The sequence below is a fragment of the Glycine soja genome, chromosome 16 (genome assembly GCF_004193775.1).
Source record: "Glycine soja cultivar W05 chromosome 16, ASM419377v2, whole genome shotgun sequence".
NCBI classification, from domain to species: domain Eukaryota; kingdom Viridiplantae; phylum Streptophyta; class Magnoliopsida; order Fabales; family Fabaceae; genus Glycine; species Glycine soja.
The window spans coordinates 35,104,689-35,235,041 of record NC_041017.1 but is presented as its reverse complement, the minus strand read 5'-3'; the positions used below and the strand labels follow the sequence as shown (position 1 = coordinate 35,235,041).

Here is a 130,353-nt window from a genome sequence, read left to right as displayed (position 1 = left end):
AAATCTGTCATAGATCTTAAACTATTACTATTTTAAATTAATTATTTTGAAACTTAAAATACTAACAAACATTGTTAAGGGAAAAACACATAATCAACATCAAACATAAAGATCAAATTATACATTTTTAAATTTCTCTCTTTATTTAATTTTTGGAAAGGAAAGGGCACAGGCCTAAAACAAAAGAGAACTAAAATTAGGGTTGTTGTTTCTTGCACCTCCAAAGTTGCTTCTTGCATTTTTTTTTTGAAATATATTTTTTGACCTTTTCAGATTGATGATTTTGAAAGCCAAAAAGAAAGTCCATTCCACAATATAATTTTATATTCCAGAATGAATATTCTAAAAGGCAAAAATGGGGTGCAGAAGAAGCAACTGGGAACTGCAGAAAGCCATAGCTGAAATTAGTTGAGTGGGGACTCCAATACACAATCCAAATTGGCCGAACAATCTGCACATGGGTTTGCTTTAAATGTAGCAAGTTTTTCTTCTTTCACTTTTAAAACTTGTAATTATGTCATGAACAGAAAAAAATACTTAAAAAACGTAAACAAGAGATTAGTAAAGGAACGGTACAAGAAAAAAAAAGTTATTATAACAACTTGAATTGTATCTTTCAAAAAATTAGAGACAAAATCAAACTTCATAACATATATAAACAAGGTTTGCATCTCTAGTTGAAGAGATATACTTATATTTAGTGTCTTACATTATCTTGAGCAAAATTATATTTTAAAAAAATAAAACACCCGTAGAGAATCAAAATAAAATTTATAAATATTAAAATTATATTCAAATTTATTAAAGTATGTGTTTAATTATTTCTATTGTGACTATAGTTAATTTTTTTTTAATAAAAAACAAGGGCATAGACCAATCGTAGTTAAATTAATAAAATGTGATAAGTAGTTATAAAATCCTTTCAACAATCCTTTCAATTTTTTAAGAATCTAGTTGACATATATTATTAATATAAAAGTTTTTAAGTAGTTAACTTATCAGGAATTATTTTTTATATAACTTATCATGTATATGACTATTTATAAATAAATAATAATATAAAATAATTTTTTATATTGTTGTGTGTATTTTATTTATTTATTTTTAAATATTACTTTTAATTAAGATATTATTATAAAATTCAACATACTTAGCAAACTTACTAAATGATGGAATAAGAAAAGCAAAGCAAACTGCTTAGAGAAGCAAAATCATGAGCCGCGTCAAATCACATCACTGCCAATTCGAAATTTCCAATTTCACAGAACTTTTGTTGCATTGATCTCCGATTTTGTTTTCCAACGCTTCTTCGTATTCTCACCAATCTCAAATGGCTTCTATCTCCCTTCTTCTCGCCCTGTTCGTGTTCTTCCTAATTGCCACTTCTCTTACCGAAAGGTAAATTGCCGAAATGCCCTTCGTCTCTCTCTCTCTCTCTCTCTCCACCATTTTTGCTATAATTTTGGCACAATTTACACGCTTTGAAGTTTAATGTGAATAAGAAATCAGAGATTTGGGTGAAGAAAAGGCTATTCGATGTTTTGTTGATATTGATATATAAATAAATAAAAGTTTGAGTGAGGTGAAAAAAAAAGGAGGGACATTGAGTGAAATTTTGTTGAATCTCATTGGATTGCAATTTGTCCTGATATTAGTAATAGTTAGTAACATGGGCTAATAAACAGTGCAAATTATGCCTACGGTTGCTGAAACTTGTGCAAGAAGGACTGGTTTGAGCAACGTTTTTTGTTTTTGCGAATAATTAAGAAAATGCGGCCTTGTTTTTGTTTGTCTCCCTATTTTTAATCGTAATAGTTTTATAATAGTTTAATTTCTATGGTCTGTCAAGTGTCAGTGTAAGTGTCAAACAATCAGAATTCATCGTTAGTATGACTATTAAGGTTTAAGGTTCACTATACAGATAGTTTAAATCAACCAAAATGATGGTGTATGGTTGAAAAATAACCATGCTTGATGCCCCTTAAGCATGTTGTCAGGGGTTCGATTTCAAAAGTTTGTGTATATGGAAGAACATCTTTTGAGAGAAATTAGTTCCTCGAATAGATGTGGTTAGCTTGAGTGATTAGTCTCTGCCCAGGTTCACCCAAAAGATAGTTTAAATCAGAAGCAAAGTAAAAATAAAGTCGTGTTTCTGTCATTATTTGTAAAAATTGAAAATGAGAGAAGATATTTTCTCATACCTAACTGACCAGACCTTTATGTTTTTGTTCACATTAGTTCTCACGTAATAAGATCTCGAGGACTAATTTTTTGAAAACTAAAGAACCAGGGGGTGGATTTAATTCCCATCATTCATGAATCATGACTGATGTTGTGTATTTGATTGTTTACTAGTTACTAATCAGAATGTTTATATTGTTGTTCTCATTGTTAATTTGCATTAGCAGTAGGAAGGAATTAAGGAACAAGCAGGAAACTGCATTACAGATGTTAGAGCGCTCAATTCATTTTTCCAACAGAATTAATCCATCACGTGTTGTCCAAATCTCTTGGCAACCAAGGTCAGGTACTTTCTAGAATTTTCCTTTATATCGTTAGTGATTGTGTTACTGATGAAGATATGCAAGTCTTCTATTATTATCTTTTAATTTGTTTTCTTATTTACTAGCCGGGTTTTTTCTTGCTTTTTATTTTTCTAACTCTGATGTATTGTTACCCCTCTTGCTGTAGGGTTTTTCTATACAAAGGGTTTTTGTCGGACAAGGAGTGTGACTACCTTGTTTCTTTGGTAAGATGTGTTTCTGTTTGCAATGGTTTTTATGTTGGTTTCTAGTATTTGGGCTAGTTTTTTTAATTTAACCCCCTTTTTTCTGACCTAGGCATATGCTGTGAAAGAAAAATCCTCAGGGAATGGTGGCCTTTCAGAGGGGGTTGAAACTTCCTTGGATATGGAAGTGAGTTTGAACTTTTTCTGTACCTACTTGGAGAAACTAGAATTTAGCTAATTAGGTTCTGTTTATAGGTTCTTTATAGTTTGAACTATGCTTTGAGAGATGTTTGCATATAAAGGATTTTGTTTCAGTTGATTCTCATGTTGTTTGTTGTTTTCAGAGTTTTACTAATGGTGAAATGTTATTTATGTGTGGGTTTCTGGAATTGTGAAAATCCTGCTTACTGGATATTCCTTATGCAGGATACTTAATACTAGGCCAATGTGAAGGGTTTGTGAATGATAGATTAGTCTTTTCACTCTGCTAGAGATATAAACTGTTCTTGTTTTTTTCACCTAATAGCTTTAGCTTCTCCTTTGTAAGTTGGGTATATATATTCCTAAGCCTGCAGCGATTAATAGCTTAAGTCTTAGGTTGATTTGTTTGTCAGTCAACCTAATAATCCTCAAAATTCATGATGTGGGGAATTTGACCCAAAAAATGCAGGGAACTAAGCATTTTTTTTTGGTTTTAGCCCCTAATTTTATGTTTCTAACTATTTTTACTACTACTACTATCCCTTACACAATAAAAGCTATTCACTTTTTAGATATTTTTCTAAATTAGTTTCATTTAATTGAATACCAAAAGGTTTTTTGATCAAGTGTTCAAAAGTCTGATATTTATCACGCTACTTGTTCTTGCATATCTTGTCATTTTCCTTGAATAATTTATAAGGTTCAAAACTCAATCAATCATAACTTATAACATATATTAAATTATGGTTTCGCATCAATAATATCAATTTTACTTTTTCATAAAAAATAAATATCAGTTTACTTTCTTTGTAGTAAACTGCCAGGCTTCAGCATGGGCTTTGGGTAAAATCCTGTACACTCTTTCTATAAGAGTTTATTCTGAAATTGCAGAAAAATAAAACATGTCCCATAGAGTGTATCTATTCATATATACTTCAAGGTTCTAACTGCTCACAGTTCTGCAGTTTGTAACTATAAGTTTAATAGTGTATAAAAATATCCTTATTGATTTAAAAGAATTATGATCTTTTACATATCAATGTTTCTATTATACTGAAATAGAAAGCTTGAAGTCATTTTTAGTCTTGTTTTTTTTTTCCATTAATAAGAGATTGGTACAACCATCACAGTTCTGCAACTGCTTGTTGTTTTAAGCTTGCTGCTTGACCTGAACAGTCTATTACTATTATTGACATGGTATTGTGGACATTGTTATGATGATGTTCTACATTGTGTTAGGATGATATTCTTGCAAGGATTGAAGAAAGACTTTCAGTTTGGGCTTTCCTTCCTAAAGGTATCTATTTGGTCAGTTCAGGCCATTATAGTCAGCTTATGTCACATACTCCTAGTATATAATTGTCTTGTTTGTTGATAATCTTTTCCACCAGAGTACAGCAAGCCTTTGCAGGTCATGCATTATGGGCCTGAGCAGAATGGTCGGAACTTAGATTATTTTACAAACAAAACCCAATTAGAATTAAGTGGACCTTTAATGGCAACAATTATTTTATATCTCTCAAATGATGTTACTCAAGGGGGTCAAATTCTTTTTCCTGAATCAGTGGTAAGGCCATTTAAGTTTTTCTTCTGTTTGCTGTTTACTTTCCACCTCATTCTGGATGTATCTACACTATTTAATCTTGTCAAATATATTTTCAGCCTGGGAGTAGCAGCTGGTCAAGTTGTAGTAATAGCAGCAATATTCTCCAACCAGTAAAAGGGAATGCAATTCTGTTTTTCTCTCTTCACCCAAGTGCTTCTCCTGACAAGAGTAGCTTCCATGCTAGATGCCCTGTCCTTGAGGGTGATATGTGGTCTGCAATTAAATACTTCTATGCAAAACCAATTAGTAGAGGTAAAGTCTCAGCCACATTAGATGGTGGTGAATGCACTGATGAAGATGACAGTTGTCCCGCTTGGGCAGCCGTGGGAGAATGTCAACGAAACCCTGTGTTCATGATTGGATCTCCTGATTATTATGGTACATGTAGGAAAAGTTGTAATGCATGCTGATCACAAGTTGATTTTACTTTTACACTTTTTGTTTATATAATTATTCTCCCTAGAGAAATACATGTGGAATTATCAATTGCTTTTTTTAAAAATTTCCTCAAGTTCTTTTGAGCTGCACATCAAAAGGTGCTGGAAATAGTGTATAGGAAATTAGAACTTGACACGATTTAGATTTCAATTTGATGTAATTTTTTTGAATATTCTTTTAGTGATGTATTGAGTGTTGACACATAATGATTTAAATTATTTAAATTACGTTGGGTAAAATTAGTTAAAAACTTATGAGTTAGCTAAAAGCTTATAAGCTATATATGCTAGAAGTGAAAAATTAAAAGCTTATAAGCTAGATGATTTGATTGAAAATGCTTGGTAAGATTGATTGATGAAAGGACATATTCTTTTCTAATATTTAAATTTATTTCAATAATTTATCATCTTAAAAAGTAGGATAATAATTTTGTATCATGAAAAATAGTAAAAATTTGGTGATTTTACTCACTGTTTAAAATCAAGTTTTAATATTTAATTTTTTTATTAATGATATTATCTTAAAACAAAAATAAAAAATTATGTTTTCCTTATAATTTTTATTTTTTTATCAACTTTTGTTTAGTGACCAAATATTTTAAATAAAAAAAATAATGTATTAATTCATTAAAATAAGTAATTTAACATTAAACAATATAAAAAATAGAATTTCAAGTTTAATAATAACTAAGAAAATAAATATGCATCTAATGTTTGTAACAACTTACAAGCTGGTCAAAATAAGTTTGATGAAAATAACTTATAAGGCGGTCAAAATAACTTATAACTCATAAGCTTCAATTAGCTTATAAGCTTATTTTTACCAAATATTGTTGATTTCCTAATAAATCGTGGGACAAGTTGTTAAATGTCTTAATGATTTCGTAATATATGATTATCTCCCAATAATATTTCTGTTTTCCAAAATTTAAATTCTATCATATTGATGAATTCTTACACTTGAATATACAATTTAATTACAAATATGAGAGCAATTTATCCTTCAAATTGACTTGTTATAATTAATATAAGAGAGCTATTAAAATTAATGATATTGTCTTATATTTCAACATGAGAAACTAATTATTAAGCACCAAATTAATTCTCAAAAATATAGAAGATATGATATAATTTATTGTAACATGAAATTATGATAATTTGAGTTTTTTTTTTAATAAAATCATGTTTTTTATTTATTTTAGTAACACGTGCATCCAAAACAAAAAGTCGGATCTCCGTGTCATCTTGATGTCTTGAAGAGGAATTCGAGTAACCCATCACATGATTTATTTCTGTAGAAGTAATTGAAGTCTTGTAAAAATGAGTAATGAATTATTATAGTGGATAGTTAGTGGGAGAAATTAAGATTGTTATTTAAAAAAGGAATGTAGATGAAATATGTGCAGTGAATGCATGTGCCTCTCAGGTTTCACGTAAATGGAACTGAGAGCTAGCAGACAAAGAGTTGTAAATTAAGAAAAGTGCCATTATAAATTATAATGCTAGCTAGATTTGTAGATCCAAAACTGGCCCCATAAATTCATCATTATGTTCCTCTCAACCACCTCAACCACAATGTATTGATTAAATTCTGTCATGGGATAATCTAGAACTAGAATAGATTCTTCATTATAATGTTTACTATTTTCTTAATTTTCATTTCCTTACATTATTTACATGAGTATTTGGTCAGTTCAGTATGGGATAATCTCTCTTTTAATAAAAATGAATTGATGGAACTAATATTTAAAACATGCATGTTTAAAAATATTTTTATAAAGAGAAATAGTGACATTATTTTCATTAAACTTTTCCACAGACAAATGTTACTCCACATGCACATCAACATCAACGTTAGCTCAAAGTAGAGAGAAATGTGGGCCAATTAGATTTGGAAGCTTTAGGATTGTCCTTAATTTTCTTTTTGACTTCAGATCTGCAACTGAAATTGCATGCTGAGGAATGAACTTGTTTATAACTTACAAATTTTCTTGGATTCGTATAACTTGTAGGTGGTTGAGACCTGCTATGTACTTTGATTAGTATAAATTAAGTTTAGTTTAATTTGTTGTTGTAAGAAAAAGGCTAATTAAACAACAATCACAAGACGTGAAAAGTTGCAGCCAAAACAGTAGAACATACCTAGAACAAAGTTCAACCTCCCTTTGGTTCTATCTAGCAAAACCTCAAAAAAAAACCAGAAACACAAATTACCAACACAGTGTACAAACCATCACAGAACCCCCAAAGATCACATAAAGGATACAATAATTCACAGTTTAGTTTAATTCTATATATTGTTGGTAATTATCTGATACGTATCTAAAAGAAGGAAAAGGATAAAGAAGCTAAGTATAAAGGTAAATTTTGGAATAATATTCTCTGCTGCTCTCTTTATTCCTTAATGTTTATATAATAGTCTGTATACAAGATATTTGAGTTTGTTATAACTGTATTTTGGTATCTCAGCTAATGAAATCAACACGTGAAGAATAAGAGGTTGAGAAGCAGCTTCTAGAATGGAGTCAAGGTCTCATACGAAGTCCTCCAGGTAAATGGGTTTGTGGGTCACCCTTTTGGGCCTGCTAGTGCTGTTATCCTTGCTGTTATGTGTTGCCCTGTTCTGTGAAGTGCTATCAACACCTCCCCCTTCGAACACAACCTCGTCCTCGAGGTTGTAAGTTTCCCGCAAAGCTGCCCAAGACTCCCACGAAGCATCCTCGGGAGCCAGTCCGGTCCATTGGACCAACACCATCCGTTGAGGAGGGACGACAGTCGTATCCAATTTCCAGTCAAGTATGGTCAAGGGGGTGACCACGGGATGATGATCAACCGCAAGGGGAGGAAGAGGATTTGCAGTGGACGGCAAAGGCCCGTTGTGTGGTTTCAAGAGAGAAACATGGAAGACGTCGTGGATGCGGGAATTACTGGGCAGTGCTAGTTTGTATGCAACCGGGCCGATACGTTCAAGTACCTGATAGGGACCGTAAAAGCGCTTCGCAAGTTTCGAATAAGTCGGGGTCAAGGATCTCTGGCGATATGGCCGGAGACGGAGATATACCCAGTCGCCTTCTGCAAATTGGGTATCACGCCTGTGTTTGTCGGCAGTAGTTTTCATGGAAGATTGAGCCTTGAGGAGGCGGCGTTGCAGTAAGGCGTGAAGCTCAGTGCGATCAGTTAACAGAGTGTCGACGGCGTCGATAGGAGAGGATCCTGAGATGTAGTCCACCAGAGTGGGTGGAGGCCGACCATAAATGACCTCGAACGGAGCAAAGCCGGTGCTAGAATGGACCGTAGTATTGTAACACCATTCTGCCAGGGAAAGATAGCGATACCATTGACCGGGCTTATGGTGAACATAAGCTCGGAGATACTGCTCGAGGGTCCGGTTGACTACTTCTGTCTGTCCGTCCGACTGAGGGTGGTATGCGGTACTCATCCGCAGCTGAGTACCACTGAGACGGAAGAGTTCCTTCCAGAAATGGCTGAGGAAAAGAGCGTCGCGGTCGGAGACGAGGCTTCGTGGAAAGCCGTGGTGTTTGCAAACCATGTCAACGAATCGAGCAGCCACCTGGTGCGCGGTGTGTCGGGTTGGAAGAGCTCCGAAATGGGCTCCCTTGGAATAGCGATCTACTACGACCAGAATTACAGTATGGCCGTGGGATTCTGGAAGACCGGTGATAAAATCGATTGATAAGTCCTCCCAAATTCGTGCCGGGATGGGGAGAGGGTGTAAGAGGCCCGAGGGTTTTTTTGTCTCGTACTTAGTTTGTTGGCAAACGGAGCAGTGGGAAACGAAGTGGCGTACATCAGTGCGGATGGTTGGCCAATCAAAACTCTGCTGAAGACGGTGCAGGGTCTTGGCGACGCCGGTGTGGCCACCGAGTGGGGAGGAATGAAATTCATCTATCAAGGTGGAGGTAAGTGGTGTCGAAAAAGGAAACCATATACGACGGTCTTTGAAAATGAGACCATTGCGGATTGATAGAGAAGGGTGATCCTGCGGGTGAGCTTGAACGGCCGCCTTTAATTCCTGATATTGAGTGTCTAATGCCAAAGAAGTACGCAGGGTGGTCATAAATTCATAGTGAGGCACGGTGAATGAGAGGAGTTCGCCCTGGGGAATTCGTGACAAAGCATCAGCTACTACGTTCGAAGCACCAGGTTTGTAGCGGATGTCATAGTCGTATCCGAGGAGCTTGACCAAGTAGGTCTGCTGCTCCGGCGTCTGGATCACTTGGGACATAAGGTCCTTGAGACTCCTATGATCCGTGAGTATGGTGAAAGAAGTACCAAGCAGGTAATGGCGCCACTTACGAACGGCGGCAGTGATGGCATAAAGTTCCCGTACATAAGCCGAAGCCCGTTGTAAGCGCGGGCAAAGCACCTTGCTGAAATAAGCAATGGGATGGGCTTGTTGGATCAACACGGCACCCACAGCGATTGCGGACGCATCTGTTTCCAAAATAAAAGGAAGAGAGAAGTCAGGGGTTGATAGAACAGGTGCGTTGGTCATGTGAGATTTCAATTGGTCAAAGGCGGTGGTTGCTTCCGGTGACCAGTGAAATTGGTCTTTGCGTAGAAGATGATTGAGGGGAGCGGCAAGCGCGACATAGCCTTTGATAAACTTCCGGTAAAACCCGGTCAATCCCAGGAAACCGCGAAGACTCGTGGGAGACGTGGGGGTGGGCCAATCCACCATGGTGGCGATCTTGTCGGGGTCCGGAGCAATTCCCTCTGAGGATATAATGTGGCCCAAGTAATGAATTTGGGATTGGGCAAACACGCACTTGGATTCGCGCAAGAAAAACCGATGGGTGAGCAATGTGGACAAAACGGAGTCCAGGTGTGTGACGTGGGAAAGGAGGTCATGGCTGTAGACGAGAATGTCGTCAAAGAATACCGCCACAAACTTGCGCAGGTAGGGTCGCAACGTGTCGTTCATGGCAGACTGGAACGTGGAAGGGGCGTTGCAGAGCCCGAAGGGCATGACGCGGAACTCATAATGCCCCTGATGCGTGCGAAATGCCGTTTTGGAAATGTCAGAATCCGCCATCCTGATCTGATGGAATCCCTGACGCAGGTCGAGCTTCGAAAACCATGAAGCCTTGCCCAGATCATCGAGCAATTCGTCCACCGTGGGCATGGGGAATTTGTCCTTGACGGTGATGGTGTTAAGTGCACGGTAATCCACACAACAACGCCAGGACCCGTCCTTTTTTTTGACGAGCAAAATAGGTGAGGAGAAGGGGCTTTGGCTGGGTCGGATAAGGCCGGCCGTGAGCATGGCAGAAATTTGGGCTTTGATTTCGGCTTTCTGGTAGTGAGGGTAACGGTAGGGACGGACGCTAACTGGGGAAGAGTTGGGAAGAAGGGGAATGTGATGTTGAATGGTTCGGGGTGGGGGAAGTTTGGTGGGTTCTGAGAATATGGTGGAGTAACGGGTGAGGAGGGTCGATATGGATTGGGGAATGGGGTTGTGGGAAGAAGACGATGGTGGTGCGGGTGTCTGGGCCGGGAGAGGGGTGATGTGGAATAGGGCCGAAATGCTATGGGTGGTGGTGAATCTTTTTAATTGGTGGGCTGAGGCTGGGGTAGGGGTGGGGGGTACGTCAGCAATTAGGGTGACAGGATGGCCCAAATGTTGAAAGCTTATGGTAAGTGTGGCAAAATCCGTGGTGACTGGGCCGAGTAGCTTGAGCCATTGTACGCCAAGTACAATGTCGGCACCACAGAGAGGGAGATGGAGAAGGTCCAGAGTGAAAGAGTGGTCCTGAATGTAGAGAGTCACGTGGGGTGATATGGTGTCGCAGTCCAGGGTATTCCCGTTACCCACCATGACACGGAGAGGGGTGGTTGGTGAAGTCGGAAGGTTAAGGAAGCGGGCCATGCGGGTTTGGACAAAGTTATGTGAACTGCCGCCGTCTACCAGAATGACGACACGGTGGTGATTGACGGTACCAAAGAGGCGAAAGGTCTGAGGCGTCGGGGAGCCTTCCATCGCGTTGAGACTAATTTGGGAAATTAGGGTTGAAGGAGAATCGGGTTCAACAGGATCCTCAGACAGCACATCCTCATCCGCGAGAAAGAGATGCAAGCGGGACTTACAGCGGTGGCCGGGGGACCATTTATCATCACAATGGTAACATAAGCCCTGGTCACGGCGCACGGCTAATTCCTCGGCTGTTAAACGTTTGATCGGAATCTTTGGGGAAGGAAGGGACAAGGGAGGTGGGGATTTAGGGTTAAGAGATGAGGGGGAAGGAGGAAGTGTGTGAGAGGGGTAGGGCGGGTGGGAAGATGGTGGGGGGCGGTGGCCGCGACGGCGGTCCATCAGTTTGTCTTCCTGCAGTCGGGCGAGTTCGATTGCCTGAGGAAGCGAGACGGGGCGGAGCGCCTGAACTTCGCGGCGTAGTTCTGGTATTAACCCAGAAATGAAACAGCTCAACAACGACGGGGGACCAATCCCGATTGTGCGATTAGCAAGGCGTTCAAACGCAGTAAGGTAGTCACTGACCGAACCGGTTTGTTGAAGTTTGAAGAGGTTGCCTTGGGGGTCATCGTAAAATGAAGGGGCAAATCGAGATTCCAAAGCCTGCAACATTGACGGCCACGAGGAGAAGAAGCCATTCCTGTGCATCCACTGGTACCAGGAAAGGGCCGGCCCATCCATGTAAAACGAGGCTATTGTAAGACGTTCGAGCTCCGGGATCCCTTGGTAATCGAAGAACTGAGATATTTTGAATATCCAGCCAAGGGGATCGTGACCATCAAACCGCGGGACGTCGAGCTTCAAGTGATGGTGACGCGAAGCAGGAGATGGAGGCAGGGGAGGGGAATTGTGGGGGGTTGGTGAATTGGTGTTCTGCAAGGTGATGGCGGTCAATCGATCGAAGAGAGATTCGATCTGAGAAGTGAGGGAAGAGTGTATCGTGTCGATCTTAGAGTTGAGGGATTGGTGGCCTTGTGACAGAGAAGACTGTGCTTCGGTGAAACGATGGACAACTTCTTCAAGCTTGTCGGTGGTGGTCTGGCGGGTGTGGTGGTCAGGCATGGCTGGGAAGGGCAGGTCGGACCAGTTTGATACGTATCTAAAAGAAGGAAAAGGATAAAGAAGCTAAGTATAAAGGTAAATTTTGGAATAATATTCTCTGCTGCTCTCTTTATTCCTTAATGTTTATATAATAGTCTGTATACAAGATATTTGAGTTTGTTATAACTGTATTTTGGTATCTCAGCTAATGAAATCAACACGTGAAGAATAAGAGGTTGAGAAGCAGCTTCTAGAATGGAGTCAAGGTCTCATACGAAGTCCTCCAGGTAAATGGGTTTGTGGGTCACCCTTTTGGGCCTGCTAGTGCTGTTATCCTTGCTGTTATGTGTTGCCCTGTTCTGTGAAGTGCTATCATTATCATCGACGATCATATATATATATATATATATATATATATATATATATGTATATATGTATATTTATTAAAAATGTGGAATGCTCCAGGGAGGCAACTTCTTGCTGTAAATAAACTCTCAATATAAGGAATCTCTGAAATCTTCTCAGAAGATATTTTACAGTATTTTCTGCATGTCTGCCAATTCTGAGCTATCGTCAGTAACATATAGCAAGCAAGCTATCTTCATGCAAAGTTGGATTGTTCATTTCCTGATCACATTGTAAAAGTCTTGCCATATTTCTGATCACAAGCATCTTCGTGCAAAGCTAGCTGGAATCACAATATTGTAAACTTGATGAGCATCAGAAACTCAGATTTGCACAATCTATGATATCTTCAAGGGGAATCCGTGTAAATCATCATCACATGAACAGACCATATACTCAAGGAAATTAAACCAAATAATGTAACTTGAAATAAACATTAAATTGTAAAATGCAATGTTGAAAAACTAAAACAAGAACTCTAAATTTAGCATTTTATGTTCAATAATAACACACATGTCGGTAACAGTAAATCAAGCTAGAAAATTCTACACACAGCCATAAAGTGTCGTCTAGGTCAAATCCAGCCAGTGCTTATTGTCTTAGGGGAAATAAATTATAGCCCTTGATAATAACCATTTCATCATAGCAAAAACAGAAAAAATTGAAAATTGATTTTGGTAGTGATAGGGAAAGTGATAGGGTGCAAACAGAACAATCAGCAGAGGTCCAAGCAGAACATACAAGGGTGCAGATCAAGGAAAAGCCCAATAGGAGAGTCACAAGACCAGCTTACCTTCGAGACTATGCTTGAGGGCAGCTCGGGGATTTCATCTTCAGCATATGCAGTACCACCAATATCGTATATAGCTTGATTTGGAATTGTTCCCGATAGCTAGACAAATACGACAAATTCTGTTAGTGCAGAATATTAAATTCTGTTAGTGCAGAATATTCTTGCAAGTAATCCAATCCTATTCTGTTAGCAAGAATTCTATAAATACCTATGTAAATAACCAAATCAGGCATGAATGAAAATAGCAAAGTTCCTCTCCTTTCTGCTTTTCTCTGTTCTTCTCCCCCCCTTATTTCTGGAGGTGCTGGCCTCGAACCCAGCATTATCACTTCTGTTCGTAACAGGTAGCTATCCAAACCCATAACTCATCCAAATCTATCTTGACCGGCTTAATTAGAACGGAAAGGCTCACTTATAAAAATAAAAGAAAAACACTTACAAGACTGAAAAGTCTTAAATTATTATTGCTATGATGGAAAAAGAGTTATATGGTAAATCAATTATAAATTATAAATTATTATTAATATATTTTTAAGATAATTATTATAAAAATTGATAAACTTATCATACACATAGTTATGATTAAATAACAATATAAAATCAATTACCTACTCAGTTCTGGTAACTCATAAAATGTAGTTTAGTCATGCCAGAGTGGGATTGTACTGACAGGATGACCCTTATCGCCCTATTTATTTATCTTATGTGCCAAATGATTCACAACACTCATCAGAAAAGCAAAAGCTAGTGGGGATATTCATGGAGTGCAAATTTGTAAAGGTGCCCCTATTGTGAGTCATTTATTATTCACATATGACAGCTTCTTATTTTTTCGAGTAGATGAAAGGGAACGTATGGCTATGAGGAAAATTCTGAAACACGTACGTTATGAGGATGTGCCTCAGGCCAAGCTATTAATTTAGCAAAATCGGAAGTTTTCTACAGCAAGAATGTCACTATATATGCCCCAGCGTGATGTTGTTGCGTCTATTCTTGGAGTAACAAAGGCCCTTGGAGAAGGTAAATATAGCAATCCCGAGCTATTGAATGTGTGCATTCTTATTACCTAAATCCATTAGGGAGGAGATTGAGCGCATGATAAACTCATTTTATCATGCCAACAAGAATGAATCTTCAGACCAAAAGGGTGAACTAATACTACTAAAAAAGCTGTGTGGCATATGTGAAGGGCATTTGGAGATGAGTGGCATATATATTTTAATTGGCTGTGAGCATGCATGCAACTGCTGGGAGAGGAAGTAAATTTATGGCACCAACTAGATCAAATTTTAGGAATGTTTTGCCTCTTACACATGAGAGCGAAGCTTTAATTAGCTCTATTGGAGGCAATTAAGTGGCTGAAGGACATGCAGTTGGATCATGTGGATATTCAACTACTGCACTGTCAACGTCTAGTTTTTGTAGTTAATAATAGTTGTAGGGAAGACTTATTAGAATTTTGAAGCATTGTTCAACAATGTAAATCTCGTTGTTGTTCACTTAGTTTGTGTTAATATTTAATTTTATTAATATTTAATTTTGTAATTCAATTTAAAATTATATAATTTTCAAAAGACAACACAGAAATAGTTAAAAAAAAACAGCAGACAAGTCAGGTCCATTATTAAGAAGACACCAAACATGATTGCTCTCATATGTTATCAAAGACATCCTTGTTTCTATGTTAATCCCCATATTTTTAGCTTTATAACTTCTTGTATTGCTGATTACATTTTGATGGAAATGAAATAATTATTTTGGTTTCAATTTTTTTTTTACATATTAATGTATAACCTATTTTTCCTAAAAGTATAATCCAATATCTTATAACACTTAATTATAAAATTTTATGTACCAAAAAAAATCAAATAAATTGTTTTACTAAATTACTAGCTTTTAAACTCGATGATATCCCCGAATCTGTTTATTACAGGAAGTTATTCAAAAAAATTATAAATTATAAATAAATAAAAATTTAAAGATATTATTGATTAATACGAAAAAATATATTGATATTTTTTCATAAAAATATTAATTAACTAATAAATAAAAATATTTTACTACTGTGTTGAAATATATTATTCATTAATAAGAATTTAATTAGAATATACTGATAGAGTTAAAAAAATACACTTTCATTCAATTAGATAGTGTCATATATACAAGCTTACCATATATATATATATATATATATATATATATATATATATATATATATATTTAAAGTTGTTCTAATAATAATTCTTTTTGTTAGTTAATAATGTAAATTTTACAATAATAATTTAAATAAATCATAAATTATTATATATGATAAATTTATTCACTTTATTTATATGAGATGATTTTACTAATTTACGATGATAAACCCTTTATATTAACAATATACACATAAATTTGATGTATTATGTGTATTTTTTAGTGTATAACTTTTTTAATGATGAGAATTGAACAATTCTTTTAAAAATTAATTTATAAAAATCAAATGGTTATTCTAGTTATTGGTTGATAAAACACGTGAATTATTGTAAAAAAGTAGTTGTGATTATAAACATTAGAAAATATTTTATAAAAAAATCAAAATAGAATTTTTACAAAATCGAAAAACCAAAACAAAAACACACCATATTTAATATCCACACCAAAACGCACAGCTTAATTCATGGCTTACTTACTACATAGCTTGCCCGAGAAGTGTTGTAGTAATGGAAAAGACTAAAGAGTCCTTATATTTGGAGCGTTAGAGATAGTGAGAGAAAAAATTTGAAATATTTGTTCTAATATCCAACGGCTACTTCCTATTCTGCTTCTACTTCTTCTCCTTTTCATTTCTCTGCGCTCTCTCTCTCTCTCTCTCTCTTCGAAATCAAAACACACTCTTTCTTCTCTCTCGTGAATTTTAGATTCTTTCGCTTTCTCTTCGATGGATTCAAAGCGATTCGATCGCGCGAGTTGCAAGGTTCGGGTCGTCACCAGGATCCGCGGGTTTGCGGGTCCCGAGGCTAATTCCGAACCTGCCGCTTCCAGAACGGTGGAGTGGGTTTCGGTGAACCGCGAAAATTTGGAGGATGTCACCATCTCCTTCGGAGACCAATCTTCCAGGTATTGTTATTGTAGTGTTTTCTTTTTACTTTTGTTCAAGAAATTGATTGAATTCTGAGTTTTGAGGGTTTGTGGTTCCTGAATTGTGTGATGTTTGGATAATTACAGTTTTCATGAGTCATAGCTGAATAGTAATATTTTCCCTAAGTCTTGAGGGTTTGTGGTTATTGAATTGTGTAAGGTTTGGAGAATTAGAATTTTCATTAATCATACCTGGTTAGTAATACATCCTCTGAATCTTGAGGGTTTGTGGTTCTTGAATTGTGTAATGTTTAGACTTTGGATGATTAGTTTTCATGAGTCATAGCTGAATAATAATATATCCCCTAAATCTTGAGGCTGTGTGGTTATTTAATTGTGTAATGTTTGGAGAATTAGAGTTTTCATGAGTATAGCTGAATAGTAATAGTAATATATATATTTTTTAGATGAAATAGATAAAAAAAATTAAAAGCGGGACTTACAATCTTGAAAATTTAATGTCTCTTAGGTCTGGGAAGTTGAATTTTCTTTTTTTTTTTCTTCAAACTATTATGAATAATTTGCTTGTGGGTTTGATTTGATGAAAGTGGAATCATGGCACTCATTTGATTTAATCTTGGTTGTGTAGTCTGTATTCAGTGGACTATTGCTATAAGGAAGATGAAGATAATGAATTGATATATTCAAGGGAGGTGAAGCCTCTTGTGTCTGCAGCTTTTGATGGTCATAACAGCACTGTTATTGCACATGGTGCTAGGGGTAGTGGAAAGACGCACGTAATTCAGGTTTGACTCACTTAGTCATCATGTTAGTTTTCTTTTCTTCCTTTTTCTTTTGGTTGGTGGTCGAGGGAGTGTTTATTAAGAATTTTGATTGGTGATTTCTATGAAATTGTATTTTTATGCTAACAATTACTCCTTGGATGTTCAAGGGCTCTGCTGAGAGACCGGGTTTGGCAGTGCTTGCTATCGCTGAGTTTCTTTCAGTGGCTGAGAAAAATGGGAAATCCATAGCTGTTTCTTTCTATGAGGTTGATCATCAGGAGCGGGCCATGGATTTATTAAATCCAGAAAAGCCACCAATTTTGGTTTTTGAAGATCGTGGCAGAATTCAGTTTAAAGGACTAACTCAGGTAGAAATCTTTTAACTATTTCTGCTGCTCAGTTTTCTAGACTAGAGAAAATGGAGATTTCAAATATGGACAGTAGACAAGTAAAATGGGGGCTTTGCATTATGCTTTTGTCGGCAGGTTCTTGTGAAATCCATTGCTGAATTTCAGAATTTGTACTCCTCTGCATGTTTTGCACTGAAGGGAGCTCCCAAAAAAGGAGGATGTGAACATGTTCATAGAAGCCACATGGGATTAATCGTCCATGTCTTTTCCCAGAATGGAAGTCTTGTAAGCAAAGTGAATTTTGTTGACTTGGCAGGTAATAATCATTGCTCAAGTGAAAGATGCTAAATAATCTTTTTATTTTTCTGGCTCATGTTGACATTTATAAAAATTTGAGAGAGAGAAAATATCAGAGGTGAAGTGAAATATTATTCAACCCAATGAGAAAAAAGTTACACCTCATCTTATACAGTAGTTACACAGATGTAATGTAACTGTGACTTTATAGTCAATTAACTACTTCAGTACAATATATACTGAAGTTAATTACATTTAAAATTTGACTAGCAGTGTTATACTTTTGACATTTTTTCAGGTTATGAAGATGCTAGAAAGAAAAGTAGTGATGGATCCTACCTTGCTGAGATTAACAAAATTAACAAGTCAATTTATGCCTTATTGAATGTTTGTCATGCTTTGAGTACAAATGAAAGTCGTGTTGCCTACCGGGAAAGCAAAATTACACGCATGCTGCAGGATTCGTTGAGGGGGACTAGCAAAATTTTATTGGTTTCATGCTTGGTAATTATGACTGGTTTTGAGTTCAAGTTTTCTTTCCTTATTGTGTGTCAGTAATTTAACTTTGATTTTGGTCTTTTTTTTTCCGTGAATTTAGAACCCATCATTTTGCCAAGACACTATTTACATGGTTAGCTTGGCATCACGGTCATGTCATTGGATTCATCGGGCATTCTTAGATTCCACCAAGAGAAATGCAAGTTCAGCAAAACAAATGGTGAATTCTCATAAGAACCAGATACCCAAAAGTGTTTCAGGAACAGCAAAGAAATTACATGTTTCTTCTAAATTACTTGATAAAAAAGTTGTTGTTGCTAAGAAGTCTGCAATAAAAGGAAGGTTTGTACTGAATTTCTCTACATATTTTGTTAGTTTTCGTTATTTGTATTTTTTATCAAATTGTGGATATTGACTTTTCTTATTATAAAGGAAATTGTTTGATGAAGCCAGTCACTCTGTTACTAAAGCTGAGAAGGTATTAGACTTTCTTTTCTAAATATTTTATATTGTTTTTATTTTTTTCTTAATCACATGAGAATGAACAATTTTTTTTGTTTGGCTCAAAGGAGAGGAGGGGTTGTAAGAACAAGTATGCAGATAGAGAGGGATAAATACTAGTCTAGCTCAATTTGAACTAAAACATAGAAGTCAATTTCAGACAGGAGAGGAGGGATAATAAAATATTTTTCACCCCATCACTCTTATCTATATCACTCTCTCTATGTGTGTGTGCCCTTAGTAATTTTTTATTTGTAAGGAACTAAGAACTAAATAAAATTAGAACTTAGTTTATCCAAGCATAAATGGTTTTGATACAGGCAAGGTCATTGTCATTTCAATGTTCGACCATTCAAAAAGTACAGATTATAATTTTATTTCTTATTGATAAATTAGGACATTTTTTAAGTGGAGAAAAAATTGTATAAATAAATAAAACTATCCATTTGTAGGGACTATGCGAAGTGTTGTCATTAATGGATTTTGTTTCTGGCAGGAAATTGCTGTTGCCCAAGTTACTCAAGCATCAAAGCCTTTATTGGTAATACATCTTTCATATTTTATTTTCTTGTGCTGTTGTTAAATTAGGAAGCTCAATGCATCAATTGGTCTCTAATGCAGGACAATTCATTGTTGGAAACTGGAAGTGATGTCGTACTCAACTCTGGAATGGAAAAGAAGACTGGAAATCATGTTGTACTCAACTCTGGAATGGAAAAGAAGACCAGAAATCATGTTGTACTCAACTCTGGAGTGGAAAAGGTAATAAATAATTTACCTTAAATCCTAGCATGATTAAAACCTTCACAAAAAGAATGTTTTCAATTTTTTCCCCAGACATCTTGTTTCATAAGAGATTGTCAAAATGCTTTATGCAGGATGACTCATTTTCAAAAGCTAGAGAGAACGTGAAACTTGATCTGATGGTGCAAAATGTAATGACCTGATCTTGATTTGGACCGTCTCTTAGCCAATAATATTTGCAATTGATACTTGATATAGTTTTTAGTAAAGAAACTGACAAATACACTCTATACAGGATGATTCATCTTTTAATGCTAACATTGAAGTGGAACTTAATCCCCTAGCAGATCAGGTAGTTTTATCAATGCTGACACATCTTCCTTTTTCTTTTTTCAGTTAGACATTTTTTAAAACCTATCAAAACCTTCTTGGTACTAAAATGTTAGCATGGTTGTTACAAGAATGTCTTGACTTAGGTACAGAAGACACTTAATTATGTTCCTGCTTGTTTGTTTATTTAGGGTATTTCGGTGGATGAGGAGGATCATCAAAAGGAGCATACTCCTTATGCTAGTAATTACTCTGAAGCATTGGCAAAAATAGTTCAGGAAGGTTCGTCAATTGATGACTTTCGAGTGATTGTTTGACTGATCAGATGATACACAGCTACATTGATTTTTTTTTTGTCATTTACAGACCATAGCATAAACAAGGAGAACAACAATTCAAGGGCAATCAGAGATGATTCATTGGCTATTAATTCACCACCTATCAGTTCTCAGTTGCAGGATCTTTCCAATAGTCTTAAAATGCTATATTCTTCAACCCCATCATGCATGCAGATACCAAAAACGGAACCCATTCCACTTGATATTGTTGAACCAAAAACTCCAACAATTGAACAAAACATGAGCATTAACAGATGGGATGCAATGAATGCCAAAAGTCCCTGGGAGACATTCAGCATGCGAGGTTCTGGAATGAAGGTCTGATCCATTCACAATATTGCCAAATGATTACATTTGGTGTGTCCTTTATTGTTTTTAACTTACAATTTATTTGAATTGCAGAGTTCTCTTGTTCAAGAATACCTCAGGTTTTTAAATACAGCTAACAAGTAAGCATTTCATGTGGTTGTCATAAAATATATTATAGCCTTTAAATGAGTCAGCATTTTATACCTACTATGAGAAACTCACCGGTTTATCTTTTGTTCTTTTATCTTTTGAATATGAACAGGGAGGAATTAAAAAAATTGAAGGTCAGTAATACTTCTCCTTTGTTAAGATGATATTTTTTTCTAGTGTACCTTGGGTTATAACTAATTGAACTTTTTCCTACAGGGAATCGGGGAGAAGAGAGCTACCTTCATACTTGAACTCCGAGAAGAATCTCCAGAGCCTTTCAAGAGTGTATGTCCCTATTCTTAATAAAAGTTTTCCCACTACAGTTTTTGCTTTGTCATTTTTTTTACCGGTTAAATGTGTTTATACATCTGACAATTTTGTGATTGTGAACCAACTTTTCATTAACAGCTGGATGATTTGAAGGATATTGGGCTTTCGGCAAAGCAGGTATAATTCTCCTCGTAGTATTGTCAGGTTCTTTCTAATTTTTGTTTGATTACCCATTATAAATGTAAAAAAATTCAATAGTTATTGACATGTAACTATGATTGCTTTAATTCTCACACAGGTTAAAGGAATAATGAAGAAGGAAGTCGGAGAGCTTTTCAGTTAGTTATAAATGCATCTCGGGATTTATACAAGTTTCTGGAATATTTTTTATGTATTAATGTATATCCATGGAGAATATCTCTATTGGCAACCCAAAGTTGCCCTTGACTTGTGTAATATTATGAGATGTTCCTTGACTAGTGTAATATTATGAGATGTGTAGAAAATGATATGAAGAAGAAAAAAACGTGTATTTTGAGAAAATGATATGAAAATCTTGTCATATTGTTTTTTTTATTCTGCGCTTAATCTTGTCATATTGTTTTTTTGAAAAGTAAAAAATCAAATTATGGTTTCAAGTAAAAAATGTTAAATGCATGAAAAAATTTCATAAAATAGACCTGGTAATAAAAATATTCCTTAAACATAGTAATGGGATAAATATCATTTTTGTTTTTAAAAAAAAGATTTATCTGTTTAAAAATGTTTTTTCATAATAGTAACTAACACAATTTAGCTTCTATTAATATAATAATCTTTTAAAAATAAAACATTTTTTTAAAGTACAAACAAGCCCTAAAGCCTGTATTTCTCTCCATCAAAACCCTTTATTTAATTATATTTTTTCCATTTGCTGGCATTGTCGGTGATGCCGAAATTAGTATGTGAGGGATGTGATAGAGAATTTTCTTTTTCATCTCAAAACGCTTTATATATAATCATCTAAGTGTCTACAAAAATGAAACAGTCAGTCTTATAACTATGGTCAATGTGGTCTAAGTTTTCAAAGGCACTGTAAATATGCTGATCATATAAAAAGCCACAATAGGATAGCTTATAGGCATCCAAATATATATACCCACCAATGTGCAACCTCCAAATACTTAGGTCTTCTATGCTAGGATATATAGATCACTACTCATACACGTGAGGTTAAACAAGTCACTTGCAAATACTTAAGAAATTAAAATTTGTACTTAAGTCTCCTAATGAGCTTTTTTAGGTGGTGACGTGGTGATGCCCTCGTGTGCATGGATGATGCACCAATCTATTCTCTCGCGATATTCTTGACATATTATTATGAAATATTTCTTGATTATTATTCGGTACTTCATGCATGTATTGCTTAGCATAGAGGACTTAATCCATCTATTTTATATTTTGGGTTGCTAGATATTAGGTTTTTGGGTCATCCAATATTCAGAACATCCCCCTCCAATTAGCATGTTATTGGTTGATTGGATGCTAATTTTTTGTTTGGACTTCACAATTTACTAGATCCTCCAAATCAATTGACACGTTATTTCCTATTGTTTCCAATCAAAAGTTCCAGTTTCTCACTGCCTTAACTTATGTTCCGGGGTCATTTTGTTGACTTAACACAGCTAGGTTTCCTCAACTCCTCAAGTGTTTTTCCTTTTACTTTTCACTTTCTTCTAGAATGAGTAGAGGGTAATTTATTTTTTGTCCTAGCGAGAAGGTTATTGTTTAAAATTTTCTCACTTACCCTTCCAATGTTGATGAATTTTGCTAAGTAGATATAGATGTTTTAGAGACTTAGTCACATCATAGAAGGATTTAAATAAATTGTTGATGTTGGATCTAGAACATTAATCTAGCATACATCAAGCAATGGAAACTTGAATCACACGCACAAACTCACCAAGAAACTCACCAAGAAGAATGGAGAAGATGAGCAAGAAGGAGATGGAAGAAAAACAGAATAACGGAATTGCACGGAATTGCACACACGTATATTTTCTGAAACGGAAAAGTATTTATCTCATAACAAAAATGCTTCCCCTTATTGTGAAATTACACTTATTCCCCTACTTATATCAGTAAAAGACAGAATTACCCCTTTCTCTAATAGTTGATTGCTTAACAATATTAAGGTGACATGAACCTGATAAGAGTTTTGTCAGTTGGGATTTTTTGACTTGCTTAATAATATTTTTATATGCACATACAACAAGATAATATTAATAGCATTTGTTACTTGCAATTTTATACAATTTTAACAATCACAGCTTAACTGTTGCTGTAACCACAAGCACATTATTTTGAGATGAAAATTTGGACCCCACCATTAACTTTTCAATGCTGCCCAAGAGTACCTTCACTCCACACACATCAAGAATAAATTGGTGTTTTAACTGTTCATTTTTTCTGTAAAAAAAAAAAAACTGTTTATTTTTATCCTGATGAAATAATGGTGGCAGGAGCTGATGACATATTATTCAATGATGGTGGCGAAGAGAAGATGAATATGTAAAAAGAAAAGAGTGAGAGAGAGGAATGAAAGAGAATTGAGTGGTAGTAATTAGTCATTTAATTTTATTTAATTTTTAAAATTAAATTACTAATTACTATCACTATCATAATCCTAAATTAAGGTAGGTAGGTATTAGAAGAGATAGATGATTGAGTTTTTTATCCATAATTTTTTATGTACATTATTAATGAAATTCAACTAAAAAATAATTCAATGTATCTTAATAAATTTTATATTATTTTAAGATAATTGTTGGTTATAATTTATTAATATACTCTAACTAAAAAACAATTGGGTGTACAATGTATATTAGTAAGCTACATTGTGAGTGAATTTAGGATCCCGTTTTGTTAATATATTTAAACTAAAAACTCCTTTAAAGAACAAATAGTTGTATTAATTATATGACATCTATAATAGAGTGGATTTTTAATGCACATTTGATAAAATATATTTTTTATAGGGTTTTAGACAATGGTACGGTTTTAATATTACCCTTACACGCACCTTTCCTCGCTCAAATTAGGACACTTTGAACATTTTTTAAATGTTTATTTTTTATTTTATTTTATGAATTATACTATTAGTTAGGTGACATTTGTTAAAGAGTGGGTTTTAATGCACAGTTTATAAAAAAAATTAGGGTTTAGTCAATGGGTTTTAATATTGTCCTTGTTGAATATTTGACTTAGTGTCTTAAGTTATTGGTTATTATGTTTTCATTTATTATATTTTTAAATTTTAATTTAAAAAAAAACAATATCAGATATGAAAAATTATATAAAAAATTAATTAAAGGTATTAATATATAACTATCATTTTATTTATCATATGTAATTATTTGTAATATATATTGGTAATGTTTTTAAAAATTATTAATATGTAAGTACCACTAATTATTTGTATCTTGCATAATAATTAAAATTGTGTAAAATATTTTATTAAAACCACAAATTATATATAAATATATATATATATATATATATATATATATATATATATATAAATTTATCATATGAAATTAAAATTTATATTATATATATGAATAAATCAATTAGGAAATTATATTTAACTAATTTTTTTTTATTTTACTCAATCGAAGATAGTCAATTTAAATAATTAATCTTTTTATATTTTTAAGAATGTAAAAAATTTAAAGAATAATTTCTACAACTTCCATAAAAAATAGTTAATTGCATTTATTTTAAAAATAATATACAAATATATAAATTAGCTATAAATTATAATTTAACGAATTATCATAATCTATGGCTAACATAAAAAACATCTCGTGCTTTGCACTATTTTTTATTTTTAAAGACAACAGAGAAGAAGATGCCCAGAGAATGAGCTTGGATAATACAAGCTATACCAGAAGGGCACGCAGGCCAAACAGAAATAACATTATCCGAGTTATCATAATTTGTAAGTGTGCTTGATCGACAACTTCCAAGAGCGAGAGAAGAAGATTCTGATCTTAGAAACAATTGCTGCATGCATGAGGGTGATAGGATATTATAGGAAGACACCCCTCTCTCTAGTAACTTAAAAGGGAATTGTTTATATATATAATGCAATTTTTGTTTTTATTCTGATAGTAAATATATAATATAATCTTTTATAAAATTTTATATTATTATGCCAAACACGTGTAATTCTTTTATATACTTGATGTTAGTTATAATTGCATATTAATAATTTTCTAAATATTATCAAATTGTTGCATTACAAATAATTACAAATGATATATGAAATAATGATTATAAGTTCATCTTTTTAGTTTTTTTATTCCATTAACAAACTAATTATCAATTCAAGTTTTAAATTATTTTCGAATTGATTTAATTCATTACCACCCTTATTAGCATCTTGCACTTTTTAACCTCAAGCATTGGCCTGAGGGGTCACTTGCTCTTGTGAATGGGACAAGTGTGGTGATTTGGATCATTCAAAGATCTTGGTTGCATTGTAATGTTGAGTAAGCAACCACTAAAGGAGAGACAATTAATTCTTTTTATGCCATAATGAAATATTTCTTCTTATATTATATTATATTATGAGAGAATCAAAAGAAGATTAATCTAATTACATGATTAATGGATTGTTTATATACATGGAGAATGAAAGGGTCAATTACATTGAATATCTATTAAAAGATATAACTAAACGAATTATCACGGATAGTCTTGAATCGTATTTTGATTATCTAACATAAATAACTTCCAAGATCATTCAAGTTTCTCACTAGTAATTTCATTTTTGTCTTCCTCCAAATCAAATTTGATAATGAGAAGTCATGGCTTATAAACAAGGCTAGTGCATAGAATGAGCTGCCCAATTAATTTTAAGTTGACACACATGGTTAGAAATCTAATATTTCTTCCTAAGATCAATGCATTTTTCCATGTTAAACAAAGTTCTTCAAGGACTCCACCTTCTATATAACATTCCTCACATTTATAATTCATAACAACTTGAATCGAAGATAATCTTTCTTCTCCCTTGTTAGTAATGGGTTCTAGGTGTCGAAGACTTTATTTTTAAATGATATTTTCTAGAACAAAATCTTTTTTTTTGGGTGTGTGTGTAAAAAGGCTTATAGTATTTCCAATCTCAACTCCTCGGCAATACAACTTGGAGGGCAACTAGAATATGAGGGCTAGCATAGTCTCTAACTACCGTGGTTAAACCATGAGCTATTAGATTGACTTGCCTTCTTACAAAGTAGACTATAAAGTCTGGACAAGATATGATAATATTATTACATTGCAGTATAATACTCTCATACTCAAAATAATTAGCCTTTCTTATTACGAATGTTATTAGCTACTATTTGGCAATCCACCTCAAAGATAACCTTCGTGAACTTTAAGGCTGAGAATTTTTTATGCTAATGCATGCATGTATCAAGGATCTAGTCTCATCCCTAATACAAATCCCTATTTCCATGCAACTCTTATCCTCATAATTAAAATGATACATCTATGTTGCATTTCTTGAACCCATGTAGAGGTGGCATCCACATCAAGTTAGTACAAGTTAAGACTCTATTGGCTGATATATGGTTCATGATTCACTTCTTGTGCAACCTTCCACTGGGCAAGAATTTCTTTAGCTCTGCTAAGCACATGTTCCTCAATATATAACAGCCTTATCATTAGTGGCGGACCTACATTACTTTTGAGGGTGTGCACTTGCACCCCTCATTTTTTAAAATTTATCAAATTTATAAATAAAATCTTATATTTTTATATTTTATTTTATTTATATTTATATAATTAAATCTACTGAATTTATTTTTTATAATTTACACCCCCACTTAGGTCTTGGATCCGCCACAGCTTATCATCCCATATCCTTTCATTACGAGCTCTCTGTAAACTCCACTACACCATACAACAATCAATCACCTTATCTATTTTCCTTGTGGGTAACAACAGAAAGACAAACTACTCCTTAAAGCCCTGTACCTGATCTACAATATGATCTACCATTTTAATTATCAATATCGCCAATTCCCAACACTTTCTAGAACAAAACCTTTATCCACACCCAAATTGTTGAATAGTATGTTATATATGTGTAGCCAAAGAGACCAAGTCAGGGAAAATATATAAAATGTTGGATAAAAACTTGAACAAGTAGTTTCTTTTCATTTTATGTAAAATTTGTTTCATATGATCGAGCATTTATGATAAAACAAAATTTCTATTTCTTTTTTTTTCTTTTTTACAAATTACCGTCCTAACAAGGAGATTTGAACTTAAAACATCATAAAACTATTTAAACTTTCTACCATTGTACTAACCCTAGTAGGTTAAATAAAATCCACATGCTTAACTAACAAGATTAATTAAGTGATTTTTTTTATAAATCAAACAATAAAAAAACTCGTTATTAGTCATTACAATGAAAAATAGGGTTTAATTTGTTTTGTTGAGGTTAGGGTTTAATTTGTTGAATTAAGTTATAATTAAAATTTTGAGATTTTCTCCTAGATTGGCCAAGCCAGCTTGGCATATAAATTTACAACTCACTCTCCCAAACGCCTTCATTCCAACAATTTCATGTTTCATGAATTTCATATACTCTGTCTCTTTCCCTCTCTCTCTAAACCTTCTTTGCTGATCGCTTTCTCGCCTTTTCTCGCCGATTTTCCTTCCCGCCAAACACTCCGTGTTCCCCTTCGCCGCCGCTTCGCCGATCCTCGTTATTCTCGGAGCTCTCTCTCGTTTCTCATTCCTATTCGGTACGTGATCCATTTTCACTCTACTCAGCATTCTCTAATTCCCTCACAAATTTTTACTTCCATTCAAATCGTTTTATCTGCTATTTCATTTTTTTTCAATTTAATTTTGAATTTTCAGTATTTTGGTAGTGTGGAATGCATTTGAAGCTTGGAATTGTGAACTAATTTGTTTTTTTTATTTGTTCTTCTGTTTTGAGTGTTTTCTTATAATGCTGGTTTGTGAAAGATCGTGGATGCATGCGTTTGGTTCGGGTAATCGTCGTCTGGTTCTCTAGGTTATGGGCATTGGTCGTATCGATCAATGGAGAGGGAGAAGAATCCGAGTTTTGTCCATTTTGCATTTCCTTTTTTTTTTTTTTCTGATGAGTAAAAGAAAAAGGAACAACAAAAACCAGCAGAGATTGTGGTGATGTGTTGATATTGATTGGTTGGAATTGGATTCACTGTTTAATTTTTGTGTGGTATGGTGGCATTTTTTGTTTAGTTTTGAACAATTAAATTAAATTTAATAATGTTGGATAATTTTTTTGAAAATGAGTAAATGGAATGATGTAGAAGTGAGTAGTACTTGACCAGTGTGTGTTTTGAACTTTGTAAATGATTGGCTTGTTTGTAAGTGAAGTGACCTTCTTGTTGTGTTGTTGGTTCTGGCTGCGGGATGTAGTTTTTGGTTTCATTCATTGCATCTACAATTGCTGATGTGAAACTAAATTGAATCCGGTGTTAGATAACTGGTGCACTAATATAAATGTCTAAATTGTTGCCAAGATTTAAAATTGCGGTTGCAGTTTTGTCATTATGCTTTGGAAAATTGCAGTTAAATGCCGGTTATGCAGCCACAATTGCAGTTGTGGTAAGCCCAAAAATGTTGATGTTGTGGGCCTGTGGCTGAAATCACAGTCCTGGACCATTTTTTAAAATCATGATTGTTGCTGTTATGGGGGTACATGGAATTTATGTATAGAGAAGGAAAAATGAGATCCACTTTACTTAATCCCTTTTCTTTCTCCATTCAGTCCAAATTCAAGAACTAATAATTGCTAAAGTTTTTGTTCAGTTTCTCTTTTGTTGTATTTTAGCCTGTTTTGGTTATCGCAACATGAGAATAAGCTCAAGATATTCTAAAATCGGCATTGCAGTATCACCCAACTTTAACAATTGGGCAGATGTGGTGATTGTGGCCCTATATTCACCTTGTGCTTCTTCAGGTTAAATGTATGCTGTAATTTAGTTTTTTTTTTTTCTGTGTGCTGTATCACCTAACTTTAACAAAAGGGTTTCTGGCCTGGTTAAATGAGTGGTGGGGATCAGCTTTAAATGGTACATTTGCAGGGGTACAAAGGGCTTTGTGCCTTCTGTGAAAGTAGCGGCCAAGATGGCTGTGAAATTGCACGAATGTTGCCATGATTCTTGCTGCTACAGCCACAACGACATATCACTCTGCTACAGAGATCATAGAAACAGCAGCATGCCATGACGCTCTGTGATGGTGCTATAGTGCTGTGATATGCAATATTAAATACTGCGATTTCATTTATATAACTTAAAATTTGGGCTTAGGGCTTAACCTCAGAATTTGGCTTGTAAGAAGGGTATTGCTCAAACTTTATAAGCACTAATTGGGCCTTATCTCTAGTTGATGTGAGATTAAACACACCCACTTGATCAGGATTTCAGACTTAGGGTTGTGCAAATGGTCATAGTGGGAGGGGAAAAGGGTTTCTAACCTGGTCAAACGAAAGGGGGGGGGGGGATCAACTTTAAATGGTGAAAATTGCATGACTGCCACCATGATTCCTGCTGCTACAACCATGACGATGAATTGCTCTGCTACAGACTTTATAGAAGCAGCAACAGCAGCAATGATGCTCAGTGTTGTTAAATAGCGGCCATGGTGTCACCATGGTGGAATGACGTGGCGAATTTTTTGCCGACTGCCATAAGCAATTTGTGAAGGGAGGCCTTCTGTAAGGCGCAATGGTGAAATTTTGGCCTTCCACCATGTTCTGCCATCTGCGATAGATAATAATTGATAACGATGGCTGTGATAACAGTGGCATGAGCTCAGGTGGTGGGTCAATGTGGGGAGGTGGTGGTGGTAAAGGGGGATGATACATATGACACCTAGTTTGATAATGAAATGCTCATCAGAACAAGGACAACACCAAAGTTAGGAAGCCTAACAAGGGCATTAGAAGATCTTCAGATTTTCTTATTTCATACATAGATATTGTCTACAAACAATTCAGGAGAATTTTTCCTATTTACAAATGAGATTTTCTCTTACACCCTTGTGTTGTTCAATCTATTTTTGGAAAGTTAATTATGTAAGATAAATACATCTAATATGGCACTTGTCTGCTGCACTGCACTGCACAGCACAGCACACAAAACCTATTAGAAATTTGCTGCATGGCTTTAATGGGCATGGGTGGAAGTTACCAATGTCACTTGTCCTTCCAACATGATCGTCTGATCTGATATTATGCATGGTATCTTGGAACATGCTATTTAGTCTGATCTGGACACTAGTTTTTAACATTTCAACCAAGGATACGTTTAGGTAGTGCAATAATGTTTTTACTCTGGCATTAATCTATCAATTTCCAGGACTGTGTCTTTTCTTTGGTAAACATCTGGGAAAAGTGATATGTATTTTTTCCCCTCTTTAAGCTTGTCTTGACAACATATACATGTTCATTATAAATTGAATAAGCAAAGTTTCACCTTTTCTTGTGATAGTACATCAATGTTGTTAATGGCGGATGGCGGTTCATGGCGGAAAGTAAAAAATCCGCCATAAAAATATGGCGGATGGCGTAGCGGAAAATGGCGGATGTCATGGCGGACCAAAAAAAAAAAAAAACATATATATAAACTCATTGAAATTGAAAAAAACAAAGGATTGCATTCAAATAAACTAAAAAAGTTTCATGAGTTCATACAATAATCAAGTACCAACACCAAATAAACTCATTAAAGAGTTCAAATAAACTCAGCCATTTAAAAGAGGACTGAACAGAAAAAAAAAATTGTGGTGTCAAATACGAAAAAAAAAATGGGACTGTTAAAAGTAAAAAGGGGTGTCAAATAGCAAAAGGAAAAAAAAAAGTTGCAGACAGAAAACAGGGGGTGTCAAACAGCAAAAATAAAACTAAAACCCTTCGCGACAGCTTCGTCTTCTCCGCGAGAACTTCTCGCTGCAGGCCGCCGTTCGTGACAGGTGCGTCGCTGTCGGAGCTTGTCGCCGCCGTTTGTGCCGGTGCGTCGCTGCCGGAGGTCGTCGCGGCTGCGTGCGCGTGCGGCTGTGCGTGTGGGGTGCGGGAGGGACGCGGCTGGGTGCGCGTGTGGGGCCATAACCGCCACGACCGCCATGGCGCCGCCATCCCAAACCCGCCACGCCACCGCTATTCGGTGGCGTTTTTTCGATAAACCGCCGTGAAAATCCGCCATGGCGCCGCCATGGCCGCCATTTAACAACACTGTAGTACATTTAGTTCAACTTATATGTATTTCTTTATACTTTGTGCAGGTAGTCTAGTAAAATTGCTTGGTAAGCTTTTGTGTGAACAGATGCCAATTGCAAAACTCAAAGCCTCTGGCACTCCAGATGTGATGAAAACCGAAGACAGAATAGATACCTTAATCAGACAGGCAATTGGCAAAGAACCTTTCATTCCTTTTCCAAGGGCCAGTGAAAGCCCTGTACAGTGGATTCAATTACTCCATGCTTTAGATCCGCAAGGTGTCAGCAATACTTTTTCAGGTCTGAATATCATATTTTTGGAGGTTCATTTTCAAAAGCATTTAGCTGATAATGATTAATTTAATTAAAGCATGTATTTATCACGTGATATGTATAGCATGCCTGAAACAGTAAAATTAAAAAGAAATAAAGAAGAGGTTTAAAATCTTTAGAGTTTAGTTTAGACCACTGTTGCCTTTGTGTTGTTCTAGTCAAGCTTAAGAGAGTTATATGTCTAAAATATCATATGTAACTTTGGTGCTACAGGTGCATTTAGTTGTAAAGCCACTTAGGTCTTGTTTAGATAAACTTCTCCATAGACACTTATAGTTAAGCTTCTCGCAAAAGCTAAAATCAACTTATGCTATCTACTTTTATAGAAACTCCATTTAACTTCTCCAAAAACTAAGGTGCTTAAGTTGATTTTAGCTTATAGAGAAGCTCAATGCATTTTACCTCCATATTTTCTTCTCCTACGAGTGCATTAGAGAATTTATCCAAACGGGGCCTTATTCTGATATCACTTCTCATTCTTTTTACAGAATTTCCTGGGTGGCCTTTGTTCTCTCCTCTGAAGGTTCAGTTGCAGAAGTGTGACAAATGTTCTCGAGAGTTTTGCTCCCCCGTTAACTATAGAAGACATATACGTGTACATCATCGGTTGAAAAAGCTTGATAAGGTATTCTTTAGATCTCAATCAATTATATCTATCATATTATTTCTCTTACTTTACACATTTACCCTTTTGTATTTTCTAAATGATGTACCTAGATAGCAGCTTCTTTGTTTCTTTTCCTTGTCATCCTCAAGTTTTCATATGTTGTTTACATATTGCAGGATTTTACAAAAACTAAGGATCTTTTAGGAGCATATTGGGATAAGGTAATATTTCGTCATTGCGAATCTAACATATATGAAGAAGACAACTTGCTTTGATTTGTTGATTTTATTCATGTTTTGAATAGCTCTCCGTAGAAGAGGCAAAGGAAGTTGTATCATTCGAAAATGTGCTGCTGGAGGTAAAATCTTGTTGCTCTTTATATGATTTATTTATTTGAACATAAAGTTATTTTACCTTGGTCGAATATTGTTGATATGCCAAATATGAAACATTAGGCTGTGAATTGGAAGAGAGTAGAATGAATCAGTGAAATTAAACCTCACATCTCCAATGCACTTCTTCATTTGCTCATTTTAATTTGAGACATGAGCCGGGTGACTTTTCATGGTTTATGGCTCTCTGAAGTTTTGAAATTCTGCCATAAATATACTATAGTCACCTAGAATCTATCTGCACCAAAATAGCAAAACCTTTGAAACAGCCATGAGCAGAATACCAAAGAGGGCTATAAACAGCTCAATTTTGTATGAAAAGGGGTACTGACAAACCCCCTTAAAAGATGTGTATTTAGTTAGGTAATCACATAGCTTGTAAACTTCCATAAATTTTTTCTCCTTGTTTCCTCTATAGTGAACTTTTAAAGAGTAGGGGAGTAAGTTAAGAACAAAACACCCCTGCTTATGTTGGCTGAAAGGGAAAATATGTGTCCTAGGCAAGACTTATAAGAAATAAAACTGTATAATGCAGATGCAGAGATGTAGCTCATCCCTTTTGGTTTCTCTTTATTTAATCTTTTATTGTTTATCGTATATCCTATTTTTCATAAATTAATCTAAATATTTTGTTTTCCCTCATTGACAATGCTTTCTAGGAAGTTCCAGCTTCTTCAATTTTAAAATCTCTGACAACTTTTATTCAAAACCAAGGATTTTATTCTTTTCCTCAGTATTATCTGATGGCTGGTGCTGCCCTTTTGGTAAGCAGCTTTATGGTCTGGCTTTTTAATTAGTTTTTCTTGTTAAATTGTGTTAAATATGTATCTTTGGTATATTAATGCAATATGTCTAAATTGTTTGCAGGATATTGTTCAATCTAAACCTTCCTGCTTTCCTATATCTTCCCAGGAGTTGTTCAGCATCCTTGATGATGCTAGTGAAAATACTTGTTTATGTGGGACAGCAGAATCAATGCAAAGATATGTATTTGATGGAGAGGCTGGAAAAATTGGTCTTGAACCAAAAAACCTAGTTGCTTGCACAAGTTTCTTGCTAGAACAGAAATTGGTAATTGTCTTTCTTATGGTATGTTTGGTTGTGGAGAAGTAGGAGAGAAATGAAGGGAAATTTTCAAAATTTAGTGTGGGTCCCACACCTCTTTCTCTCTACTTTAATTTAAATATTTCTTCTCAATTCTCTTCCATTCTTTCATCTTCTCTCCAACCAAACCAAACCATTAACTTCAAAATTGGTTTCAAATGGTGTGTTTTTCAGCATCAAGGATTGCTGAAAACCAATGCAATTCAAATGTCTTCTATTTTAATAATTGACTCATAGATCCAACTCATGTCATGTCATAATATTTGAATTTTTGGAGGTGGCAGTGGAACAGAAGGTCATGGTATACCTTGCACATAAAATACATTATGTCAAGCCCTATCTGTATTTTATAACAAACCAATAATCTCACTTTCCCCAATTAGTTCTTTCTGTCATAGTCATGATGAAATATGAGTTTTTTTTTTCTCTTTTAGGTGAAGGCATGGCTTGCGGACAAGGATGCTGAAGCACTAAGGTGCCAAAAGCAATTGGTGGAGGAGGAAGAAGCTGCTCAGAAAAGGTACCTGGTTGAGAGCAATACAATAGAAGTCTAGTTTTTTTTTAATCATCCTTCTTGAATGAAATTTAGAATTTAGAATTTAAAATGGAGTCTGAACAAAACATTTTTGTTGTTGTTTTGTGAAATAATAGATCCATTCCCACAATAAACCTGTACAACTAAGAAACCAAAGAAGAACCTAGTGCTATTTGGGTTGATAGGCTCTTGATAGATATAAATCCTTGATAAATCAGTAGGAATAAGTGTTTTAGGAAAGCTAAGGACATAATCAACCTGCACTAAACTCTCATGCATAGTTTCAGTAAATTTGGTTAGTTCATCTGTGTAAACTCGTGCACAATGCTATTATTTAGCTGTTCCTGCTGCTTTGGCTTTATGAGTACTTCTAGAATGTGCTTAAATTAATGTATGAACATAGGATGCTTCTGCTATGATTTTCAATTTATTTTTCTTATATTTTATTTGAATTTTATATGATTTCTGTAACTTCTAATGAACTATTATAAATAAATCCTGTACCACGTTTTTAAGTTAATCTTTATACTTCTGTTTAGTAAAAATTACAAGAGATGCAGCTGAAAATATACTCTTGAAAACTGGTCAAGTATGCATAATAGGACCCATTATTTAATAATCCTTTCTAATTTTATAGACAAGCTGAGATTTTGGAGAGGAAACGCCAGAAGAAGCTTAGACAAAAAGAGCAGAAAGCTAGGGAACAAAGACACCAAGCTGAGGCAGAAATTAAAGGCGATATTGACAGTACTGTAAAGGCTTTATCACCGGCAGAAGCATCTTTAGATACATACAATTTTGAAGCTCATAATCCAAGTACATTTTCAGATAACGCAGCTTCACCTGTACCTTTCCAATGTCCTGACACCAGTGAAGAAATAAATGGGGATATTCATTCAGAGTCTGAAACTATCACTGATCAGGATATTGTGAGACAGTCAGCACATGGACATAAACATAAGCGCCAAGCAGTTGCCAGACAACAGGGGCTGCCAAAATTACAATGGGCTGTAGCCAATGGTTTGCATACAAAGCAGAATTCTCCAGTGTCAAAACTTGAAATCAATCAGAAATATGGAACCCACTGTGATCAAAAGGCATCTTCTATAGTTAATGGTAGCAAAGTATGGACTCGGAAGTCTAAAACCGAAATTGACAAGGTGGTTTTAAAAACCATAAAAGAGAAGGAACCAGACCAAGTTAAGAATCAAGAAGTCTTAATAGGATCTATATCTGTTAATCTTAGCAATTGCAGCCAATCAGAGGGTAATATGGTGGCTTCTCAAAAGGACTTCATTGTTGAGAATATGGGAAAGCAGAATATTTCTCGGGATAAGCCAATGAAAACTGATCTTGCCATGGGTGACAACAATCGCTCAACAGTCAAGTTTTGGAGGCCAGTTAGCCGGCTTGAAACTAAAGATCCACTTCCAGTTCAAAGTGGCGGGACAAAAGTTGATGCAGTTCATGAAAATGGTCAAAACTTGTCAGGTCCAAGTTCTTTAAGGGTGTGTACTGCTGCCGGTGGTGATATTGGTTTTGCTAAGTATTTCTCCCATACAGAGGATAAAGCAGATCCAGGAAGCTTCTGGTTCGACATCCAGGCTGCAAAAGCTTTCCTTGCACAAAGTAAGCTTTGTCACTTCATGCCTTTGCTGATAGTCTGATCAAATGCTTTGCTGGGTCTTCAATTAATATTTGCCTAATCAAAACTATTTTCATGCAGGGTGGAAGGAAGCTATCTCATCAGAACATGTGACATTGGTTATTTGCCCCGACTCGGAACCTCCTGGGTGCGAGGAGATACAGGATTTGAAAACAGCAGCATGTCAATCTTCTGATATGGATGGATGTGACATTGTGGCAAATGCAGATAAAAGATTGCCTGCAACCTCCAAAGTTGCGAAATCCAAACCCAGGTTGAAGAAGTCTGAAAAGGGAACCAAGATAAAGTATATTCCGAAACAGAAGACAAATACCTAGTGTGAAAGAATAAATTGGAGTTGTTAGTTATACAGATATACAGAGTTTGACTTTGTTGCCAATTTATGTTAGCAGAGGTCCAAGTTTTACCGGATGGTCTTCTGTCAGAATGTTGAAAGTAGGTTTTTGCCGGAAAATCTTTACATTCCGCCCCTGTTGTCCGAAAGATTTCATATGGGATTTTGGCTAGTTAGATTCTTTTTACTTGTTGAATTATTACCTTTTTTTTTTTGTAATAAACTTGTTTGATTTCCGTACAGGTTGACTTTTTATGATGCATTTGTCATCATTAGGCAAGATTTTTTCTTCCATTCTTTTTTGGCATAATTGTCTAAATTTTGCTTGTAGTAATTCTATTATTTGGGATAATTCAAAAATCCCTATTTTTTTAGCCTTACCATTTTCTTGCACTCCTGCTCAACGCAGCGTGTAAAGAATGTTTGGTTCTTAGATCTAAGTGCATTTATTCCGTTCCTCCATGGAATGTTTATTTTGATCTTGAAGTAGTGTTGTGCGCAGATGAAAAATGATAATTGCATGAATACTGAACACCAGATTTGAACTGTTGTAAAAAGTGTAAAGAATTGAACTTTAAAAATATGATGTCTTTTAATGTGATGGAATATTTTGAAAACCAGGATTAGGATGGATACCTCAACCAGTAAGCCACCTAGCATTTGTGTCGTTTATTTTTACTATTTTATGTAGGCTTTTTGTTGGGATTGATATAAGCATTATTATATAAGTGGCAAAATTCAATGGTCGCAATTTTTAGCTGTGATACATAAAAGTGTTAGTTTTGTACGATGTTAAATTTAAGGAGTTATACATATAATCTGGTTCTTAAAAGTGTTGAGGTAGCTAGGGTTATTATGGTGTTTGAAAGTGTGTTTATACAAATTGGTCTCTAAAAAGCATAGAAGTTAACCATTTTGTTAATGGTTGAAGTGTAACCATACAGTAAACACTATATAGTAATAGATAGGTTCATTTTGGTCTTTGAAAGAATGGGTTTATATAAATTGGTCTCTAAAAAGTATAGAGGTTAACCATTTTGTCAATGATTGAAGTGTAACCATATAGGAACAACACTATTTTGACGAAAACGCATGAAGTAGTAGTCATTTGATTGTTTATATTCTTGTTGACCACATTAGATGAGAGAATGCCTAATACTTATTTTTGCTAGAATTTTGACAAATCAATTTATATAATTTTCATAAAGAATTTCTTTGTAGATTTATCTTTTTCCGCATCCAAAAAGTTTGTGTGTATATTGTTTTGATCTGAAATCCACTCACTCCCTCTAATGAACGTATCTAATTTAAGTAAATTCTCAAATCTCTCTAATCTTAACATCATGAAGAAACGAATGGTGTTTTCCATAAGAGGGTTTATATATGATTTCGATATGAAATCAACGCAATGAAATAGTGAGATTGAGGGACGAGGTTACAAGTGATTGAATACAAAGAGTAAGAAATTTTGGAGTTGTCCATTTTTTTAGTAAGTTCCTTCCTATTTGAATTCACCATCAAACCTATGTTTTAATACTCTATTTTGAGCCCTGAAAAATGTTGAAAAACCCTTACTACTACCACTTAATGATACTCTACTTCAACACAACAAAATCATGGACCACACAAGAATAATGCAAATTACTCAATAGGAATCACATTAAAGACATGCATTTAATAAGAAGTCTCTTCCTTCACATAGGGACCATGTCAAATGTACACAAAATGAATATTTTTTAACTCCAAGAATCCCAAAATATTCGACCATCTTCGACAATTACAATCATGAAAAGATGTAATAATGCATGAAACAATGACGTTTTTCCATCATTGTACATTTTATATGACTATTAACATTTTATGTGTGTAATTAATTTATTAGGAATTCAATTTTCAGAACTAAGTTGTATAGATGCACACCTTTAGGATAAAATAATAATTAAAAATTACTATTATTTTTAGGTTCATATTGTATGTTAACTGAAAAATTGAAGGTTTTATAGTTTTTCAAGTATTTATTTATTTAGATTGTGATTGTTAAATTTGATTACACCTTTTTTTTACTTGGTTTAAGAAAATAAAGTCTATATATTAAAAACAAGTTGGGTTTTAAACACAATTGGATATATGATTTCAGGACTTCATGTAAAAAAATTTAAATCTATATTTGTTATTTTAAGGTAATCTATAAATTGTTTTTTTTAATATAATGTAACTCATAAATGTTCATTAATATAACATATACAATATATAATGTTCATATTTTCTCGTAATAAAACTTAGAATTAACCAGGACAGATGTCGCAACAATATCGGTCAACATTTACCCTAAACTCATGTGAACTTGCCATTTGTCAACTACCTTCACCATTCATTAAACTTTTCTTCCTCCTTCCGCCCTTCATTCTCGTACCTATCTCACATTTTCATTTTCATTCCCAAAGTCCCATCTTTCCGCTCTAACGGGAAACCTACCCATCATTAAAATTTCCCAATCTTCCTTTTACTTTCTTTCTTTATATGCATTTGCCACCACAAAAGGAAATCTCAATTCCAACAATTTTTCTACAATAAAAAAAACTGAATTTTTTCATTTTCTCTTTCTTATGATTTTGTTCATCTCATTCTAAACACACCCAAAGGGAAACAAATCCACCCCCATGCATTAGTCCATCATTCAATCTACACGCCTATCCAGAGACATTAACTAATTCTCAATAGCTTCACAAACATGTCAGGTGGTATTGGGCCAACAGGGTGTGACATTAGCCTCCCAAAAGAACAAGAACTAGGTTTCAAAGAGCAACATGACCAACAATCACTCAAGAATCTCAACAAGCCCACCACACCACAAGACAAAGTGGGTTTTCTCTCCTTCAACCAGCTCAATGCCCTGGCTGTGGTAATTGTCCTCTCTGCCAGTGGCTTGGTCAGCCCTGAAGACTTTGCCTTTGTGTTCTTCTCCCTAATTTACATGTACTTCATAGCCAAGGTGGCTTTCCCCTCTCTTCAACCATCAAGGGACCCCCAAGTTTTCAACCCCCAAAACAAGCTCCTCCAACTTTATGCCCTCATAGGTGCCACCATTGGCCTCTTCACTCCAATAGCCTACATTCTAGAGGGTGTTTTTGAGGGTGACCAGGAAGGGATCAAAGCAGCAGCACCCCATGTTTTTCTCTTGGCCAGCCAAGTTTTCATGGAGGGAGTGGCATCATCTCAAAGGTTCTCGGCTCCTATTAGAGCTTTTCTGGGGGCATTCTACAACGCCAGGAGGATTTTCACGATTGTGGATTGGCTTAGGAGTGAGGTCTACAAGATGAATGACGAGCACAGTGGGTCTGCTTGGAGGATTCATGTTGGGAAAGCACTTGCAATGGCTAATATGGCTTACTGGTGTTTCAACCTATTTGGATTCCTATTGCCAGTGTATCTTCCAAAAGTTTTAAAGGTGTATTACTCCTCTGAGTACAATGAGAAAAATCGATGAAGGAAGTTTTGTATGCTTAGATAGAATAGTCATGCATTTGATTTTAACGTATAAGGTTTTGAACCACAATTGACCTGTTTTTAGCTCTAATTTTTTTACAGTGAAATGTATTTGATTGGATGACTGTAGACATATATAATTTTTACATAGTGAATGTATATTATTTATTAGGGTAAGTATCTATTTTGAGAATGTAATAAATTGATCTTTAAAAGATTAAAAAAAATCAAATTTAGTTTTTAAAAGTGTAAAAAATATAATAAATTAATCTATAAACTTTATATCTTATTGTTAAATTAATCCTTAAAAAATATAACTTATTGTCAATATGATTTTAAACATTACAACTTAATAATAAAATAATACAAATTTAATTATAAAATAATCTTACAAATTTAATTATAGATCAATTTGTCACACTTTATATATATTCAAAGACTAAATTTAAATTTAAATTTTTCAGGATAAATTTGTTACTATTTCACACTTTCAAGCACCAAAATGAATATTTATCCTATTTATTCACTAAATCTGAACGTTTTCAGCAACAGCCGATGAACGCCGTGTCATGACCTCAACCCAGTGTATTGAACTCCGGAAAATGCAACTACCATTAATTTTTTAGCTTACTAAGGTCTCACATCAACTAAGGCAACAAGGTTGTGGAAAATAATTGAAAATAACCAAACAAAAACATCAAACTTGAAAATTCATATTCCGTATTATCATCAAATGAAAACATGTCAATAAAAATAATTTACTTATAAAAAATCTTCATGGCAATGGCCTAATTGTTTTAATGTTAAAAAACTTCATACTAGTAGAGTTGACATAGTGCAAAATCTGTCCAACTTCAATGCCCATTTATTTTAACGTTAAAAATTCAGACATAATAAACATACAAGTTCTAATGTAAGTCTATGATAAAATTAATTCAAACACGCATCTTAATTACATTCAATGATTCAAAATTAATTTTATACTAATTTAAAACAACTTACCTAAATTTATAATTACCTATATTGAGATTTTGCTAAAAGCTGCTGACAATTTTTTTTTATTGTTAAGGTATTTTAACGTGGAAAAATCATACAATCGCAAAATAAAAATGAGACAAAGATCGTAATTCCCAAATGATTTTCGTCATCTCGTACCTGTTACATTAGTATTGAATTTCTAATGAGTGCGCAAATAAATGTGTTCCCCCCCCCCCCCCCCCCCCCCCCGTCTTATATATAAAACACCTGCTGCAAGATTCTATCAAATAATAGGGTCTAAATATAGAAAAAGTCTATGGTGAAACTGCGCCATGAAACTCGTCTAGGGATCCTATGAGATCATTTTAACAAAATTATTGGATGCCAATTTTACAATCCGTCGACCAGATTCACCTTAAAAAAACTGCTTACTTCTCCATTAAAAATGATAACAAGTTAACAATGCCAACTGAAAGGTAAAATACAACTCATCTATAGCTTAACCACCACAAAAATAAACACAAATATTAATTAAATTAATTTAAAAAAATTCAAAGACCTGACAAAAATTATGGAGACTGGAATAAATACAAGGAAACAAACAAGGTCAAGGTAGATGAGCCGATTACACTCAAATTGCTTTCCAAGATTCTCGTTTTTTTACTCTTTTCTTCTCACACTTCTTTGTCTCTCTTTTATTTGTCCCTCTCCCCTTGCAGAATTCAAAATGTTCAAATTTCAAAAACAAAGCTACACTTTGGTTATCAGTTATAAGGAACAAACAAATATTACTCACATGGTGTTCACATTTCCAAGATTCAGGCAACAGCAAACCCTAAGCTGCCATCCTTTCAGATCACTTTAACTTCCACTCACCTTGGAAATTGAATTACCTGCCAGTGCTGCACTACCTTTTATCAAAACCTATATGTAGCATACATTATATGCTCAACGATAGAGACATCATTCATGATTAAAACCTAAGTTGCAACTCCTCCCTCAACCCAGCCCTTCTAAATTATCAGTAACCAATTAAAATCATTTTGAAATTCAGAACTTGCCAGTATGTGATATACATATAAAAAACAATAAAAACGAGAGGGAGGGCAGGGACCAAAAGCAGACCCAATGATCAAGCACTATGAAATAACATGTCCTTGAAAATAATTAACATGTGCAATAATACCATCACTGCTAGTCTAGCCCTCAGTCCATAATCATATCTTAGAACTAACAGACTCTGAGCAAAATTTTCAGATGCTTCTGATAGAAAACAAGGCAGCAAGTAGGGTTCTAAAAGAATATTGAGAAGATAGAAAGAACATACCTGTATACAGGTGCGTTGAACCATTGCTATTCATAGAAATTGGTGGTACTAGTCTTCTGTCTTGGCCCAAAGATAAAATTTGCATCCTTTCAGGCCAATCAGAATTTAACCTTCGTGCAAAATCTTCCACTTCCCTACAAGAAAAGAAACAAAGTCATCAAATGCAAGATAAAAGAGAAAACAATAAAATAAAGCACTCAACAATTAGCTGACAAGATTATCCTCTTTCATAGGTTATATTTTGATATGACCATTCCATAAGTTGTCAACTAAAATTAAATAAATGAATGAACTACTACATAAGACAAATGCACCACGCTCAACACTGAATTCAATTAAGCAAGAATCCTCTTGATTAATAATAATTTTAATGGAATGCAATCAATGAAAAATGCACTAAACCAGTCAGGAAGATTCTGGGGTCCATGGAATTTACTTGTGAGGAGGAAAAAGATATTCTATAACCAACTGATGCTGGTAACATAAAGATAAGGAAATCATAGAAACAAATTAGTTAATTAATTAAAGATTAGTTAGACAACAGACATATAAAGTATATTGACATATATAGTTTTGAACTTATTCCTAATCAATTGAAGAACTAGCAGAAGCATGTATCTAACCTGTCAAGCTCCTCTTTCATTGCAGGATCTAAATCATCGTCAACATCTCCATCAATAACTTCAAATTTTGGAGAAAAACTAATAGCAGGAAGGTTTTGCATCCTTGAGTGTTTACTTGCAGAGGCCTCCAAGGCATTGTCAAAATAGACATTGTGATATGCAGAAGGGAGAGGATTCAAGTCCTAAAATATATAAAAGGATATTCAATAAGAGAGACAATACTCTTGTTCAAAATGAAAAATAATGTTGACACCAACAGGTAGTGGTAATCTAAGCAATGAGAATGAGGATACAAGTCATAAACATATCCTCGACAAGTGTTGTAATAGGCGTCAGAGTCTAACCTTATCATTTTCATTTTTTGAAGAAAGATCCTTTGCATGGTCTTTCCTTCTCCTATTCTTCTTTTTATTTTTATTTGTTCTAGTTCCCTTCATATCTGCCAAATCATATGTTTAGACAAGGTAAGCTATGTAAAGCAAAAACAAGATAGGGTGCATTCAAATTATTATACTCTAAAGCAAACTTTACTACAAGCAATATGATTGAATAAATGTAGAAAATTTTATGAGATAACCGATGACAAGAAATCAACATAATCGCTCTAGAATCTATCACAAACAAGAGAGTAACTCCAAGCATCTAAACAATAATAACAAAACAAAAAAAAAAAATAATAACAGAAGTAACAGACAAGTAGCAGGTCTTTGTCCCATACACAATCCTTCCAGTCTAGCCCCATCTCCTGTCCCAGACATGGTCTAGCCCAGGTTTTTGTTCCATACCTGGTCTGGCTCAACCAATCTTTGTCTCAAATATGCAGTCTGTTAGAAAATCTAAAAATTATCTCATCATATCATATTCTAGAATAAATGATATGATCAGATGAATTTTAGATATTCTAGAATAATAATAATAATAACAATAATAATAATAATAATAGAAGTAGAGAAGTAAAAACCCAATATTCATGGCAACTTTCAAAACTATAATTTGTCACCATCAGATTTAAATAATTTATGATGTATAAATATAGCATGCACCAATATAAGTCAAAGCTGAGGAAACAAATCACATGCAGTATTGCAGAGATGAACAAAATGCAATACAAGTGATCTACTTTTCTTTAACAATAAGACAAGAATTCCATTGTTTATCTGCACCTGCTCCCTCCCAAAATAAAATGAAAGATCTGATAAAATAGAAACACGGAAACCAAAGCAATGATAGATGAAATTTAGAAGAGATGTCAGGCAGAAAGACATGACATACCTCCATCTGCACCATTAATAAATGATAGAAGATCTTCAACTGAACGCTCATCTTTTGGTTCCTCCTCAACCTCAACATCCTGAATCACGTGAAACATTTTAGAGTAATCACAACACAGTCTGACCAGAAGTTTGTCATAAATAATAATAATATTAACATTCAATATGCAAGGTCCAACAATACTAATGGAAATATGGAATTAAAATAGTAGAAAGTACCTTCAGTTTCTTCCTCTCTTTTAGTTCTTTCCTCTTTCTAGCATATAATCTGTTTAGAAGTCGAATTCGTGGATCATCAGTTATGTTTCTCAGAGGCTCCAGCTTCTCCTCCTGTCAAAGATCCAAATGTAAATAAAGAAACGTGATTGCAGATTTTAAGGGTCACTTTAGCTATCATCACACACCTCAGTGAGATCATCAGGCAAATGAAATGTTTCACGAATCTCCTCAGGAGTTTTTCCTTCTATAATCCGAGCAAGTGCTCGGCTGGTCAGGTCAACCAAAGGCTTCAGTTGGAGGCTGTCGGCAGCAGATGTCAACTCACATAACTTCTTTGTATCCATCCGAATAAACTTCTCATCAAAAGTTTTGCGCTCCTACAATAGTAGCACAATCAAATATTCATTAATCTATTAATTTTGCTATCTCTTCAGCATTTCAGCCGATAAAAGAAAAATTAAAGATGTCCCAGATTTTATAAAGTAGTATTTCAAAATTATCAAATATACTTTAAAATTAACAAGTACCAAGTCTTCAAATAATGGAGCAGTCCTGAAAAATATATATTCCTAAAATCAAGGTAAAAAGAATCACATGAAGGTAGGATTATTCCTGACCTTGTTAGAATGTCCTGGTACTTGGTGAAACCGACAGTAGTCAAGTATCAATCCCAAGATTGCGGGATTGACACGTTGTGGAAGAGATATAGCATAGTTTTTGGAAGATCCCATGCCTGTTTGAAGTACTTCCTGGCATATCATGGGGCAAAACATGGCTACCTCTTCCTCTACTTGCTGAATAGAACCATCCACAGTTTGAAGCCAGATGTAGGATTTCATCTAAGCATGCCAAAGGTAGAGTGAAATCAACAAACTAGCTACCCAGGGAACAACAATAAACTTGACTTTACCATGTTGTAAATTTCAGAACAACACGATAATCTCTTCATTATAATCTAGAAGTAGAGTTCAGTGATGGTGATGTAGTTGGGGGCAAATAAAGGAAAGTATGCGAAACACACTATTTATTGTTAGATTCTGCTAGATTTTTCTTTTATTTTAACTTTTTTTTTGTGGGGTGGAGAGAGTTTTCATAATATGAGGTAAAAGAGGAGGAAACTAGTACTATAACAGCTATATCAGGAGAAGAAAAATGTCTCTTCATTTAAACTACAGTAAAATATCTTTACTTTTAGAAGAAAAGGAAATGAGTTTCTTTATGTGATATATCATATTATTTAGTTGCACCATCTGAATAAAATTTCTGGTTCTAGACCTAACTAACATTCATTTGTATTAAAGAGAGGTAACAGAATATCTAATACTAATAAAATCCAACATTCTTAAGGTGATCTTATCTACAAATTCAAAGAACTAATACAAGCAATTTCTTCCCAATATTGCACAGTCTCATCATCAAGTAGTTTTCCTTCTTGTGTCCTCAATTCATTTGCTCACTCTATGGGCAATGGGCCTTTATATTTTGTCTGAGAAAATTAATGGCCCATAAGTTCTACATATGGGCCTAAAACATAAAAAAGACGGACTAAACAAATATAATCCCTTATGGACTCCTACAAAAAACAGTCTCCATAAAATTAGAGGTAGGAAAATAATTTTGAATAGAACAAAAAATCTTTAATTACATAGCGAGCAGCATGGAGCAGGAGAAGTGAAAGAAAAATAATAATGGGTGATATCATTATAAAATTACAGTTAAATGAAACTCTGATCATCTAAAGAGAGGTACTAGAAGAATTTTAGGAGACCAAGCTTTATAGCTGAGGAATCTCTTTACTTAATTAAGACTTAAGACAATCTAAAAAATTAACTACAAATAAAAAGAAAGAGTAAGTACTTCAGCATGCATCATGGTTCATACACATAGTGCTAATTAGAAGAAAAAATAAAAATTAGAGGGCCTAATACCTACTCATTAAGACCTGCTGTTGTGAGATGAGAATGCAATTTCAAATACAATAGTGTACTATGCATTGAACCAACACACAAGGCCAAAGCAAGATGCACAAGGCCATGGCAACAAATAACCCTAAATGGATTGGAAAAAAAATACAGAGAATATAATAATACCATACCTCAGGTTTCACAACTGCCATAGCAGCATCAGACATTTGAAAACAGACACAGGTTGTAACTAGGACCTTGGCACGAGTGTAACAAGTTTACTATTTTTCCCAGTTCAGTAACAAGGAAATTACAACACAAAGGAAACTTTGCACTTCTTCAAAAACCTTGGTTTGCAAGAAAAGGGTAGACGCTTCAAATATTCTTCATGAGGTGGGTTAGGCCTGGATTCTAATAACAGGTCTAACAACATTCTTATGAATAGTGTTTCCACAAGTCCGGTACTGAAAGATAAAGCAGGAGGTGCAATTGCAATAAACCATGTGATGTTCTGCCTAAACATAACCAAAGAAGGTCCCAGCGTTAAGCATTTGCAAATCTTTTATCAGTTCTTTATCACTGATAAATTTTGTGCATGCATTTTTTTTTTTTGCTCAGCAAAAATAATGATATATTGCACCTCCTGCATGGATGAAAACATGAGAATCAAGAAACAAAGAGGTGAACAACATACGATTGAGAGATATTTATTGACTATATTCATAAATCAACAATTGAGAATGCAATATTATTCAATATTCAATAACTGCAATTCCAGAGTGTTACCAATCATATCCTTTGGCAAACGGATTCTAAAGTCAATATAGTAAAGGAACGAAGTTTGATCTCAAAATGTTATATGGTTTTACTCAATATGAAGAAGAAACCTGAATTTCTTTATTTATCAAGGTGATTAAAGCAAAAGGAAAATATTTTTATTTTGAACTTACTCATAACTATAAATTTCGCTCTCTGCTTTCCACAATAGCAACACAAACCCTTTCTAAGTTTCTCCATTACAAATGGTGAAGCAAAAACCCTTGCCCTGGGATCCATGTGGCATATTAATCAAGAAAACACAGTCTAGTCTATGAAATTAAGCTAATCATGATTTTAATCAGACCTTAAATTGAAACAGTTTACTCTGTATCTAATCTGCATGTTGAATGTCTATTAATGAGTATACCATGCATCAGATTCCTCAATTCCGTTTCCATAAAGATCACAATGGTATTTAAAATTCTACCATTATTGCAAACAATAACACCAAAAAAATTTAAAAGAAAAAACTACTGGTATATCTTATGACCTCACCAACACACTATTATATATCAATGAATACTACTGCTAGAAAACCCAAGGAAAATATTGATAATTACAGTGTGATTAGTCTATTTTTTCCATAATAATTACAAAAATGACACATCGTTTTTACTTTGTATACTATTTTCAAGATTTTCTGAACCAAATGCTGAAAACAATGCAATCTTGTTCTAAACATTTCCTTCACAAAATCATAAAACCATATAATAAAATGCAAACAATTTTCCATTTCTGTAACTATTATCAAAACAGTCTGCAACCATTAACTGGTTTTAGATCAATGGTTAAGGAATCAAAAGTATATAGTTTTTATTAAAAAGTCTTGACATTTAGTGTTAATTGAAAAGATTTCTATAAAAGATTTACAATTGAAAAGTCTATCCGCGCATCCCAACCTTGATTTCCAAATTCTAATAAAAGATTTATACCTACAAATCCCTCAAGTGGTTACCAAAACTGTTAAGTGTTAAATGAAAATATACCAATGGAAAATGAACACACAAAAACAAAAAAGAAAATCAAACGCACACTAAATTTCACAAAAAATACCGCGAAATACATTCCAAAACCACCGTGCCAATCAAATGACCAAACACGCAAGGAGTCACCTAGCGATGCCACATCCAGCACTCTAATTCCCACAAATCGAAGTTCAAACCATTCATTTTCAGCAACTTCATTGCCACGAATACTCTGCCACTAAACCTAACTAAGCTAACGAGCTAACTGGAAAATTCAAACCACAGTTTCGTGCTAACACTGGTGCGAAGAAAGTAAACTCTAGCTAGTAGCTACCATAGGCAACACCAACACGAAACCAAAAATAAATAAATAAAACTCAAATCATGGCAAATTCTCGTCAAATAAAGCTCGAAGCACAGCTATAAACAACTATCATCCGATAACTCAACTCCGTAATTATTGTCGCAGCCAGCAGAATTCAAATTCAACGTTGAAACAGAACACTGAAATGAACACACACACACACACACATAGAGAGAGAGAGAGAGAGAGGTACCTTGAAGAAGAAGAAGAAGAAAATGGAGAAAGGCATGCACGAAGAGAAAGAGGAAGATGGAAGAAGAAAACGGAGATTGTTACTGTTACTATTACTGGTTAGGGCTTTCCGTTTTCTCGGCGTGTGTTTTTGTTTCTCCGGTTCGTGTGCCGTTGGGTATAGGCACGTGACTCTACCAAACTGAACGAGACATCGCACGTGCAGCTAGCCTAGCCTATTATTACGAGTGGATAAGGGAAAGGAAAGTGAAACTTGTTTAGATGGAGATAGATTCCTTCAGTTGGAGAAAAAAAAAAAAATACATAAACCACCCAGCAAATAAATCAATTAATAGATGAGAAATTATTTTAGATTAATTAAAGATCTTAAAATAGATTAAATATGAAAATTTTATCGTTTATAATAGTTTTATTCGACTTCAACAGATTCTCTCATATATGTGATTTATCAAAAATAAATAAATGCAGAAACAATCTTTGCCGTTAATTATTTTTCATACATTTTTAGGTTAATAAAACATAAGTTCAAAAAAACTTGAGCCGTTAGATTATGAGTATTGGACCCTGCAGTCATGTAGCTGACTACAGGTAATCCTGATCCTGTGCAGATAGATACAAACTTAAGTATGAGTTATTGGACACAACCAAATTGAACCAACAACACGCAACAGCACAAATTTTAAAATGTGAATAAAAAGTAACAAAATAACGATGTTCCATTAAACTAATATTTTGCCGGATAATTTCTATTATTATATAATTAAAATTTATGATAAATATATATTTTGCTAATGTATAAATTAAGTTATAATAAAAATTTATAACAATTAAATGTCTTTAAATATATAAATTATATTTTAATTTTTATTAAGGTTAGCAATATAATTTTAATGAATTTTTTTATTATTGATTAAAATAAAAGATAAATTGAAAGCAATAAAATATTAAAAAAACAAAGTGCATTAATAAAGATAAAAAACTAATTTAACATAGATAGGAGTAATTTTTTTCTTTCTAATTACAGCAATAGTACTATGCATGTTATAAAAAATTAATTGGGATAGCATATTATTCTGTAATTTATTTATTTCTTATTTCTTATTTATGATATAAAAACTTATATAGTAACTTCCTCTGTAGAGTCATTTAGATCATCCCAGACAATAACAGATTTAGGATCCTAAATTAGGAAAACAATCTATTTAAAAATAAAATTAATAATTATTATCATGAAAGAATTAAGAACAAGAAATTTAAATATATAAAATTAAGGGGAGGTAAAATATACACATTCAATATGTAATTTTTAAAAAATAAGGATGCAAGTCATGTGTGAATCCCCCAATCACATGGGGCTATGGGTTAGCATGCTGGTTGTTTCTTTGGCAAGTTAGGGGTGAGTTATTTACTATATTTTATATTTATGTATATAAAAATATAATAAAGATTTTGATTTATATTTATATCTAAAAGGGCATATATAGGTGGGTTCTTTTTTTATTATTATTTGAAATATGCACGGTGAGTTAGGCCAAACTTATTATTCTTAGTGTGAAATGTTTTCTTTGTGTCCAATGTCTAATTGACACTAGGTTGTTTTATAAAATAAATAGATAAAAAAATAATAATTTTATAAAATTAAACTTACATCATCATTAATTTATTTATAAATTTTATTATCTATTATTAATATTATGAGAGATATAAAATAAAAAATAATTAATATTATATTAAAAAATTAAAATAATAATTATTTCAGAATCACACAATAATTACAAGAAATTATATTTCATTTATTTGTACCATTAGTACCAAGCACCATTACAAAACACACAAATAAATTTCATGGTCTCAGCAATAGCTTTTGTGTAATAAGAACAATGCATACCCCCTAATCCCAATTCCCAACATATCCCACAAGATGTTTCCACCTACATATGAAACCCGTGCCCAAAGCAAATCCCACATCAAAGTCAGAACCTATACACCATCCTCATCCAATCGACTTATACATATACAATATTTTATTTTATTAATAAATATTAATCATTAATTTTTGTTAATAAAAGAAATTAAATTTATAATTTTTTTTCTTTTTATTTTAATCACTCAAACAATCTTATATCTAATGAGAAACTTGGTACTAAATTTCATTAAATGTAACAACCACCGCAAAAAATAGTTGCAGCTAGAATCCCAGAAAATTCAGACCCTTGAGCTTAATTTGCATTAATTGAGCCAAGCCCACAATGCTTTTTTCCCTGACATCCAGCAACAATGTTGATGGAAGTGTTGGGCCATTTGGATATCCCATCATCCACTGATACCATTTGTTCCATCCGTTCCATGAAAATGGGCAAGTCAACATAACATGAGCCAATATCAATGATGTTTCTTTTTTTGAGATTGTACGTCTACTAAGGGACATTCTCCAAATGCAAAACACCAAATTTTTTGGAATTTTCTACTTCCAAATCAACTTATAGAAAAAATAATTTAATTTAAATATACTAATAATAGATAATTTATTTACACTATTATTTAATTATAAAAACGATCATACATGTAAGATAAAAGTGTTAAAATTTTATAATTAAAGAAAATAGTTTATGTAATGATAGTGTAATTTTTTTTTTCTTTTTAACTTTAAAACTAATAATTGGATAATATATATATATATATATATATATATATATATATATATATATATATTAATTTTGACTTTGAAATACTAGTTTAACTATAAAAAAACTATTTTACCCGGTAAGAAAAAAAAAACATAGACAGGTGGCCGTGTGTTATAAAGCCGGCCGTGGCACATGGACATGTATAAACCAAACAAATTGCCGAAGCTAAGCCTAAACAAAACGATGGAGACAAATGATAGAAACAGATTTCCTAACATTTTTTTAATACACATGTTTTCATTACTGATTACAATTTATAAAAAAAAAATGGAGGTCATACTTTTTATTTAATAACTCTCATTCGTAATTTTATAATTTTTAATAAAATTTAATCAATAATAAAAAATTATGCCAAAAAAATGTTAGAATATATATTCTTAATAATTTTTTTAAATGAGCAATTTTATCTTTATATTTTATACTCGCTAACAATTTAATCCATATATTATAGAAATTATCAATTTAATCCACAATTATGTAAATATATATATGATACATTTTAATTCAAGTCTAATTTGTTTCTGTTAATGTTGACTTTATACATGATATATTCCAGCTTATGTGCCAAACCAATGTGTACATGGGACTGCCAAACCAATGTGTACATGGGACGTTCCATATTAGTGCATAATTGTTTGGACCAAAATGTCGGTGAAAACTTCTCTCTCCCACTTGTTTCCCCTCTTTTTCTTTTCCATCATCAAAGGCTATGAGCAAAACTTAAGGTAGTGCTTCGAAAGATCATCTTGTTGTGAATTGTCACCACCAACATGGACAAACGTCAACAACCAAACAATGTGTTTTGTGTTTCTTGTTTTACCTTTGCTTCTTCTTCTCCCACCATCACAAGTCACCACAATGGATTTTTGAATCCTTAATAGGGCTTTTAGGTTTTCAATTATGAAATTACAAAGGATTGCAATTGTTCATATTGTTAGTGGTTTTCATTAACATGTTAATATGATTAATATGATGTAATCAATTCCAAAAAAATTAATATAATGTGACCTAAGAGTTTTGATAGAATGTGAAGGATGTCAATGGTGTCACAAAGAAGAGGGTGGAGATGTTGGAGCTTGAGTGCATCACTGCACTTCACACACACACGAAGATGAAGAGAGAGAGAGAGAGTTTGTTACAACTGAATAACAGAAAAATTGAATCAGTGTGCTCCCATTTATTCATTACTTATATACTCAATACATGTGTCACTCATGTATGAGTCTGCAATAGGGAAAGTCAAAAAATACAATTGGAGGAAATGCAAACTAGCTTATACACCTTTATTTAACACACCCCCTTAAGCTAGTCTCTAATATAGAGCAAATAACAACAAAACTTCAGCTAAACAAATTCATTACAGTCAACAACATTCAGAATGTTCCTCAGCTTCTTAAAAGTTTCTCTCTTCACTGCCTTGGTGAAGATATCTGCTACCTGCATATCAGTTCTGCAATAGCTCAGCTTCAATCTCCCTTTGGTGACTTGATCTCTCAAGAAATGATAACGAGTCTCTATGTGTTTGGATCTGCCATGTGCTACTGGATGTTTGGCCAAGCTAATTGCAGATTTGTTGTCCACAAATAGCTCCACAACACTTTCCTTTTTTATCATTAGTTCCTGCATCAAATTATCCAACCAGATGGCCTGACAAGCTCCCATTGAAGCTGCAATATACTCAGCTTCACATGAGGACAATGCCACAACAGATTCCTTCTTTGAACTCCAGGAAATGGGACCTGATCCAAGTAGAAATACAGAGCCAACAGTGCTCTTTCTATCAGTTTTATCACCACCCCAATCTGCATCAGTGAAACCATAGAGACCTTTCTCATTTTCTCTGCATTTACTAGGTAGAAGAATTCCATATGCCATAGTGTCTTTGACATATCTTAGAATTCGTTTTGCAGCAGCAAGGTGAGATGTTCTAGGTCTGTCCATAACTCTGCTAATCAGACCTACACTAAAAGCAATATCAGGTCTGGTGTTGCAGAGATATCTCAGTGCCCCAACCACCTGTCTAAACTCAGTAGCATCAACTTCTGGCTCATCAACATTTTTATCAAGCCATAATCCTGCTTCTGCTGGTGTTGCAGCACCATTACAGTGTTGCATATTGAATCTCTTCAGTACATCAGAAGCATACTTTTTCTGTGACAGTAGCACACCATCACTAGTATTTTGAAATTCAATTCCTAGAAAGTAGGATATCTCTCCTAGGTCTGTCATTTCAAAAGTACTCATCATTTTCCTTTTAAATTCAGTTACCTTAGTTTCATTGTTTCCAGTAACCAACAAATCATCAACATAGAGGCATAGTATTACTATATCACCACCCCCTGACTTCACATACACTCCATGCTCAGAAATACATCTCACATACCCCATGTTGATTAAACTCTTATCTATCTTTTTGTTCCAAGCTCGTGGAGCTTGTTTCAAGCCATACAAGGCTTTTCTCAATTTCAGTACCTTTTTCTCACTTCCTTGTTTCACAAAACCTACTGGTTGCTCAACATAAACTTCCTCTTCCAATTCTCCATTTAAGAAGGCAGATTTTACATCAAGTTGATGTACTTTCCACCTCTGCATACTAGCATGAGCTACCACAACTCTCACAGTTTCAATCCTTGCAACAGGTGCAAAAACTTCCTCATAATCAACACCATGTCTTTGGAGGAATCCTCTAGCTACTAACCGTGCTTTGTACTTCACCACTTCACCTTTAGGATTAACTTTCACTTTATACAACCATTTCACACCTATTGCTTTCTTTCCTTTTGGTAATTCAACCAACTCCCAAGTCAAGTTCTTCTCTATGGATCTGAGTTCCTCTTTCATAGCTTCTAGCCACTTAGAGTTTTTCATTGCTTCCTGCAAAGTTACTGGTTCTGTTTCAGCAAGTAGTGCAAAGTGCACTAAATCACCTTCATCATCAATTGCACCATCAGGCATTATCTCATAGTCATTTAACCTTGCAGGAACCTGCCTTTGTCTCAATGATCTTCTTGGCATCTCAGGACTACCACCTTCATCATCATTATCTTCAACTGGCCCTGTTTCACCCTCAATGTCTGACTCAGTTTCACCAGCAGACACATCAAACAGATTTTGTTCTACACCAGTAGAACTCTCTCCCTTTTCACTCCACTTCCACGCTTTTCCCTCATCAAATACTATGTCTCTACTTATCACAATTTTGTTGTTCACAGGATTCACTAGTTTGTAACCACCAGTTGAATGATAACCCACCATAATCATCACTTCTCCTTTATCATCCAGCTTTGTTCTAAGTTGATCAGGCACATGCCTATAACAAACAGATCCAAATACTCTAAAATGTGATACATTTGGTTTAACACCTGTCCAAGCTTCCTCAGGGGTAATATTCTCCATTTTCTTTGTTGGACTTCTATTTATAATATATGCAGCAGTGTTAACAGCCTCTCCCCACCACATCTTAGGCATGTTCTTACTTTTTAACATGCTTCTCACCATATTAAGCAATGTCCTATTCTTCCTCTCAGCAACTCCATTATGTTGAGGAGTATATGTAGGTGTAACCTCATGTGTTATTCCTTCATTCTCACAATATTCATCAAACTCAGTGCTAACATACTCCCCACCACCATCAGTCCTCAGAATCTCTATATTCTGTCCACTCTGTTTTTCAACTAGTACTTTGAATTTTTTGAATACTCCTAACACCTCATTCTTCCTCTTAATCAAATAAATCCAAAGTTTCCTGGTGAAGTCATCAATAAATGTAACAAAATACTTGTTACCTGCAGGAGTTTCATGTTGTATTGGGCCACACACATCTGAGAAAATCACCTGCAGCTTTCTTTTTGATCTACTTGGCACATTTGGATTGAAGGCACCTCTTGACATCTTACTTTCCATGCATTCTGCACATACATCCTTTGGAACATGGATATGAGGCAGGCCTTTCACTATTGCTTTGCTCTGCATCCTGTTCAGATCACCAAAATTCAAGTGCCCATATCTGAAATGCCATAACCATTCTTCTTTGTCAACTGCTGTAGCTAAACACTGCTGCAACAACATACCCAACTCAATCTTGAATATTCTGTTATTAGAAAGAATTCCCTTCATCAACAGATTATGTTCAGTATCATACACCTTCATGGCCTTGTCTTCAAGCACCATTCTGTATCCCTTCTCTAGTAACTGTCCAATACTCAACAAGTTACTTTTCATTCCTGGCACATAAAGAACACCAGTAATGTAGCACAGTGAACCATCTTTTTTCCTTATCATCACCTTCCCCACACCTTCCACCTTCATGGTTCTATCATCAGCAAATCTTACTCTACTCTTGATTGTGAAATCAAGTTCAACAAACCACTCCCTCCTTCCTGTCATATGAGTTGAACAACCTGTGTCCAGAACCCAGTACTCACCATTCTCACCTTCCTTCTTAATTGACACCATTTGCACTGTTTCATCACTGCTCTTCTTTTCTTCAATGGCCATTAACAGAGTTTCCTCTGTCTCCTCCTCTTCTTCAGCCATTTTAGCATCATTTCCATTGACATTGCTGTAGCACTCATCAGCAAAATGTCCATATCTCCCACAGTTATAACACTGTATATAACTCTTATCAAATTTTCTCCCTCTTCGTCTAAAACCTCTACCTCCTCTTCCTCTATAATTTTCAGTATGATTATTTCCTTGTTCATTATTGCTACTGTTTTCACTAGAGTTTACTTTAGCAGAATTCGAGTTACTGTAATTACCTCTTCCTCTTCCTCCTCTGCAATTGTTTCTACCTCTACCACGTCCTCTTTGATTTCCACCAGATTTGTTGCCTGTTTGTGCCGCCAGCGCTTGCTCGGTACTAGGCTTCACAGTTTTCTTCTCATTCATTCTCTGCTCATGCGCTTCAAGAGATCCTTGAAGTTCTTCTATCGTCATCGTCGACAGATCTTTCGCCTGTTCAATCGCCACCGTGATGTGATCAAATCGCGATGACACCGATCGCAAAATCTTCTCCACGATTGATTCATCAGACAACGTTTCACCACAGTACAACATCTGATTCGTCATCGTTTGAACTCTAGTGAAATATGCAGCAATTGATTCACTCTCCTCCATCCCTAGCAATTCATATTGTCTTCGTAGGGTTTGAAGTCGCACCTTCTTCAATTTCTGATCACCGGCGTAGGAATTCGCAAGAATATCCCACGCTTCTTTACTCGTCTCCGATCTCGCAATTTTCTCAAAAATTGCAGGATTCACACACTGATGGAGGATGCATAGACCTTTCCAATCCTTCTTCTTCGATTCTCTGTAAACTGTTTGTTGCGCAGCGTTTGCGTTCTCCGGCAATGGAATTAATCCGTTCTGCACTAGATCCCACACATCCTGATAGCCGAGGATCGCCTTCATCTTCCTACTCCACTGATCGTAATTTCTTCCGTCGAGGATCGGAAAAGTCACCGGAAAATGGCTGTTCGTCGTCATTGTTGCTCACACACTGATTCTGTTAGAATTGAGATTTCACTCACTTTTCTCACACTGGATTCACTCTCAAAGCTTCAACAACTTGCTCTGGATACCATATGTTGGAGCTTGAGTGCATCACTGCACTTCACACACACACGAAGATGAAGAGAGAGAGAGAGTTTGTTACAACTGAATAACAGAAAAATTGAATCAGTGTGCTCCCATTTATTCATTACTTATATACTCAATACATGTGTCACTCATGTATGAGTCTGCAATAGGGAAAGTCAAAAAATACAATTGGAGAAAATGCAAACTAGCTTATACACCTTTATTTAACAGGAGAGAGAGAAGAAACAAGGAAAAAAAAGAAGTGTTGCCGTTGAAAATATCTTTAGCATCTGTGGATGAAGAGGGTTGTAGGAGAAATTGAGAAAAGAATTTGGAGTAGAGGACACATAGTACTATTGTGTGCCTAAAACAAAAATTAATAATGTGATCCACAAATTATTATGGATGAAGATCATTTTTATCACTTGGATTCGTTATGTCATTCTTCAGATGTTACATTATAAAAAACATTAACATAAACAAAAATCACTTAACAGTAAGATTAAATTATCGATATATTTATCTAATTGTAAATGATCATTTACATAATACAACAACTAAAATTGCCAAGAGTATAAAATACAAGATCATAATTGGTTATTAATCCTATTTTTTTTTATAAATCAGATGTATTTTTGAATATTTAATGTAATTTTATATCTAAAATTCTAGACTCAAGACAACTCGTTAAATATTTAAAACAACATTGTGCAACTGATTGACACACACTAATCTTAATACTCTTTGAATATTAATGATGAATAATCCAAGAAGGACAAAAAAATCGTCACGTGAACCAATCAGGTGTGTTCCAAATTTGAATTCTTGGAATCAATAAGACGGCAACTTACACATTTAAGTAGAACCCACACTTCTCACCAACCCTCACAAAACACGGTCGCACAAAGAGACAGGTAAAGATAGAGTGAGCTGTTAGTCATGGGTTCTTCTGGGTTTTCATCATCTTCCACTGCAGAGGAAGTTACTCAAGGAATCGATGGGAGTGGCCTCACTGCAATTGTCACAGGTCAGTTTTTCTTTTTCCTAAAACATAAATAAAAAAAAATCAAAGAATTCTCCTGTTTCCACTCTATCTCTCCATCATGCATGTTGATTTTTTTTATTTTCTTTTATCAGTATTCATGCATGTTGTTTGACAAATAATATTTCATTTTTGGGTCGAACATTTTGTCCACACAAACATAGATGCTTCTCTTGCAGCCTAAAATAAATATAGCATTATATATAAATAATCCAATAAATTAATAAGATGGCTTGTTTGTAGGTAGCCCGCAGCCTAAAATAAATTAGAGTATTTGCATTTCATATCTACCTTTCGATATATCCTCTCAAAAAAGAAATCCACCCTTATGGTTAATCTAGAGTTAAAGCCTATTTTAGTAATTTTAACTTTTCCAGAGTTAATTTTATGATTTTTAATTATAGGAATACTTTACTTTTAGATTTTTTTTGTATTTTAAAATTACATTGTAAAAACTTATATATACACATATATTATAAACCCTGCACACTCTTCAAAATCATTTGTTATGGCAGGTATAAAGATTATTCTTAACTTCTTTTTGTTCAATTTCTATTTGTATATATATATAAAAAAGCATTAATGCTAACAAGCTAATCAAAGGGCATGTTGAGTTCGTGCTTTTCTTCAAGAAATTTTTTCCTTAATTATATGTAATTTTAGTATGTTTTACAAGTTAATAAAAGTAGTTTCTGAAAACAAACATTTAAAAAACAGTATCTCAAAAGTTTTTTTTTATAATTTCCCAATATACGTAAAAAAGTGATACAATTTATGGCGATTATACTCGATCTCCTTCGCTTCAAGATGTTTAAATGGATTTGCAAATAAAAAACGATGTTCAAATGAATAATGATTATTTTACAGATATAGGTGTATACATCCCAAGTGAGAAGAGATAGAAAGAAAAGAGAATAAAAAATTATAAATTATAAATATGATAAATAATGAGATTCGGATAGTAAAAATTGAGTATACGTTGGTATAGTTTTTTTTTTTTGAATACGTTGGTATAGTTAATAAATCATAGTCGAATGAATCATCATTCCAATCCGATTTGGTGAGATTGAAATCTGTAGCTTACTCTACACCCATTTTTAATTACCCTTAGATATAGGTCCTAGATAATTCAACGAAAAATAAAAATTAACAAGGAATATAAGATAAGTTAGAAATTAAACTAAAAAAGTAATATTTGAATTCAAATCACTCTTTCATTTATTTTGAAAAATTATATTTGTTTCCTTAAAAAAGCTAATATATGTTACCCTTTATTTTATTTTAATATGAACATGGGGCCTTGTACACGTTGCGACCCCATTTAATGCCGCAAAACAACAGTCACAAAACTTGGCTAGGCCATTGGAAGAAGAACAATGAAAATCTGAAATGTTAAAGTTTATATAGAAGTTTCTATTTCTATAACCAAATTCATATATTCTGATTGACTACTTCATCTATACAAAATTATAAGTAATTCTTGGAATGTGTCTATGTTTTAATGTGCTACGGTTTAATGTGATATGTGCTGCATGCTTGTAGTATATATCATGCACATACGTGCTCTTAAAATCTTAATTGCATATTTTTGTTGTTGGTGGACATCATAATAACAGGAACAACCCATGGTATTGGCACTGAGACGGCAAGAGTTCTTGCTTTGCGTGGTGTACATGTGATTATGGCAGCCAGAGATGTGATTGCAGCAAAAACTATCAAAGAGGTAATACTTGAAGAGATTCCCACAGCCAAAGTTGATGCCATGGAGTTAGATCTTAGCTCAATGGCATCCGTTAGGAAGTTTGCATCGGAGTTCATTTCATTTGGTCTTCCATTGAACATCTTGATGTAAGTAAGGTACTTATAGGTTACATTAATGTTTAATGTTTTTACATATGCTTGTTTAACAAGAAATTATTAGTCCAGAACTACTATGATCCAAACCAATTTTCATATAACACATAATTGAATGTTGTTGATTTTTTTTAAAAAAATTAAAAATCGCAATTGTATATTGTATAAAGATTGGGTGAGATAAAAGATGCCTGGTGGATTAATACCATCTAATAATTTCTACCAATGAATAATCCTTTCAATAAGACTCATAGTTACGATCTCTATTCTTCATACATTCCCTAAAACTTAATTAACAGCTGATCATTTATAGTACATTTATTTATTATTGATTCCAATTTACGTGAGACTCTCTAAATTGAGAGTAGGACCCTCATTTAATAAGTCTAACATGAATTTCATATAATATTAATAAAGTTTGTGTTGTTTCAGACTCTCTTATGATACAATTCACTCTCTTATTAGTTATTACACATCCTCTCACACATGTATATACCTTAATTTTGACCATTCAAAGAAATACATAAGCAATAATATTTTTCTGGTTTGTTTAGAAACAATGCAGGAATAAGCGCATTCCCTTTCACGCTGTCCAAAGACAACATCGAACTACTATTTGCTACAAATCACTTAGGTACGAAAGAAATGTCTTATATATATATGGCAACATGGAATCTTTTACGAGCTTTCCAGTGTAAAGGGGGAACGCGGGGCAAAACTACAATGCTACAAAGAAGTTTATTGGGAGTGTAGGGAATGTGATTTTTTTCTTTCTAAAGCAAAGAACTAAATTAAGGATGAAAGATGCTTGTTAGTATTGGTCTATTGCAGCATATATATCTCTTGAAAGGGAAAGGGATCGGATTATAATTATTATTGAAACATAATACCTATATAGTTTTGATAAATTTATTGATAAACACTTATAGAAGCTAACAAATAGCGGTAAAATAAATCAAACTTCTTGCATAAGTTAAAATCGGGTTGTGAGCTTCAACTTCTATGAGAAAACTTATAAAAAAAGTTAGTTGCATTGGTTAATTTAACTTATAAAAACTTTAATTCATTTTTTTTAATTTTATTGATAAGTTTTTCCAATCAAGGAAGAATAAAAAGAAGTGAACTTGATTCTTTTTCCACAGGTCATTTTCTTTTAACAAATCTTTTGTTGGATACTATGAAGAAAACTGCAAGTGAAAGCAAGAAAGAAGGAAGAATTATTAATGTTTCCTCTGATGGTCACCAATATACATATCCTGAAGGAATCCTTTTTGATAAAATTAATGACGAATCAAGGTAATGTACCCTGAAGACATATTATTCTGGAGATTCAATTTTATTGCAATTGGGAATTCAGCTCAATTTTATGTGTTCAATTATTAAAGAACCAAAAACATATATTATTTTCAATCTCAAGTTTGTTTATTCATTTCTTGTGTCCCTATGTCACATTACTAACTTGCTTTGCACACATTTGTGGTCTGTCACTTGTATAGAAGGTATCATGCAAAAACCCGCTAATATGATTTAGAATTTGATGCACTTGGATATAGTTATTGTCTGGTAGACTTATGTGAACAATCTAGCGTATGCAGAAATTAGAATTAATCATATGCAGACATGATTCCTATAGTGTCTCTGGAGATGAAAAATATAATGTAAATATATATTTGATTATTTTTTTTGTACAGTTACCAGAAGTGGCGTGCATATGGGCAATCAAAGCTTGCTAACATTTTACATGCCAACGAACTTGCAAGACTTCTTAAAGTATGCTAATATTTGTTGTATTTTAAAATAATTAATATGCTATTATGAGAAAGTGTGGGTAATACTTCTTTTGTTTTTTACCATAATGCTATGTTTGTAGTTGGTTATGTTATTGATGCCATTAAGAGTTGGCAATGTTATCTACAATTAATTTCTCTAAACTTTTGACTGATTAGTGAGAAACAAATTCCGAACCTGCACACTATTCTTTTCATGACTTTTGGGCTTCCACAAATGTTTTGATAGCTCCTATTTCTGATTCTATCTATATATTCTTTCTGTGTGACTATATATGTTTACTACTTTTTTTATCCTATATTTTATTGTTTTACTTTTAAAACAAAATTATATATTTTTTTTTGTTTAGATAGTTTCAATGATCAATCTGGCATACCTAGCTAAACTGTGAACTGATGAACGTTTTAGTTTGATGTTTAGTGTTATTTTTTATGGTTTGGTATTGTTAGGTCGCTTGCATATGAAAAGATATAAGGTTGATTGAATGATTAAAAAGAAGATAAAGGTTGCGAATTTGATCTTGCTTGTTAATAAAAATTAATAAATTAATAATTAATATTTGTTAGTAAAAAAGGATTGCTTGCATATATGAAATTTGCATTGCACCAACTTTGTTCTGATATCTTACTATGTTAATTGTGCTCAAAGGAATCTAGTATGTTATCATGAGCTAACATATTATTTATGTAACTTTTTGGAATTATTTTTTATCAGTATTTGTCTTCTGCACAATACTCTAATAATGCTTTTTATATCTTACTATATTTACGAAGGAAATGTTACTTATAACTTATTAATTAGTTGAAACTAAGCTTTTCTTTGGAATAGATGATTGTTGACTAGCTTTTCAGAAATATTTGTTTGATTATCAATGACCATTTTTTGTTAGTCCTGAATTTTAGTATTTGTCCTTCCTTCATGTCCTTGAACTGCTCAAACTATGCATTCCTAGGAACAACAATCATATATGTTCATATCACCACGTTTACTTTTCACATTGTTTTCTCTCTCTTTTCCTGTTTGATGACTTTCCTTTCCTTCTGTTTATAAATAGCGATGATCCTTTTGATTTTGCCACATTAGTTGTCTATGATATATCTAATATTAATCATTACATCATGTTCAGGAAGATGGGATAGATATTACTGCAAATTCTCTTCATCCAGGAGCTATTATCACCAATATTTATAAACCAGAGCTTAGTGGCCCAGTGCCAACTGGTAATTACCATATATTGCATCATTCATATGAATTTATGGTTTGTCTGGGAATTAGATCTCAAAATTTGTGATACTATATATACTAAATACTCCTGCCGTATAATAAGTATGGTCCTAAATTTTTCTATACAATTAAAAAAAACTTATATAGGTGAAAAAATTTCGTAACCTTATAAAAATAACATTGTTATTAATCTTCTTTGTGGGAATCGATGTAACACAACAGTAATATAAAGTCTAGAAAATATTATTTAAAATATAAATGAAAATAGTAATTAATATTACATAAAAAGCTAAAATAAACTTATTTTATAATTTATTTTTCTTCTTACTCGATATTTATCATAGGATGGAGGGAATAAAGTATTTTGCATCCACCATATTCTTTTAATTGTACTTTTCATAATTCTAGGTGTTTTAATTAACCAGATTAGACAAATGGTTATATGTTGAATAGGTTGGCCCTTTTAAATATTGAATTCAGACATATATGAACATCAAACTTTTTAAGCATTGGATTGAACCAATTTCTCATTTTCACTTGGAGTATACTTTATAATTTAGTTAATTGCAACATCAACTTATATATTGTCGATAAACTTATCTTGGTCAATATTTTTCCATGCAAATGATAACAAAATTGAGTTGTATGGTTATGTTTTTGTCTAATTCATGCAGATCTAATGAATATGCTTGGAGATTATCTGCTTAAAAGTATCCCGCAGGTAATTTAAACCTAGTTTGATCTATTGAATATAAATTTAAGGGCATTGTTATTACTTATTATTTGTTTAATCTAAAAAGTAATCCAAAGATGCAATATATTTAATTTGGGATCCTTGTAATCTTCCATGCACTCCTTCTTCATTCTCATTTTAGGGAGCAGCAACAACATGCTATGTAGCATTGCACCCACAAGTGAAGGGGATTAGTGGCGAGTATTTTTCAGATAGTAATCTGGCTAAAGCAAGCTCACTGGCAACAGACACTGATTTGGCTAAGAAACTTTGGGATTTCAGCATGAAAATAATTGACTACAATGCCCATGATTCATGAGCAGATGTGAATGCTGATGGCATATACTTCCTTAGTGACTAAATAATAACTACTGTGAACATTTGTAGTTTTTAATAATAAATTTCCATCGATCCTTTGTGCCCTATGCCTCTCTATAGCTTAGTGTTTTTATTTATAATGGACAGATTGGTGAGGCAAGTCAACCATAATTAAGAGTCCACAAAACTTTCAATTTTAGCATTTGAGGGTTTGTAATTAGATAGACAGACTAATTAACTATGATAAACTCTCGTGCCTTTTCAGATTTAATTAATTAGCGCTTGAGAGGGTGAGAATTATCTGATTAGTCAGGCCAATTGAGATACACAAAGTAAAGGTTGAGTTGACAATAACTACTGAGAGTGAGACATGTCAACTTAAGAAACCATAACATTATGAATTAATTGTTCAAGAGATGAAAATTTATAGAGCCTTCTAGCATGTGATTAGAGTGCAACAAGCATCGTTTCTTCCACATGTGAGAGCAACGATGTGCACATACACCCTCACAAAAGGAGGGAACGATTATAAGGCCGTTAGATGACATACAACATAAATAGGTGTGATATCCAACAATTATGTCAAGATCATATGTAATAAAACTTGTTCAGATTTTTGGAGTCTTTTTCTGATTTTAGAATGACTCACATATATATAATTAGTATTTTAGCTTGTACATTTGTACAAAATATGTATTTATTTTATACAACTAAAAATTATAATTTATAATGAATAAATATTTTTAAATATATAAATTATATTATAATTAAAATCTATAATAATTTTTTTAACATATGAATTATATTTTAGATTTATAATAAATAGTTTATGTTGTGATATGTTGTTATTTTTAATAATTGATAATTTCCTTTAAAAAATATACAAATTTAAGTTAGAAGTAAATGTGTTGAAAAATATAGATTTAAAAAGATAAGATGTTAAGTGAAATTGTTTTGTTGGACTTAGGAGCATGTTTGAAATTTGAAGATAAAATATATATTTAAATTAGTTTTAAATATTCAGTTACAATGAATAAATAAAAAAGAATAATAATTGTATGAAACTAACCTATTATTAATATTATAATGAAAAAATACACTTATTTTAAAACTTATTTTTTTTATTATATAATGTTTATTATGGAATGAAAATATTTTTTATTCATTAAACTACCTAGTCTTATTTTCAAATTGTGTAGACACCAACTCCTATGCTTATTCTTCTTTGTACCAAAAAGGGGAGCATAACTTCAAGCAAAAAGACACAAACAAACTTGAGAAATTTTAGCAATAATAATGTCCAAACAGATAGATCCAATGGCCAATGCAATAACCCTCAAAACTTGAACAAGGCTCCAGATGACATAACAAACGTTTGACACGTATGCTTCACTGTATTTACAAATACAGGGGAATTTTGACTTTTCGAATGTGTGCAATATTGCACACGATTAAAACTAATTAATTACATACTTTTAACAAAAGTTCGTCGTCAATGTATAATTTTTTAATGATTTCTTCAAATAAATATTTTTTTTTATTTGTTTACCAAATTCGCTTCCTATATTATCTTTCTTTCAAAATAAACAAATAAAAATACTTATATTCCTATTATCCTTATCAACACTACTATCACATCTTATAATTGTTACTGTCACCGGTATCACTCTTATCATTTTTATTGTTGTTATTACTACATAGAAATCATTTTTTTAAAATAAAATTAAAAATAAATTTTGACAAAAGAAAAATTGTCATAAATTATAATATTATTAATACAATAAAAGAGAGAATAAATGTGTAGTTTTTAAAAAATTTGAGGAACTAATAAAATAAATTTTTTAGTAATAAAAATAATTAGTTAAATTTAAGACACAAAATATATCCAAGTGTAATTTATTTAACACTAATGAATTTTTCTTTTTATTTTTTAAAAAAGAAGTTTATGTTCATTGCTTTGGTCTTAGTATCTATTCTAGAATGCTACAGTAACATTGCTAGTTGTAGCCCTTTTAGTATTTCATACAGTGAGGGGTACGTATGGTTGGCCGAGTTTAATTTATTTCCTCCTTATACCAATTTCAGGTTTTGAGGTGTGAAGGGTTCATTGAACTTGTAGATTTCTTTCTCTAAAAGGCGTGGATCTGTGGAAGGTTTGTGTTTTCTGCGACTATTTATTGTCTTCTGTACGTTGTATAGTTTTGAAGATAAAGCGTGTAATTAATGTCTAGATATATATGGATGTATTGATTGTCTTACACATATGGCAAAGAGGAGCATGGCTCATCTTTCTAGGAGGAGATAATGCCCTATGAATTATATTTCAACGTGTTTTTGATAATGTGGAGGACATGCAGCAAGACTTGAGCCATTCGTGTAATTTAATGACTGAAACTTTTTAAGTGTATGGCTCCATTACAAGACAGGTGTGTTCATATATACTACTTTTGATTACATATATTGTATATTATGGGTCTTTCTAACTAATATTTTAATACATTAATTAAGAAATTAAAATTTATATTTATTGTATAAATCATAAAAAAATATAAAAAATAAAAAATAATATAATTTTTCATCTCTCAAGTAAAAATATTTTTATTTTAAGCACTATCTTTAAAGCACATGTTAACATTGGCATATATTATATATATTTGGGATAACTTTCAATGTGACCATGCCTATTGGTATGTGTGTTCATTTTTTATTTTATTTTATAAATGGTAGGTGTGTTCATAAATACTACTACACGATAGTAGATTATATATTGGGATAACTCTTGTTTTAATATTTTCATTTTCCCGTTATAGAAAGCGTACAGCACGTACGGAACAAAACAACAGCATGTGGTGGCCTTTCTGGAGAAAAGGGGGTTCTGCATTTTCATCTTCTTCCACTGCTGATGAAGTTACAGAAGGAATCGATGGCACTGGCCTCACTGCTATTGTTACTGGTTAGTAAGACTTAATTATTCGATTCTCGTTTTGTTATTCGTGTTTCAGGTTGCACACTTAAATATATATGAAGACATTTGGTGTTGATTTACTAGTTATTAAGTGAGCAAGTCATAGATTAATTACCACTTCAGAGATGATTGAATTGTCTAATTGTGTTTGGTTTTACTAGTAATTAGTATTTTTTTCTCATTATAATTAATTATTGTGTAAGAAAAAATATTTATCTAGAAATAATTATCATTTTCATTTTTTAATATAATTTTAATTATATATTTTTCTCTTATATTATTTATAGTATTAGCTGTAAACAATCAAATATAAATAAATTAATGATAAAATAAAATTAATTTTATATAATTATTTTGTTATCTATGTAAAACGGAAGGAGTATGTAGTAAGTTGCATTCACGTACGATGACTTGAAGTCATTTAGAGTACTTTCACCTTTTTTTTTGTTGAGTTTGCCGCAAAATGGTGAAATTCTTCTCTCTATCTTGTAATAAATGTCGTAATTTTTTACACTGACCAATAAGTTAGTAAATATACATAAAAATTCCTTATATATATGTGTGTCAAAATATATTAATTTATAAATTTAATCTTATCATTATGGCTTAATTAAGTTTTTTAATCATGCAATTTATCGTTTTCTTTTTCCTTTTTTGTCTTGTATTTTTTTCTTCTTTCAAAATTGTCCACGTAAGTCCCTAATCCTTTTACAACCTAAATGACATTTTCAATAAACAAAGTAGACCAAGCTAAGTCTTGTGCAGGTCATGCCATAGGCGCCGACAGACCGCCTAATCTATCTTTACCCTTATTTACTATGAAGGATGATAAAAGAAAAATTGCAGGGTGTAAGAAAAGATAAATGTGAATGTTGAGTGAGAAAAAAAAACAAAATAAATGAAGAATATGTGTGTTTATTAACCGATTGGTAAGCAAATCAAATTGTATAACTAATAATTAAACAATAAAATTGAATATCATTAATATAAACTTCGTTTATGCTAAATAATTTATGTAAATTAAGTTCTAAGCAATTAAATAAAATAAATAGATTGATTTCCAAAGTGAAAGTGCAAAAATTTAAAATCTATATAAACTATAAAGTAATGTAATAAAACAGATCAGATTTTCACACAAACAAACAATGAAACACGTAGAGTTCTAAGATTGTAAACAATAATCGATTGGAATAGTTGGAAATTATGGTAATACTAGATTAACATCTTAATAATAAAATATATTTTTTCTATCCAATAAACTCCAATGGCATCTCAATTCACTGTGATCTTCTAACCTTGATCCCTTAAATGATAGAAATTAAATTTCTTAACTTCATTCCTAATCTTTTAACAACTGCAATTAAGTGATTTGATATAAGCAAAAATCATTTGGAGACTAATAAATATTACTCTATTCCCAAAAGAAACACTTATTAGTTACCATTCTTAAACTCAAAATATTTTTCAATAACAAAGAAAACTACAACATAAGTCTATGATTGATCAATCCACAAACTAATATTAAAATTAAAAAAACGAAAATAACATTGAACATTCATTAAATAAGTAGTGAAAATAACTACGTGAGAGTTGTTAAGAGTTGTTAGTACACCAAATTCTTAACTATGAGAAAAACCAGCCTCACATAACATGAGAAGCATGAAAAGTGGAGAATTAGAAGAAAAGGAAGTGGAAGACTGAAGAACAATGAAGAAAGTCAATGGCACAGTGGTTTTTCACTCTCACAAAACCCAAAGTCGATGTACCCTTAATCCTAATGAAAACAAGGTTTAAATAGCTTGAGAAAGATTGCACTATCATTTATGCATAATGGCTTACATGTTTAATCCAACTTTGGAAATGTGCATACAAAAACTTGCTCAAATGACTATGCATTGACCCTGAGGTGCCCGCTTAACCAAAATCTTTTGTAGTGGGAACAATTTGTTCAACGTACTCCAAGCTTCAGATGTCCCCCCAACAGCCTACAGATACCTACCATCAGATGTCCCCCCAACAGCCTACAGATTCCATAAGTGTGTGCAAATATGCTAAGCGAACTACTTCAATCCAAAAATTCTTGTTTTCTTGTTGATGCATCAAACTCTGTAAAAGTACACCACCAAAACTACATTATTCCTAAGTTTTATTCACGATGGGTTAAGAACTAAGAAGAATTATAAATCTTAACAAAAGGCTCAAGCTAAGTATCAATTAAGGGATAATTAAGATGAAGTGCTATGTAAAATTAATGAAAAGTAATGATTCACACACTTATCAGTGTTCACGTCCAGAGTGCTTAAAGTGTGTATTTTTTCTTTTGAGTATTTATGTGTTCAAGAAGGAAAAAATAATATATATTGTGAGTGAGAGAGTCTAGAATGTTTAAAAATATTAAAGAAAGTTTAAAAAATGACTACATTTGAGGCTAATAATGGAATCTGATTGAATTTTTAATTTATAGTAAGACAAAATTGAACAAAATAAATAGTGAAACCAAAAATATAATAAAGCCAAAATAGTTCATAATTCTGTCATTCAAGATGAAACATATATGAGTAGATTTATAATATTGGATCAAAGGAGTTTGGGTTTAGTAGAAATTATTAGTGCCCGCACCTTCTAAACAAACATAAACTCTCTCTATGAAATTTAAATTTTTATACATAGTTCACCTTAATTTGTATATTTTTGTTGCTATTGGATGACACAACAATAGGGGCTACCAGTGGTATTGGTGCTGAGACTACTCGTGTACTTGCCATGCGTGGAGTTCATGTAATTATGGGTGTGAGAAATATGAATGCCGCAAAAGATGTTAAAGGAGCAATACTTAAGGAGATTCCTGCTGCTAAAGTTGATGCTATGGAATTAGATCTTAGTTCAATGGCATCTGTTCGAAAATTTGCATCAGAGTTTATTTCATCTGGTCTTCCATTAAACATTCTCATGTAAGAGCATATTAGAGGTTACATCGTCAAAATTTTCCATACATTTATTAATGTGAATGTGTGTGTGTGTGATACATTGACAGTTACACACTATCTATATACCCACATCTTATTTTTGAATTTTGATCATTCAAGGAAACAATAGAGTAGTAATGTGTTTTGCTTTATTTGTTGCAATTCTAAGAAACAATGCAGGAGTTTTTGGAACCCCTTTCACACTGTCTACAGACGCCATTGAACTACAATTTGCCACAAATCATATGGGTACGTGCACGTTGAGATCTATCTAATCTTCCATTACTTGAAATTCTTTTAACTTTTTAAATTATAAGTATTAGGTATAGTTTGAAAAAATGTTTTAAATTTTTACTTTATTTCTGTTTTTTTTATAAATTTGAACAGAAAACAGTAATTTCTTTTTTTATTTATTGTTTTCTGTTTTCTCTTCTGCATAAATTTAAAAAACAGAAAACAAAGTAAAATGAAAACCTTTTGTCAAACCAAATGGTTATTTAGCTTAGGGAAAAGAAAGAAATATTATTGACAATGAAAGTTTCGTATGATGTTGTTTTTTTCCTTCTAATTTAGATGGTTAAGAAAGGAATAAATAGTGAAAGTTTGTAGCAACATACACATTGATAATTAGAAAGAAATTATAAATTATTGGTATATGAAGTTCTTGTTTTGCCCTTCTATCGTTATGGTTTGTCTCAACTTATATACTAGGGTGATAGTTTATATAGAACATAAAATATAAAAGCACAGGCTGCAAAGATGTGAAACAAATTTGACCTTCTTGTTTTTATTTAACATAATTCAACAGGTCATTTCCTATTAACAAATCTGTTGTTAGATACTATGAAGAAAACAACACAAGAAAGCAAGAAACAAGGAAGAATTGTTAATATCTCTTCAATACTTCATCAGTTAACATTTCGTGGAGGAATCCCTTTTGATAAAATTAATGACCCATCAAGGTAAGAAGTGCCCCAAGTACAAACTACCATAAACTATGCAGGCATTTTATTTTTTCAATTTATGGGAAAGGGATTTATTGAGATAGCAAAAACTATGAAGCCTTATTCTTCTAGGAATTTATCCATTGAAGACTAACTATGATAGAGACTTCATTTTTCTTACTATTAGCAATTCAGCTCTAATATTCGCTTGACCATGGATAAGATAAATATTATCGTTAATATTAACTAGTGAAATTTATTTTTCTTGTCCAGATGTGGCATTACGTGTCACATGACTATGTATGGATTTGTGTTGCCCATCACTAATGTGTCAGATTAAAATCTAAAAAAAACATGCTGATAAATGTGAAGAACCTAGCTAAAATATAGGTTTTGCACTTTTATAAATCCTTGTTGCATTTAGAATCTAGCATGCAAACGTGATTCATGTAGTATCTATGCAAAGGATAAGTGTTTTGTATAATTCATGAAGTTTGTTTCCTTTTGGTGCAGTTACCACAATTGGCTTGCATATGGACAATCAAAGCTTGCTAACATTTTACATGCCAATGAACTTGCCAGACGTCTTAAGGTATGCTAACAATTATTGTACCATATCATGAGTGTTGAGTAAGACAATACTGTAGAAGAAAAAGGTTGTTATTAGTGTTTTCCCCCCTAAACCATAATGCAGCTTAATAGCCGGTTATTGATAGCCATTATGTGTTAGTATTATTATAACTCATTAATTCATCTAAAGTTTTTGGCTAATTACTTAAAAAGTAGATAAATTTTTACGATAATATTTGAATTTGATCCTTAGTAAAGATAATTTTTTATTAGACTTTGTTTATCTTTTATTCAAAATCTGAATTATGTAAAATCTCTTTTTCCTGATAAATCAGTGTTTTTTAAGATTAAAAATTAAAAAATTTCTTTTATATTATATGTTATTTCCATTGTGGCTTAATGTATCCAGACTATGTTATGACCTGTTTCTAAGTTTTTTTAATGCCTGTTTTAACATTGTTACTTTGAGTTTATTTGGATAAATTTCTTCATAAATATTTTTAAAAGAAGAAAATAATATATAAAAATAAAATAATTTTTGTTCATAAACTAAAATTTACTTATACATAAACTAATTGATAAAAATCTCTCATATTAGTTATTATAAAATGATTTTTTTAACCTATGCACAAGTTATTTTTAGTTTATGGAAAAAAATTATTTAATTTTTCTTATTTTTTTCTTAGAATTGTTTATTGAAAAGTTTATCCAAACAATCTCTTTTAAAAGTGAATTGGACCATTTTGACCCTTAATTAACCTTGGTATGACACCATACAGAAAAAGTCAAAGATTTGTGAAACCCCTGAAAATCTGGGTTGATCTGATATGAGTGGATTAAACTACGTACTGCAAAACCACATTGACCTCGTTCAATTTGATCTTACATCCTTTAATTCATAAGCTCACACATCTAATGTCTATTATTTATGAGTTTCAAAATAATGTAGGTTATGTAATGGTACTATATATGTGTTCAATATAATATCTTAGTAATGTTTGATCATTTTATTGCTTTAAAACAGTGAAGGGATTACTGTGAACCGGTACCCTTTCTGGTTTGATGTTCAGTCTAGTTTTCGAAATATTGGTTTGCTAGTCTTTGTATTTTACAAAGATCACTATCATTCATATTGCACTATGTTTGTTTTAATGTCTCACTCACTACATATTCATTGGAATTACATTATTTTATCACGATTCACTAGCTAGCTAGCCAAATATTTATGGATTTACTTATAGTTAATTACTTGTTCTTTAATAGCGTTTCTCGCCAATTATATAGGATATGTTGCTTCATTATCTAATATATATCTACAAGTTGAAACTATATATATCTTTAATTTTGAGAAGGTAACTGTTAACAAGTCTCGGGGAAAAAAGTCTTTGACTGTTAGTTGCTAAATTTTCTAACTCCTAGATTTTAGTTGGTTTTGTAGCTAGCCAATCAGATTTCTGAGAATGCTTAGCAATCACAATCAGAAGACAATTTTGTTTAGTCTGAGGAGAGTCTTTTCTCCTTTTGTTTTGGTGCTTTTTTTTCTCTCTTGTAATTTGTCAGTAAAAATGGTTGCCTCATTAGTTGTTTGTGATAATATGTTATAGTTAAATTATTTGTTTGTTTTGCATCTTGATCAGCAAGATGGGGTAGATATTACGGCTAATTCTCTTCATCCGGGAGCTATTGTCACCAATATTTTTCGTCACACTAGTGTACTGGCTGGTAATTTCTCTACCACATTTCTCTATTCGTGTGAATTTATGGTCTGTTTAGGAATTTTGTAAATGATTGGATTTTGGATACTGAATAAAGCATTCTTTGTTGATTTTCCTTGAATTCAATCTCTTGGAAAAGTTTCAGTTGATTTTTCACAATGAAATAAGCCCAATTCCATCCTCTGCTTAGTTTTAGCCTTTTAGGTGTTCAAATCTTATATTTTGTGCATGGATATATAGTGTTTTAAAAGAAAACAATAGTTATGTTAAATAGATTGGGACTTTTGAATATTAAATTCAGACTTTGTAATCCTTCAAGCATGTACGTTCTTAATCCTTAAAGTATCTTTGCAAAAACAATTTCACATGAGGCAACCTTAATTTGTAATTGAAAGTTCTTTATTGCAATATCAACTCTTGGCTTTGGATATGTGTTTTCACCATGTACTCCTTCTGGCGTATATTTTATGTCTCTTTAGATCTTAATAAAGGTATTTTTGTCAAAATGATCATTTTGTCACCGTACCTTATGTCATTAATATTTTTCTTAAGATGCGTATATTACCTTAATTAAGACAAATAGAGCTATGCCATTTTTTTATGAAAGTAACATATATACAAAAATATGAAAAACTCTTTTTCACACAAAAAATGATAGTTTTTTTTTTATTATTATTATTATTAAAGTAGTTTCCATGCAGATTAATGATAGTTTCTGATTAAGGGGATCGTTTCTGTTTGATTTATGCAGGTATAATTAATACGCTGGGTAGATTTGTGTTTAAAAATGTCCAACAGGTAAGTTAAACAAATATGATATTTGAAGCCAAATAACACGAGTACTCGTAAACTATTTAAGTTAGATTATTCATTAAATTAAATGTTTGGTAACTAGAACAAATATGATATTTGAACAGAGATATCAAGACAAATGACATGAGTTATTCGTAAACAATTTAAGTTTGATTATTCATTAAATACATGCTTGTCCAAGATTGTTCGTTTAGTTGGACAAACAAACTTAAACTTATAGTTCAACTCATATCATTGACAAAATAGCAATTAATATTGTTTTGGACTTTTAAAATGGCAAATACATGTAATTTTTCTTCTTCTAAAAAACCAATAATGTTAATGCATTTTTTGCTTTATTTATTTAAAAAACGCATAATTTTTTTAAACATCTTTTAATTAAAAAAGCACTTTCCTGAAAATAGTTTAAAAGTTTTTGAAATAATTTCCCTTCATATGTTATTGACTTGATCTTTCCATATTTGCTTTCTTCCCCATCCTCACTGTAGGGAGCTGCAACAACATGCTATGTAGCATTGCATCCACAAGTGAGGGAAATCAGTGGCAAATATTTTTCAGATTGTAATATTGCCCCAACAATCTCAAAGGGAAGGGACATTGATTTGGCCAAGAAGCTTTGGGATTTTAGCTTGAATTTGATTGAGTAAAATACCCAAGTAGTATGTTGAATAGGTTGGACCTTTCAAATAATTAATGAATTCAAAATGTTGAAGAGTGGCCAGTTAAGGGTCTGCTTGGATGTAAGTTTCTCTAAAAGTCCTTCTAGAAGAAGAAAATAAAAAGAAAAAAAATGAAATGAGTTTCTTCATTAGTTAAAATGAGTTTTTCATTAATTAATTTATAGATATCATTTCATCTTTTTGAGAAATTATATTGATGAGTTTTTAAAAATTAACTCAAGAAGAACTTATTTTTGCTGATTGGAAAAACTTATCTCATCTTTTTTCTTCTTATTTTTTTTTTCTAAAAATGCTTCTAAAGAAATTTAGCCAAAGAGACCTTAAATCTTTTAAGCATTCTATCGAAACAATTTTCCTTGTTCACCTGGAAGGCATCCTTTGTAATTTACTTAACTTTATTGAACGTTGAGGTGTCGAAAATAGTATTTTTATTTTTAATCTAATTTTTCGATCTCTTCTTTTCTATCCAAAAACAATCTCATAATTATTTTTTTTCAATTTCTGTTCTTTTTGTCTCAAACCAAGCAAGTCAAAATTAAATCCTATTTCTAATCTATTTTCATTATCCTAGTACACAATTGTTAAAGAAGGAAAGTCTTCTATTTTTTTTTTTTTTTGCATTTTATATTTTCTTTTCCTATCATTTTCGTTTATGATATATGGAAGAAAGTAAAAGGAAAAAAAAGAAAAAGAAAAAAAGTAAAAAGTGAGATGATTTTAATTATTAGCTGTTTTTAAAAATAAAATAAAAATTTATTATTTTTTTACTTATTTTTAGTTGTATCGAAAGTAAAAGAAAGTATGCAAATAATATAAATATCTTTAATAAAAATTATGTTAAGATAATGATTTTTTTCTATATTATCGTTTTATGGTACATATAATGATACTATATTTTTTTATTGTATGAAAGTTATTTTTCCTCTCTTTCTACTATGTTTTCACTTCTACCACTGCCGATAGAACTGGCCTCACTCTGCTATTGTTACAGGTTGCTCACTTCTTCTCCCTTTGTTTTTTCTTCTTATTCTCTTTGACTTTCTCTTTTGACAAGTCAATGTCAGGTTTATTGCATACATAAATACATTGAGTAATGGTTTAGGTACGTAGATAAGGATGTCATAATGAATCAGGGGGACATAAACATAAATGGAAAATACATACTTACCAGTTTCTAGTGTCTAAAAGGCATCACAACCTTAGAAATTACTATTGTACTATTGTATAACTGTCGTTATTCAAAGCCAATTACTAATTTCTGATGAACTCAACACCTACCTAGCATATTTAATGAATTCAGGCTAAATTATTAATTTAGTCTCTCTCTTTATTAGTTCAATTTCATATCCTTCTATTATTAAACAATTGAGTAAAAAACATTAAATTGCCTTAAACTTTTCTTCTTTTACAAATAAATACCCTAAACTTTAATTTTGTTTCAATTAATCCTTAAACTTTACTTCTTTTATAAATAAACACCATAAATTTTAAATTTATTATGATTAATATTTAAACTTTAACCTTTTGTAAATAGTCACCTTGAACTTGAACTTTAATTGATCTTTAAAACTTATCTTTTTACTAATATTTTTTATTTCAAGTTTTTTTATCTTAAATGTTAATCATTCATTTTTTTTGGTACAACTCATATTTCCATATTTAAATATAATGAAGAATATCGATTTATAATATATATTTAAAAAGGGGAAATAATAACATTAATAAAAAATGTTTTTATCTAATTTTTTAATTCTAAATTTATTAGGTTTTAATGTTTGAAAAAGTGATTTATAAAAAAAAACAGATGAGATTAAATAAATAAAAACTTTAGATTTTTTTGTCAGTAATTTAACTCCAATTCATTATAAGATATTGTTTACGAAAGGAGTCAATTTTAACAATTAATTGAGATGAAACTGAAATTAGGTCTCTATGTGCCAAAAAGATAAAATTTAAGGATTGATTGAAATGAAATTAAAATTTATAGTGTCTATTTACAAAAGAGATAAAATATAGAGATCAATCGAGACAAAATTAAAATTTAAGATGCTAAATATTCTTTTCTAAAAAATTTATTTTGATAATTTGTTTTTCAAAATTGGTGCAATATTGTCCTTTTCATCCATTTGCAAGTAATGCTATTAACTTCTTGTACATGTAACACAATAAAAATTAATACGCAGTCGTCAGATAAGACATTTCAAATAGAAATTTTAACAATGTTGACAAAGAGCAACATTGCATTAGTTTTGAAAATTAAGAGATGAAATTAAAATTTTTAATAATAGAAACATTAAACTAAATTAATTAAATAAATAGAGTGACCAAATTAATAATTTTGCCATAAATTTTGTTATGTGATCCCAATAAGATTTTTAAATTTATATAACCATTTTATTTTCTAAAAAAGAAAGAAAGAAAATATGTGTCGTTAATTATTTTATTTTCATATTCTACTCTTTCTGTTGCGTAATAAGTATTTCCTTCGTTTCTTTTTAACCGTCGCATTTTTTAAAAAACTTTATTCCTTTTTAGCTGTCATTTTCAGATTTTAGGGTAATATTAACTCTTTTTTTCAATTATACCCAAGTAACCTTTAATTAATTTATATATTTTTCATAAAATTAGATAATAAATAATTGAAAAATTCAAGGGTATATTTATTACCTATTGACCAAAAGAATGTGAATTGTTACATTGAGAGAAGTTCTAATACCTTGTATCTGTTCATAAAATATTTTGTTCCAATAAGAGAACTTGCTAGTACAAACTTTAAATGTGGGAGAAGAAATTTATGACAGTTAATTTGGATAATTTTGTGAAAACAAATCATTTGAAAGGGATAAAATAGGAAATTTGAACAAAATCTCTTAAAATAAAATAAAAATCAATAACATTCTTGATTATCTTAATTTTAGCTAAAACAATACATACTTAAAAAGAAATGGAAGAGTATCATATAAGAAATAAAAGTAGTAAGTCATAAAATAAATATTATTTAATTTTTTAATATAATGTTAATTACCTTCTTTAATTTATAATCCTAACTTATTACCTGACATTGACTTGTCAAAGGGAAAGTCAGCTCAATGATTATACTTAATGGCTAAATTTTTAGATATTTTTTCTCTACTAACAATTTTAATTCTTATTATCAAGGAATCACATCGATAATGTAACAATCTTATACGTTATCAGATTTATCATATTATCAAAGAATTTGATGATTTCAATTATATGTAATTTTTTAATAAACTGTTTTAAAATTTTCATTTATTCATATCAATTAATGATGCATGTCATTCTAGTTGATGAATGACTAAAAACATAATTTATAAAAAAAATATAATTATCCTATATTAAACTCTTTCATAATGTAAGAAATTACTAAATTATCTATGTGACGGATCATTATATTATTACTTAATTTGACAACAAGAACTAAGATGAATCATAAAAGGACCAAAAATGCTAAAAAAAACTATTTAGAGACAAGAGAAATTTGAAGAAAAAAAACATTTAAGGAACAAAATCATAATTAATCTTTTTTTAATACCATAAGAGTTTTTTTAATAATTAAATAGAGGAATTAACTCTTTTTAAATTACAAAGAATATTGCATACTATCAAGAACTCTTCCAATATTAATAACTCATCTAACAAATTAGTTAAAAAGTCGTCGTCGTCATCAATAGGCGGCTATATATAATATACTTCTACATTACATACACTGTGCATGCACTCTTATTTAATCACGTCATATACAGCAGTAAATTAAAACTAATAAATTTTATAATAACTCTCTTCAAAACCATATAATAATAATAATTTTTGTTTAGTTAAGGTGTAAAATTTTATACCTTAATTAACATGATTATCAGTATGACCAATGATTATCCTCAAAGTTATATATATAGTGAGAGAGAGAGAGAGCAATAGTGAAGAGAAGAGGCTATTTGCGTTTTCCACTTTGTTTTGTCGTCGTTTTCATTCAGAGACGGATCAAAACGGCATGTGGTGGCCGTGCGGGAGAAATGGGGGTTCTTCCTTTTCATCTTCTTCCACTGCCGAACAAGTTACTGAAGGAATCGATGGCACTGGCCTCACCGCTATTGTTACAGGTCACTTTTTATTTTCCAAAATATAACTGAAATTATTGTTTTTTCTTCTTTTTGACAAATTCTTTATTTTTTATCCTCTTCACGTAATATTTATTATATATTTATTCAGCTTTGGTGACTTTGATAGTGATACCAACAATTTAGTGATTATGAAACTGGTGATGATAATAGTAATTGTAGTACTTGACCATGGTTGCAACTGAAACATAGTGGTGATGATGCCTGCAAGTGCAGCCTTACGTACGATTGTTATGGTGCTGGTAGAAACATGGTCACAGTGGTGTTTTCTGTTCTAAAAATTACTTTTTGGTTTAAAAGTTAATTTTTTTAAGATAAAGGATCATTATGATTCTTGAATGTGTAAATAAGTAATAATTTAATATTTAAAAAAATGAAAATTTTAATTTAACCATTAAATCTGTTAAAAAATGCTATAATTAATAAGTTTTTGAAATGATTTTATCATTAAACTGTCATGTTTATTGATCAATTATTATTAAGTTATATTTTTTTAATCTAATTTAAAATTAAATTGTAAAATTCAAGACTAATTTGTTATTAAAATTGACATAGTAGGTAATTCTTACTGTTTTTTAAATTCAAGAATTAAATAATTTTTTTTGTTTTTTAGGGATTAAATTATCATCAAATTTATATATTCAGAGACTAAAATGATAATTTATTATCTTTTTATAAACTTAAACTTACTTTTCAATCAACTTCTTTTTTTTTTATAAAAAAATCTAGATAAAATAATTTGAAATAGAGGTAAATAATGTAACTCTTATAGATATCGGAGGATTTTGTTTTAAAATTTATATTCGAAGACATAATATTAAAACTCGAAACCTGAACATACTCGTATTTTTTCAAGGGAAGCTTAATATTTAACACCTATTTATAGTTGTATGATACCACATAAGTTTGATGAGGTTGGTTTATGTTTAAAACTTTTTCCCCCATAGGTGTTATCTTCTTTCGATATGAAATGTTATGGGTTATTACTATTAAGAATTGGATGACAAAGTTAATTAGGTTGCAGAAGTAAATTATACGAAACTTACTCTTTATTTGTTTGCGTAGAAACAAGGATAAAAAGAAGAGAAATAGAATAGAATATGAAATTTCACCTTTTATTTGATAGAATAAATATGAAAGTGAGTAGTTAATTTTATTAGATCTACTAAAAATACTTTTTTCCCAAATGACATGAAATGGTCTCTCTTTTTCCTTTCTTTAATTTCATACAAACTTATAACACTTCAACACTTCTAAACAAACTGGAAATTCTATATGAAATCTACAATTTTTTATATGTAAGTACCTTCACCTTAATTGTGTATTTTTGGTTGCTGTTGGACAATGTAACAACAGGGGCATCCAGTGGTATTGGTGCTGAGACTACCCGTGTTCTTGCCATGCGTGGTGTTCATGTAATTATGGGTGTGAGAAATGTGGTAGCTGCAAAAGTTGTTATGGAAGCAATACTTAAAGAGATTCCCAACGCTAAAGTTGATGCTATGGAGTTAGACCTTAGTTCAATGATATCTGTTAGAAAATTTGCATTAGAGTTCATTTCATCTGGTCTTCCATTAAACATTCTCATGTAAGAGTATAATAACTATGTAGTAAAAAAAATTCATATATAGGAAACATATATATCAAGTGAGAATTCTTTCTATTTTGAAAAATGAGAACTATACATGTATTTGTGTTTAATACATTTGACAAATGCGCTCTCTACACATACATCTTAATTCAGATCATTCAAGGAAACAATGGAGTGCTAATGTTTTCTGGTTTATTTAATTTGTTGCAATTTAAGAAACAATGCAGGAATATTTGGAACCCCTTTCAAGCTTTCTGAGGACAATATTGAACTGCAATTTGCCACAAATCACATGGGTATGTAGTGTCTATCAAATGTTCCATAGCATGAATTTTTTTGAGCTCTCAAGAATATTAGGTTTAGGGGGAAATCAAACATATAACAATGAAGTTTCCAGAGTGTAGGAAATCTAATGTGAAACCTCTCTCTCTCTCTCTCTCTCCAGGGAAGAAATTAAGTATCATTCATACATGAGATCTTTGTGTAGTCCTTCAACACTTATGATCTGCCTCAGCACATATAATTGAGAAATAGTTTACATAAAACATCAAATAACGCTTCTAATGTGTATTTAAAATCATAGGCTAAGAAGATGAGGAAATGATCTTTTTCGTTTTGCTTATATATAACATAATTCCACAGGTCATTTTCTTTTAATAAATCTGTTGTTGGATACTATAAAGAGAACAACGCATGAAAGTAAGAAAGAAGGAAGAATTGTTAATATCTCCTCTAGTGGTCATCAATGGCTCAACTATCGTGGAGGAATCCTTTTTGATAAAATTAACGATGAATCCAGGTAATTAAGAAGTGACCCAAATACAAATTAAGATACATTATGCTGCCAGTTTCTTTCTATTTTATGGAAGTGGGATTTATCCAGAGACTGCAAAATCTACCAAGGCTTATTCTTCTAGGAATTTGTCAATGAAAGAACAATTATTATAGAGACTTTAATTTTATTAGCATTGGTAATTCAGCTATAACATTTGCTTAACTATAGAGAAGATGAATATTATTATCAATCATTCCTTTTTTATATTGATTTTTTTCGTTGCCCATATGTGTGGCATTTAGGTGTCACATTACTATGTAAGGATTGCTGTTACCTAGGCCTATCACTTGTCAGATTAAAGTCTAATACACAAAACCTGCTGATAAAATTTGATGCACCTGGATAAAGTATACAATTTTACTCGCACAAACCATGTTGCACTTAAAGTTAAGCATACAAGCATGATTCCTGTGTAGTGTTACAAAGCATAAGTGTTTTGTATAGTTCGATCACTATTTTTGCTTCCTTGTGCATAGTTATCAGAAATTCTGCGCGTATGGACAATCAAAGCTTGCTAACATTTTACATGCGAATGAACTAGCAAGACGTCTTAAGGTATGCTAACATTTTATTGTTTTGTATCCTAACTACTTAGTCCTGAGTTAGATGTTACTCTGGTGAAAGAGTAAATTCATAGTTTTTTTACTATTATGTGGCATGTAGTTGGTTAATTATTGATAGCTACTATTGATTAAAAACCAATTATTAGGAATTAATATTATTCATCCAGGATTCTTTTTTAATAATTTTCTCCAGTGCACTCCTTGTTTTCATTCTATCCCTTTTCATAAGGATATAATTCATGCGATCTATTCTTCCCAAGGGTATCTATATGTTCTCTACACAAATCCAAACTTGCTTAACTGATTTTTTGCCATTTTCTTTTTAATAGGTGTCATACCAATATTTTTTATACAATCATTCCATATCTTGTCCTTTCTGATGTGATAATAGATCCATCTTGCTATGATTTGATACTTTATTTTATTGTTTGGAAAACAATCTTGTTTTTGAACGGTATTTGTCTTCTGCATACTGTAACTACACACTCTTGTTATATAGTCCCTTTTATATTGTTATATAGTTGTTTAAGATATGTCGCTTCATTATCTGAATTGTCATTACCAGTACCAAATTTCTCCCTTCTCAGTTGGGTTTAGAGCCTACCTTTAAGGTTTCTGGAAATACTTAAACTTTGTATCCCTTCTAGCAACTAGTCTTGTAACTCTTATCAACCACAATCATAAGACATTCTTTTTTCCTCTCTTTGTTTTGGTGACTTTCCTTTTCTTATGTTTGTGAGTAAAAAACACCCTCTGGTTTGCCACATCAGTTGTCTCTAATATATGGAATATTACTTGTTTGATGTTGCATGGTGATCATCAGGAAGAAGGGGTAAATATTACTGCTAATTCTCTTCATCCAGGAGCCATTGCCACCAATATTCATCGTTACAACAGAATATTGACTGGTAACTACAACATTGCACTATTTGGTGTAAATATATGGTCTTTCTAGGAATTATGTAAATCATAAGATTTTGGACACTTTCTATATAATCAATGCTTATGTTAAATTAAATAGATTGGTTGTTCTGAATATTGAATTCAGACTTATTGCGCAGGATTAACTCTTTAAGCATCCTTGCAAAACAATTTCACATGTTCACCTGGTGGCAACTTTTGCAATTTATAGCTTAGTTGCTACATCAACTCATGTTGTCTTTAGCTTCTTTTTTTTTCTTTTTATGCAAGTAATTTAGTTTGATGGGATATTTTTCTGTATGGTTTATGCAGGAATTCCAGGTGTAGTTAAGAGGTTGTTGAATCTTGTAATTAAAAATGTCCAGCAGGTAAGTTAAACCAATTTGAGCATCAAAATCCAAATATCCACGTCAGGGGTTTTGTTACTTAATTAATCTAAAAGGAAATTTCAAAAAAAATATAATGTGAGTGTAAAGATATTTTTAATTATATTGTCAATTAATTAACATCATTGGGGAAATACTAATTTTTTCTATAAGTTTTGCATTTTTCTTTTAAAATAATTTAATAATTATTTTAATTTTTATATATATCTTTTAATAAAATTTATCCTTTCCAAAAAAAAAAAAACAAGCATGCTCTTTACAAGTGATTCTTTTTTATCTTCAACTTCACTTCAGGGAGCGGCAACGACATGTTATGTAGCATTGCACCCAGAAGTGAGAGGAATTAGTGGTGAGTATTTTGCAGATAATAAAATTGCCAAAGCAAACTCACTAGGAAGGGACATTGATTTGGCTAAGAAACTATGGGATTTCAGCATGAATCTGATCAAAGTAGAATACTTGGTGCCAATTGTCGATGCTGATGGCATACTTAGAGAATGAGAAACATCAATGATATTATGACAGTTAAAATTGCATTATTTTACTACTTTTAGTTAAATAATTCCTATCTTTCTAGGATTTCAAGTTTACAATGTGGTGTTCCGGCATTTATATGTTATGTGTACATGTACTTACATGAAACACTATTTTTATTTTTTAAAGGCAGTGAAAGACTTATTTTAGTTTGGAAAAAGTTTAATTGACACCCTAATACTTTATGCAACACCTAGAAACATGACAAAATAAGTAAGATAGGATTTATAATTTGATAGGAAGAGATAAAGAGAAATGAAATATATTGGTAGGATGTTTAAAATAATAGGATATTTGTGTATTATTACCTTATTAGTTTAGTTTTTTGAAGTTAAAGTGAATCGCTGTTAAATATATTTTTTTATTCTTAATAAATATATGAATTTATGTTTACTCTTTGATGAATTTCTTTTTAGATTGAGTATTTAATAAAACAAGAATTTTGTTTTTTTTTATCTTTGACACTTTTTTAATCCCTGATTATTTAGTGAATTTTATGCTTATTTCCTGAAAAAAAAATCATCAAGACTAAAAAAATGTTCAAATTTACCCCTGCATCTTATAAGTACTATCTTGTATATATAAAAAAGAAAGATTTATTCAATACATGAATCCTTGTATCCATTTCCTTTAAATAATTTAATTAATATATTTATATTTTATTTTAGTTCATTCTATTTCCAATAGAATCTTAAAGCAGTTATATTATATAACAATAATATAAATTGAAATATTCAATTTTTTTTATTTTATATAATATGTTTAAGAACCGTGTTGATTGATATGATAATTTTTTGTTGATCGAAGTAAAAATGTAAAAAATATTTGATTACATGTATATTTTAAAATATAATATTATGATTTTATATATGGACAATTATGATTTTATATATGGACAATTCCTCAACATCTTGCTTATTCGTAATAAACTTCTATTTTTGCAATGGTAGAAAAATATAATTTTTTTTTAAAAGAGATATTATTTTACCAATCTAAGTCACACATATCTAACATATTAATACCTAATGACTTTTTACAAAATGGCCACAAAGGATATAACTTATACAAAATTTTCTATTTTCTAATTTGATATCATCTATTGGTTTGTCAAACTATTTATTCAATTACAAACATTTCTAAACCCCTCTAATAGAGGGACAAATAGTCCATTTTAAAAAAACTTATTATCAATCTCTTTCATATATAAATATCCCTAATTTAGAAGGGAAAAACTTACATCAATATCTCAATTTCAATTCAAACATGAGTTTGATTCACACTACATGTTTCACTTGAACACAACTAATAATTTTTTTTTTAATATTTTTTAATTTACACAAATAAAATTTAAATCAATTTACACATATATATTTTACTATTATGAAAGATACATGTGCACCAAAGAGGTGGTCAAAACAGACTGAACTATAATATAACTAAACCAAAATAAACTAATAAAAATTGAACCATTTAAATAAAAATTGAACCGAACCATCTTTTAAGTTCAGTTTTAAAAAATTGAACTGCTAAAAAAAGCAATTCAGTGCACTCCCAACTCCCTAACCTATACTCATCAGTGTTGGAAAAATAAATCCCGCTCCACTCCAACATACAATATTCCCCTGTACCCTCCCATTACATGAAGAAAAGCAAGAATCCCATGATAGCACCAGCAACAGAGAGAAAGGGGAAGACACTTCGTTAATACCAGAAGCACGTGAGGAAAGGCCACCAAGGAACATCACGCACTCCAAATACTTAGAGAATTACGTGTAAAGCTGCATGCATGGCTATTAGTTAGTTACAAGCTGTTAGTTAATTGCAATGGCATTTAAACTGTTAGAAGGTACTGCAAAAAGTTAATTACGGGTTGTAGCAGTGTAAACCCAATTGTATATAAAGATATCGCATGCATGAATAAAAAGCAGAGAACAAAATTCAAGTAAAAAGTTAGTTTAGTCTAGGAGGGACCTTGACCTCAAACCAAGGCATTATCTTCTTCCTCTGGCTCCTAACATCCCACCAATCAGGCTAGGAGAATGAAATCGTGCCAAACATTTGTTTCTTCATATTTTTAGTATATATTAGCCACATGTAAATCAACCTAAATATGACAATTAGTTGGCTAAATAAGATGCAACACTTAAAAGCAAATATTGTCTCGTGTGGCCTCCATAAGCAATTTTCAAATATGTTGATCTTAAATTTAAAAATGCTCAAACTTATCTTTAATATTTTGTTCATAGCAATTTGAAAATTCACAATCATATAAAAAAAAGCATTACTTATTTATTCAAACACAAATCAATGTAAAAATGAGAAGCCAACTAAAATAATGTTGTATTTTTTAATTAAAAGCAAAAGAAAAAGTATTTTCTATATAAAAAAACCATTGAAAATAAGTTGGTACAGTTAAAAACAGTTCATAATAGTTCAATTTAAACCGGTTCATTCCAGTTTAATACATTTTTAAAACAGTTCGATTCAGTTTATGTAAACTACTTGACTGTTCAGTTTGGTTCACGCGAATTGCATTTGTAGTTCAACATAGTTCGATTCAATTTGATTCGAATTGAATAACCCTAGTGTGCCATTTTAATGATTGTCCAATAAAATAATTTAAATCAACATTAATTATTCTGTATTATTATTTAAAAAAAATTAAATTCATCACAAGTGTGTATAAAATATATTTAAATATTTATTGATATATATATATATATATATATATATATATATATATATATATATATATATATATATTAACGTACATTTATTAAAATTTAAACTAAATAAAATATATTAAAAATTCAAATAATATAAAAATTACTCCTATAAATTATAAAATATGAATAGAAAAAGATAATAAATTGATAGTATTAAAAGTTATATACAATCATCTAATCATAATCTATTATATACGATAAATTTTTCTACTTTTAAAATAATTAATTATCATAAAATAATTAATGATGATTTGTGATTGAATAAAAATATAAAACTATTTTATAGTGTCAGTGCATAAATATTAAACTTAAATATAAATTTAATATCCAAGTATCGAGAAATAAGCTAATTTACTATAAATTAGTGTTTATTCTAAAGGAGAAAAAGTTTTTCACTCTTTTAATTAAACAACCATAGATATGCTTATTTTCGTACTGTACCAAAAAAAAACACTGTTGATACAAATTTTTAAAATTTGAATGAATGAGCTTTTGAGTAGTGATTAATTGACCTCTATAGTTTGAATTATTTACTTGAAAGTTTAAACTATATATTTTTAAGTCCCTAATTTGAAAAAATAATGCAGTTTTAATCTCTTAAAGACTAATTTTAAAGTATAATATATTTTCAATGACTAACCATTTTTTTAAAAGCAACCATTTATTTAAGTCTTATTTTTATACAAATAAGAAATTTTATAAGAGCATTTATGGTGATCCCCATAATTTGAGGAGTTTTGATACTATTGATTTTTTAACCAATCAAATTATGTCATTTTCTCATTACTTATTATTTTTATTTTTTAAATTAGTTCTTGATTATTTTTTAAAATTTATACTTTTTAAATTATAAAATATGACTAAAGATAATTTTAAAACTCTAAATGCTAAAATATTTCGATACTATCAATATTTTTTTTATAAAAACTGTTAAAAGTAACTAAAAAAATTTTAGGATTCAGACTTCGAAAGTTATTTGTAATAATATTTTCTACTTTAAAATTTTAAAAAATAATAATCAAGGAATAATTTTAAAAAATAATTAATAAAAAGATAACATGTAATTTAATTGATTAAAAAATTAATAGTATCAAAATCTCCAAATTATTCGAAGCAGCATAGAAACTCAAACTTTATTCTATTATTACCTTGCCATACACACACATCGTCTAATGATTATTTTACTTTTAAAAACATTAATTAAAAACATAGTTTTACTTATTCACTAAAATAATACGTATATTAATTTTATAATAGTATTTTAATTCCTTAATTGAGTATTTCAATTTTAGTTAAAAATAAAGAAATACTTAATTAAAAGTAAATAGTTTGATATATTAAAAATTTAAGCACTTCTTATATTTTAACTATTTTTCTCGTCTTTTAAAATATAAAAAAAAGACGAGAAAAAGATGTGTCAGATAGTGTTTTATTCATATGTTAAGAAATAAGGACGAAGTCTAACAAATCATTGTATCATTTATTTTTATATATAATATTTTTCTCACAAACTATCTTCTACTTTAGTTTAATTATTGTTTAAAATATGAATTATTCACTTTTTCTTGATTTCTGCACTAAAAGAATTTTTTATGTGAACATTAAAATATTTTTGAAAATATTAATTGAAAAGGACACGAATTTAGTAGGGTTGTTGAGAAGGTAGAAAGGAGTTGGCCGTTGGTTAAATGAAGGGACTTTCTTGTCTCGAACCAGATCAATTAATAATGGTATTGCTACAAGCATGTAACTGTAATGTTGAACTAAAAAGTCGATTTCCATCATAGTATTAATTTTATTCTGATTATGACAAGAACCATCAATTTGGATGATAATGATTTCTTTTGCTAGAATATACTCTCATATTATTTCATTTAAAATAAGTTGTTCAACACATATATGGAATAACTAGATTAAACGTATAGTGACTAAGATAAAAATGAAATGAAATTACCCTGACTAACTCATGAAGTATCCCATTAGCTTGCCTCTCTTACCAAAACCTATATCTTAAAGGTTGGATTACGGATCATTATCCTCCTACAAGCATCAACTAATTTAGGACCCAACTCAGATTTATTCACATTCTATCACATACTAGAAATACGATTCTCTTGTGCGATGGTATAAAAAATTGTATTTCATGAAAAAAAAATTAGAAAGAAAAAAAATGTGTCAACCTCTTGATAGGAACCATTAGCCATGACAATAGTAAGATCCCATTTGATATTTGCATTAAAAAAATATTGTGAAGTGGGCTAGTTAATCTCATTTCCGAAAAAAAAAAAAGGTAATTGAGAAGATAAAAGAGCATTACCAGCCACTTATTATTAGTCACGTGATATTAAAATTGACTTGCAGAAAAAAAAATATTGTCAAATAGGCTAAGTAATAACGTTACAGCAAAAAAAGGTGGTTGGGAAGATAAAATTAAAGAGTATTAACAGCTACTTATTGTTAGTCATGTAATATGAAAAATTAAAAATTAACATTTGCATATAAAAGTAATCTAAGGTATTGCTAACCAATGTTTTTAGTCTATTGGTTAAGAAAATAAAACAAAAAATATTTATTATAAAAATCATGGAAAAATATAAAAAAATTATGAATAACGCAATTTTGTGTTTTTCAATAAAAACAATTCTTTTTAATTTCTTAACTAATGTTTTAAGAACATTTTTTAGCATTTGCCTAAGAGTGTGTTTGGATGGGGAAATTTTAAATTTCGAGAAATTTTAAATTTTAAGAATTTCAAATATTTCAATTGAAATTGTTTTATTTTTAAAATTTTGTGTTTGGATAAAAAAAATTAAAATTATGAGGGTGAAAAAAATGAATGAAAAAAAGAGAGAACATGTGGTTGATGTGCTAGTTATACGTATTTCTCTACACTCACACCTGATTGATGTTACACGAGCTCAGAGGGTGTTTCTTGAAAAAGAATATAAGAAGAGAATTTTAATTTCTCACAAGGAAATTAAAATTTTTAATTTTTAATTATTTAAAATTCTGTTTTAAAATTTCAAATTTTTAAATTCTTCAAAAAAAAACATTCAAACAATAAATTTTAGATTAAAAATTCAAATTCTTTAATAAATTAATTTCCTTAGTTAAAATCCAATATCTAAATGCACTCTAAAAGTAATTTATCACATTTGATGTCAGCAGTTATGGGCGGAGCCACTTGGGGAGCAGCGAAGCCATGACCTCCCCAAACTTTTGAAAAATTATTCATGTATAGGTGTGTTTTGCTGGACCAAGAGAAATGCCAATCTTGATTTGAAGGAAGATATGGTGAAAGATTTAATGTTTAGGTACAGGACATGGGTCTGTGTGGGGTTGGTTCGTTAGTCCTGGTGAATGATGAGTAAATGCTTAATTATTAGGATGAGTTAAGTACGTCCATTATTAATGATGTGTGAGATCATGGATGAGTGACTCAAGAACTTTCATGATCATGCATGTGTGGGTTTGAGGTTCCTTTTGTGATGTCAAGATTGATGGACATATATAATGAAAGAGATATTTTATAAGAGAATGAAAAATAAAAATTAAATGAGTCATATAATCAATGATGATGAATATTCATTAATTTAGTTCATATGTGAATATTTAATATTTAATGATTTAGTATGATTTCTAATCCTTAAGGGTTTACTTTAGTGATTATTTAAAAGAGAAAGTAATACTTTATATATGAAATTGATGATTTATTCTTTTTTTTTCTTCTTAGTTCTTAGATTCTCGCACTTAACTTTTTAAAAATATAATTATCTTTACTTGATATTGATATGATGGGTTGAATAACTTAATTAGTAAAAAATTATTGCATGATAAGTTATTTTAAGATTTTTTTAAAAAAATATTAAAAAAATTTAGATGAGATTATAAAATGAAAAATCTATGAATATTTTTTTCATTCCAATCTTATTTTTGACTCCCAATTTTTTGTTTCAAGCTCCAGCACTGCCCCAAGCATTATATCGTGTCTCACAAAATAACTGGAATATTGAAGGGAAATACAGAAATAGAACAAACAAAAGTTTCTCATCACATTAATTTTTTATTATGATATGAATTATCAATTTGTATGACCTAGATAGGAACCTCTGAAATTTCATTCCACCTGCTAAATCTTAATCGCTAATATGATCCTTTTTTTTTTGCGGGGGGATTGGAGAAATTAAAATTTAGCTTCAATAATTTTAAAAGAAAATTTAATAAGTGCATGTCTTTATCTTTTTAAATTATACTACTTAAGATTTAAATCAAGTATTTTCAACAAAGAATGATAATTTTTAAAATTTTAATAATTACATAATCTATTTTAATTTAACATTTTTAATTACTTAATTATGTATATTGATTTTAAAAAATAAGTATATATCAAAAACTATCCTCACAAACGAAAAATAATTAAAACTATAACAACCTAGTGTTAAGTCAAAATGATGTGGGGTTGTATATCAAGATTCAACGTGGTCCAGATAAGCCACTGATTATATAATACTAGATTTCTTGCAGTCTATTACTAGACAAAAAAACTGAGTTGGAAGAACACAGAAAAAGAAAAGAAAAGAACAAACAAACGATGGGGTGGCCATTCAGCAGAATAGGAGCTTCTGGGTTTTCATCATATTCTACTGCCAAGGAAGTTACTCATGGAATCGATGGAAGTGGTCTCACTGCTATTGTTACAGGTCACTTTTTTCTTTGTCTTTCTCAATGTTTTTCTTTTCTAAAGGTGATATATATATATATTATAGGTCACCTATTCAACCCATATTCTAACCTAAGGGTAATCTCATTTTGAAAGAAAACAACATATAAAAAAATATATAACATTAGTATGTTAAAAGAGGTATAGAAATTCTTCATTTTTTTAACAGTCATGTATTAATACATCATTCTCAAGTCACACTTATCAATAAACATGTCTAACTATCATGTTATGTCTTGCTAACTCTTTACTTATGAAAGATTTCACCTTTTGAATGATTAACCCTAATGCATCCTTTAACATAGTCACATTTTATGATCTGACCATTCGAAAAGACTTGAATTAACCCTATAGAAGAAGTATGGTTTTATTGAAAATAGATAAGCGTAGGTAGTAACTTATCTAGATAAGACTTGCAAAGACCTTAATCTATCTAGGGATTTGTTCACCTATCCATTTTATAGGTCTATTCAACGTTAGTCACCATGACAATCTCTAACACTAGGTTAAGGGTCTTCTTAGCAACTCCAACGTGCTTACTCTCATGCAATGTCATTCATCAATGCATATATGTTATGATCATTCAAATCAATATCAAATGTCATCACAAATTCATTCACCAACCTCAACACCATAAGAAGTTATAGCATCATAGATTCACCTTTCATTCATTTATCGCACTCATGACCACATATAGTTCAATAAGTATAGCAAGACATTCATGCAAACAACTCACTAAAAACTCATTTGAATGTGAATCTCATTATCTCAACATAAAGTTAACTCTAATAATAAAATAACATCATCTCAACCGTATATCATATTATCATAATTCCTTAAGATCTCAAAATAGTTCATTTATGCAAGGAAAACAAACATTAATCACATTTATATCAAAACTGATCATTGGACTCAAAAACTGATCACTGGACTCAAAATGGTTATTAGTCGTGACATTGGACGCTGGATGCAAAAATAGTCATTGGAAATTGGACATGAAAATGTTCACTGGACATTGGACGTGAAAATGGTCACTAGATGCAAATTTTCTAGAATTTCAAAATTTCTGTAGAATTGTCTTTCTTGGCTTCCAAATCATCCCAAAACAAACTCAAACTTTTTTCCATCAATTCCAAATACTTAAACAACAAAAAATCAATATTCATCAAATGATCAACAACCTAAATTTTAAAACTTAAAACCTCAAATGCTCAAACTTCCATTTTTAACAACATGATTCATTTTTAAGTAACCTCGAAACCAATTCAAAACAACCGAAGCATTGAAAAGGATAAAGTTTTTCGTATCTATAAAACCCAAGGAACTTGCTTTGAGATGAAACAAAGGAAGAAAAGAGGGAACTTTGGATCCAAGGAGGAAGTTTTCTTCAACTCCACTAACAATTCAAACTATAAGGGCATTATCCATACCCAAAATCAACCCAAAGTCAGATTCAAAACTAAAAACTAAGTCTTTTCCATGAAACCTTCGTGGGTGCCCTAGTGAAAAACGAAAATGGAATATAAAAGAGGAAGGAAGGGTGTTTATCACAAAAAGGAACAACCAATGAACACTAAATAGAGAAGGAAAAGATCTCCTTTGAGCAAGAAAACCAAGTTCTCAATTCTTCAAAGAATTTGTTTTCTTGAAGAGAAATAAGAGAATAGAATGAGAACTTTTGTGTTTGCGTTTAAGATTTTTTAGAGTTGAAGAAGAGTTTATGACTCTTGTAATTCCTCCTTTTTCACACATAAACTTTACTATACACACCTGTCCCTCCAAATATAAACTAAAATCCATCCTCTTAAGCCCAAAATATTAAAACTCACTAGCCACATACACACATAAAATCAAATCACCAAATTTATTAATTAATTCATTCAAGTACTTAAACTAAATTTAATTTCTCTTATAATTTAATTAAATCACTTGAATAATAAATTAAAAAAATATGTTATAATGACTTTCAATGACTTTGAGCACCAAACATCTTCTTCATTGGGCCCACACTCTTATAGTATAAGAAACTAGTGAATCTACAGGTAGTTAATGGATTGTATGATCTTATGTGGCAAGTGATTAACAAACTTAACACACTTTGGGTAGTTCATCAAAGTTGACCAAATAGTTGGTCACAATCATGTTTCCATGCTTGAGTTCCAAGAACTCAGTCTTCTTGTGATTCTAAATGTCCTCATGAAGGTGCTTTTCCAAGAAAATCTCTTTGAAAACTTCTCAAGTGATCACTCTATTCTAAGTTGTACCATGTGAGGCTAGCTTATTTTCATAAGTATTGCCCTCACGATAAATATGACTGACAAAAAGATTCATATGTTTGGTAAAAGCTATGCATTTCTTCTACTTTTTTTCTATTTTTCCTAGGAACTAATCTTCTATCATTCTGAAAAGCTTTAGTGACCAACATGAAATTGCATTCTAGCCGCAAGTTTAACCATCCATTTTCATTAGCAAAATCAATGGCCTTCACTGCATCAACCAATTCCCCAAAATTACATTATTGATACCAAGATTCATAGCAAAGAATCCAAGAATGGCAACAAAGTTCTCTGTTAATATTCCTCCATAGTAAGTTGCCCCAAGAGAGCCCTTAGTCGTCCCATCAGTGTTACATTTTACTTGATTGCAAAAAGAGGAAACCATAACTAACCTTAACTATACTTTAATTTGTTTTAATTCCCAAAGTTTTCAAACTCTTAAAAAAAATACTTATACTTTATCCTAATACTTGCACACTTTTAAACAAATATGAAACTCTATAAAATTTTCCGTTTGTTTTTACAAACTTGCATCTTATATTTGATTGACATGAGCATCGAGTGGTCTTGGTGCTGAGACTGCTCGTGTTCTTGCTTTGCGTGATGTCCATGTGATTATGGGGGTGATAGATATGATTGGTGCAAAAACTGTTAAGGAAGCAATACTTAAGGAGGTTCCCACAGCTAAAGTTGATGTCATGGAGCTAGATCTTAGTTCTATGACATCTATCCGGAATTTTGCTTCAAAGTTCAATTCATATGGTCTTTCATTGAATATTTTGATGTAAGAATGCATGGGCTACATTGTCAATTTTTTATGTGTGTTCAATATAATTGTACATCTCTCTCTCTCTCTTTAAGTGCACACATCTTATCTCTACCATTCTCACAAACAATTTAATTATAATGTTGTGTAATTTTTTATTTTTTGTAATTCAAAGAAACAATGCAGGAATTTGTGCTGCCCCTTTTGCACTATCCAAGGATAACATTGAACTTCAATTTGCCATAAATTACATAGGTATGTTGAAACTATCTAATTCCATAACAATTTTTTATAAGTATGTCTTGGTTGGGTGGTGTGTGCATTTGTTCATGGATTTGAGTGTCTTATGTAGTAGCATACACATGTGAAACATATTTATTCATGGTATGTGTGTGCATATGTGTGGGTGGTGCATCTCATGAAGTAGCATAGAAACCTAAAATCTCTATTTGTGTGTTTTCTATTAGTGATGCATGCATGCTCATGTATGTTGCTTAATTATGCAAAACCTATCTTTTATATGTGTGTATTTGTACACATGTTGTACCTACACGCATGTGATGTATCTTTAGTAGGTAATGCGCATATTCATATGTGTGTCCGTTTGTGTGTGTCTTAGGAAGAGACATACACATGTGACACCTTTCTTTTTACATGTGTATGTGCACGCATGTGCATGTACATGCATGTATCTTAGTCGTGCGAAAAGGTTATAAATAATTGTTGCATATAATTATGTGCAGAGTATTTACACTAATGATTTTCCATAAATTGTCAAATATTTCTTTTATTATTTAGATTAAAACATAGGCCAAGAAAATGTCAAAATAATTTTAATCTTTTAGTTTTTCTACAACATAATTCCACAGGTCATTTTCTTTTAACAAATGCGTTGTTGGATACTATGAAGAAAACAACAAGTGAAAGTAAGAAACAAGGAAGAATTGTTAATGTCTCATCAATTGGTTATCGATTCACATATCATGAAGGAATCCTTTTTGACAAAATTAATGACCAGTCAAGGTAAAAAATATACCAAATATAATATCTATGATTGTAAATTATTCTACCATATTCTTTTTCATGGAAAAAATGTTTATGAAGCCTCCCTCTTCTAAGAATTTATCAAAAGAACAATTATGCTAGAGACTTCAATTTTTTTACTAACAATTTGGCTCTAATATTTTTGTTCAACTCTTGAAATGATAAATATTATTGTCAAACTTTAGTTTATGATATTATTTATAGATATATGTAATATAAGGTTTTACATAAATATAATGTGTATGAAATGGTCTATCACTCATAATTAGAATGTCAAATTAAGTATCTATACAAAAAATAATTGATAAGATCTGATGCACTTGGATATAAAAGTATGTTGCATTTAGTATTAGATATCTTTAACACAAAAAATCCAACATATCTTTTATTTTATTAATTTATTTTAAGGTTATTATACTAATTGAATGTTTTATTTTAAAAAATGCGTTGATCAAAGACATGTCCACCATTGACTTCCTATTTTAAAAAAGTTAATAAGGCTTCTTTGTTGGATCACGGGTAACCTAGAAGATGAGTGGCCATGGCCAGTAAACAATGTTGGAGAAAAATGAAATAATAGATTTTTTTTAGCACTACACTCCCTCGTGTTGATCGACATTAAATTTTTTTCAAGGTTTTTTTTTTCTCATGCATCAGAAAATCATGTTACAACACCTCCTCTCCCACCACCATGCCAACCGATATGGAGAGAAAGAGATAAAGATGGAGGATCCCATCAATAACATGGAGAGAGAAAGAAAGTTTTGTAACTTATAGAATGAGAGAGGAGAGAAAACATGTGGAATAAGAGAGAGAAATAATTTTTTTATTTTTTATTTAAAAAGTAAATGATAAAGTACAATAAATATTCATAAATTAACTTATAGAAAAAATTGAGTGGGTTATTGAATTTATGATATTAGTTACTGATGCACTAACAAATTTTATATATATATATATAACCAATTATGCATTATAAGTTTTTTATAAAGTATTAAGAATTAACTATATTCCATTCAATACAGGTTTTGTAATTAATATGTAAATAGGAAGAGTCTTATTTCTATTTTTATACTATGGATCAATAAAAAGATAGTATTATTCATACAACAAAAATTCACAAGATATATTATAAACAAAGGGAGACAAATAGGAAAAGAACAGAGAATGTGAGATGAAATGAGATATAGAGAAACAGAGAAAAATTATTTATAATAAATTGTGAAAACATTTTGTAGATGTAATATTTCTATATAAAAAAGGAAAAGTTTAAAAGTTATTATATTTCTCAAGAGAATAAAAACTTAATATAAAAAAGCTATATATTAACTCTAAGTTATAGGAATAGCTTTCTTTTTTAACATCCAATCATTAGAAGAGATTTCATATTCTCTAAGAGAGAATTATGCATATAAACTATGGGAACAGATATGGAACTCACAAATTTCATCACATTCTTCATAGATTTAGTTATCATCTTTATACCTCCCTTTTATTTTAAACAAATGGTACCAATCAAATCCATTTTCTATCAAATCATTAAAAAAATTGTTATGATTGCTTGAGTTTTCTTTAATTTGATTAATAATTTTTGGATTTTAAACTATCTTGTTTCTGAACAATTTTCTAAGTTTAAACTACCTGTTTATGATACATTGAACAAAGATCACTTTCATCCTATTTTATATATATATATATATATATATATATATATATATATATATATATATATATATATATATATGTGTGTATGTATGGAGGATAGTGTTCAAATTATTAGAGTAATGATGACATTTTTTTTAGCGTCTACATGATTGAATAATGATAGATGTGGCCTAAATGGAATTTTTTTAGGCAAAATGGAATTTTGTTTGATATTTATTTAATGACCAGACTTATATAATTAATCAAACATTATAAGTTGTTCCTTTTGAGATGATCTTATAAGGAATTTTTTTATCACTGAAATTGTTGTCATTAATTAGATGATGAGTTTTGTAACAGGGAGACACAAAAAGTCTTATTTTTATGATGTACTAAAATAAAAATAAGAAAAGTTCAAAAGTCGTTACTTTTCATTAAATATTATGTACTTTATAAAAGGGTTGTCATCTTCAAGTTATATAAACGATGCTCTTTTTCCATATTTCATCATAAAAAAATAGAAGAGTCTCTTTATTCTCCGGTATATATTGTGTATAAAAGACTAGCTAGAAGATTAAGAACTTAGAAATTCCAACATCATATTATTCATGAAATCGAATATACTTCCACTTTATTGTTAAATATATTTTGTTGATGACTTAACATAAAAGATCCCATTTTATGATGGTTATCATTTTTAAAATATCTTTATTTTACATATACACAATTAAGAACTATAGCACGTCTGCAAAATCTAATTGTTTTGCATAATTTATTTGCTTCCTTATTTACAGTTACAACAATTGGTGTGCATATGGACAATCAAAGCTTGCTAATATTTTGCATGCCAATGAACTGGCAAGGCGTCTCAAGGTTGCCCCACAACGAGTAATTTATTATTTCATTGTTATGAGTTGGTTAATAATTTTAGACTTTTTTTTTTTACCATAAGGCCATTATAATAAACATTACCACCACTGTTGATTTTTCTAAACCTTACCTTTGGCTAATTACTAAGAGGTCGATATACCTTATCTTACATTTGTTCTTTGCTTTCTCTATCATGCTTCCATTATTTAATTAAGGAACTAGTACTTCTAAATAAATATTTCCAAATTATGGCATGACCTACTTCTATGTTTAATTAGTAAAGGCCATTTAGCGTAGGCTAGATAAGTGGTTAAAACCTAATTGAAACAACCACTCATTGCGAATAAACATAAATTAAGTACAATATATGAGTTTGAATATATTTGCTTTTTTCTAGCAATCTAATTTTACTAGTGTTTATGTTCCTTGGTTCTTGTACTTGACATTTGATTACTGAACTTTAGCACAACTCATGTAATAGTTATATTTTCTTCCTTAATTTATGAAATTCATTTGACCTTTCAAAAAAAAAAAAATATTACTTATTGACATTGCCAATCTTTTTTACTAGATGATTGCAAACAATTATTTAGCAAAATTTTACAATTATTATAGTAGCTACCAAGTTTTACAAGTCCTTGGTTTGAGTAGGGTTTGTAGTCAAATTAGGATTTAGGAGCTAGATGCCTAAACTACGTATTCCTTGTCATATAGTTAATCTTGAAACTTCTAGCAATCACAATCATCAGAAAATTTGAATTATTTTAGAGACAGCATAAAAAATAGTTTTAATTTTAATTACAAAAATACCACTTTATTTTCACTTTGTTTCCTTTTTTAAAAAAAATGTATAAGAAACTATATAAAAAAAGATACAAATTTAAAGATATTAATGTGACATTTTTGTAATTAAAAATGACAATAGAAAATGTTTTCTCAAACTAAACAGCTCTTGTTTCACATTCTTTTCTCTTTATTATGGTGACCTTCCTTCTTTATGCTAATGTGAAAAAATTGTCTTTTAGTTTTGCCTTATTAATTTGTTATATATATATATATATATATATATATATATATATATATATATAATCTCTTAATCTTTAATGCATCTTTGTCAGGAAGATGGAATAGATATTACTGCTAATTCTGTTCATCCAGGAGGCACTAGGTCCACCAATATTCACATTCATAATCGTTTATTGACTGGTGATTACCATGCACATTTATATAAATATATGGTCTATAATGAAATTATATTTGTAAATAATGTAATTTAAGTTATTAAATCTTTAATTATTCTACGTAGCCCTCCATCTTGAATTATCTTCTACAAGTTTCAATGTACTTACAATGCAATAAGCTTCAATTCCTCAGCTAGGAGTTATAATCTTATATTTTGGGTTTATTTAGAAAAACTTTTCTAATTGTATTTATAGTAGAAGAAAATAAGAAAAAAATGAAATAAATTTCTCTATAAGTTAAATTAGTTTATTTATAAGTTAAAAATAAGCTTTCGGAGAAGTTAATGTGAGAGAACTCTTAAAAATCAGTTTATATACATGAACTACTTTTAGTTTATGGAATGCTTATTTCAAATTTTATTTTATTTTCTTCTCCTATAATTTTAGAAAAGTTTATCCGAATACATTTGTACATAAATCTTTATTTAAAAATAATTGTGTTAAATGGATTGGTTGTTCTATATAATAAATTCACCAAACTTAGTAGATAGCATTATTCCTTCAAGCATCTTTCAAAAACTATTTCATGATATCACCTAGAGGCAACCTTTGTAGTTTATATTACTTAATTGCAATATCAACCATCGTGATATCTGTTTATATCACTTAGTTGCAACATTAATGATATGTACCAAGTTTTATGGGCATATCTTTATATGATTTATGTAGGTTTAGTCAAAATTGTAAGGCTATTTGGCGTCGAGAAGATACTGGGACTTATGGCGAAAAATGTGCAGCAAGTAAGTTAAATTAATCACTACATTTCATGAATATAAGTAGATTTAAATATATTTTTGTTGTGAAAAATATGATGTTTTTTCTTTTATCTTTAAAAAACTATATATTCTTTATATTTAACAAAAATAAAGTAACTTTGGTCACTTACCGGTGATTAAAATCATAATTATTTTTGTAATTTTTAAGGATTAAAAACAAAACAAAAACTATAGAGTAAAATTGAGGGGGAAATGGTACATTGTGGGTAAAAAAAATATATTTAATTACACATATACATATATCATGATAATTCCTTTTGTTATTTAATCCAAAGGACTGAAAAGAGGTAAAATAAAAATAAAATAAAATAAACTCATATTTAACATGTGATTCTCCTTATCTTCCGTATATATTCACTTTGTACACCCTGACATGTAGGGAGCATCAACAACATGTTATGTAGCCTTGCACCCCCAAGTGAGTGGAATCAACGGCAAACATTTTGCTGATAATAATCTTGCGGAAGTATACTCACATGGAAGGGACGTGGATTTAGCCAAGAAGTTGTGGGATTTTAGCATAAATTTGACCAAGTAAAATACATGTGGTAATTGTCTATGCGAATTGTATTACTGAATAAAAATACCAATGATATAATGACTGTTAATCTATGTGTTACTAATTTTTTTAAGAGAGTTGTGTTGTTCAAGCTTACAATTTAATTAGTGCCTGTAGTACAAGCATGAAATTTTCTTTTATGAGAAATATTAGTAACATATTTTCAGACATACTTTTTAAAATATATTTTCTTTTTATTGATTGAAATTTATTGAAAATAATAAAAATTTTGTAAATCTTATATCATATTTAATATTTTTTCTTTCTTAATTTTATAAATTTCGATAAATGTAAGCCTATTAGTGAGAGCGTTTGAAAAAATGTGTTTCTAACACTTTTTTACGTCAATTACATGTATATATTTAAATATTGTTGCAAAATCTTGTTGGTATTCAAAATATTATGACATATTAATATAGTCGAAACAAGGAAAAAAGGTTGTGATGATGAGCCATGTTTGCCCATGTTTTATGTTGGCGAAATAATTTGTTTAAGTTTTATAAAAAGAAAAGGCTTTTATTTTATTGGGAAAAAGTACTCACGTAACCTTTTAATTTAATAATCCTTGTGTAATTTTCACATTTTGTAAGATTAGTTTATGGTATTTTAAGTTCGTGTTGATATATGGTTAATTAGATAATGGTATTGTTTGGGCAATCTATTTATTTTTTTTGTCAAAAGGAAGAAACTCATATTATTGTATGAATGCATACAAGATGGACTCAAAATAAAAACATGATTATTTGCATAAAATCTAGACTCCCTTACTAAACAATGAACGACTTGATTAGTTTGTCTTTCAATGAAACTAACTGAATAGTTTTGGACATTAATGAGCTTCAATCTGCACTTGAGGTTAATTTCTGTGTTGTTTGAACTTCCAACAGAGGCCATATGAATAAAGAATGCGTCAATATTGCATTGCATGCTACGTAGCCTTGAGGTTAATTTCTTCCACAAACAAGCATGCATTAGGTCCGCTCCTAGTATTTGGATTATGTTTTAATTCGTCCTTGAGCATATTTCCAATCATAAAGAGCTCGAACAGACACATGGATAGAGATAGGAATTGGCTTTATATATATATATATATATATATATATATATATATATATATATATATATATATATACTCCCAAACAGCTATTCATTTCTCCTTCTCTAAAGACACCATAATTAATATAGTTGCAAATTTCTCCTTTAAATCAATTTGCAAAGTGCCAAGCAAACTGAAAATGCATTCTGTAACTCCTTACTCAGCATTCCTGATTAATTGCCAAATTAAAAACCAGATTCCATCCAGACCAAGACAGCATGATCAGTCACAACGGAAAAAAAAAAGAAAAAAAGTGCCACTCATTTTTAATACCCGTATTGCAAAGTGAAAAATAAATAGGGCATGCATTCTCCCTTGGTCACCCAACTTTTGTCTTGATGGAAGGCTATTTCTACAGATTCTCCAATTAAGAATCTTCATTTTATGAGGGATATTTTTAACATTAATCTTGAAACCCTTTTTAACAAATGACTTCCTTAATTTTTGCCAATTTTTTCCACTAATGGTGCCATGTTTATATATAGGATCTTGCTAATCTTTTAGAAAATATTTATTGGAAAAATCATAAATGAGCGTAAGAAATGTTATATGCAGTGTAATTTTACACATTTTAATAAAAAAAGATTATTCTTTTTGTTTCTTTCTTAACCAATGCCTTAAGAATATTGATTAAAATTCTTTTAGTCCGTGGGATTTTACTGTTATGATATTGCTGAACGTATTGGTTTACACTAACGAGGTTGTTCATATCATCCTTTTTGGTACGTCATGTAAGATTTTGGTATCTTGATACTGTTAGATGACTGTGAATGGCTTCATGTTGGCTTACTAGAATCATGTTGAAAAATTAATTAATGTAATTTCAGGTAAAAGTTCATCTTTGATTTTACATTAAGCAATTGATCGAGTTGAAGTAATTTTATATAATTTTTCTGTCGGATCAAAATTTATACTAAGTTTTAGCATTAACTTGTTTTAAAAATAAATACATCTAAATATAAATTACACTTTAAAATTAATTTTAATCAAAATTAATTTTATCATTGCTTGCTGCAACACACTAAAATCTATATCCACATGAAAATGGAGGTTTGTGATGGAACATCGCAATTCATTGAAAAGGAAAATTGTATTTATTACATTATTTGGCATGGTTTGAGATACATCATTAACACTTATATGTTTATGATCCATAAAAATGAGTTCAGTTTTATTTTTTTGATAAAAAAAAAAAAAAGATTTTTAATCCTCACATTTAGCAGAATTGATATCATTTTAATCTTTTATGAAGATTAAGACCAATATTTTATAATTTTAAGGAATTAAACAACTTAAGTTTTTATTTAGACAATAATCATATCTTTAGAAATTAAATACATTTAAACCTTCAAAGAATAACAAAGATTTAAACCCCCTCACCATTATCCTAATATAGTTAGTGGCTTAACGTACAGCAGGGATATTCTGGGGATCAACCTGCCACAGCAAACTGTTTAATGTCCCAACTACCTAATTAAGTGAGGAGTTGCCAATAGCCTTAAAGTATTTTATAGGAAAAATTCTTGCATCAAAACAATATGTATAGATAAACCAATCAAAAGTTCAAGCTAATAAAATAATTCCAACACAAAATTCACAAGACTTTATGTTCATTTTAATACATCGTGTCCTTTTGATTAATTGTGCCTATAAGCACTGAGCTCATGCATGAATCACTAGGAAAAATAATAATAGAAAGGTTGATCCCATCAGATAAGCACTGCATAAACCGAGAGGATCACAAATCATATATCTTCAATTTTTTACTTCAAATAATAATGTACAAAATAAATCCAGCAGAAGGGTATATAATGACAGTAATACATCTGACCATGCAATCAAGAGATATATGGGTTCCACAAATCCTTGGCTTCTCATCAATAAATGCAGAATCACAATACAGTCTCCCATATTCTGTACAGCAACATCACCTCCCAAAAAATAGTCTAGAAGCTAAATTTTGTACCAATTTCACTTTTTTTTTGGCATCTATATGATGTTCTAAAAGAAACAGTTGTCATTGCATAAATTCTTTAACTGAAGGAACTGCATACATATGATTAGAAGAAGTCATTCCTTGAGTTAATATTAACATTAATCCTATCATTCTCATATCTTAGGTACCAGAGAGAAATCCAAGCTCCCTACTTAGCATGCACTGATGCTGCATCTTGAAAATTCTACATACAAACATAAGCTCCTCTTTTAGCAACCAGTGAGCATTTGCTTCAGTTGATATAGACAAATCAAATGTCAGGAAGTTTCATCGTATGGCTTAGTTTGGTACTTCAACTTAAAGGTTCTGAACTCCACAATGCCTGAGCCTGAAGCCATGCAGAACGGAATTAAGTGCCCCAGCTCCTCTATTCTTAGATCAAAATTTATTTCATCGATTCTCCTATGCTTTGGCTCCTTATTTTACAATTACTTCCTCAGAAATAGAACAATAAATGGATCATTCTGACAAACATCAAAGACTTGCTCAAAAAGTGGGCCAAGGGAAATGCTCCATGTCATAAACCATTAGCCCGGCTGAGCAAAGAGTTGGGACTTAGATCAAGGCATTGGTTAATTTTCACATTATCCCCCAGCAGCTGCCGGCAAACACGGTCAGCCAAGACTGATTGAACATCATACGGCTCATTATGAGGAGTCCGTGCAAACTGCTTCCCCAGAACATCACTTTCACTTGGAACCAGTTCTGATGTAATGTGAGATGTCTGTTGCATTCCTCGAAAAATGTCAACATTCAAGTCATGATGAGCAGGGCCACTAACGTAGACACCATTTGAAGATTTTGGCAAGTTTCCAAGACCCTCTTGAATGTAAACTAAGTGATTACTAAATGGAATGGCACCGCTACCACCATTAAGAGGCGTGGATGCACCAGAAGCAGTCCGAGGGCTAGATATAGGAGAGGGAGACATTCGCCCATTCATGTGTTGTGGTGATCTTGGCCTCAAAAGTGGGCTTCCAATGGGTGAAACAGGGCAAGATATATTCCTTGGAATATGGATTTCACTGGAGATAAATGAATTAATTTCAGACCACCATTGGTAGTGCCAGCAACCTTGTGTGTGCAGTGTGTGTGTGTGTGTGACAGAGAGAGAGAGAGAGAGAGAAAGAAACCTTGCATGGGGATTAGTTTTCAAAAACCTAGAAGAATGAAGAGAAAGTCGATCTGAATCCAACTTGGACGGATTCCTTCCTTGCCCAATGCCCTGAAAATTTATCACAGATGAATTAAATTTCCACAATAATTATAAGAGGGTAGAGGAGAAACAATAAAACAAAACCAACTTCAAAGATCATTCCATTATGCAGGCAAAATTTTCCAGTATCTTACAACTGATAGATACTGGGGAAAAAAAAAAAAAACTTCAAAGATAAGTTTTATACAGCCGGTCATGATATCAAAATAGAAAATTTATTGATGCAGGACAAAGAAAGGTCAATTATATTTTTAGTGATGTTTAATTTTGAATATTTCAGTATTTTTTTTCTAGGAATTTGTTTTTTGGATTTTATTAAAACTTAATTTAGATAATAAAGGTAATTATGATGGTAAATTACAATATGAATTGGGAAGTCCTAGAAGAGTCAACAAAGTTGTATCATGTCTATATAAAGGCCACTATCTGTAAAATGGTTTAGAAATTATTTTTCATCAATAAATATTAGAAATTTCTTTATAATCCAGTGGATTTCAGAGCTGAGGGGGTTCTAAACCTAGAAAGTTTGATCTGTTCTAAATCCCTCAACATTGAATCTGGTCCAAGCTACTGTCCCTGCCCATTCCATCTGATCGTTCATGCTGCCTAACAAAAATATGTAAAATCAATTTCTATGGCAACATAAATGGACAAGGGATGAGAATAAATATCATGCCTTTGTCCCCCAATATTATGGTCTCCAATAGATTCAATTATTCAAGTTTGTATTTCCAAGAGAATGAATTGTCTAATGTTTATAGTCAATACAAAATACATAGCCAGAAAAATGGTTCAGCAATCAAAAGGAATTTGAATGCATGAATTTCACAAAATTCTCATCACATTTTCATGTAGCAGAGCAGATGGCTTCCTAATTTATTCCGCTTCACAGGCTATCCCACTTCACACTAAAGGAGCTTCCTACTTCACACTAAGAATATTTGACACAAGAATGAGATATGCCATGCATGACACAACAGGCTATCCCACTTCACACTAAAGAAGCTTCCTACTTCACACTAAGAATATTTGACACAAGAATGAGATATTCAATGCATGACAAACAGGCTATCCCACTTCACACTAAGAATATAGAAAGACACAAAAAACTTTTTATAAGATTTATGTTTGAAATAGCTTCCTACCGAAGCTGTCGCTCCTTGTGTGATCCCCGATACTGCTGGTGCTGGGTCTGAAGGAGACTCAGGACCCAGAATAGGTCTTTCTAAAGGTGCAGCACATTTTACAAAAGGGTGGTCCAATAATTCACTGGCTGAAGGGCGATTGTGTGGATTACGTTGTAGGCATTTCCTAACAAAATCCTTTCCTTCACTGGAGAGATGATCTGGGATTGTTGGGAGTTCCTTGCTATTACCAATCTTAAACATGGCAGCAACCTGTTACATTAACATGCATAGACAATAATACATCATGTCAAGGCATAAATTAATACAAGAAATAGAATCAGTACTTTATAAATGAAAAGAACAAACTACATAAAATAATAGGAAACAAGAAAAAACTAACAAGTTCCAAATTCCAATATATTGATATAAATTACGAACCCCTTCATACTGACTCCAAGGAGGTTTAGTTGTAGCCATTTCCAAAACTGTGCATCCAAGGCTCCATATATCAACAGCTAGGTTGCAACCATTAGAGTTTTTTATAACCTGAAAAATCAGAAAGCAAAGCTATAAAGTCACAAAACCAAGATGTAATTGAATCTATAAAGGACCAAAACTAACAGAGAAAATATTACAACCTCAGGAGCCATCCAATAAGGGCTTCCCTTGAATGATAATGGACATGATTGCCCTGTTATCTGCAAAATATGCAAGTTAATATTTGGGGAAACAGGATAGATCATGCAATCTTATGATTATTTAAAACAGATGTGATATCATATGGCAATTATGCATGGAAACAATATCTCATGAACTCGATAAAACCAAAAGAACCGAAGGTAGTTATTTGTCTTTTGGATTCATAGTGATCTTTTTTCAAATTGAAGTCATACATGATAAACTGGAAGGAGTTGGGACACGAAAGATATCCTCCAAAAAGGGAAGAGAAAAAATGAGAAAGGAACATGAATAAACCCCACTGAATTAGAAATAGCAACTCCCTTGAGTCAGTGAATTAGTTATTTTTAAACCTTTATTCATAATTTCACTAAGCAACAGAAACCAATTTTCATATCCTACAATTAGCTTAAATGCAAATTAAAAGGATAACTTTTATCTCCAAGCTTACATGCTTTGCCATGCCAAAGTCTGCCAACTTAACCCGGCCATTAGTATCTACCAGTATATTTGCTCCTTTGATGTCCCTTTACAAGAAATGCAATTAAGTGATAGATATATATCAGGACTCTGAAGTATAAAAATTAATCATTATGAGGAAGCAGTAAAATTCAAAGTTTTAAAAATGAACAAGTGACTCTGTCTACCTGTGGACAGTATTTTTAGCATGTAAATAAGCAAGTCCTGACAAAATTTGTTGAGTATAACTACGAATAGCTAGTTCACCAAATTGTCCATATTCTTGAAGAAGTTTATATATGGAGCCTCCAGCAACATACTCCAGATATATGTAAAGCTTGTCGCCTACCTGTTTAAGGGATGATTTGGCAGTTTCTATGAGTAGACTGAAAAGACAAATACTGTAAACAAGTATCTAATATAATGATGACAAGTAAAAATGTAAACCACTAGCAACTAATAATCTTGTAACTATTTGATCATGCAAACATTAGAAATTGGCAGTCTGCAGATAAATCCCAAAATAAATCCATGATCACTCACAAACAGCTAATGTAAACAGGAGACTGAGAAAGAAACAGGAATTGGAGAGCTTACTGTTTCAGAACCATAATACTGCACAATATTTGGATGTCGTAACCGGCTCAACAAGGTAATTTCCTGCCAGAATCTGGGAGTTAGATTTTCAAAGCTACACCAAATTTGAAACAGAAATAGATACTGACATATTGCACAAAGGTCAAAAAGGAAATCTATTCAGTCCCACAAAAAAATTTCAAAGGTCAAAAAGGAAATCTATTTACCTGCATTAATTGCTTAGCACTCTCTTTAGATTTGGCATCATCTGAAAAAAGAGTTACCTCTTTCATAGCACACATTTCACCACTTTCCCTACACATAACAACATTTTAACCAAACAATTTATAAGATGCATACACTAATGGATTTAAAAGTAGAAAAAAGATTTCTTCATAATATAATCAAGAACTTCTGGTCAAAAGCACATACTTATTAAAGCCAACATAGACATGTCCAAATGTGCCTCTGCCAAGCAGCTTTCCTTTTTTCCAACGTGATCCAGGGCTAATTGGATTATCTGCTCTTCCTGGACTTCTTGGCATAGATGGAGAAGTTGCTGCAGAATTTGAATGAGAGAAAGGCAAAGTATTTGTAACTGCTAAGGGAGGAAGGGGCAAACGATGACTCTGTGGTTTTACATCATCAATCCTTCCTGTCTGTGATTCATTGGGTGTTCCCCCAGCTCTTGGATGAATAGGTGTAACAGCTCCACTCTGAATTCTAGAGCTTGGACCAGGGCTAGTCATTCTGGGACTAGGTACGGGGGAATATTCTGGGCTACCCCTGCTAGGTTGCCAAAATAACTGTCCTGACATGTCCCCTCCCATTGAATTATGCCCAGAATTGTGACCAGAACCAGGACTTGAGCAGTGGCCAGATCCACCAAAATTGACCTCTGGATATGGCTTCCCGGCCCAAAAAGCAGAGTTCAACACCTGTTCGGTACCAAATGCTCTCAATGGACTTCTTGATGGACTTGATCTTGAACTGTCAGGCGCACTGAAGAAGGCACCATGAGGAGGAATCTGCAGATTTGTAACATGGTTGCTTAAGGGCCTACGTTTTGGTGAAGTAGAAGACATATGATTACCCAGAATATTTGCCGGTTTTTTGGCTTCCCTTGAGTTTATTTGGGAAACAGTAGATGATTGATCCTTCTGCATCAAGCTTCATGAAAAGGCCAACATCCAAAAATGAGTAAAGTAAATTATTTGCAAGTAATCATAAATGTCATGAACCAACTATCTCAAAAGCTTAAAATTTATGTGAAGATACATGAATGATTTCACATTATATCTCTAATACACACCCTTGGATAAGAGCCCATTGAACTTAAAGTGTGGATAATGCACTGGTCCACCTACCATGTGCTGAAATTTTACTTTTTAAAGAATGGGAACAGCAAGTATTGAACTGAGAGGCTTTGATACCATGCCATGAACCAACTATCCCAAAAGCTTAAGCTTTTAGGTGAAGGCACATTAATGATTTTATATTAAACAATTACATCTCTATTCTCTAACAATAGATAACCTAGGCATGCATATACAACAAAATATGCAATCCTGAAGCACACTATCATGAATACTTGTAGAGTATACCTGGAGGGACTGCCTGCAGCAGTTCTAGTCCCAGTTTCACAGTCAGTTGCCAGAGGACTACGATTGTGAGAGTCCACTGGTTCATCACTATCAGCAGAGCTCTCACTAGAGACTGAAGCCGTGACCAAATCTCCATCCAACTCAGCAGGGTTCAACCTACCACGCATGCACGCTGGTTTTGGTAGTGGAAGAAACAACGATGATTTGGAGCCCTTTCCATGTCTTCTTCTAGATGATGGTATACTAATTTCGGAATCTGCTCGGCTTATATTTGATGGGTGCAAGCCAGGAAGTGGTAGTGGCTGAGCATGAGGCCTTTCAACAAAGCTTTGACACCTTCCCACCTTGGAAGGAGAAGGAGATCTTGATTCAGGAGGAGACTGAGCCCCTTTCTCTGAAATTGAATCATCGCAATGTCTACGAGATCCTCCAGATCTACCGCTTGGTTTACCTTCGGATGGGATTTTAAATTTTCGGTGAAATGCATCAATAAAACTTTCCTTATTTGCTTTCTTCTTGGTTGATGATGATTTTCCCCACCATGAAGGCATAGTTGTACTTTGTATATTGCAATGAGGCAAACAAGTTGCTTAAATGAATGCCATTAATAGTTCGAAATATCTATCATTTCACATCAGTAGGTGGAGCTATAAGCATTATGGTCCTGCCAAAATCCTCACCAAATGAAGAATCCAATAATTCCAAAAGCAGTACTTCAGAGTCAGAGACAGAAATTAGTGACTGGAAATGGCTGCTAAAACCCTGCAACAGAGAATAACACATATATTCAACCGCTAAACAAGATGTGTGTTTGTCACAACCTTACTGTATCCACATTCTTCTACATGAGCATCTATTCTTAACCAGTAAGCCTATGACAATACCATCCTAAACGGTACATTGCAGAAAGATGCAATAATAGCATAAGCTAACAATTCAACAATTCGCTAGTTTACGCTACAACTAGTTATCTACCTTTTTCATAAGTTTGTCAAACAGTGCATGGTAAGAGAAACATCATACACCCGATCCATCACGACTTTGTATTAACCAAGAATAATAATAAAAATCAACAATTCCATCAGCTAACCTTCACATCAGCTCAAATTCCTTATTTTGCAACTTCCAGAAACAAAGTTTAATATATCCCAATTGTTAAGTTCTAACCTAAAAAAGAAAAATAATGCATATAAAATATTAAAAACATAAAAATTAGTACACGGATAGTCAAAACATTAGAAACCCATCTCCCAATCAAACTAATCTCCATATACGGATTACTTTTAGTGTGCTCCAATACCCCCACTAAAAAAGTAAAAAAAAAAACTTTGAACTGCACACCCTTTAACTAAACCAAAATTTCTCTTAACCCCAAGTGGAACCACCACCCCATTGTTAAAAACAATCACATCAAAACACAGATCCACTCATCCACCAACACATAACACTGAACACAGAAAAACAGCCAAATCAACCAACTCGATCATCATTCACTGAAATTAGAGCAAACCCAAATGCAATAAAGGTGAAAACTTACTTCGAATTGCTCCTAGCCGTGAATCTGAGCTCAACCCACACTGTGATATTAGCTAAAATCAGAGTAAGCAAAAAAGGGGGGGATTTTTTTTTCTGAACCACTCAGAACCCCAAAAAGGAAAAAAAAAACCCAGAAACAAAATGTGAAAAAATGGAGAAGGATTTGCAGTGGTGTGTGGTGAAAAATTGGGAATTGGAAGATAGTGAAAAGATCGCGTACGGAAGGAGGAGAGAGAGAGTGTGTGTTTTTCTCCGTGCTAAGACATCGAAAAAGAGGGTCTCTTGAGCGATGATTCTTAATAGTTAATAATAATTATTTAATTAACAAATTGCACACAAAATAATTAAAAATTATGAACCTAATTATTACATTGTGTTTATTGCATTTTTTGCTGTTGGAAAATTATTACAAAGGCACAACACTACAAATAATGTATTGGAGATTATTTCCGAAGAGATTACTGGGTTACACTTTTTTATCATTATTTTTAATAGGGGTGTTAGTGTGTCTCTAAATTTTGTAAATAATAAAAAATAAAAGTTAAATATAGTTAATAAAAAAAATTAATAATATAAAAGTAATGAAAAATTAATGCAAATTAGAAAAAAAATTAAAATTTAAAAAATAATTTAAAGATAAAATTATTCAATAAAATATGTATACCAAATTAAATATTTATGAACATGAACATAGTTATTTGTAACCTGAGTTACTCAAGAGACAGAGACAATGAATGATGGAATGGAACCTTACCTTGAAGGTTACTAGCACAGGTTTAATGGTAAAATAATAAGTATGGCATTGGTTGAATTATTTTTAGAGATAATTTTAATAATTTATTAGAGATATAATTGATGGAGTAAAATAAGTTTTATATTTAGATATATATATTGGATTAACTAAAGTAATTAGTTTTTTATAATAAAATTACAAAACAATGGATATAAAATATTTATAATAATTAATTTTAAATTTAAATTATTCAACTGTTGGGAATAAAAAAATAAAAAAACAAAAGAAAATAATCTATAAACTTTTTATGGGACCTATAAGCTTTTAATCATACTCTAAACCTCCTTATCTTCGATTCTAAGTATAATAAACAAATATTTAATTCATGAGACCATAAAATAATTAATTTTAATTAGTAATATCATAAATTTAAAATTTATTTTAGAAATAACCATAAAATTAAATAGTTTAAGTGGTAGACTGGTAGTTGTAATTAATGAAAATTACTTAGAGTAATATATTTTATGGTATAATTTTTCAACCAATGAACATAATTTATATTAGTTTAATAAGTGGATCCAGTTTCGTTAGAAATGAGTGATTATTTCATAATCACAATAAAATAAGGATATGAAAAATAATTAGTAATTAATTCATTTAAAAGTGATCATATATTTTTTATACTACTTAAGATTATTTTTGTTTGTCTTTCAAGGTTTGTACATAGAAACCAAAAATGTAATACATTAGCTTATTCTAATAAAATAATTACGGGTTTCTTATTTTACTTTTTTCATTAATTTATATTCTACAATATATGTGTAAATTAATTTAAAATTAAGTAAAAAGTAAAGGGATAATTAGCAAAGAGTAATAGGTGTGGTTTTGAACTTTACAAACAATAAATAAATATAAAAAATTCAAAAATTTGACAATTAAAAAGGAACAAAGAAAGTATATAGAAACAAAAAAAAATATTCTCATTTGTTTCTTGGGACACCCTTTAACCCCAAAAGAATTCATTATTATTTAAAAGATATAGTGAAATAAATAAAGAGGATTTTCCAAAAAAAAATTATTTGATAAAAGGCATCACATGCTTCAAATTTGTCTAAAAAAAATGGCATACTTCAAATTTCAAATATCTCATAAAAAGGTAAAAGTAAAACGTAAATAAGATTTTGGCTTTCCAAAGGCCTTACAAATCCAAAACACAATAATAACAAGATTTAAAATGTAATCTCAAGTAAATAAACATGAGGTCTAGCCTCAATATCATAACTTATCACAGTATTAAACCCACAAGTAAAATATAAAATAAGTTACTAATAAACATGAGGTCTAGCATCATTCTTAGCATGGTGTTGAATCAGATTGTGTTCTGCATAATTGCAGGTTGCAATATTTGAAGGAAGAAGCCTCCCACGCTTCACATCTCTTTTCTACTCCAATATTAACATCATATTACATGTAACTATGAAAACTCATTTTCATACTTTATGAAATCACCAAAGTGATCAATTTATCAATCATTCTTAAAGCACAATCCCCTAATTTCAAAAGAACATCAAAAAGAGCAAAACACCATAGCAGACTAATCATCATTACCCTATCAATTAATTAACTCATTCAAGTGTTCTGAGATATTCACAATCCGTCCAAGGTCAATAAACCTAAAGTCATGTGAACTATCCATGGTTCATTGTCATTCATATAAGAGAAAAGGAGAAATTATTTTCCACTACAAAGGATGTGAGCAACTATGACAATGATTATTGCGGTTTTCCTTCACTCCTTCTCTCTAATTTCTCCCTTCTTATATTCTCAAATGACTAGACCTAGACTACATCCCTAAATTCTTTTTTATAACACATAGGTGGGCTAGTCTCTAGTTAGGCATAATTAGTTAGGAGCGGAACTACGTTCAATCCTACAGGGGTCATGCTCCCCCAAAGTTTTCATTTCTCAAAAAGGAAAAAAAGCATGTAGAGTGTATAAGCATGTATCAAGAAGAAACTATTCATACAATAAAACTTGTGTGGACCCGATTAGTTACTTGTTTTGATAATAAAAATTCTCAAATTATTTTTATTTAACCTGTATAACTTTTATTTTGTGGGTTAATTAACAACTTAGCATAACATGTGCTAGATTACTTTTGGTAAAATTGCATTTTTGATTCCCTCAATTTATCTCCAGTTTCGGACTTGGTTCCTCAATAATTTAATTCACGGATTTGGTCCCCCTATAAAAGATGAAATGCATTACTGTCACGTGTTATGATGACTGTCACGTGTCATGTTCTAATTGGATGTCAACTCCATGAAAGATGAAATGCATTGTTGTTTTCATTGATCAATCATAACATGACACGTGGCAGTCATCATCCAATAAGAACGTGACACGTGACAGTCAACATCACTTGTTAACTGTCAATGTCGCCACAATTGGATGTTGACCGTTAACAAGTGATATTGACTGCCACGTGTCACGTTCTTATTGGATGATGACTGTCACGTGTCATGTTCTGAATGAATGTCAACTCCATGAAAGATAAAATGCATTGTTGTTTTCATTTACCAATTAGAATATGACACGTGACAGTCATCATCCAATAAAAACGTGACACGTGACCGTCAACATTACTTGTTAATTGTCAATGTCCAATTGGAGATCAACATTGTACGATTTTACAAAATAGGGGGACCAAATTCGTTAATTAAATTACTAGGGGACCAAATCCAAAATTGGAGATAAACTGAGGGATCAAATTTACAATTTTGTTATTACTTTTTAAGAGCTAAAAAATCTTTTGTCATTCTCTAAAGTATATAGTAGGCTTTCTTCTAGAATCTATAATAACTTTGTGTGAATCATATTTAATTCTTAGTAAAATTACACTTCATTTATACTACTTAATTTTATTAGGATTATCAAATTTTAAAATTTCATAAGAGAGAATAAAAGAATTTATAAAAAAAAAATTTATTCAATGTACGTAAAGTTATTTGATAAATATCTCTCATTGCATATAAGTTATGTCTAATTTCGTTTTTATTTCTATTACACATATATATTCATTTTAAAACTTAATTTTATGTGATTAGACTTTAATTAAATTTTCCAAGCCACTAATTATCTTAGAACATATAGTTTCACTAATTAAAGTCATTACAAACTCATTAGTAAAAAAAATGTTCATTAAAATTCTAATTTTCTATTTTAGACCAAAGTTAAGCATATTTACCATAATATAATTAATGAGTTGACCAAAACCTCTCCTTTTCACTATTTGACCAAAAAAAATTATCTTTGACTTTTCAAATTTTGAACGACTTCACAATTTTTCAATATCTCTACCTAGCTATTTTGAAGTAATATTTATTTTAATTAATTTCCATTATTTTCTTAATTACTCAATTAATCATTAATTATATTTAATTACTCAAAACACATATTTATTTATTTAAAACAAAGAATCTCAATTGTTTCATAATTTAATCGCACAAGCACACAAACTGTAATTTTTAAGATATTACACCAATGTGTTTGGCCTGATGGATGAGTGCCATAACATGTTGAGAGGTGATCATTGCAAGATTTTATCATTCACTAAGAGGGAAGGAAATGGAGTGGCACACTCTCTTGCCTCGTTGACTTTTTTCGTGTACTGGGTAGAAGAGATTCCTAGCCAAATTGAATCTCTTATATAGTTAATGACGTACTCAATCTTGTGTCTTAGTTTAATTAATAGAATTTTCTCAGTATTTACACCTCAACAATGTGAGTACTTTTATTTCTTAGGGCAATAATGTGTAATTTATTCTATATTTTAACATAAAAGCGGTCCTATAATACTCACATTTTTTTCTGTAAAAAATACTCGCATATTTAAAGGATAGAAAATAATTTATGTTAAAAATGTTAAGTTTCTATATAAAAAAGTATTAAGTTTAATAAACTAAATTGTATATATGTTAGCACAAGAGATGATGATGATTGATGATGATGGTGTTAGCTAGTAGTAATACTCGCATTTTTCGAGAGCACTACAATTTACTCTATCTTTTAATATATATATATTACCTCTTTTCATATAGAAACAATTTACGCTAATAGTGTGTTTTTGTATCATGTGGCAAAATGAAAATCCAAGATTTTTGGGACCAAATCTGGAGAACTAGAATTTGTGGTAGTTTTAAATTAAGCTTCCAATTCCAATTTCCAAGTCAAAAGAGAGGTTTCTTGTAGAAGATATATCATATATTTGTATGAATTTGGCATATTTGGTAAAAACTTAAGGAATGGGATAATGAGAAATCTTGCACTTAGCTGTCTAATTAGCTTTTCTATATTTTTATGGAACCGAATTGAAAGAAGTTAGAAGTACACACACACATATATATATACACACACCAACGTACGTAATAACTCAATCAAGGGCATGCTATATTTGCAGTATCAGGGATATATAGCAACCACCATAGGTGTATTCAAGGTTAATGTTAGTAATGCTGCAAATGGAATTTTCACTATTGATAGAGGTTGCAAGTTTAAGGGTGTTACGCAAGCAATCTTCCATGCTCTAGTACATGATGCTACAATCTTACATGATGTTTGCTTCGAATTCAATTGAGGCGTCAACTGTGCCCAAAATTGGTGCCATTGTGTTCCTTAAATTTGTCACACAATCATGTTAAGTTATTCCATTGAGTTTGGACGCAAAACGGGAAAAAAGAAAAATGTTACTTTCTCTTAGAAAATCAATTATAGAGTTTAATTTTTACATGATTTTTTTTTCATATTTTTACTTCAATACAAAACAAATGTATTTTTTCTTACCAGACAATTCTATTAAAGTTGACCAATAAAATTATTATGAATAATTAATAATTGTGTTAATTGATTTAAATTATAAAAAATAGTTTATAACAATAACATGTTATAGGTGTATAAATAACACATATTGCAATAATGTTGAAGAAGGAAAAAAGGAGACACTTTCCAACAAGATCGAAATTAAAATTAGTGGATGTCATAGGTATAGTAGTAGTTAAACAAGGATGAATGACAAACTCTTCTTAATGTTGGATATATGATAATGATAGGAGGAGTTTGATTGCGAAAAGAAACACAAAATAATATAAAGAATTGAGTATATGGAAATTGAAATAACAATAAAGAATTAAGCAATGAGACAAATTAGGCACAATAAGATGTAATCTTGTTGGTTGCAATTTGCATAGTTGCGAATAAGGCAATGGGAGATGTATCGGACATTCCACGGGTTCTTAAGGCAGCCTCCCACGTGCCATATGGTTCCACATTTCCTTCCGTATAATTGTGGGGTCCAATGCCCTACACATAAGTCATAACCATGCACGTGTCTACTTCCTATGTTCAAATTCAATGCCATGCCATGCCATTAATTACGGACAAAAAAACTCTTTATATATATATATACTGATATACACACACCGGCGTATCCACAATAATTTTCATTTTAAAATTATGACAACTATAGTTTTGCAAGTTAGTTAATTGTCGTATAATCAATTAAACAGATTTTTGAATTTTTCGTTTAATCTTCATAATCTCGATATAATTTTCTGTTTTATTAAAAAAATATAAATATAATTTAGTGTCGATATTTATAATTTTTTTTCTGATGATGAATAATGTTATCATTTAATATTATTTAATCATAAATTAAATGAAATAAAAAAATCATATTAGAATTTAAATTATATGATAGATATTACATTATTATTATTATTATTATTATTATTATTATTATTATTATTATTATTATTATTATTATTATTATTATTATTATTATTATTATTATCAATACATATAATAAATTCTTTCAGCCTCGAAACTAAACTCCACGTGTTATCTGGTGCATATTTATCTTCTTCTTTTTTTTCGTTTGCATTTTAAAACGCTGATCACTGTTTTGTTTTTTTTTTTTCCTTACAAAATACGGGTCATTACTCTCGTTATTATTATAAAAGGTTTTATGAATAAGATAAATGATATGTAACATCACCATATTTATTTATTTTTGTGTAAATTTTATCGATTATAGTAATTAAGGTGATTATAATAAATATATATTATGATTAGATTATTAAGTTGAATTTTTAAATCTTAAATGAATTTTGATATATATAATATGATAATTAATTTTATGGAATTTTTTATCATTAGGATAACTTTTTTGTTTATAACGACGATTTTATAATAATTACCATAAATATGCATTATAATGATAAAAATGATAATATATTGTCATATCATCTTAAAATTATATTAATTATATGTATTGATTAATAAAATAAAAAGATAAAATCCCTCTACTAATTAAAAAATGCGACAAATGTCATGCACACCATTAATGAATTAAACCATTTATTAAATTTTTTCTTGATGAATTTAAAATATTCATTTTTTACAAAAAAATATATTTGTTAAATTTAAGACACATAGGTAATAAACTAATATGGCGAAAACTTCAAAATAATAATCCAACGAAGATTGATTGCAAGTACTAATTTTCTATTTAATGATTATTTAGACAGAAAAAAAAAATAAAACATAAATATGATAACTAAATGATGAAAATAATAAAAAAGAAAAAAATTAAATAATAATTTTTAATAGATATGTGATGAAAGTCATGGTGAAAAAGAAAAAGAAAAATATGTGTATATATAATTACAATCAGAATTCTAAACAATTTTTTTTAAGGTAAATCATCTTTATGAATATGAACCAACCACGAATGCAGCTTCCTAATGTGTGTCCAGAGCTTAAGAATAAGATGTCCATGATTTTATAATTTTAATAATTATTAATAATAAAATATATTAAAAAAAGTGTGATAGAAAATATGTTATTAATATTTTTTTTATTAGCATTGGATTTAGTTATTGGGCTATATTTTTTAATTTGTGGCCCGATTCAGTCTACATCTGGGCTTGTTTTTTTCCATTCATCTTTTTTTTTAAAAAAACTTATACTTTCTATATGCATTTTTTGGATTTTTTTAAAGACTAAAATCTGGAATTATATTTTTGGTTACGATAACAAAATTCAGATAAAATATCTTTTTAATCTTTATATTGAATCTTATTTTTAGTCTCTAAACTTTTATACTTTTATATTATGCAATTTAATTCTAAACTTTATAAAAAAACGTGTTTTTAATACTTTCTAACAACCTGAAGCTAAAAATAATACAGAAATTTGAAAGTAAGCTCATGGATTAAAAATACATTTTTCTTTTATAAAATTTAGAGACTAAGTTACATGATATGAAAGTTGGTTCGACAACAACAAATAAGATTCAACCAAGTATATGAAGTAAAAACATATTTTACCCGCAAAATACATTCTGAAATTTGTTTCTACAATGTTAAAATCACATTCTGAAAACTAAATTTTGAAATATAATTTGCCTTCATTTTAGAGCCTTTAGTTTAAAGGTTTCAGATCTGCAGTTGATAATCTTGACTGCTGGGTCCTTATACTCTGCTTACGATCATAAAATATTTTTGGTGAATTCACTAATGAATCCAAGGTGGCATGCACTTATTACCCTCAATAATTCCCGAATTGTTTTTTACTCTTGTTTTTTTGGATCAAGGTTGACTAGTTATGAACTTTTATTTTGTTAATATTGTATTGGCAAATTAAAATTAGCATTGTTAGTAGATACAACAATTGACAATCCACAGATACAGAATGGACATGTTTATCCACACGTTTACTTCGTTTAATCTCTTAAAATATGTTCAAAACCAACCCCCTAACCTTTGATAAGAAGCTTTTCAGATCATGGCAACACGAGGGACATAAAGATGAAAAAGGGTAACATGTGATGTGAGTGCACTAACTAGAGCTATCATAGAGAAAGTTAACTAAGGAACCAAAGCAGTGTATTAGTAATATTTCACATAATTCCTAAACTGACATTTATTTTACAAGTTGAAATTTTAAATAATTCCTAAACAAACTTTTCTAACATAGCCTTAGAATATATTATATACAATAAACCGATTTTTCTGGTGTAAATTTCTCTGATAGGATTCTTAAAAATTTAGTAGGGTTTTTTTTTTTTTATCATTTTATGAGTGTCAACCCAATAGCAGTGACTATAAGAGTGGAAGGAAGGCCAAATTTTAGGTGGGTCCAAAAGGTTAACGTGTATCCAATGTTTGGAGCTTTGCGAGCTTGTTCACACACTACCAAGTTTGCAGCTGATCCTAATAGTGAAAAGTTCCCTGCTATGGTGCTCACCCAAGCCAAGATTAGCCATGCTCTCTTCTCATCTTCTTTGGAAACAGTAGCAGCTGAGGCTGCAACTCGTGCTCCAAGCAATAGAACTAGAAAACATAAAGAGAATGTTTTGATACATCAGATGAAAATGGCTCTTGATAAGGATGAACATCTTATAATTTTAATGAAATCTCAAATTAATTAAAAAAATTGCAACATATTTAGTACTATAACTAATAATGATTAGTAAAACATGGGGAAAATAAATATATCATATTTCCACACCCTCACACATGATTGTAAAATATTTTATTTCATTAATTTAATAAAAAAAAATTCTTATAAACAATATAAATCATAAACAACACAAATCATTTGAAGATTTACCATTTACTAAGGGTCTGTTTGGATACAAGTCACAAGTGCTTTTGAGATCTCTTCTACTAAAAATATAGAGCTTTTTTCAATAGAGAAATTCTTAAAAGAACTTTTAACCTTGTATCCAACTAGGCTTTAAATACTCTTGTTCTGAAAAATATTAGCATCGTTTTTTTTATCGGATGAAATTCATATATATATGAGTGTCACTGAAGTAATGGAACCCTCTTGAATTTCAAATAATAAGAGAAAGTTTGTTTTAAAAACTATTAGAAAGTATGATGGTCGCGATCCTCCTCCCAAATTTGAGTAAGGTAAAATATTATTATATTGCTTCGTATAATTATGCAACAAACATGTAAAATAGATGGGGAACATATAAGTAAGTTCATGGATGGATTTATTGATGAAAATGTATGTGTGCGCACGTTATATTATTCTCTCACAATATATGAAATTTCTAGCTTGATCACTGAGCAAGTCATACGAGAAAAATAATTTATTTTGGCAGGTTATCATCCACTTACCAGTTGGTACATTTGAAGCCAAATTTGATAGAAGAAGTATAACTATAGCCAGTATAGCTATTCCACTAGCATGATCTATTCGAGAATAAGGCTCCATTAAGTCCCAAAGAGCACCTGGAATTCCAGTTTTCTTGAATCCATCTACTGTGATAAACATTCCACAAAAGAATATCAACAGTGAATAAGAGACCTGTTCCAAGAAGAAGAATCACCATAAGTGATTGTTCAAAGTTCAATTGACACAATAATAACAATAGCTTTTCAAACGGAAGAGACATAAAAGGAGGTTTTGTATATAAGTATTACCTTGTCTATGCTTGGCCCTGCATCTTTGAAATCAAGAACCACCAAAGTTATTGCAGCTGCAATTGCAGCCCATGCCATATTTGCACCAAGAAGCATTGCAATCACCATTATCAACGTGATTGCATAAACACAAGATTTCCACACTATCCTTTTCCATTTTTTTCTCAAATAGTCCACCTTTCCTTGTGAAGAGTGCATAACATGTGCTTCTATAGGTTTATCTACTACTATTGCAACAACTTTTGAAGGATTAGTTTCCTCCTTTGCATCATTTGTCCCCATCTTGGATGCATTTGTTGTGGAATCCTTTGTGCTACTAAGAACCATCTGAACTTCAGTTACACTTGGAGTTGTTTGGTTTCTGATAGGATGTACTTGAGAAGGGTTTTGAAGACCATTAGTAGGTTCTAGACTGTCATTGCATTCATGAGAATTAAAGGATGCACAATGTGACATTGTGGCTGGAGAAAACTGATGGGAAACAAACTCCTCTTCAGCAACTTCTGAAATTGGATCCTCTTCATCCTTATGAATAGTTAACACCTTCCAATACATGGCTATAAGAATTACAACATTCACCACAACTCCTACAAGCATAGCTGGAAGAATACCAGTGAGAAAGCTCCCAAATGATATTTTACCTTGAATAGCTATAACTAGATTCTGGGGGTTCCCAATTGGGGTTGCTGAGGATCCAATATTAGCACTTGAAGCTAGTGCAAGAAGGAAAGGGTAAGGTGGGAGGTTATGTTGCCTTGCTATTTTCAACACAAATTCAGTCAATACAACACAAGATGTGTCATTGGTGAAAAAGGCACTTGATATAGCTGAAATTAAACAAATTCTACAGAGTAAGTCCTTTGGTCCTTGGCTTTTCCAAGAGAGCAATTTCCCCAAGTACTTGAACATGTCTGCTCTTTCAAGAAAAACAGTAACAACCATTGTCCCAAAAAGAAGACCAAGAATTGGGAGATCAATTGCAGCAAAAGCTTGATCTGGATTAAGAACTTTGAATATGACCATAAACATTGCACCTAGTAGGGACCCTGCAGTTCTCCCAATGGGTAGAAAAGGCACACATGGGAAAACTGCTAGAACCCAGAAAACTGCAAAGGCTATTGAGCCAAAGACAACTGTTGGAGTAAGAGCCAATGCCATTGTTGTGGTTAAACAAGCAACAATTTCCAAACAAATGTTAATTCAAGCCTCCACTTCTAGGCGAACACAATAGAATTTTGTTTGGTACAATTTCCTGAACATGGAAAGCCAATTGATTAGTAACTTTGTAAGAGTGCATGAAAAACCAATCTATTATATTCCTCTTCTTATTCAATCTACTACTTTGAGACATGAATTAAGTGAATCATTATTATTGAATATTAATGATCAAGCGGGAACGTGGATCGGAGTATGAATATATTGTTTATGGTATTTGACAGAGGTCTGCTACATCACATGAATACAGGTATCGTATACTGTGGGTTAATTAAATTTTTGCAAACAGATAAATAAATTAAATATGGACAAGACATTTGAATTTGATGTACTATAAAACATGCCAGCAGTGTATTAAACATAAAATCACATGACTTTCCAAGCATAGCATAAAAATTAAAGGAAGCAATTATCTTGAAAAACAACTTAATTAGGATAATAAATTAACAAGCTCATAAATTAATATAAATAATCTATAATATAAAAAAAATGGTTATAGCCAACCAACAAACAAGGAATACCAATAATTGAGGAATCACAACATAATAGTAATAATCACTTTTTCAACACACAGTCAACATCGCGGGCCACTGTGTTGATATCTTATTGGAGGAAAATGACCTTTTTGTTTTGTCAACAAAACAATGCTAATTGGTATCAAATTTGTATGGTCCAACAGCATTAAAGATATACCTGAGCTGGCTGAGCAGCGTATCAGCTTTTTGGTAAAAGAAAAAAAAAAACTGGTACATATAAGCCGTACACAAGCTCCATATACCAGTTTCTTTTCTTTTTCATTTTTTAAAAGGCTATTTATCCATATTCAATATCTCAAATGGGTACCTAGCATGTGTATATGCATCATTTAATGGAGTACTGACACAGTAAATATATATAGAATAAAGTACATGCCGTGCATTCCAGCAAAATGGGACTACAATAAGGATTTTATTGAACTCTCAAAATGCATGCATGAAATCTATTAAGTACACAAAGATAATATTAGTGGACGGTTTCAACCACTTCTTTCAGAAAAACCAAGTTTCTATGTTATTTTTATAGCGTGTTTGGGATGTGATTTTCCACGTTTTAGATATGATTTTCAGAAACTAATACTTATAGCTTTCACATCCCAAACGTTATTTCTTAAACGAGTTTCCATAAACACGCTATTAGTAAATCAAAACCACCCATGAAAGCCAGAATTATATTGGAAAACAAAATTGATCCAATTAGAAGCAAAGATATTATATAATATACATATAACAATTAATTCAAAAGAGCTGGAATAGAAAAACAACACAGACACTTATCATGCACACACTTTACTCGCTATTCTTACCTTAATAACTTGAAGGCTCCATGAAAAGCTATATGAACTTTTGTAAGAGTTTTTTTCTGAATTGGATTGAGTATAAAAATGTGAGTTTGCTAGCAAAATGGTGGAAGAGGGAATTGCAACAGAGCTGAAAACTTGTCAAGACACTAATACTTGGTGTGAGAATGAGAAATTAAGGTGACCCTCTATTTATATTTGTGCACACTAATTAAGTACACTTCTTCCATGCTAGCAACCTGGTGAGAAAGGATAAGTCATAAGCGGCAACTGTGTAATACCACTTGGCGAAAAGTGACCCTCTCTTTGCACTTTTCATGTACACTCTTTGAGTATAAAAGTCATAAGAGGCAACTTAACTTGGTACTACTTGGTGAAAGTGGACCCTCTATTTATACGGACACTCTGGATTATAAAAGTCATATGCGGCAACTTTAGTAATAGCTTCCAATCATTATTATTTGAGATATTTTTCAACACATTTTTCTTAATATATTTTTTATTAATAAAATTATAAAATTATGAGTGATATTAATTTTTTAAATAAGAAGTGAAATTTATAAATTTTAATTAATAATAAAGAATATATTTATAAGATTATATATATGTTTGTAAGAAGCTGTTGAAACATGTATTCATATCAAATTAAAGGCATGAGGATTTTGGATAGAGACAAATGTAGGACATACCTATAATTAAAATGTGTTGGATAATCAATCTTCACACGAAAGATTATAAAAACACAATAAAAATTATACCACAAGAAAAATAATAACAAACATACGAATTTAACGCGACATTTTTTGCTTACATTCACATAATCATTTCAAAAGTATTTCACTATCACAAAAATGATTAAAGAGTGTAACTCTTCCCAAATAGTGTATCACCCTATAAAACCGAATACGTTACAAAAAATGATAACATTCTTACACAAAATCATTTTTCTATCAACAAAGTGACTGTTGTTTCACAATCTTTCTTCTCACACACTTTCTCTTCATATACTATTTTTTTTCACGGTAAAAATTATCACCAACTATAATAAATAAATTAAGTTGAAACAAAAATAAACTCTCTTAAAAGTTGAAATAAAAACAACTTCTAATATATTCATTTAAATAATCTTCATTTAGTAAAATATAATATTTTACTTTGCATATAAGTCATCTAAATCTTAATAATAAAAATTTAATTTCCAAAATTCAATTTTTAATGTGCATGTCTGTTGACTTAAAATTCTATAATGTTAAAATACTAGCTACTGTTGTTTGTTAATTTGTTGCCTCCCTGCGCGGTTTTGAGCGTCATGCATATATATTGGAGCATATATCTATTTATTCAGATATTGTTTTTTGAAAATTAAGATTAATCTTTTTAAAATATTAATATTTATTTAAAAAACTAGTCTCTTACAATAAATATTTTCATTTATACTAATTAAAAAATCAAGTTTTTAATCACATACTTAGTTAGGTCAAGTCACTCCACTTTATCAATTTTGAAATAATTAACTACTACATGACAAAGCACTTTTCATTATGACTTAGGTCAAGTCACCCCACTTTATCAATTTTTGAAATAACTATACATTACAAAGCACTTTTCACCAGATATTTATATGATGATAATTAGGATTTGACGAGTTCGAGTTACTCTTAATTTGAATAGGATCATTTGTAAATAAGGTCTGGGTAGGGTATTGTGCGTAGACATGTACCAGCACCGGCATTTACACGGGTAACAACTTCTGATTCTCATTTCTGTATTAGTTTATATCTATACCTGCAAGTCAATAAATCACTAAAAATATTATTGTTAAATTTTTAGAACTAAATCGAAAACTCATCCTGAAATCTTCTAAACATAATCTCATGTGATTAATCTAATTAAGTATGTGATTAAGATTTCATTTCAAACATAAAAAAGTTACATAAATTTCCAACATAGTATAAAACATAATATTTGAATGATCTTTTTTTTTTTGGGTAAAGATTTGAATGATCTATAGTTACTAAGCAAAAGCATATAATTTTTCACCTCAAATATAATTATTTATCAATATAATTAATAAACCCTTTAATTTTTTTTTACTGCAAATAAATCCTATAATCAATCATGATGAATGTTTCTTTGATAACAACTACGTTTTCTCTTCACTTCAGGATATAAGAAATGGTCGACTTCAGAAACAAAAACGATAAGAAATGGTCAAAATTTTAAAACTTTGTAACTGAAACAGTGTCAGCTTTTACATGATATTGATCAACCTTGAGAGGTTTCCACCCAGGCTAATCAAGATTAAATTAAATGCAACCAATATGTGCTGCCAGAATTAATGTGTTCTGAGGTACTTTATTTGATGGGCTATCATAACAGCTTCGCAGGCTTTGTTCTCTCATGTGAAGTTTGAAACAGATTACAAGAAACTGCATGCTACATATGGCAGAGCTCTAGTCGAGGGAGTATATTGGATGAAGGATTTTCCTCACCAAGTTGCCCTCCTGATTCAATCTGATGTAATTTGATTTCTGTTTTGGAATAAAATCAGATGAATTACTCTTAAAAAAAATGTAAAACTTCAAGGAAGTAAAATATCTATTTTAATTTGTACATCGCACAAAATAAATTATATTACAACTAAAATTTGTAATAAATAATATTTTTAAACATATAAATAATATTTTAGATTTATGATAAATAATTTATTTTATTTATTGATATTTTTTAAGAAATATGCAAATTTAATTTAGAATTAAAAATGTTAAAAATGATAAATAAAAGAAATAAAAAATTAAAGTTAAATCATTCAGTTTATATTAAAAACATAAAATAATATACCATATGCATGTTAAGAAAACATTTAAATTTTGAAGATACAATTTATTTGATATTAATTTCTGATTTATTTGATGAGTGAAAAAGGTGGAGGTTTGAGAAAGCAGACTTACACCTTTATATATATTGGGTCCGGGGTTATTAGTATCAGAGATTTGGAAATGTAGTAAGGGGAAGACGTAATTGGTGAAATCAGAAAAACATGAATGACCTGATTTTCATCTAAGGATTGAAATTCATCTACATCTAAGTTGTGATCCAAAATTGTGTATCTCTTTTTAAATTGCTATGTACCCCCACTTGGTACGTGCAAAACTCACAAAATAGAGTAGTGACAGAGTTGAGCAAATTAAACTACATGTGGTGGATTATAGCATAATAGGACTACAATAATACAAAATCTCAATAATAGTACTACAATAATAGATTCTATTAAACTAGATCTTAAAATGCAAAAAAAAAAAACCCTTCGTCCCAAAAGAAAATAAATATTTCAAGAGAATTTATATTTATCAGGAGACAATTTTATTAAAATAATTTTATTTTTTCACTTAATTTTGATAAATGCATTATTAAGTACAATATTAGATGCAAATAAAATGAAAGTGAAAATCCCAACCATTTGCATAATAATAAAATAAAATAAATAAAATGACTTATCAAATTTTAAGTTTTCTATAAGTTTTTAGAATATTTTATTTTTATTGATTAATTATTTTACTAATTTTATTTCACTTTTTTGAAATTGAGTAAAAAACAAAAATAAAAAATCTATATAATTTAATTTTAAACTGGATAAATAATTTGATGAATGAGTCCTTTTTTTTAGCCAATAAGTGCATCTTTTATTGATTTGATTTACATTATATTTTATTTAATCTGTCACCATGTAACTGATGGAGATGGCATCCCCATCTTTGGTTCTAGTCATCACTTATGGATTGACCACAACGACTCACTCTTCAATTGCACTGATGGCCTAATTGGTGCTGTTATGGGCTCCACTGCCATTACCATTTCCAACAACTGCTTCATCCCCTAACTAGGTCGATCTACTAATTAATAGTCCTTTTGGTTAAAATATTTGAAGGAATTCTCTCATCATGTGTTTACTTTGTTTTAACCAAGTAGTACGGCCATAGAGAGTTAGTGTTGAGTTTATTGACTTCAAAATTATTCAGGTTATGCTACTGGCTCAACGTGACTCTTATGTCCACGATCAGCATATGCAAGGAATCAATGCATACAACCATTTCGGGGAGAATCTTAACCAAAGAATGCCCAGGTAATTAACTAACATCTTTTATGTAGTAGTAGTATCTCTAGATATTTTACTTTTTTTTTTCCAATTGTATATGTCATTCCATCTAACATTTTGTTCAATTCTATGATAATAATTTTTATTACTTATTATTTTTAAAAATAGGCTTAGTTACTATTTTGATCTTCTAATTTAATTTTGAAGTTCAATTTGATTCTCTTAATATTAAAAAGTTCAATTTAGTCCTCTGATCTGATTTTTTTTAAATGACTTAATTAGGTCCTTTTACTTTTAGAAGTTTCAATTAAGTCATTTATTTTTTAAAATAGGTTCAATTTGATCTTATTTTTCTTTCATGTGCTCCAAATTTTTTTAAAAAATAAGATCAAATTTGATTTTAAATAGGATAAAGTTGAATTTATTTTAAAAATTAAGGAACCTAATTAAAACTTCTAAAAATAAAAGAACCTAACTGAAACACTTTTAAAAATTAAAGAACCTAATCAAACATTTTAATAATAAGAGGATCAAATTGAACTTCATATTTGAATTAGAAGACAAAAATAATAATTAAGCCTTAAAAATAATTTAACCCCAGTGATTCAAGATCTTAGACCGAGATAGAATTAATTACCACTCCTTTCATTTCATTTTATATGATGTTTAAGATTTTGATACATTATTAAGAAATCTAATTAATATCTTTCTAATATTCTTTTTTATCTCTATAATTAATTAGATATTTTTCTCATTTACTACACTATAATAATTACTCTCACTAAGAGTATCTCATGAAAAAAAAACATTTAATACTTCATTTATTTTGTAAAACGATAACTAAATTAAAATATATTTTTTTTTACTAAATGTTAGTGGCAAGAGGTGTAGTTGGTTATGGTGAAACTCTTATATATGTAAGTAGGGATGACCAAATGGATGAGTCGACTTCACCTAGTCCATCAATTAAGTGAGAAAAAGGACTTAGTTAGACAAGTTCATATTTTATATGAGACTCATTTGTTAAAGTTTGACCAGGCTCGATGGCCCATTAGACTGACTTATATTGATCTATATTTTACTTTTTTATCTAAATTTTTACAGATTCAAAAGAAAAAAATAAAAATTAAAAAAAATATATTATATCAAAATAGGCTCAATTGAATTCACACCAATATTTTTTGAGTCCAATATAACCTGATAGTAGACTAGTCCAAATAGTCACAATTCTATTTGGATTAACATTTTATTAGTCTAACTCGACCTGAATCAATAGGCCAACAGTGAAACTAGCTGATGCGGTCCATTTTGCGAGCTCTATATGGAAGGAGTTTTTTTTTGGCACATATATCATGCATATATGTGTCACTTTCATAGTTCAATAGAAAAAAAGTCAAGTAATTGACAAAATTAAAAACCAATTCATTACTTAAAAGTGGGGTCGTAGTTTGCTGAATGCCCCACGCACAGAAAGTAATTGGAGGAAAGTAAATTCTGCTGCCAAAGATTTCACATAACTCCCAAACTAACATTCATTACTAATTGAAATTTCAAAAGCATTCCTAACAAACTTTTAGCTAGGACCATCACAATCATATACTTATTTGACGATATTAACAACAAAAACAGAGAAAATTCCTTGTTCATCTACCTATATTTTCTAACACAACGTTAAAATACATTACAATTAACTGACTTTGCTTGTGTAAACTTCTACGATAAGATTCTTTGGATTTTTAGTAAACTCTTATCATTTTATGAGTGTCAACCCAATAGCAGTGACTATAAGAGTTGAAGGAAGGCCAACTTTTAGATGAGTCCAAAAGGTTAATGTGTATCCAAGGTTTGGAGCTCGACGAGCTTGTTCACACACTATCAAGTTGGCAGCTGATCCTAATAGTGAAAAGTTCCCTGCTATAGTGCTAACCCAAGCTAAGATTAGCCATGCCCTCTCCTCATCTCCTTTGGAAATTGCAGCAGCTGAGGCTGCAACTCTTGCTCCAAGCAATAGAACTAGAAAACATATGAATAGAAGATTGTGATGCATCAAATGAAAATGGCTCTTGCTAAGTATGGATATAAAAAAAAAAAATACTGGTAGTTTAGACAAGAAATGAATGTGAACCTTCATTATGACTAAATCTAGATTGCATATATGTATTATGACTTAACATTGCATACTTTTTTTTGCCCATGACAATTGAAAATTTTAGGGAAAATATAATCCTAACATATTTCTTTTTGTATGCTACTATAGTTTATATCAAACTTGGTTTAAAAATTTAAAATTGACTAATGTCAAACACATAAATTTAACATTATATCTTATAGCAGTCATGAAAGTTCAAATTAATTAAAAAAATGCTGCATGTTACGTATAACTAATTCTAGGAAACAATATAAGTCATGCATAACAGAAGCCATTTGAAGATTTACCATTCACTAATTGTCATTTAAGCAAGGTAAAAAAAATTAGTAGACCGTCTTTTAATCATGAATCGAACATAAAATAGATGGGTAACATATAAATAAACAAGTTGTACCAGAAAAATAATTATTTTGGCAGGAAGATCATGCACTTACCTGTTGGTACGTTTGAAGCCAAATTTGATAGGACAAGTATAACTATAGCAAGTATAGCTGTTTCACTAGCATGATCTATTCGAGAATAGGGCTCCATTAAGTCCCACATAGCACTAGGAATTCCAGTGGACTTAAAGCCCTCTACTGTGATAAACATTCCACAGAAGAATACCAAAAGTGAATATGAGACCTGTTCCAAGAAGAAAATCACTTTAAGAGATTGTTCGAAGTTCAGTTGGCACAAGAATAACAATAGCTAGCATTTCAAATGGAAAAGAGAGAAAATGAGGTTTTGTACAAGCGGTTGTGTTATATAAGCTTTACCTTGTCTAAGCTTGGCCCTGCATCTTTGAAATCAAGAACCACCAAAGTTATTGCAGCTGCAATTGCAGTCCATGCCATATTCAAACCAATGAGCATTGCAATCAACATTACTAGTGTGATTGCATAAACACAAGATTTCCACAGTACCCTCTTCCATTTTTTGTTCATATAGTCCTTTTCTCCTGAAGAGAGTATAACAAGTGCTTCAATAGGTTTATCCACTACTATTGCAACATTTTTTGAAGGATTAGTTTCCTCCTTTGTATCATTTGTCCCTTCCTTGGATGCATTTGAGTTTGTTGTGAAATCCTTTGTGCCACTATGAACCATCTGAACTTCACTTTCACTTGGAGTTGATTGGTCTCTCATAACATGAACTTGGGAAGAGTTTTGAATACTATTAGCAAGTTCTACACTGCCATTGCATTCTTGAGAATTAAAGGATGTAAAATGAGACATTCTGGCTGGAGAAAACTGATGAGAAACAACCTCCTCATCCACTACAACTTCTGAAACTGGATCCTCTTCATCCTTAGGACAAGATAGTACCTTCCAATACATGGCTATAAGAAATACAACATTCACCACAAC

At 31.3% G+C, this 130,353-nt stretch overlaps 12 protein-coding genes and 1 non-coding gene across 21 annotated transcripts in view; 8 read left to right on the top strand and 5 right to left on the bottom strand.

The window, feature by feature from the left end:
- The first annotated feature begins 1,173 nt into the window (after positions 1–1,173).
- Positions 1,174–5,197, top strand: LOC114389740 (probable prolyl 4-hydroxylase 12). Of its 2 annotated transcripts, none has more exons than XM_028350489.1 (7): positions 1,174–1,398; positions 2,409–2,522; positions 2,692–2,749; positions 2,841–2,915; positions 4,169–4,226; positions 4,321–4,496; positions 4,592–5,197. In XM_028350489.1, the coding sequence occupies exons 1-7, from the start codon at positions 1,331–1,333 to the stop codon at positions 4,943–4,945; spliced, it is 903 nt and encodes a 300-aa protein (XP_028206290.1). In that variant the 5' UTR covers positions 1,174–1,330; the 3' UTR covers positions 4,946–5,197. The 2 variants fall into 2 exon arrangements, with proteins under 2 accessions (XP_028206290.1, XP_028206289.1); XM_028350488.1 differs by having other exon boundaries at positions 2,406–2,522.
- Positions 5,198–12,721: 7,524 nt separating this feature from the next.
- On the bottom strand, positions 12,722–12,795 carry LOC114391301. The gene has a single exon (XR_003662102.1). It is a non-coding gene; the product is annotated as a small nucleolar RNA snoR60 (small nucleolar RNA).
- Positions 12,796–16,022: 3,227 nt separating this feature from the next.
- Positions 16,023–21,399, top strand: LOC114389587 (kinesin-like protein KIN-10C). Its single transcript, XM_028350288.1, has 18 exons — positions 16,023–16,302; positions 16,913–17,069; positions 17,216–17,416; positions 17,534–17,714; positions 17,994–18,199; positions 18,294–18,535; positions 18,626–18,671; positions 19,191–19,235; positions 19,316–19,456; positions 19,573–19,629; positions 19,734–19,790; positions 19,960–20,050; positions 20,135–20,424; positions 20,509–20,555; positions 20,678–20,699; positions 20,782–20,850; positions 20,974–21,012; positions 21,134–21,399. The coding sequence occupies exons 1-18, from the start codon at positions 16,124–16,126 to the stop codon at positions 21,176–21,178; spliced, it is 2,115 nt and encodes a 704-aa protein (XP_028206089.1). The 5' UTR covers positions 16,023–16,123; the 3' UTR covers positions 21,179–21,399.
- A 6,033-nt stretch (positions 21,400–27,432) lies between these two features.
- On the top strand, positions 27,433–36,455 carry LOC114390984. The gene is made up of 10 exons (XM_028351958.1): positions 27,433–27,638; positions 31,171–31,404; positions 31,926–32,062; positions 32,221–32,265; positions 32,349–32,402; positions 33,096–33,200; positions 33,304–33,507; positions 33,975–34,060; positions 34,713–35,704; positions 35,802–36,455. Exons 2-10 carry the CDS (start codon positions 31,212–31,214, stop codon positions 36,056–36,058), a joined length of 2,073 nt encoding a protein of 690 aa, XP_028207759.1. The 5' UTR covers positions 27,433–27,638; positions 31,171–31,211; the 3' UTR covers positions 36,059–36,455.
- Positions 36,456–38,355: 1,900 nt separating this feature from the next.
- On the top strand, positions 38,356–39,687 carry LOC114389164. Its single transcript, XM_028349783.1, has one exon. It carries the CDS (start codon positions 38,807–38,809, stop codon positions 39,560–39,562), a length of 756 nt encoding a protein of 251 aa, XP_028205584.1. The 5' UTR covers positions 38,356–38,806; the 3' UTR covers positions 39,563–39,687.
- Positions 39,688–40,954: 1,267 nt separating this feature from the next.
- LOC114389137 (SKP1-like protein 21) lies at positions 40,955–48,412 on the bottom strand. 6 transcript variants are annotated; one of them, XR_003661706.1, is made up of 11 exons: positions 48,225–48,410; positions 46,075–46,526; positions 44,597–44,818; positions 44,165–44,356; positions 43,980–44,090; positions 43,762–43,840; positions 42,834–42,928; positions 42,490–42,671; positions 41,867–42,000; positions 41,336–41,432; positions 40,955–41,251 (listed from the first exon to the last, which is right to left on the bottom strand). XR_003661706.1 is itself a non-coding variant. In XM_028349744.1 (10 exons), exons 2-10 carry the CDS (start codon positions 46,108–46,110, stop codon positions 41,401–41,403), a joined length of 1,083 nt encoding a protein of 360 aa, XP_028205545.1. In that variant the 5' UTR covers positions 46,111–46,526; positions 48,225–48,410; the 3' UTR covers positions 40,955–41,400. The 6 variants fall into 6 exon arrangements, 4 of the variants coding, with proteins under 4 accessions (XP_028205545.1, XP_028205542.1, XP_028205543.1 ...); XR_003661705.1 differs by having other exon boundaries at positions 41,336–41,441; positions 48,225–48,409; XM_028349744.1 differs by having other exon boundaries at positions 40,955–41,432.
- Positions 48,413–57,360: 8,948 nt separating this feature from the next.
- Positions 57,361–63,556, top strand: LOC114390264 (short-chain dehydrogenase TIC 32, chloroplastic-like). Its single transcript, XM_028350974.1, has 8 exons — positions 57,361–57,517; positions 59,149–59,380; positions 59,941–60,020; positions 60,529–60,682; positions 61,078–61,156; positions 62,301–62,394; positions 63,073–63,119; positions 63,274–63,556. Exons 1-8 carry the CDS (start codon positions 57,430–57,432, stop codon positions 63,448–63,450), a joined length of 951 nt encoding a protein of 316 aa, XP_028206775.1. The 5' UTR covers positions 57,361–57,429; the 3' UTR covers positions 63,451–63,556.
- Positions 63,557–66,233: 2,677 nt separating this feature from the next.
- On the top strand, positions 66,234–74,198 carry LOC114389659 (short-chain dehydrogenase TIC 32, chloroplastic-like). Its single transcript, XM_028350385.1, has 8 exons — positions 66,234–66,402; positions 69,134–69,365; positions 69,550–69,629; positions 70,189–70,342; positions 70,838–70,916; positions 72,532–72,616; positions 73,361–73,407; positions 73,911–74,198. Exons 1-8 carry the CDS (start codon positions 66,294–66,296, stop codon positions 74,067–74,069), a joined length of 945 nt encoding a protein of 314 aa, XP_028206186.1. The 5' UTR covers positions 66,234–66,293; the 3' UTR covers positions 74,070–74,198.
- A 3,727-nt stretch (positions 74,199–77,925) lies between these two features.
- Positions 77,926–83,237, top strand: LOC114389658 (short-chain dehydrogenase TIC 32, chloroplastic-like). The gene is made up of 8 exons (XM_028350384.1): positions 77,926–78,223; positions 79,598–79,829; positions 80,049–80,128; positions 80,475–80,631; positions 81,144–81,222; positions 82,054–82,138; positions 82,464–82,519; positions 82,832–83,237. The coding sequence occupies exons 1-8, from the start codon at positions 77,992–77,994 to the stop codon at positions 83,036–83,038; spliced, it is 1,128 nt and encodes a 375-aa protein (XP_028206185.1). The 5' UTR covers positions 77,926–77,991; the 3' UTR covers positions 83,039–83,237.
- A 7,151-nt stretch (positions 83,238–90,388) lies between these two features.
- On the top strand, positions 90,389–99,672 carry LOC114390017 (short-chain dehydrogenase TIC 32, chloroplastic-like). The gene is made up of 8 exons (XM_028350708.1): positions 90,389–90,497; positions 93,349–93,577; positions 93,735–93,814; positions 94,429–94,582; positions 97,042–97,120; positions 98,236–98,323; positions 99,028–99,098; positions 99,514–99,672. Exons 1-8 carry the CDS (start codon positions 90,389–90,391, stop codon positions 99,670–99,672), a joined length of 969 nt encoding a protein of 322 aa, XP_028206509.1.
- Positions 99,673–102,524: 2,852 nt separating this feature from the next.
- Positions 102,525–110,256, bottom strand: LOC114390170 (mitogen-activated protein kinase kinase kinase YODA-like). Its single transcript, XM_028350870.1, has 12 exons — positions 109,983–110,256; positions 108,446–109,207; positions 107,274–108,011; positions 107,069–107,156; positions 106,863–106,925; positions 106,454–106,614; positions 106,258–106,333; positions 105,767–105,826; positions 105,567–105,674; positions 105,147–105,398; positions 103,919–104,010; positions 102,525–103,810 (listed from the first exon to the last, which is right to left on the bottom strand). Exons 2-12 carry the CDS (start codon positions 108,994–108,996, stop codon positions 103,303–103,305), a joined length of 2,697 nt encoding a protein of 898 aa, XP_028206671.1. The 5' UTR covers positions 108,997–109,207; positions 109,983–110,256; the 3' UTR covers positions 102,525–103,302.
- An 8,201-nt stretch (positions 110,257–118,457) lies between these two features.
- On the bottom strand, positions 118,458–122,927 carry LOC114390197 (silicon efflux transporter LSI2-like). Its single transcript, XM_028350896.1, has 4 exons — positions 122,766–122,927; positions 120,209–121,460; positions 119,903–120,092; positions 118,458–119,104 (listed from the first exon to the last, which is right to left on the bottom strand). Exons 2-4 carry the CDS (start codon positions 121,364–121,366, stop codon positions 118,842–118,844), a joined length of 1,611 nt encoding a protein of 536 aa, XP_028206697.1. The 5' UTR covers positions 121,367–121,460; positions 122,766–122,927; the 3' UTR covers positions 118,458–118,841.
- Positions 122,928–128,362: 5,435 nt separating this feature from the next.
- Positions 128,363–130,353, bottom strand: part of LOC114389240 (silicon efflux transporter LSI3-like) — a 7,504-nt gene continuing 5,513 nt past the window's right edge. For 2 of the 3 annotated variants that reach the window (XM_028349869.1, XM_028349868.1), the window contains exons 2-4: positions 129,763–130,353; positions 129,439–129,628; positions 128,606–128,868 (exon numbers count right to left, since the gene is read on the bottom strand). The exon at positions 129,763–130,353 is cut by the window's right edge and continues 672 nt beyond it. In XM_028349869.1, the coding sequence (XP_028205670.1) occupies positions 128,606–128,868; positions 129,439–129,628; positions 129,763–130,353 (1,044 nt within the window). Of the gene's footprint in view, positions 128,869–129,438; positions 129,629–129,762 lie in introns of all 3 variants that reach the window. The other variant, XM_028349870.1, reaches the window with a different exon arrangement.

Coding starts and splice junctions, on each gene's coding strand:
- LOC114389587 (XM_028350288.1), top strand. CDS start 16,124: ATGGATTCAAAGCGATTCGATCGCGCGAGTTGCAAGGTTCGGGTCGTC. Junction 19,457..19,572: donor TCAACTCTGGAGTGGAAAAG/GTAATAAATAAT, acceptor TGCTTTATGCAG/GATGACTCATTTTCAAAAGC. Junction 19,791..19,959: donor TTAATCCCCTAGCAGATCAG/GTAGTTTTATCA, acceptor TTGTTTATTTAG/GGTATTTCGGTGGATGAGGA.
- LOC114390170 (XM_028350870.1), bottom strand. CDS start 108,996: ATGCCTTCATGGTGGGGAAAATCATCATCAACCAAGAAGAAAGCAAAT. Junction 108,012..108,445: donor GCTGCAGGCAGTCCCTCCAG/GTATACTCTACA, acceptor CTTTTCATGAAG/CTTGATGCAGAAGGATCAAT. Junction 106,334..106,453: donor GCTAAAAATACTGTCCACAG/GTAGACAGAGTC, acceptor TTTCTTGTAAAG/GGACATCAAAGGAGCAAATA.
- LOC114389137 (XM_028349743.1), bottom strand. CDS start 48,260: ATGCCTTTCTCCATTTTCTTCTTCTTCTTCTTCAAG. Junction 44,819..48,224: donor TCTTCTTCTTCTTCTTCAAG/GTACCTCTCTCT, acceptor TGGCATGCTTAG/ATGAAATCCTACATCTGGCT. Junction 43,841..43,979: donor AAGAGAGGAAGAAACTGAAG/GTACTTTCTACT, acceptor CACGTGATTCAG/GATGTTGAGGTTGAGGAGGA.
- LOC114390197 (XM_028350896.1), bottom strand. CDS start 121,366: ATGGCATTGGCTCTTACTCCAACAGTTGTCTTTGGCTCAATAGCCTTT. Junction 120,093..120,208: donor CAGGGCCAAGCATAGACAAG/GTAATACTTATA, acceptor TTCTTGGAACAG/GTCTCTTATTCACTGTTGAT. Junction 119,105..119,902: donor GGCTTCAAATGTACCAACTG/GTAAGTGGATGA, acceptor TATGTTTTCTAG/TTCTATTGCTTGGAGCACGA.
- LOC114390984 (XM_028351958.1), top strand. CDS start 31,212: ATGCCAATTGCAAAACTCAAAGCCTCTGGCACTCCAGATGTGATGAAA. Junction 32,403..33,095: donor TCGAAAATGTGCTGCTGGAG/GTAAAATCTTGT, acceptor AATGCTTTCTAG/GAAGTTCCAGCTTCTTCAAT. Junction 33,508..33,974: donor TCTTGCTAGAACAGAAATTG/GTAATTGTCTTT, acceptor TTTCTCTTTTAG/GTGAAGGCATGGCTTGCGGA.
- LOC114390017 (XM_028350708.1), top strand. CDS start 90,389: ATGGGGTGGCCATTCAGCAGAATAGGAGCTTCTGGGTTTTCATCATAT. Junction 93,578..93,734: donor CTTTCATTGAATATTTTGAT/GTAAGAATGCAT, acceptor TGTAATTCAAAG/AAACAATGCAGGAATTTGTG. Junction 99,099..99,513: donor TGGCGAAAAATGTGCAGCAA/GTAAGTTAAATT, acceptor CCTGACATGTAG/GGAGCATCAACAACATGTTA.
- LOC114389658 (XM_028350384.1), top strand. CDS start 77,992: ATGATTATCCTCAAAGTTATATATATAGTGAGAGAGAGAGAGAGCAAT. Junction 80,129..80,474: donor ATTTGCCACAAATCACATGG/GTATGTAGTGTC, acceptor ATAATTCCACAG/GTCATTTTCTTTTAATAAAT. Junction 82,520..82,831: donor TAATTAAAAATGTCCAGCAG/GTAAGTTAAACC, acceptor ACTTCACTTCAG/GGAGCGGCAACGACATGTTA.
- LOC114389659 (XM_028350385.1), top strand. CDS start 66,294: ATGTGGTGGCCTTTCTGGAGAAAAGGGGGTTCTGCATTTTCATCTTCT. Junction 66,403..69,133: donor CCTCACTGCTATTGTTACTG/GTTAGTAAGACT, acceptor ACACAACAATAG/GGGCTACCAGTGGTATTGGT. Junction 69,366..69,549: donor CTTCCATTAAACATTCTCAT/GTAAGAGCATAT, acceptor TGCAATTCTAAG/AAACAATGCAGGAGTTTTTG.
- LOC114389164 (XM_028349783.1), top strand. CDS start 38,807: ATGTCAGGTGGTATTGGGCCAACAGGGTGTGACATTAGCCTCCCAAAA.
- LOC114389740 (XM_028350488.1), top strand. CDS start 1,331: ATGGCTTCTATCTCCCTTCTTCTCGCCCTGTTCGTGTTCTTCCTAATT. Junction 1,399..2,405: donor GCCACTTCTCTTACCGAAAG/GTAAATTGCCGA, acceptor AATTTGCATTAG/CAGTAGGAAGGAATTAAGGA. Junction 2,523..2,691: donor CAAATCTCTTGGCAACCAAG/GTCAGGTACTTT, acceptor CTCTTGCTGTAG/GGTTTTTCTATACAAAGGGT.
- LOC114390264 (XM_028350974.1), top strand. CDS start 57,430: ATGGGTTCTTCTGGGTTTTCATCATCTTCCACTGCAGAGGAAGTTACT. Junction 60,021..60,528: donor ATTTGCTACAAATCACTTAG/GTACGAAAGAAA, acceptor CTTTTTCCACAG/GTCATTTTCTTTTAACAAAT. Junction 63,120..63,273: donor TGCTTAAAAGTATCCCGCAG/GTAATTTAAACC, acceptor TTCTCATTTTAG/GGAGCAGCAACAACATGCTA.